The 132,440-nt window shown below is 38.9% G+C and overlaps 3 protein-coding genes and 1 pseudogene across 11 annotated transcripts; 2 read left to right on the forward strand and 2 right to left on the reverse strand.

Annotated features, from left to right (window-relative positions):
* Positions 1-4,762: 4,762 nt before the first annotated feature.
* Positions 4,763-6,070, forward strand: GPR119 (G protein-coupled receptor 119). The gene has a single exon (XM_059679277.1). It carries the CDS (start codon positions 5,063-5,065, stop codon positions 6,068-6,070), a length of 1,008 nt encoding a protein of 335 aa, XP_059535260.1. The 5' UTR covers positions 4,763-5,062.
* Positions 6,071-16,333: 10,263 nt separating this feature from the next.
* Positions 16,334-49,549, reverse strand: SLC25A14 (solute carrier family 25 member 14). 5 transcript variants are annotated; one of them, XM_059680369.1, is made up of 11 exons: positions 49,174-49,276; positions 48,807-49,043; positions 43,250-43,343; positions 41,941-42,088; positions 40,470-40,564; positions 38,174-38,259; positions 34,141-34,236; positions 26,678-26,802; positions 25,819-25,954; positions 17,754-17,834; positions 16,334-16,784 (listed from the first exon to the last, which is right to left on the reverse strand). In XM_059680369.1, the coding sequence occupies exons 2-11, from the start codon at positions 48,870-48,872 to the stop codon at positions 16,743-16,745; spliced, it is 969 nt and encodes a 322-aa protein (XP_059536352.1). In that variant the 5' UTR covers positions 48,873-49,043; positions 49,174-49,276; the 3' UTR covers positions 16,334-16,742. The 5 variants fall into 5 exon arrangements, with proteins under 5 accessions (XP_059536352.1, XP_059536351.1, XP_059536350.1 ...); XM_059680368.1 differs by having other exon boundaries at positions 48,798-49,043; XM_059680367.1 differs by lacking the exon at positions 48,807-49,043 and having other exon boundaries at positions 49,174-49,549.
* A 14,054-nt stretch (positions 49,550-63,603) lies between these two features.
* On the forward strand, positions 63,604-119,731 carry ZNF280C (zinc finger protein 280C). 5 transcript variants are annotated; one of them, XM_059679867.1, is made up of 20 exons: positions 63,604-63,852; positions 70,904-70,949; positions 71,067-71,113; positions 77,271-77,417; positions 80,844-80,909; positions 81,010-81,143; positions 83,612-83,726; positions 88,143-88,310; positions 88,451-88,554; positions 89,296-89,516; positions 99,080-99,237; positions 99,898-99,998; positions 100,684-100,830; positions 104,946-105,077; positions 110,772-111,082; positions 111,537-111,677; positions 114,377-114,439; positions 117,666-117,784; positions 117,935-117,971; positions 118,625-119,731. In XM_059679867.1, exons 3-20 carry the CDS (start codon positions 71,083-71,085, stop codon positions 118,887-118,889), a joined length of 2,460 nt encoding a protein of 819 aa, XP_059535850.1. In that variant the 5' UTR covers positions 63,604-63,852; positions 70,904-70,949; positions 71,067-71,082; the 3' UTR covers positions 118,890-119,731. The 5 variants fall into 5 exon arrangements, with proteins under 5 accessions (XP_059535850.1, XP_059535849.1, XP_059535852.1 ...); XM_059679866.1 differs by having other exon boundaries at positions 63,604-63,747; XM_059679870.1 differs by having other exon boundaries at positions 63,605-63,747; positions 118,096-118,766.
* LOC132224768 (midkine-like) lies at positions 109,274-109,758 on the reverse strand (annotated as a pseudogene).
* Positions 119,732-132,440: the final 12,709 nt, after the last annotated feature.

Here is a 132,440-nt window from a genome sequence, read left to right on the forward strand (position 1 = left end):
TCCTTTTCCGGGGGCCTGGCTCTGAAGGTGGGCTGTGTTGAAGCCAGGTGTCTCCTCCATTCCCATTCCAGTCAAAACCTCTAGTCCTCAGCTCCATGCCCTCAGGGTGGATGAAGCACCCTTTTGCATGTTTGGTGACAATCCAGTATGACTAGCCTTTAATGCATTCATTATGGGATAGTTTGACCAGAGAATAAACCCTCTCATCCTTTTCTTCCTTCCCTTTCTCAACCCCCCATTTGTTTGCCTTGTTGACACTCCATTCCAGAGACTCTGAAAGCCCTAAGCCAACTCCAGTGGAGCAGGACTGTAAGCTCCAGCCACCAACCTCCCAAGAAGGAACCACATTCTCTGTGGTCTTGACCTCACTGCATGGGCACACACCTAGGATGCACAGTTGAAACCATGTGGTAGTGACAGAAAAGGAGCATAAAAGACCAAGGCTGATATAGAAGTGGAGGTAGCTAAGAGAGAAGGGGGGGAGCTGAGGGAGAGAAAAGACTCCAGGGTCCCATCAAAAACAGATTGTGTAGGGACTGAAAGACAACTCAATGGGAGTAATGATGTTTTGCACCACTACAGGAATTCCATCAAAGGTCCTCCAGGCAGGTGAGCATTCAGCCTCTGCTTGCATACTCCCAATGACAGGGAGCTCAATATTTTACAAGGCTGCTTATACTAGTTTGAATCAGGTTAGGGATTACTGAGAGGACAAGACAGAAACAGGGAAGTGTTTATGGTTAAAGAAAAATAAATAAATGTTTAGGGTATGGGCAAAGAAATAGCATACTGAGAAAAGCATCTGTTATGGGGTGGAGGGAGAAGAGACCTGGCAGCAGAGAATAGTGATATGGTAGGCAGAATAATGCTCCCCCCCACCCCCTCAAAGATGTGCATGTCCTAATACCCAGAACCTGTAAATATTTTACTTTACATGGCAAAAGGTACTTTAACTTAAGGGTCTTGAGATGGGGAAGAAACGGATTATCCAGGAAGACTCAATCTAACCACAAGGGTCCTTAAAGAGGGAGGAAGGAGGATCAGAGTCAGAGAAGGAGTTGTGACTAAAGAATCAGAAATCAAAGTGATGTGCCATGAGCCAAGGAAGGTACCCAGCATCTAAAAGCTGAAAAAGCAAGCAAGTTATCCTCCCCTAGAGCCTCTTAAAGGAATGCAGCCCTGCCAACACCTTGAGTTGAGCCCCTTTTTTGGACTTCTCACCTGGAGAACTTAAATTTGTGTTGTTTAAGCTACTAAGTTTGTGGCAATTTGTTACAGCAGGAAAGAAAACTAATACAACCAGGCACCTGAGAGTGAGAAAGAGAAAAGTACAACCTTAATGTGCATATAGATCACCTGGAAATCTTATTTAAATGAAGCTCTGCTTTAGTAGGTCTTGGGTCAGACCTGAAATTCTGTATTTCTACCAATATCCTGATCTGATAAATACTTCAACAAGAGACTAGAAGACATGCAATAAAAATACCTGTGTAATGTTTTACAGTTTATGAAGCCCTTTCACATCCATCATACTCATTATATCACCCCTGCAACCCTGTCATGTAGCTATTATTGCCCCAATGATACATATGAGGAGGTCAAATCTAAGTCAGAGAGGTGAAATTATTTGGCCAAGCAAAATCACAGCTAGTATCAGGCCAGACCCCTGGTCTCCTGACTCCAAAGCCTGTGTTTTTGCCATTGGACAGTAGTTCTCACCTATGCCTGAATATTGAATTACTTGAGGAACTTTTGAAACCCCAGATGCATAGGTCATATCCCAGACCAATGAAAGTAGAATCTCTTGGTGTGTGGCCCAAATTTCAGTAGTTTTGGAATTACCAAGTGATTCCACTACACAGCTAAGGTTAAGAATCATTTCAGTAGAGCAGTGGTTCTCAAAGTGGTTCTGAACCAGTAGCATCAGCATCACCTAGAAGAGTCTCAACTGGGCTGACTGGGCACTTCAAGTCTCTGCCACATATCTGTTCCATGCCAGTAGGCTACCTCAGGAATGTCCTCATGGAGATGACAGAAACACAAGAAAGAGCAAGGCCTCTCGAGTTGTAGACTTAGAAGCACCATACTTGCACTTCTGCTTCATTCTATTACCCAAAGCCAGGCACATGGTCAAGTCCAGAGACAGAGGCAGAGGACACTTCAAAGTTAAATGCCCAAGGGGGTGGATGCAGAGAGGGTAAAAGATCATTCAACCCATCAGCAAGACCTATCAATTCTACCTTAGAAATGCTTTCCACACCTGTCCAATACTCCTTCTATCTAATTGCTACCACCACTTCAGTTCCCCATGATCTCTCTTACCTATCACCACCTGACTGCTCTGTCCAAATATTTCTTGTCTATTCCTTCTCAGACCATTCTCAATATAGCAAGGAGAATAAACTGAAAAAGAAAACCTGCTCTGACCACTCATTTAATTAAGTCTGCCAAATGGTTTCCTATTGTTCTCAGGATAAAGGTGAAAATCCTGAGTAAGGCCTGAATTGTTTTCAATTTTCAATTGAGGGGTTATTTTAAAGCAAATAGGTGAACCTGGTGAGAGGGAGAAAGAGAGTGAAGAGGGAGTGTGGGAAAGAGAGGCTTTGTAATGACTTCCATGTGAGGACAGCCTGGGACCCCTTTCTCCAACCTCATCTTCCATCGTTTCTTTCACTTTATGGTTGGAACACATCATAATTCCCCAACTTGTACACTATTTCAAGCCTCTGGGGTCTTACTTGGACTGCTCTGTGTGCAAGTAGAGCTCTTTATCCCTCCTTTTGGTACGGCTTCCAAACCCTCTGCCTTATCCCCTAAAAAAAAAAGAGAGAGAGAGAGAAGAGCACAGATTGGTTTGGCTGAGTGGATAGAGCTTTGGTCTGCGGATTGAAGGGCCTCAGGTTTGATTCCAGTTAAGGACAAGAGAGAGGGAAAGGGAGAGGATGTTTTTAGCAAAGGCCAGCTTAGGAATACCCTAATTAAGTTAATAACAACTTACCTACCTATATAGTTTAAGTTTAAAAAATTTGGCTCTCAAAAGAAATTTCAATCGTTGTACTGTTGATATTTGGCTCTGTTGACTAATGAGTTTGCCGACCACTGACCTAGGAAGTGGTTAGAAATGCAGATTCTCAGGCCCACCACAGACCTAATGAATCCCAAATTCTGGGGATGAAGCCCAAGCCCCATAGGATATTCTGATGCACTCTCAAGTTTGAGCATCTTGGGCCATCTTGACTCCATGAATGGAGTCTAGGGCTGGAAAAACAAAAGCACACCTTAGATCCACGTATAAAATTAAGCCAGGTGCCAAGCAACTGAAATCAGCCTTCTAATGGATGTAATAAGAATAAGAACAGTACTCAGGCTGGCAACTGAAATACCAAGTCCCCACGCCACAGCCTTTCTGATCCTTTGTAGGAGAAACATCTGCCAAAGGCCCACTTAGTCTGTCAAAACATCTGAATATATTTGCCTCCAACTCTGCACCTTGCTCCACTCCCTCACTTAAAATAACCTTTCCCATTTGTGCTGTCACCTGAACTGTGTAAATAAGCTTATAACCACTCTTCTCCCCACCCCTCTTTTCTTGGTATCCAAGAAGAGAGCAGCAGGCAAAAGGTTAGTTCTAATGTACCTGCGCAAATGGATATACAACCTAAAATAGGAGTGACCTACACAGCTGCCCTTTCTGAGCCTATCTCACCTGCCTCAACAACACTGTCACCCTTTGGCCTAACTCTATCCCTGGGAAATGGAAAATTCCACAAACATTAGAGCAGACACTTTCTAGAATGCAGTCCACCTCCTCTTCTCCTGTCCCAGATATATCTTAGGTCTACAGGATCAAGAAAGACAAAGATCAAGAAAGGCAAGGTTAGCCCAGCTGGTGTGGCTCAATGGTTGAGGGTCAACCTATGAACCAGGAGGTCACGGTTTGATTCTCTGTCAAGGCACTTGCCCAGGTTGTGGGTTGAATCTCCAGTGTGGAGTTGCAGGAGGCAGCCAATCAATGATCCTCTCTCATCATTGATGTTTCTATTCTCTCTTTCCCTCTCCCTTTCTCTCTGAAATCAATAAAAATATATTTTAAACAAATTTTAAAGAAAGGCAAGGTCACAAGATAAAGGCAAGGCTGGCAGCCACTACTCATGACCGGAAACATGGTCTGACATGGTGCAGAAAAATTTTCAGTGAGTATATCCCACAGACACAGCCTAGTAGACGGGGACAGGCTATATTCTAAACAAAATGAAGGCTATTTTCAGTTCTCAGCTTGATTTTTCCCCCCCTTCTAAATCCCAAACTGACTGAATTCCGAGGGATGAGACAGAGGGAAACAGCACACCCTGTTTGAGAAAATTAGAATCTTCGGTGTTAGGAAGCAAAAGATAAGAAACAGCTTAAATATATGATAAATCCCCTGGAAGTCTGCTGAGCCCTGAAATAGCTTGCCTGCCCTCACTTCCCACTTTAACTGATTATGATCATCTTGCTTTCATTAAAAGCAGTCATTATAGTAACTGAGAATTAGTTACTGAGCAAGTGCTTGATTAAGCTGAGATTAGTTGTTAAGCTTGAGATTGAGGAAGAAAAGAACTGGAAATTTAACATTAGGCTGTGGAGGAAGAAAAGGTGTGGTTAGTCAATTGTATCATCTGCCAGACAGGAGATCTACTGAATGCTCCAGTCCCTCCATCATCTGTGAAGCATCAGTGAAAGGAGAGAGAGTCTGGTGAGAGTGTGCACCAGGTACTTTCGAGTTGTCTAGTAACTTGGTTGTTGGAGGGGGAGGGACTAACTCAGGGCTCAGGGGAGGTCTGCACAGGGATTGCTGCCTTCAGAGAGCTGGAGAAGCAAGAGGCTGAGGACTGAAAAGGGAAGAGTGAGTGATTCTTAATAACCAGCAGGATCCCAAAGATGACAAGCTGCCATCCTGGACTGCCAGTGATGGCCAGAATTGTACTGTAGCTCTGAATCCACAGCTTCTCCTCCAGCCCATGAGAAATTGAGCTAGAGAGCCAGCATGCCTTGGTAAGTGGAAATCCTGCCACTTCCAGACATGGAGTCATCTTTCCCATTTGGAGTGATCCTTGCTGTCCTGGCGTCCCTCATCATTGCTGCTAATGCACTAGTGGCCGTGGCTGAGCTGTTGTTGATCCACAGGAATGATGGCGTTAGTCTTTGCTTCACCTTGAATCTGGCTGTGGCTGACACCTTGCTTGGCGTGGCGATTTCTGGCCTAGTCACTGACCAGCTCTCCAACCCAGCTCGGCCCACACAGAAGACCCTGTGCAGTCTTCGGATGGCATTTGTCACTTCCTCCGCAGCTGCTTCTGTCCTCACAGTCATGCTGATTGCCTCTGACAGGTACCTTGCCATCAAGCAGCCTCTCCGCTACTTCCAGATCATGAATGGGTTTGTGGCTGGAGCCTGCATTGCTGGGCTGTGGTTGGTGTCTTACGTCATTGGCTTCCTCCCACTTGGAGTCCCCATATTCCAGCAGACCACCTACCAGGGGCCCTGCAGCTTCTTCGCTGTGTTTCACCCGCGCTTTGTGCTGACACTCTCCTGCGCTGGCTTCTTCCCAGCCCTGCTCCTTTTTGTGTTCTTCTACTGTGACATGCTCAAGATTGCCTCTATGCACAGCCAACAGATCCGGAAGATGGAACATGCAGGAGCCACAGCTGGAGCTTACCGGCCCCCACGGACTCCCAGCGACTTCAAGGCTGTCCGCACTGTGGCTGTTCTCATTGGGAGCTTCACTCTGTCCTGGACCCCATTCCTTATCACTGGCATTGTGCAGGTGGCCTGCCAAGAGTGCCACCTCTATTTAGTACTGGAACGGTACCTGTGGCTGCTTGGTGTGGGCAACTCCCTGCTCAACCCACTCATCTATGCCTATTGGCAGAAGGAGGTGCGGCAGCAGCTCTACCAGATGGCCCTGGGAGTGAAGAAAGGGCTCGCTTCATTCTTCCTCCTTTTCTTGGCCAGGGATGGTGGCCCAGACGTGTCGAGGGAAAGTTCCTGTCACATTGCCACTATCTCTCACCCACAGCTTGATGGCTAAGCCGGTAAGGTGAAAGAAGTTTCAAAATGCCCTTTCCCTCCTCTCTCTGGGTCCCAACCAGGAGATCAGATGGAACTAGGGGAATGAAAGCACTTATTTCAGGCAATTGATCATGACCCCATAACCCCTTGCCCCAGACTGAGAGGTAACTGAGACAGGTTGCTGACTTTCTTCTATAATCAATTTCCCCATTTGCAAATCTCCATTTGTGTCCTTCTCTTGCAATAAGTCTGTTTCTCCTGTATAGGTGTACTTACTTAAAGCAATAAATGTTCTATTGTGCCCAGCTGGTATTGCTCAGTGGTTCAGCATCAACTCATGAACCAGGAGGTCACGGTTTGATTCCCCGTCAGGGCAGATGCCTGGGTTGCGGGCTCGATGTAGGGTGTGTGCAGGAGGCAGCCAATCAATGTTTCTCTCTCATCATTGATATTTCTATCTCTCTCTCCCTCTCCCTTCCTCTCTCTAAAATCAATAAAACTATATATTTTTAAAAAGAAATGTACTACTGTAAAGATGCTTAAAAGTCAAACCCTATTTTTAATATACCAGAACAACACTGTCCAATAGAAATATAATGCAAGCCACATATATAGTTTGTTTTCCACATACATAGTTTTAAATGTTCTATTAGTTACATTAAACAGGTTTAAAAAAATAAGAAATAGGTGAAATTCATGTTTTATTTAATCCAATACAGCCAAAACATTATTTCAATGTAATCAATATTTTAAAAAACTATTGCATTATTTTTTGCACACTAGATCTTTGAAGTTTGGTGTGCATTTTACCTTTACAGAACATCTCAATCCAAACTAGCAATATTTCAAATGCTCAATAGCCACATGTGGCTAGTGGCTACCATATTGGACAGCACAGCACTAGAAAAAATGAGGTCTGTTCTTTTTTTGTTTGTTTGAAATTCTATTCTTTCTAACTTTATTATAGTGATTGCTTTGGTAAAGTGAGGAGTCCTGTCCCATAAATCAGACATTTTAACTAGTGAGTTTGCACAAAATGTAGGAACCTGTATTAGATTCTAAAATGTGTCTTTTCCCACACATCATGGTGTTCAAGACAGTGTTTCTCAGGGAAATAGCCTACTTGTGATTATTTCCATTAACTCTCCCAATCTACCACCTTTCGAACTCTGTGGTGCCCCTTCCCCTCAGTTGGCCTCTTACTTAATTTGTAGCTACTTGCTGATGACAATGATGAACCACAAATTCTGAGACACAGAAAGGGGAGAAAAAGGAAAAAGGGGTCAGTATCAAGAAAGGCACTACCACTCTTTACACTAGACCCACTTTGCTCTCTAGACCTTGACTTTCTTCCATTTCCTCCCAAACTTTCATTTTCCTAAGAAACTCAAAGTCGCATAATAGGATGTCTCCACAATGGCTCAGGAGACCAGCTGGGGAGCAGGTGCCTCTTTCTGCTTTCTGTGGGTACAGAAAATGACTGTTGGAATCTGGGAATTATGCGCAGGTTCCCTCTCGGCAACCCTAGCAGCAAAAATTCAAGAACAGAGTGGGGAAGAAACCCGGGAACTACACTCAGCCTTCCTGAGCTTCCTTCCATGTAACCCTCTCCTCAATCTCCTGGTCTCCACAGTGGATTCCTAGAAAGTTTGTCACTTAAGGCCCTAGACTAGATTATCTTCCTAGAAAGCTGAATAGACAAAAGAGGGCAAGAAGAAACCTCAACAGTATGGATGAATTTGTCTGGGATTTGGTACCGAAACAGCCTTGGAAGGTTAACCTCTCTGTATCTCTAAAATGATGGCCTGGGAACTTGGATACTTTGCACTTGGCTTTTAATTCCCCTTCAGTCTTAGATGAACTCCTAACTTGCTTTCCTTAAGTTGTTCAGAGGTTAATGATCATCCCTTACAATTTCTATACTCTCAAAAATTCCTTTCTCCCTGTTTTTAACCTTTACCTTCCCAAATGGCCTGTTTCTCACTAATTTATTCTAATACATAAACCCTCCTTTGGGACATATTTTTTCAGTTGCTTTGCTTACCACTCTGGTCCAGGGGAAGACTGTGCTTGCCTTCACCATGGTAGGTTTTATGTTCCTACAACTGAAGAACTTTTTTGGCTCTCGAGGGGATGATGGAAGCCAACATGCATTGAAGTATTGAGCACCCAGCGAGGACCAGTTATGCCAGCAATAAGGAACACCCTTGGATTGGATTATGAGTTATTGGGAACTAGGTAAAACACAAACTAACTGAGTTTTTGGACAAAATTGAAAGCTCAAATGACTACCCTCCTTATTAGTGGTTCAAAGCTTAATTTCTTGGCCTTGCTGCAAAGGACTGATCTTGTCAAGGTAACACAAGCAAAGTATAATGGAAATTAGTTACAGAAGAAAGGCAGGAGCTGAAGAGAAGCTAGGTGTTTATGGTGTTATTAAGTCCCGTTTAAGAAACCCTTTATCCCTGGGAGTCAGTATGTGCAGTGGAAAAAAATCACAGACTTTGAAGTCCCATAGATCAGCGTTCAAATTATGATCAGCCATTTAAATTCTCAAAGCTGCAGTCTCTTCATTTGTAAAACTGTGGTAATAATGCCTACCTTATTTGGTCATAGTGAGGACTAACTCTGATAATGTATGTAAAAAATGCCTAGTAAACTACAGCACACTGTTAGTGCTTAGAAAATGTTCTCCCTCTTCCTTAAAAATCCTGAATAAAACATCCAGCTGGCCAATTTAAGGGAGCCCATCACATCTATAGATATTATGACCTCCAGGACAAGAACAATTTTGAACATACGTAAATTCACAGTTCAGAGCTGTGAACTCCTCAATCCCTAAATAAGGGTTTAAAAAAAAATGAATGATGACAGGTGACTCAGGTTGAAAAACACAAACAGTAAATCGAATATCTTAGCAGGATCAAGGCAGAGCAGATACAAGCAAGGCACTATAATCATTCACTTGGGCTTAAGAGTAACTGCAATGAAAAACACTGCATTTAAAAAGTCACCAAGAGCAAAGATACAGAATGCTATATGAAAGTCTAATGGCTTTCTTTGACGCAGGCCCCTTCACAGATAAGGGAATGCACTGGAGAAGAATCATTTAGATTTCATTCATGCATTCAGTGTTGTCTCTGGATGGACATGCAAAAAAGCCAGATTCAGTTTAGCAATTTGATCAAAATAGCCAAAAGATATTAAGACCTTATATGATGAAATGTAGGTCAATCAGTCCCATGTATAGTTTCCATGAACAGCTTATTGTGAATTTGTTATAAAAATTGTGACATGACTAAGTTTTATACTGACTTCTCAAGTAGCTAACATTATACAAAACATACCAGTTTCAGAGGACTACTTTCAAGAACATAAGAACACAAAGCAACTCTGTGCAGGGGCATTTTGGGTGGTCTCACAAGTGTTAGAGGCAGGTTTCCCTAATCTGCCCACACTCACCTGCTTGCCCACATGACCAATAAGCCCATCTCTGAGAGTTGGCCAGCCGGAGTTAGCCTTGGAATATCTTTTTCTATATGAAGACATGTACATGGTTCAAATGGGAAATGAACTCATGATTTTGATTTCATTCTCTCAGTAAATGGCCAAACTGAATATAGACCAGTGAAATCAGCAGGCATGAGAGAAATTTCAAAGACACAAATAGAACAAGAGGAAAAATGGTGTCGATAGCTGGCCAGCAAGAACAGCAATGGACCTAAGATTTGACCACAACTCCTTGGCTGCTGTCAGCCACTCATTTTGTGACTCCTTCAGTAACCCCTATGTCATCCTTCAAACTGCTGGCTGATCTGAAATCTCATTTTAATTAAAAATATTTATTTGTTATTTCTGCAGTCACATAAACTCAATTATGGTACCTACAAGTGTCAACTGTCATTCATTCATTTATCTGTCTATTTATCTGTTTACATACCCCACAAACACATTCATTATTCAGAGCTAGGTATTAAAACTGCCCCAGCTTTGCTGGGATTTGTTAGAGATATATATTGATGTACATATGATTTTCATTATCCTTCTCTGATTATAATAGCAGTTTTTGTTCATTTTAGAAAATTTTGAAAATACAGTTATCCATAATTGTATCATCCAGAAATGATCACTGTTATTCTCTTTCATCTGTTCTCTTCACTTAGCTTTATATTGTGTATTTTTCTGTCATTAAGTTTTCTTCAAAAATATGACTTGTAAAGGTTGTTTTTTCAACATAAGTATATATTTAACCTTTTCCCTATAGTTGTACATTTATGTTATTTCCAATTTTTCACTGTTATAATACCACAATATCCTTCTGTAATATTTGACATGTCTGTTTAATGCCTTTGGATAAATTCTCCAAAGCAATATTACTAGGTCAAGGAGCATTAAACATTTATAAGAATTCTGATTTATATTTTTGCTGGAATTTCTTGAAGTGTAATGTTTCACTAGGATATTTGCTAACAAAAATGAAAAGTGAGTTATAAATGAACACACTACACTGATATGAATATCTAAAAAAAAAAGTGCATGGCTTCCTGAAAGTATAAACCATACTGAAGGAGATTACCTAGTTGGTATTTACAAAAGGAAACCTATTGATATGCCCTGCTGCTAGAGTTAATCTGCAAATTTAGAAATCTGAACTAATGGGACACAGTACCTAAGAACAGTCCTCACAGTACAACTAGATCATCAATATAGCATTGTATGATATCCAAGTATTGATTTCAATGTGTTTTCACTCTTAAAATTTTCTGAGGTAGTTGTTTTGTACAATACCATCAAATGCTAAGGCATGAGAATATAAAAACATGATCACATGGAGTCAGGAGACAAGTTTTGATGCAGTTAAGTCTCGAAGCCCTAGTCTCGCAGCCTTGCTGAAAAGGAAAGGTGTGCTCATCTAATGGATCACCTATGGCAGGGTAAAGTTCATGAAAGCTTAACATGCTACTACCCAACCATATGTCCACTGGATTTACAAGCTGTTGGGACCATAATCAGCCACTGAGCTCAAAGAGCCCTCTCATGAGGAGTCCTAGAAACGACCAGTGCAGCTGTTTAGGGTCTCAGAGTCTGTTTCAATGCACAAAGCAGTTCCTGTTGTTTTTTTCTTTTCAAAACACCTCTATACAGTGAGTCGGGCAGGATTCATTTGCTCCAGAGGACTGGGGGGGAGGGGGGGGCGGGACTAAAATCATGTAAAAACAAAAGCCTGAGGGGTGGGTCTCTTATTTCTTTAGGTTTGTAATTGTGTCATATTTCCCATTTACTATAATAAATCTACATCAGTTCCAGTTCTGTCTCAATTGTGTTGACATTAGGTACTAAAAAGCTGATAAACACACTGAGATAACACACTCACTGGCCCAGTAAAATGTCACACTGTCTTACAAAACTGTTCATTGCGCTTTTATCACTCATATTTTTGCAGATTTGCCCACTGGGCCATTTAACAAATACTAAAATACTTCCCACATAAAAGCAAACTGGTGTCATGTCATCTCAGAGATGGGTTAAAAAGTGAGAAAACTAAACCAGGCAATTATAGCTGAATGGCTAGAGGTTATTTCAAATGTGAAAACCAGACTCATAATCCAAAATTCCAACTACTACTTTAAGATTACCAGGCCCCTTAGTAGTTTTACACAATGATGTGTTAAATTGCTTATCTTATTTACTAAATGAATGGGACAGACAAGTATGCACAATGAATGTTTATAATGAGTTAGGCACAGCCCAAAATAAAACTGAATTTTGATGCTATGACACTGAATAAAGAGAAGAAATATCCTTTAGTGAAACCTTAGGAATTGAGATTAATGCAGAGTGACCATTCTGAGAAGATACGAAGACATTTGTTTTTTAAGAAGCAATATCATTACTCTAATTTACATGTAATATTCTGATTGGGCTAGGCTAACAAAAGTGTTGTCCCTTATATGATATGCTTTAGTGAATGAAAAATTACTTATAGTCAGGTTCATAGTAGTTTAATTACTTCTCCCATAAATTTGTTTATAAGCCTAACAACACACTTCTTTGCACTGGATGAGAGACAGTGAGAAGGCTAGCCCCATGTGCACATTATTAAATTTCAAACTAGTGACATCTGTATCAATAATTCCAAGTTCTTCAAAAAATAGTATAACACATGACAAGAACAAGTTCATCTGTGTGTGGTGGGCTAGTGATGAAGGAGGTCATTGAGAAGAAAGACCAAAAAAAAGAAGAGAGGGAAAGCAGTACAAAGTGGAGAATAAGAGAAAAAAATATATATTTAGTCGCATGTCTCTAAGAAAATAATTTCAGTCCAGTATTACAGTTAAGTGTCAAAGAGTGACCAACCACAGCTATTGACCTTCTCTCTCCCAGGGTGCTATAAAGATAGGGGAATTAATGAAATCAATATTCTTTACTGCTCACCTGTCATAAACTTTAAGTAACCCTGGACGAGACTGTGTCTGTACACCTCTAGCATAGTCATTACAAGTATGGGCTCATGAGCCAGACTGCCTACGTTAGAATCCTAGTTCTGCCATTTCCTAGGAACGAAAGTATTTTACCATTCTGAACTTGTTTCTCATAAGAAAAATAAGAATAGTACCTACTTTATAGGGTGGTTGGAAGAATGTAAATTGTTTTTTTTTAAATATATTTTTGGAGCTCCAGTGGAGCAATCGGTTAGCGCGCGGTACTTATAAAATATATTTTTATTGATTTCAGAGAAGACAGGAGAGGGAGAGAGAGATAGAAACATCAATGATGCGAGAGAATCATTGATCAGCTGCCTCCTGCACACCCAGCATGTCCTGCGATCTCCTGGTTCACAGGTCGACACTAAACCACTGAACTGGGCAATGTAAATAGAGTTTTAGAAACACGATACACTTATAACAGTATCTGACACATAATATAGTAGTAGTATTATTAGTTTTCTAATCCTGTAACCTCTCAAATTAAAAAAAAAATTAAAAATTGAATGTTTTTTCATCACATAGCCTACAGACTTTGATCACTATTTTATCCCTTCAAACCTAGAGTTTCCAGATCAGAAATGTCAGTTATTTAATCTTCAGATTGCTGGTAACATGAGGAATTTGCTTATTAAAAAAAAATCCATGTAATCATCTGGAGTTAATATGAATCAAACTGTATTTTGTTATTGAGTAGCTTCATTGAAATCCCTCACTAGCTATCCTAATCAAGCTAAACTACATACATGCTGGGCTTTTATAAATACTTGATTGAGATAATTTACATACCATGAGTGCACCTATTTAAAGCATGTAATTTAATGTTTCTTAGTATACTTACAGAGTTGTGCAACCATCACCAAAATCTAATTTTAGAACATTTTCATCCCAAAATGAAATTTTATACCCATTATCAGTCCCTCCTCATCTCATCCCCCCCCGCCCCCCACAGCCATAGGCAACCACTAATTTATTTTCTATATTTATGGATTTTCCTATTCTGGGTATTTAACTGGGATCATATATGTGCCCTTTTGTGTCTGACTTCTTGCATTTATAATGTTTTCAAGGTTAGTCCACATTGTAGCATATATCAGCATTTCATATCTCTTTATGGCTGAACAATACTCTATTGCATGGATATACTACTCTTCATTTATCCATTCATCAGTTGATGGGCATCTGGGTTGCTTCTGCCTTTTCATTATTGTGAATAATGCTGCAAGGACGATATGGCAATTCTATGTTTTGCTTTTGAGGAACTGTCCAACTATCTTCCAAAGGAGTCACACCATTTTACAACCTCTCCAGAAGTGTATGAGAGTTTCAATTTCTTCACCAACTCTTGATATTGTCTTTTTATATACTGGGTTTTTTACTTGGGAAAGTATTTCTTTGCAAATCAGCAGTGCCTGCTTATCTTTGTGTTACCCTTTCATTCGGAGCATTTTTTTAAATGAACAGATTTTATTTTTTAGAAAAATTTTTGGTTTACAGATAAATTGAGCAGACAGTACAGAGAGTTGTGTTGTTCTGTTTTTGAGACAAACAAGATTTCAATCAATGTCCTTAGTCCCTTTAAATATTATTTCCTTGTATTCATTGACTGAAAGAGTTCCCTTCTCAGTATACCTTCAAAAGACACTGGTGGATCTATTTCATATCTGACATGCCCCTATAAAGATATTTTTTCAATCAAAAATTGCAATTCAAACATACAACGGAGAGTTATTACTTAAGGGTACTCTATGGTGAATAATCTTTGTGAAACACTAAATTCTTCATACAAATAAATAATCCCCTATAAATGCTATGTGGCAAGAGGCAGATCTTTATGTACTCCCTGAGGGACCCTTACTGCAGCCTATTTCACTATAGAAATGGGTTAATCCTGAGTGCTCAATCAAAATATTCTATCCATCAATAAGTTATGGGAGGGAGGGGGTGAGGAGGATACTATATTAATCCATGACTAAGAACAGGATAAGATACTATACCAAAAGAGCAAATCAAATTCTTTAATTTGAACTATCTGCCCATGATTTTGGCTACTATAAAGACAACACTCCTTAAAACTTTAGTAATTTCGCTAAAGACCTCATCAGCTTCAAACTATTTTTTCTCCAAATTTCATATTAAAAATAATTTACTCTCTTGCCCCCTTTACTCTTTATCATTCATCAGAATATTAGTCTTATTAAGACAACTTAGGCTGAGTATGTAGTCATCACTAGTGTCCTCTGTGGTTTTCTGCCTTATTTTATGTTGGACTTCCCCAGGCTCAGTACTTGGACTTTTTCTCGTCTGACACTTATGTAGATTCCTAAATTGTAACAAATTAATCACTCTGGTGAATAATTTTGATGTGGGAGAGGGAGCTATGCACATGTGGGCATAGGGAATACATGGGAAACCTCTGTACCTTCTGCACTATTTTGTTGTGCAACTAAAACATCTCTAAAAAAAATAAAACCTATTAAAATTAATTTTCAAAAGGTAGTGCTTTAGACTGACAGTTAAGAAGGACTGTGGGTGGTAGAATGAGACAAAGAACTCTGACAGCAATGTGCTAGTCTCAAACCTGCCACAATCCGGCTATGTGACTTGGGACAAATTTTCTTAGTTTATCTGGACTCTTGTTTTGTTTACCTGGATGTATAGGGAAGTAGATTTCAGTATGTCTTAACCTTTTTAGGGCTGTTCCCCTCCAGGATACCCTCCACACTAGGGTTATCTTCCTAAAAACAAAAGCTGTTATGTTAATTCCCTATTTTAAACTTCCTTTGTCTGCCCTATCCCTCCGGATAAAAGTCACTCTTTCTTTGGGCATATAGAGACCCTTCATAATTTGACCCTTTGGCCACACTACTCTTCCTTTCATTCTAGCCCACATTATTTTTTAACCAGTGTTTCTCAAAGTATAATGTAAGGACCAGGTTCAGTGCCTGTAACAAAAGCAAAATGCCTTTGCCCCAAGTAAGGTTAGGTTCTCAGATGATGGGAACTTACATTTTCACAAGATCGCCATATGATTTGCCTCACGTGGTATTTGAAAACCACTGTCCTACATCTTAGCCACACTGAACTTTTCTCATTCCCCTGTCTGGAATGTCCTTCCCTGTCTCATCCATATGGTAACATCTGCTTTTTAGCACAAATATAAACTCCACTATGAAGTCCTTGGCCAATCCTCTAGTTCCCTCCTCTGTGCTTCTGCAGTACTTCGTTGATCTTTCACATAGTACATAGCACCTACTGTAATTGTCTATTATAATGTAAGCTTGGAAACAGAGACCATCTTAACTCATTTTTATATTCCAAGCATCTAAGATATGAGAGACACATAATGTTTTTTGAACAAATAATTAACGGATAAGGATGAAGAACTACAGTAAACTACTTAGTCCACAAATATTTGAGTGCCTACAATGTGCTAGGCACTATTCTAGTACAAGAAAGTAGGCAGAACATTTTGCTTATAAGACAATTAGAAACCTAGACACAGAGTTCTATTTTAAGCCTCTTTTAGCATTTTATCTGTACAAACTTCTAAATTAGCTACTTGTTTTTTTATTTATGATTAGAAAAGGACCACTTGCCTAATGTTTACAAGTGAGTGGCATTATGACAATGAATGACAGTGGGAAAGCACAATGCACTTAGTCTGTGCTCATAAATATGTTGTAAGAGTCCAGACTCCATTTCATAGACACCTTCTCTTTATCAGTCTCTGGAGAATGTAACTTATAAAGAATTGGCAAAGGGGAAAATAGTAAATGAAGACAAAACCAAAGTAATTCTTCCAATAAATTCTTTAATGAGAACCGAGGTCTGTAACATACACAGCAATAACTTCCCTGGCCTATGCCTTCTGCTCTCACCCAAGTCTGAGGCTAACCAACTACATTTAACCCACATTTGAAAAGAAGGCCATTTTGAATGTCACCCATCAGTATCCATCTTCATAGAAGATACCAATCTGGTGCCAGAATCTCAATGTTAACACTTCCTCTCAGGGAAGTTAACATGGTAACACAAACAACTGAACAATTTTGAATAATCCTATCTATTGTTCTTCCATCAGGAGGCCCTTAGGAGACCAATGGTTCAGTAAACACTCACAACTTTGTCAAAATACATTTGAAGAAGGAAAAGGGAAAAAGAGTAGAAAGGTTGGCAGGGCTTGGCTCACATGTAATTCAGTCCTTAGATCTGAAGTCTCTTAAGCTGCTCATATGTGATAAAAAACTGAAGAGTAAGTCATGGAAGATCACTGGGTTAACACAGAAAGCCAAACCCAGTTTTAAAATTGTGCATTGCATTCTTAAATTAAAGTACTTAGTTTGTGCTACTCTAAGTTGCACTTGCTTAAAAGTCTTTTTAAAAACAATACCTGGCAAATCAAGCATGTACTGAATGCCCACCATGTGTCCATTATCTTCACTGGCATTTAGCAATATAAACAGATTAAAATTCTAACATAATTGGAGTCTTCAGGGGGAAAATAACACACACACACACACACACACACACACACACACACACACACACAAGAACATCAATGGCAACATATAATTCAGTTCTAGAATAATCATTTACAGACATTAGGTAATCAGAGCAATCCCAAGGAGGGTAAGAAATACTATCTCCCTCAACCTATAGACTCCACAAGGGCAGGAAATTACTTTTCTACCATGCAATGCTCACTACTGTACACACATCACCACCCACAGCATCCAATTCATGACTCTGCATGTAGAAGGCACTCAAATACAGTTAAAGTAAGGAGATTCACCCCTGAGGAAATAGCCCTATTTGGCCCTAGATTCCTTCACCCTATTTATGTTTTCTGTCTTATTATTTCTCCAGCTGTTTTGGTCCTATAGTTAGGGGATAGGAAATATGGACCTCCTCAGCATGGACTTTTTTGTGGGCATTTCCCAGCAGGGAAATAGCACCTTCCAGATTTGTCTGTTATTGTTAGTGCTTTTTTTTTTTTTTTAAGAGGACACTTCGCTATGCCTTTTCTAGTCCTTTCCGTTTGTATTAGACTCCAGCTGAAAGTCATTTCTTAATTCCATCCTCAATGGTCACCATAAGAATGCTTAGGTTTCTCACTTGCCTGAAAGCTTCAAGGATCAAATTTTCCTTCCCATAGCCTAGAATTACCTGGGAGCTTAAAGTATTTGCTTTCATTCTCATGTTGTGAAAGGATACAATGATGTTCCAGGGTCCAAGTCGAAGCCAGTTTGGCCAAAATCCTTTATAGAGTGCAAAAAAGCCCTCGTGTTTCCACATCTGAAAGATGTAATAAAAAATAGAGTGAATTCCCCTTACTCTTTACATCTGACAATTACATGTATTTTAATATTCATCTTCCAAGTCCCTCCCCAACAACTCACGGCTCCATGAATAGTCCTTTTTTTCTAGACACACATTTGAATTCATGGATAATCTAAATAAATCTACCCATTCATTCAACAAATATTTATTGAGCACCTACCATATGCAAATGTATTCTTGATGCTGAGATAACAGTAATACTAGCAAACAAGAGAAAGAAAGTATCGCCTTCAACATTAACTGCAAAATGATCCCTGCAGAGTTTCCTATCAGAAAATGTATAAGCAAGAGAAGAAATGTATGTTTTAAAATGTGATGGACTAAGGATAAGGATAGGGTTAGGGTTAGGGTTAGGGTTAGGGTTAGGGATAAAGATAGGGTTAGGGTTAGGGTTAGGGTTAGGGTTAGGGCTAGGGTTAGGGATAAAGATAGGATTAGGGTTAGGGTTAAGGATAAGGATAGGGTTAGGGTTAGGGATAAAGATAGGGTTAGTGTTAGGGATAAGGATATGGTTAGGGTTAGGGATAAAGATAGGGTTAGGGTTAGGGAAAAAAATAAAATACAATGTGATGGACTAAATGCATGAGGGCTATTTACCATTTGCAATAAAAAGGTATCCCTCCAGAAAAAAAAGAAAGTATCTGTGGTAGACAGCTTCCAAGATGGTCCCCAAAGAAAGCCACCTCCAGTTTTTCATACCCTCGTGTAGGCCCACCCACACATATCAGGATTGGTCTGTGTCTCCAATAGAATAAAGCGGTGGTGAACATGTCATCTCCAATGCTTTGTTATAAAAGATGCTTTATAAATAAAGCTTCTGCCTTGTTCTCTTTTAGATCATTCACTCTGGAGGAGGCCAGCTTCCATGTCATGAAAAGGCCCAACTGTGAGAAACTAAGGGCTCTTGCCAACAGCCAAAGAGGAAGAGAGGCTTCCTGCTAACAGCCACATGATCTTTGAAGCAGATATCCCAGCCCCAGCCAAGCCATCAAATAACATTTCATCACTGGTTCATCACTGCAAGTTCTGTGTAATGCTAGGGCCTACCTCATATCAATGCTCTGAGGATCACATGAGGAAAACTGTGAATTCCTTTGAGTTTGGGTTTCCTGTTTCAAAGGTGGTCTACACATACCAGCTTAATGGTTATTATAAATTAAAGGAAAAATGAGGTATATCAAAGGTCATAAACCAGTGGTGTATAATGAATCCAACCTATAGAAACAGTTCCTGTTCAATGGACAGATTATCTCTTAAGTGACTCCTGTAACTTAGGCATTGTGTTAGACATTGAAAAAAAATGTTATTCTGCTCTTGTTGGTTTGGCTCAGTGGCTAGAGCGTCAGCCTGCCTGGGTTCAATTCCAGTCAAGGGCATGCACCTCAGTTATAGGCTCAATCCCCAGCCCTGGTTGGGGCCCATTTAGGAGGCAACCAATTGATGTGTCTCTCTCACATCAATGTTTCTTTCTCTCTCTCTCTCACTGCCTTCCTTCCACTCTCTCTAAAAATCAATGGAAGAATATACTCAGGTGAGGATTAACAACAAAAAAATGTTATTTTGCCTTTCCACTGGTGAAGTGAAACCCACCACTATACTAAAAAGTAAATATATCTGGACTAGACAATAATTTGAGAATCCAGACTTATAAATATCCCTTATCCTATGCTTGATTTCTTTAGATAAATTCCCAAAAGTGAAATTGCTATGTTGTATGGTGGTAATCATATCATAAGGTATATAAACGTCAAATCATTATATTGTACACCTGAAACTAACATAATATATTGTATGTCAACTATACTTAAACTGAAAAAAATGAGCACTCGAGATAATTATCCATACTAAGCATTTTTTGGAGCAAACAGCAACATAAGTAGGGCGTTATTTATGAACGCATAGTGATAATATACTTCCCCCAGTGGATTATGAGCAAATGTCAAAGGTCTCAGCAAAACTGATGTTGAAAAATTGTGAAAATCAGCAAGAGTAAAGCCCAGATGCAGATAACCTAGAACCATAGATTGCTAAAATTACAAGGGACCTTAGAAATACAATCCAACCCCATCACCTCTCACGTAGAATACCACAATAAACCTCCAAATTGGTCTACAATCTCCACCTGGAAGTCAAAACAAACTTGTAAATTTTTAAACAAGACAGTGTCACTTTCCTGCTTAAAGCTCCCCAATGACATCCCAGTGGAATTCATTCTAACTGCAAGTTTTCTGTGATGACATTTAGGATCCTACATAATTTAGCCCCTCCCTCTCTCCAGTTTCATTTCCTACACTTTGCCCTTCATTTACCACACTCAGGCATGCCAACCTTATTTTTAACCCTTGAACATGTCCAGCTCATTCCCAACTCAGGACCTTTGTACCTGTTCCTTCTTTAATGCAATACTTTTCTCTCCAATCTTCACATGGCCACCTTCTCATCATCAGACCTCTGCTCAAATGTCAACTCCTCACAGCCTTTTCCTAGCTACCCTAGCTGAACTAGATTCCCATCATCATCATCACTGAGTCACTAGCTCATACATTCTGTTAGTTTCTTCACAGCATTTACTTCTATCTGAAATTATACTCTTTATTTATTGTCTGTCCCTCTCCAGGAAAGCATGGACTGTGTTTGTCTCATTCACCATTATATCCCCACCACCTAACACTGTCTGGCACAGTAAAGTTTCTAACAAATATCTAAGTAAATATAGGGTGCCCAAAATAATGTATGCATACACTTTGAATAATTATAAAGGCTGTGTTTATTAAAATACATTTAATTTTCAAAACAGAGTTATCAGCTGTTAAAGTGTGTAAAAATTTTGGGGGGAATACCCTGTATTTGTTGAGTGAATGGATATACAAACACAGAGTCTCTAACACTTCCATGAGCCATCTCCTTATAAAGCTCCAAAATATTGACTAACTTCTTTAGAACATTAGTATTAGGAGGCATATTTTTTGGCTTGAGGCAGTTGTATGAAAACAAACAAGAACTTTTATATAGATAAACAGAAACAACATTATGCATTCATTCAACAAATAACTTGCTGTAGATAAAATGACAAATAAGATGCACGCTGTCCTGCCTTCAAGGAATTTACAGTCTACTGAATGACAGATATTAAATGTAATTACAGAGGGGAAGGGTTTGGGGGCTGGGTGAAAAATGGTGAAAAGATTAAGCAGAAAAAATATAAGGCATGGCAAAAGTAAGTTTACAGTTATGAGTATACAAAACATAGTTTATTCTTGTATTATAGTTTATTAATAATTGTATTACTTTCCATACAAATAACTATAAACCTACTTTTCCCACCCCGTATATGACACAGACACAGACAATAGTATGGTGACAGCCAGAGGGAAAGGGGGTGGGGGAAGGTAGAAGAGGGCAAAAGGGGGATAAATGGGGATGGAAAGAGACTTTACTTTGGGTGACGAGTGCATGATGTAAAAGTAAAGCCCAGATACAGATAACCTAGAACCATAGATTCAGACAATAAACACACAAATAATAAAGAGCATAATTTCAGATAGAAGAAAATGCTGTGAATAAACTAACAGAACGTATGAGATAGTGACTCAGTGATGATGATGGGAAACTAGGGCAGATAATATTTTATTGAGTTGTACACTTGAAACCGGTATGGTTTCATTAACCACTGTCACCCTAATAAATTAAATTTAAAAAGAATTAAAAAGTAAAAGTAATTAAAATAAAATGAAATGAATGTGATATAGCCATATGATGGGATATTATCCAATAAAAAAATGGGCAAAGGACCTAAATAGACACTTTTTGAAAGAGGACATAAGGAAGGCCAAGAAACATATATGAAAACATGCTCAAAGTCACTAATCATCTGAGAGATGCAAATCAAAACAACAATGAGGTACCACCTCACACCTGTCAGAATGGCTATCATCAACAAATCAACAAACGACAAGTGCTGGTGAGGATGCGGAGAAAAAGGAACCCTTGTGTACTGCTGGTGGGAATGCAGACTGGTGCAGCCACTGTGGAGAACAGTATGGAGTTTCCTCAAAAAGTTAAAAATGGAACTCCCATTTGACCCAGTGATCCCACTTCTAGGAATATATCCCAAGAAACCAGAAACACCAATCAGAAAGGATATATGCACCCCTAATGTTCATAGCAGCACAATTTATTATAGCTAAGATTTGGAAACAGCCTAAGTGCCCATCAGCAGATGAGTGGATTAGAAAACTGTGGTACATCTACACATGGAATACTACGCTGCAGTAAAAAAGAAGGAATTCTTACCATTTGCAACAGCATGGATGCACCTGGAGAGCATTATGCTAAGTGAAATAAGCCAGTCAGAGAAAGATAAATACCACATGATCTCACTCATTTATGGAATATAATGAACAACATTAACTGATGAACAAAAATGGATATAGAGGCAGAGCAGCATCAAACAGACTGTCAAATGACAGTGGGAAGGCTGGGGAGGATTGGTGGGTGAAGGTAAGAGATCAACTGAAGGACTTGTAAATCCTATCTAATAAAGAGGCAATATGCAAATTGACCATCACTCCAACACACAAGATGGCTGCCTCCATGTGGACACAAGATGGCCAGCAGGGGAGGGCAGTTGTGGGCGATGAGGCCAGCAGGGGAGGGCAGTTGGGGGCAATCAGGCTGATAGGGGAGGGCAGTTGGGGGTAATTGGGCCAGCAGGGGAGCAGTTAGGCATCAATCAGGCTGGTAGGGGAGTGGTTAGGGGGTGATCAGGCTGGCAGGCAGAAGCAGTTAGAGGCAGGCAGGCAGGCAGGCAAGCGGTTGGGAGCCAGCAGTCCTGGATTACAAGAGGGACTGGACCTAAATGGGCAGTCAGACATCCCTCAAGGGGTCCCAGATTGGAGAGGGTGCACAAATTTCGTGCACCAGGCCTCTAGTAAAGTATAAGCATAACTAATGTACGCAAGACACTGGGAGAGGGGTGAGAGCATGTGCCGGGGGGGTAGGGGAGGCTGGGGGAAGGTCAATTGAAAAAAAAGGAGACATATGTACTACTATTTGTAATACTTTAAACAATTAAAAAGGAACAAAGTAAAAAAAAAAAGCAAATTTGAAAAAAGGAACAAAGTACTGATACATGTTATAACATGGGTGAACCTTAAAACATTATGGTAAAATGAAAGGAGCCAGTCAAAAAGGTCACATTTTCTATAATTCCGTTTATATGAGATATCCAGAATAGGCAACTCTGCAGTAATAGAAAGTAGATTAGTGCTTTCTTAGAGATGGGGGAGATAGGGGGAATATGGTTTCTGAGGTTATGAAAATGTGGTGATGATGGTTGCACATATCTGTGAATATACCAAAAGCTACTTTGAATAGGTTAATTTTATGATATGTGAATTAGACCTCAATAAAGATTTTTAAAAATATAATAAATGCTATGATAGAGCAAGTGCACTAAACTATGTACACATAACCTAGTTTAACAATCAGGGAAGGCCTTTATGAAAAAGTAACGAGATCTAAAAATGAGCAGGAGCTAGCCAAGTGAAAGGGACTTAGGATGGAGTGGGGGGGGGCATCTAACAAAGTATATGGTTTGGAAGAAAACTTGGAAATGAAAGAAAGTCAAGTACTAGAAATTGTTCAGTATATCTGGAATGCAGAGTAAAGGTAGGAAAGATAAGACTGTGGAAGTAAAAAGAGGTCAAATCATATAGAGCCTTGGATCAATGGAAATCCACCCAATGGTTTTAAGATGGAGATGACAGTATGAGGTTTGCAGTTGCTCATTTCTATGTCAGAGACAAATGCTTATTCCATTCGCCAAAGTGTTTGGGGACTCTTAGAGATAAAATAACAAAGTATGATGCTATTATATATCATAATAATATAGAGTGAAATTGTTTTTAAAAAATTTTAATAGCAAATAAGTGAATCAGTGAGTAGCTATAAGTAATTAAAGGGTAGTACGAACATGAAAATGTTTCCTTCTATACAACACAGGATAGTGGTTATAAATACAAACTTTGGAATCAGACAGGTCCTGGTTTAAATCCCAGAGCTAACACTTATTGGGTGTGTAATCTTGGATAAATACTTAGCTACTCTGAAACTAAAATCACTTTTATAAAATGGGAAAGATAATTAGCTATTCCATAACGTTGATGTGAGTTAAAGGATATATTATAGTGTGATACGTAGTAAACATTCAATAAACGCTAGCTATTACTAGATTATTGTACCTTCTATCTCCTCTTAACCAACCTTCTCTACTTATCCTCACTTCCTATGTGTTTATCTGTCTCTTCCAATTAGAATTACAGCGTCATGAAAGACAGGACTTTTCTGTTCACCAACCGAGAACAGTACCTGGCACATAAGACACAAACATTTTTGTATCGAATGAATGAATGAATGAATGAATGAATGATTAAACACACTCCTCAATGCACAACAATTGGGTTTTTGCAAACACTAATCTAGCAAACCCTCTTCTAGAAAATATTAAATCCAATAGGTACTTTGCAGTCCTGTACTGGATCTCTTTATTCCATTTGACATTAAATAATTACTCACCCCTCCTTGAAACTCATTACTCCCTTTGCTTCCATGATGTCTATTCTCTTCTAAGTTTCCTCATATCTTTTGAACTGTTACCTTTTTATGTCTTCCCTGAGTTCCGCATCTGCCAAGGCCTAAATAATTGGTATTTCTTTCCTTAGCCCGACTTTTCTCTCTACATCAGTGATTGTCAAGTGGAAGGATGAGCATATGAGAAACAGCAAGGGGGGAGGGGCTTTTGTCAAACTCTACTCCCCAGAGTCTAAGAATCAGTGCCTCTGTGAATCACTATTAACGGAAGGAATTTTTTTAACACTCCAGTGTGCTAGGAAGGCAATAATGTTGTGAATTCCTTTACCTGCTCTCCTTGGTCTCCCCCTCCACAGTATGCAACACCTATACACTACTGATTCCCAAGGCTCTTAGCTACACCCACGAACTCTCCTCTGAGTGAAGACTAATATATTCAAATATATCCACTGTATGTTCCTCAGGAACTTCAAACTAAGTGCTCAAAACTGTGATGTCTCCCACAAAACCTGTTCCTCTTCCTGTGATGCTCTGTTAATGAATGCTACCACATGGTCACCACTAAAATAATATGTAAGGTCTCATTAGGATATTTCCAAATATATAGTAAAGCACTCAACATATGAGTTATTATTATTCATGATGCCACCATCTACAGGAAACCCATCCCAAACTTCCAAATTGGACTAAAATTTCTTCCCACAGATCCCTGAGTTTTTCACTTACCAAGCTGTGTTATGTTTGTACACCCACTGAGAAATGCTATAATTTCTCTGTGCCTACTAAAATGTGCCTGATCTATAATGAAAAGTTGTTAAATTAAGCTGAACCACAGAGAAACTATATGGCAATATCATATTTTAGCCTCAAATTTCTTTTTTGTAGAAGTATTATCACCAGTGATTGTATCATACATAATTCATTTATGATATTTAGCTATCTACAAGAAGAACATAGTGGAAACTTTCAAAGCAAAAGTGTGAATAATAGCACAATGCTGAACTGAAACTGAGTACCAGATTTTCTATCACAGGGTCTCCGTCTTGTTTGAAATGTGCAAATGTGGGTTTCATTAAGTCCTTTATATTAATTGTACATGGTACTATTGATAAAAGTATCCTACAGTCACAAGCATCCAAATCGGAATAATAATAAGGACCACTAAGCATCAGCAGATTGCCAAGGACACAGCTTTTCTACCTGGAAATTACTCTGACAGCCTATTAAAATATACATGGTAACTCTTACATCTTCAGAATTATATGTAGCAATTAAGAATAAGGCTTGAAAGAAGGTCTAAGACACCAACGAAAATTAAAAATGCAATGCAAGCCCACAGTGTCCATACCTTTAAAATACCATCCAAAGTACCCTTGTAGAGGTCCACATGTCCCACTATTGCCCTCTGGTTCATCATGCGAGTTCGAACCACATCAACTGGATTAGAAGCCAGAGCCCCAGCCAAGCCACATGTAAAACTGGAACTGAAAAATGAAAAGTTCAAGTAAATAGACTGCCCTTCTTCCACTCCTGCCCCCTAAACAGAAATGAGAGCAAACTTAAATGTACAATGAGTCAGACTCATCAGATAAAACTTGGCACTTGCCCTTTCATTATAATCTAAAAAGAAAAAAAATATGTTCTAAAGAGACATCATTTAAAGTTGTCCTTTTCACTTTTCAAACTGAAACTTACACACCTTTTTTTTTTTCTTAAAGGGGGACAATTTAAAAGTATTGCAAGATTTCTAAACAGCAAGTTTCATACATCATATATTAGCTATGTAGATTTTTCAAAACACAGGATCATATGCCAAATGCATTTCAGTAGTAAAATATCATAAAAGTTGCAAGATGAAGAAAATGTAGGATGTGACTGGCAACAGTCTTCAGCCCAAAACTATGTTTTTGTTTCATAGGCCCTATACAATTTGACTTTTTCTGATTCTCATTGAGAAAAGTTTGCTTTCTGTTCTAAAATAAACCAAAGCAAATAACAGATGAGCTTATTAGATATAGAGGCTGTGTATGAAAAAATGCAAACACTGACAGAAATCTCACAGGCTGTTGTATTAGATACTGCCCTCAAGTACCAAAACGCCCATAGCATCTGGGATGTAGAATAAAGGTATCAATTCTACATGAGGATTTCAGTGAGATTTTTTTGTGTGCTGGTAATATGGCATGAGCACAACCTATCATACTTACACAAAGTGAGTTAAAATTGTGTCTCCCATCACCCCTGACAATATTAAGTGCTTCTTTGTAATATCGTAGACTGGTAGCTCTACTCCCACAACGATAGCAGCCCGCTGAGCAGTTGGAACGACACCCTACAATTAGACACCAAGAAAATACACAGGTAGTGTGGCATAAGTCCAAAAGTGAACAAAATAAATTGTGAGTTAAAAAGTGACAGAAAAATCCAAGTCTGGAGTACAGACATTACTCTTTCAAATCAATGCCTACTACTGGAACAAGTCTGTGAATTACTAAAAACCATTACATTGTACACTTTAAGATGGTGAAATTAATGGTATGTGAATTATCTCAATTAAGATGTTATAAAAAATCAAATAAAGCCATGAAGCAAAAGTCAGTGGGGATGTATCACGGTTAATTGATTTGTGGATACTGCACCACCCTTGCATCCCCGGGATAAATCCTACTTGTTCATGGTGTATGATCTGTCTGATGTACTGCTGGATCCGATTTGCTAGAATTTTGTTGAGGATTTTGGCATCTATGTTCATGAGGGATACTGGCCTGTAATTCTCTTTCATTGTGTTGTCTTTATCTGGTTTTGTATTAAGGTAATGCTGGCTTCATAAAATGAGCTTGAAAGTGGAATATATCCCAAGAAACTAGAAACACCAATCAGAAAGGATATATGCACCCCTATGTTCATAACGGCACAATTTACCATAGCTAAGATCTGGAAACAGCCTAAGTGCTCATCAGCAGATGAGTGGATTAAAAAACTGTGGTACATCTACTCAATGGAATACTACGCTGCAATAAAAAAGAAGGAATTCTTACCATTTTCAACAGCATGGATGGGACTGGAGAGCATTATGCTAAGCGAAATAAGCCAGTCAGAGAAAGATAAATATCACATGATCTCACTCATTTATGGAATATAATGAACAACATAAAGTGATGAACAAAAACAGACCCAGAGACAGAGAAATATCAATCAGATGCTCAAACCTCAGAGGAAAGGTAGGGGAGGGTGGGGGTAAGGGGGAGAGGTCAACCAAAGGACTTGTATGCATGCATATAAGCATAACCAATGGACATAGACACCAGGGGGTGAGGGCATGAGTGTGTGGGGGGGGCAATGGGGCGATAAGGACACATATGTAATACCTTAATCAATAAAGAAAAAGAGAGAGAAAAAAGTCAGTGGGGAGAGAAGCACTTCCAAGTTTAATTCACAGAATTTTAGGATATGCAGAAAGAACACACTAGGATGCCAGCAAAGGTATGCTGCAGCTAGGGAGAAGGCCAAGGCAAAAGCAATACTTCCTTATAAATCCTCCTGGGATAATACTACCAGAGTTTCACTCAATAGCATATTACAGCTCACATTATAGTGCAGGGCTGCTAGAGCATTAACAGTCATATTTTGAAGACTACTGACAAGAAAATACTTATGATATAACCTTAAAGATGGCAACACATAAAATTACTATTGTACTATTCTAACTTAGGGAAAAAGGTATGTGCACACACCAAATTTTTGTAAAGGATTAGAGGGAAATACACCAAAATATTTTTCTTCATCTGGGATTAGGATAACAGACCAGTTAATTTTTATTTTTATATCTATCTATATTTTAAAAATCACAATGAATGTTTTACTTTTATTTTTTAAATTTATTTATCTTTATTGTTGAGGGTATTACAGATGTCCCCATTATCCCTCCACTTTCTTTCTCCATCTGGTTCCCACCCCAACCCAGGCCTTCACCACAAATGTTTTACTTTTATAAGTAAACTAGAGGCCCAGTGCATGAAATTCGTGTGTGTGTGTGGAGGGGGGTCCCCTCAGCCCAGCCTGTACCCTCATGCAATCCGGGACCTCTTGGGGGATGTCGGTTTAGGCCCGATCCTAAACTGGCAGTAGGACATCCCCCTCGCAATCCGGGACCACTGGCTCCTAACTGTTCGCCTGCCTGCCTGCCTGATTGCCCCTTACTGCCTCTGCCTGCTTGCCTGATCACCCCTAACCACTCTTCCTGCCTGCCTGATCACCCCTAACTGCTCACCTGCTTGCCTGATTGCCCCTAACCGCCTCTGCCTGCCTGCTTCATTGCCCCTAACCACTCTGCCTGCCTACCTGATCGCCCCTAAGTACTCTGCCTGCCTGCCTGATCACCCTCAACCACTCTGCTTGCCTGCCTGATTGCCCCTAACAACTCTGCCTGCCTGCCTGCCTGATCGCCCCTAACCACTCTGCCTGTTACCTGATTGCCCCTAACCACTTTGCCTGCCTGCCTGATTGCCCCTAACTACTTGCCTGCCTGCCTGATTGCCCCCAACCTCTTCCGCCTTGGCCACCGCTGCCACAGCTTCATCTGGAAGGTCGTCCGGAATGACGTCTGGAAGGTCGTTTGACTGTCTGGTCTAATTAGCATATTACGCTTTTATTATTATAGGCTGTGTTTAAATTTCATTGAAAATTGAACATAACATACTGTGGGGACAACTGCTTTCTGGAAGACCAGTTATATTATTCAATCATCTCTAAATTTCCTAACTCGCCCTAGCTGGTTTGGCTCAGTGGAAAGAGCATCAGCCCGCGGACTGAAGGGTCCAGGGTTCAATTCTGGTCAAGGGTACATGCTTGGGTTGCAGGCTCAGTCCCCAGTTGGGGGCATGCAGGAGGCAGCTGATAGGTGATTCTCATCATTGGTGTTTCTCTCTCTCTCTCTCCCTCTCCCTTCCTCTCTAAAACCAATAAAAATATATATTTTTAAAATTCCTAACTCAATGTATACAATAGAAGTAATATAGCTGTGCTGTCACCATGTTTTATTCTGCTGATCGGGCTGACTGGCCCAACAATGCCTTCCTCTCTGACCCGTCCATCTGCTCAACTCTGTTAGAAGATGACCTTTACAGAAGACTACTTTGGTGAAGACTGAGGCCCCAAACTGGAGTCCATGGGCTGAATTCAGACATGTTTTGGTTCACCAAACAGTGTTTCTAAAAGGCTGAATAAACTGTCAACATATAAAAAACCAGGACACTTCACATAGAAATGCAGATTTGCAGCTTCTCTTGCAAATCCAGAAAACTTGGCAACACTGAATTCACATCACACATGGCAACAATGAGTGCGGCAGGTGCTCTCCAGTTACCAAAGTCCCCACCACTCTATTGTCTTCCCAAAGCTGACATTAGTGCCAGTTACGCTTTATTGTCGTATTCATGTGGTTATTTCTCCCAATGGAGTAGGGAAGAAAGTGAAATGTTTCCAGTATCCATATTGTAATCAAAGCAGGGAAATAAAGCATAAACAAAGAGGACCATGTGTTTGAAGAAAAATGCAGACATATTTCTCTTTGAAATGAAAAAATAATTCTGTATTTAATATGCAAATAACATGTCCGTGTCAAAAGAATACATAACACAATGTACATGCCCGGATGATGTAAGTAGCCTGGATCATAAAAGTAGCTATGTTCAGTTCCTCAAAAAATTAAACATAGAATTCCCATACAATCCAGCAATCCCACTTTTGGGTATATACATAAAAGAACTGAAGTCACAGTCTTCACTCACCCATGTCCATAGCATTATTATTCATAAGAGCCAAGGTATAGAAACAACCTAAATGTCTATTAACAGATGAGCAGATAAATATACACAATAGACTATTACTCAGCCTTAAAAAGGAAATAAATCCTGATAGATGTGACAACATGAATAAACCTGGAGGGGCACTATGCTAAGTGAAATATGCCAGTCACAAAATGACAAAAGTATGATTCCACTTATATAAGGTATCCAGTATAGTCAAATTCATATAGACATAAGGTATAAGGTTGTGAGGAAGGGGAGGATGGGGAATTGTTTAATGGGTATAGAGTTCCAGTTTTGCAAGATGAAAAGAATTCTGGAGACTGGTTGCAGAAAAATGTACTCCACACAACTGAAGTTGAAATCGTTAAGATGGTAAATATTGTTATGTGTATTTTACCACAACTAAAAGTTTTAATTAAAAATTAAGTAGCTATGTTCCCCTGACCAAATCTTCAATTCTATTTATTGCTGTCTTTAGCCTTACTTTGTAAAAAAAATTCTAGCTAGTTCCATTTTCCGGTTTTAAATTGAACTAATCAAGAAATGGCACCCTGCTGTTATTAAAAAGCAAATCTCAAAGATCATTAATAGATACCAAGACCATTAGGTGAAAGGTTATTAGATAATAGGATACATGCATGATGCTAGAATATAACCCTACAGACTACTTGCTAATTGCCAATGGTGAAACAACTTATCTTTTACGATGGTGAGATCTAGTAGACATCATCTTACCAAGTAATCAAACTTGACATCACTAACTATGGAATAACTCAACATCATCTGCCTGTTAGTATGTTGCATATGAAATACAGTCTTACCCATGAACTTCTCTTACCAAAAACATTTAACATGAATCTAATCAAGCCAACAGACTTAACTTCCAGTTTACAGAAAGTACAGAGGAAATATGAGGAATCATTTTATAAGAAAGCTAGCCTGGACTCATCAATAAAGGAAATTTGAATATGGGCTGGATGTTAGGTATTAGGGACTTACTGTTAATTTTCTTAGGTGTGATAAGGGTATTATTATTATGTAGGAGAATGTCCCTATTCTTAAGAGATATATAATGAAGTATTTAGAGGAATGCCATGATGTCTGCACTTTCCTTTCAAATAGCTTAGCAAAAAGAAAAAGAGGAGAGAGAACCAAGATGGCGGCATAGGTTAACGCCGGAGTTTGCTGCTTTGAACAACTACTTCAAAAGTGAAACTAAAAGACGGAAGGGACATCACCCAGAACCACAGGAACGCTGGCTGAGTGGAAGTCCTACAACTAGGAGGAAAGAGAAACGCACACGGACACTCAGAGGAGGCGCAGTGCTGAAGTCAAATTCTGAGGTGCGGAGTGCACGGAGCGGGCTGGCGGTAGAGGGCGTGGTTGTTGTTTTCAATCGGGAGGGAGTCGCAGACTCTGAGCACCAGATCCGGGCGAGTCTTTAGGGACCCAGACTCAAACGGGAGAAGCGGGACTGTCTGGATTCGGTCAGAGCGAGGGCAGCTTTCTCTCCGAGCTTTGCAGCGGGTGCTGGGACTCAGAGAGGCAGAGCCCCTGGGGACAGGACTGAGAGCCGCCATAATTGCTCTCTCCGGCCCACCCTGTTGATCCTGTGCGACCCGCCCCGCCCAAGCCCTGCACACAGGCATTTGCCGGATAGCCTCAGGCAAAGGCTAGATTAGCACCTCCCTAGAGGACAGAAGTTCTCTCACTGCTGACACAGCTGATTCTCATAGCCACTTGGCCTGGAGGTCAAACCCTCCCTGGAATTAGCTACAACAATCAAGATTTAACTATAAGACTCCGAACAAAGACCACTAGGGGGTGCACCAAGGAAGCATAACAAAATGCGGAGACAAAGAAACAGGACAAAATTGTCAAAGGAAGATATAGAGTTCAGAACCACACTTTTAAGGTCTCTCAAGAACTGTTTAGAAGCTGCCGATAAACTTAATGAGATCTACACGAAAACTAATAAGACCCTCGATCTTATATTGGGGAACCAACTAGAAATTAAGCATACACGGACTGAAATAACGAATATTATACAGACGCCCGACAGCAGACCAGAGGAGCGCAAGAATCAAGTCAATGATTTGAAATGCGAGGAAGCAAAAAACATCCAACCGGAAAAGCAAAATGAAAAAAGAATCCAAAAATGCGAGGATAGTGTAAGGAGCCTCTGGGACAGCTTCAAGCGTACCAACATCAGAATTATAGGGGTGCCAGAAGATGAGAGAGAGCAAGATATTGAAGAAATAATGACAGAAAACTTCCCCCACCTGGTGAAAGAAATGGACTTACAGGTCCAAGAAGCGCGGAGAACCCCAAACAAAAGGAATCCAAAGAGGACCACACCAAGACACATCATAATTAAAATGCCAAGAGCAAAAGATAAAGAGAGAATCTTAAAAACAGCAAGAGAAAGAAACTCAGTTACCTACAAGGGAATACCCATACGACTGTCAGCTGATTTCTCAACAGAAACTTTGCAGGCCAGAAGGGAGTTGCAAGAAATATTCAAAGTGATGAATACCAAGAACCTACAACCAAGATTACTTTATCCAGCAAAGCTATCATTCAGAATTGAAGGTCAGATAAAGAGCTTCACAGATAAGGAAAAGCTAAAGGAGTTCATCACCACCAAACCAGGATTATATGAAATGCTGAAAGGTATCCTTTAAGAAGAGGAAGAGGAAGAAAAAGGTAAAGATACAAATTATGAACAACAAATATGCATCTATCAACAAGTGAATCTAAGAATCAAGTGAATAAATAATCTGATGAACAGAATGAACTGTTGATTATAATAGAATCAGGGACATAGAAAGGGAATGGACTGACTATTCTTGGGGGGGAAAGGGGTGTGGGAGATGTGCGAAGAGACTGGACAAAAATCGTGCACCTATGGATGAGGACAGTGGGTGGGGAGTGAGGGTGGAGGGTGGGGCGGGAACTGGGAGGAGGGGAGTTATGGGGGGAAAAAAAAAGAGGAACAAATGTAATAATCTGAACAATAAAGATTTAATTAAAAAAAAAAGAGTATATATAAATACATAAATAGATAAAGCAAATATGGCCAAACTTTAACAGTCATTTAATCCAGGTATATAGGTATTCATTGTTCTACTCTTTCCACTTTTCTGTATGTTTGAAATTTTTTTAAGAAGAAGTTGGGGGAAATTATAAAAGAAGAAAAACAGCGAAGTTTTCTTTTTTAAGAGTCTATTAATAGAATTTCCCATTCTACTCTCTGCATATTCTACTAGTAGTCTTAATACTAAGTGGTTAAAATAGGATAAATCATTATATGCAAACAACAGAAAAAGAAGTATGGATAGAAGACTGAAAGATAATAAGACAAAATGTTAAAAGTGATTATCTCTAGCTAGTGGGATTTGATGGATTTTTTTCTCACTTACATATTTTCTCAATATTTTACAGTACATCTTTTACCTTTAAAAAGGTTTAAAAAGGTTGTTTTAGGCAACAACTTTAGAACGTAAGCATTACATAGGTATCATAAACAGACATTGCTGTGTCAGTACAAAACTGGCAAAAATAGATATTGAAGAACTAATTCACTATGAATTTGAACAAATCAAAATGCTATCTCAAATAATGTAGTATCTTCTCTCACATACATAACCCCCAAACATTAAGTAGAAATAATAAAGACAACTGATAATTTCTGGTCCTTTCATAGGTGATAAGGAGCTTCTTACCTTATTTTTTAGGTTAACAAGAATCTTACACAATATAAGATGACAGTTCACAATTGTATGGCTTTATATATAAAAAAGTATTCATTGCAAATTCTAGAAACTGAGTATACAACAATATCAGGAAATTGTACTCACCCTCCACAGACCCTTGGTACCTTCTTGCTGGTATATATCAATGAAGCTGCCAATCATGCTGCCTTGAAACAAGCTTCCCTGAGCCTGCATTCGAATCTAAAATAAGAAAAGGTGAACATTTTGTTTTGGCTGGAAGAGCAAAAATGAGATATTTCACTCATTTAACATTTAAGAAAATAGTTTTTGGGGATTAAAGAAAAATCAGGCCCAGCCAGCATGGCTCAGTGATTGAGCATCAACCTATGAACCAGGAGGTCACAGTTCAATTCTCAGTCAAGGCACATGCCTGGTTGCGGCTAGATCCCCAGTGTGGGGCATGCAGGAGGCAGCCTATCAATGATTCTCTCTCATCATTGTTGTTTCTATTTCTCTCTTCCTTTCCCTTCCTCTCTGAAATCAATAAAAAAATTTTAAAAAATTAAAATGAACCTGCTATTATTATGAAGTTAATGACTTAAACTATATATAGAAAGTACCTATAATAATAAGAGCATAATATGCTAATTAGACCAGACATCCTTCTGGACGACCTTCCGGATGAAGCCGGGGCTGCAAGGGAAGCCCAGGTCCTGGGTGCCTGCCAGCAGCCAGAGGGAAGCCCGTTTCCCGGGTGCCAGAGGGAAGCCGGTGCCGGCAGCCAAGGGAAGGAAGGCCTGCTCTTGCACGAATTTCATGCATTGGGCCTCTAGTATCTTATAAAGATGATTTAATCAGCCTCACATTCCTCATACATAGGTCTATCATTTCTGGAGTTGAAAAAAAACTTGAGGAAAAGAACAAACAAGTACTCAGTGTAGGTAGAAAACAATTCATTTAAAATTTAAGTAATTTGCCGAAACCGGTTTGGCTCAGTGGATAGAGCGTCGGCCTGCGGACTGAAAGGTCCCGGGTTCGATTCCGGTCAAGGGCATGTACCTGGGTTGCGGGCACATCCCCAGTAGGAGATGTGCAAGAGGCAGCTAATCGATGTTTCTCTCTCATCGATGTTTCTAACTCTCTATCTCTCTCTCCCTTCCTCTCTGTAAAAAATCAATAAAATATATTTAAAAAAATAAATAAATAAATAAATAAAATAAAATTTAAGTAATTTAGTGAAAAATTAAAACAGTCTACATGTCCAAAAACCACAAAGGATTGGCTGCATAAATGTATGGTGCATCCATTCATTTAATGGAATACTGTGCAGTCATAAAATTATGTTGTAGAATAATATTTGACATTGAAAAAATGTCAACAAGTAATCGCTAAATAGAAAAAAAACAGGCTGCAAAGCAGTGTGTATGCTATATAATTTTTATTAAAAGCATGTTAACTTAAAATAAGCCATATGCACAACAAAGAGAGTGGATGAACATACACACGCAAATGTTGACCATGGCTTAAGTCTGAGAGATGAGGCTATCCGTGAGCATTTTTCCCCCTTTTTGCTTTTTCTGCATTCCACTTTTTTTCTACATTTAACATGCACTGCTTATGTAATTATAAAAAGCAAAAATGTTTTAATGTAATTTTATGCTACAAGACATTAAACTGAATTTTATTTGTAAAAAAGCACAATACTATATTCTGCAAAGAAAAATCAGCCTGCTATTATTATGAGAAGAGCACAAGAAAGGAGATAGAGCACTCTGCACACACAGAATCACAGGAGTTGTGCCCTAGCCAGTTTGTTTCAGTGGACAGAGCATCAGCCCATAGACCAGTGGTTCTCAACCTTCCTAATGCCGCGACCCTTTAATACAGTTCCTCATGTTGTGGTGACCCCCAACCATAAAATTATTTTCATTGCTACTTCATAACTGTTATTTTGCTACTGTTATGAATCGTAATGTAAATATCTGATATGCAGGATGTATTTTCCTTATTACAAATTGAACATAATTAAAGCATAGTGATTAATCACAAAAACAATATGTAATTATATATGTGTTTTCCGATGGTCTTAGGCGACCCCTGTGAAAGGGTCGTTCGACCTCCAAAGGGGTCGCGATCCACAGGTTGAGAACCACTGCCATAGACTGACCTGTCCCAGTTCGATTCAGATCAAGGGCATGTACCTTCGTTGCAGGCTCAATCCCGGCCCTGGTCAGGGAGCATGTGGGAGGCAACCAATCAATGTGTCTCTCTCACATTGATGTTTCCCTCACTGTGTCTCTCCCCCTCACTCTCTCTAAAAATCAATGGAAAAATATCCTCGGATGAGGATTAACAACACACAAAAAAAGAATCACAGGAGTCATCACTAAATACTAGTGGCCCAAATGTAGCCCTGATTTTCATGAAGCAAAACTCTAGGTTTCCATAAATATCATGTAATAGCAACATGTCTCTATGTAGAAAATCAACTGCTACTACTAAGAGTTGAAATAAAAACCTTAACCAAATTATATCAGAATAGAAATCACCACAAAGACAAGCTGAAACCACAAATACCATATGATAAGTACAAGATTTCTTTAAGGAGATGATTCCTGAGCAGGTCTCAGACTAGGGTGGAGCAACAAGCAGGGCACTTCCCTCAGGCACAAAATGTAGGAGGAAAACACAAAAAACTTCAGTAATCCAGATAAATAACATCTTAATGAAACATTTTTTTAAAAATCAAAATTAATGCACAAAAACCAACAATGAACCAAATATCAAAATTGCAACTAAAATAGGATCCAACACAGTGGGATTAAGGTGAGGCAAGGAAGATAAATTGTACAAAATATTGATATTCTATTCGCCATTAATTTTTTGCATCCATCTTAATTTCTGAAAAATATTGCATAAAAACATTATCTCTTGATTACTGAGTTTTTTGGTACCTCCTTACATGTTGCAACCAAAGAGATTGCCTTACTTGTCTCGTCCTAGTCCTGGCCCTGTTCCTAAGAAGTCTTGAAGGATAAATTCATAAGGAAAGGGGGGGGGTAAGCAACTGAGGCAGAAACAGAACTACATGCACAAAGGCGAAGAAGCAACACATAGTAAATCAGAGAAAGAGCTGTCCAAGGATAAAAGGATTGAACAGCCCAACTGTGATTATAAATCTTATATTGTTACCATCACAGTCTAAGTTTGTGATCTGGGATTCTCTCATGCTTTTTATCATATATTTAGTGTTTTTAATTAATCTGATTATTCTGATTCATTATACATTTAAATAAGTTAAATAGAAAATGCCTTTTAATGAGGTAAAATAAGGTGAAGATTTATATTAAAATAAATGTTTCATTCTGTGTTTTGATAAAATCTGAAAGCAATCCATATTTTGAAAACTCAGCACCACTAACCTATATTGTTCTGTTTCTGAATTCAGAATATCCCAACGCAAGCCAAAATATGCATACCATTTTAAAGCCAAATCTCACTCTTAATAGAAATATGGATAAGGCAGGAAAAGACAGAAGCATTATAGACTTAAGGTACCTCAATTAGGTACTCAAAGAGGCTTTTCCAAAAACTACCTTTCAATTTATTCCTTTGTTCGGTTCCATAGGTTACACCACAGGTCAATATACCATACTAAGCTCTAGAAGGGGAAAAGGATATGCCTTTCTTTTGTAAAGTGGGGAAAGGACTATTATATATACAAGTTCTCCCTCAGATCACTTTTAGAAAAGAGTACAAATAGAAGTAGGGATCTTGAAATTGATTTCCTTAAAATTGCTAGCCCTTGGAAAGAACCTATAAAAGGTTTCAATATTCTAGTTTGAAGACCAATGGATTAATGCATACCTTAACAAATTGACTACTATTTATTGAGCATCTGCTATGAACAAGTACAATGACAGGCAGTTTATGAGCATCTGCTATGAACAAGTACAATGACAGGCAGTTTATATATATTATCTATAATCCTTAACAACCTTATGTGATTAAGTACTGAATTATCTTCATTTTACAAATGAGAAAACTGAGGCTTAAAGCAATTAAGTGATTTACCCAAAGTTTTACAGCTGACAAGTGACAGAGTGGGGAATCTGACTCAAAACTCATGCTCTTTTCACATCACACTGCACATCCAAAGCTACCAGACCTCTCTTACCTTTAGTACATCGGTGGGATTGGCTATAGTGGAAGATATCACTCCTGACACTACCCCACAGATCATATTAATTAGAAGAGTTTCATCTGTAAAAAGGAGGGGGGGAGAAAGAAAGAAAGAACGAAATGTCTGCTTGTATTAGGTACCAGTTTCTGAGAACGGAGTACTGAGCTATCAAAGGAAGGGAAAACTAGTCAGAGAAATGACTGTAGAAATGAACTACAAAGCTTATGAAAATGAACACATATTTCTAGATCTCAAATCAGTACTGAAACGTATAAAACTGTAATACATAAATCATTTTTAAAAAAACTATTTCTAAAGGACACTGGAACATGTTCTATTATTATATGTAACTGCTAATTACACACACAAATTCAAATGTGGTATTTTACTTTTCAATCATTTCAAACATCTAAAGAAAACTATTTTTAAGTCTTTTTCGGGAAAATCATCAACTCAAAAGACTCAGGACTGAATGTTAAGAGATAAATGATACTCACTTATTATATGGAATATAATGAACAAAATAAACTGACGAACAAAATAGGTCCAGAGTCATGGATGCATGGAACAGAATGACAGATCTCAGTGTGGAGGGGGGTGGAGGGGATGGGAAGAGATTAACCAAAGGACACACGCACATATACATAAACCACAGACACAGACAATAGTATGAGGAAGGCCTGGGGTGTAGTGGGGCAAAGGGTGGGGAAAAGGGGATATCTGTAATACTGTCAACAATAAAGTTTTTTAAAAGATAAAATCTTTACCCTTGCCAGTTTGGCTCAGTGGATAGAGCGTCTGCCTATGGACCGAAGGGTCCCGGGTTCGATTCCGGTCAAGGACATGTACCTCGGTTGCAGGCTCCCCCCTGGCCCAGGCCTGGTCAGGGTGCATGCAGGAGGCAACCAATCGATGTGTTTCTCTCACATCAGTATTTCTCTCTGTCTTTTCCTCTCTCTTCTACTCTCTCTAAAAAATAAATGGAAAAATATCCTCAGGTGAAGATTTAAAAAAGAGATAAAATTTTTGTCTAATAGAAAAAAATTGTCAAAATATTAATTGTGATTGGCCTTAATATCTATTAGCCTCAATATCTACTAGCCTCTATTTATTTACAGGAGATTTCTATAATCAAATGTGAAAAACTGGTCATTTGGAAGTAAATCCCCTCAGCTACCAAAAACAAAACAAAACAAAACAGAAAACCCACAGAGCCCCTGGCCAGATGGCTCAGTGGGCTGGAGCATTATTCCATGCATCAAAAGGTTGCGGGTTTAATTCCTGGGCAGGGCATATACCTAGGCTGCATGGTCAATCCCCGGTCAGGGCACATACAGGGGGCAACCTATTGATATTTCTCTCTCACATAAATGTTTCTTTCTCTCTTGCTCTCTCTCCCTCTAAAATCAATAAAAACAGTCCTAGCTGATTTGGCTCAGTGGATAGAGCTTCAGCCTGCAGACTGAAGGGTCCCAGGTTTGATTCCAGTCAAGGGCACATGCCCAGTTTGCAGGCTCGAATCCCAGTAGGGGGCATGCAGGAGGCAGCCGATCAATGATTGTCATCATTGATGTTTCTCTTCTCCCTCTCCCTTCCTCTCTGAAATCAATAAAAAATATAAGTTTAAAAGATAAATAAATCAATAAAACCAATAAAAACATATCCTCAGATAAGGATTTAAAAAACACACACACAGAGCATATTTTTTCTGAAGTTAAAATGCAATCTTCACCATGCCTCTTCATCATGAAGAGCCCACAAATAGAAACTAGGTAAACCCAAGTGAACAATCTGTCTCCAACCATGCAACAGTTCCAGGCCTGTGGTAAAATAACCACTTAGTACAGCATCAGGCTGGAAATGTTGCAGCAGCAAATACAAGGCCATATAATAATGCTGACTGTGGATAAGGTGGCCCTAGGTACATCAGTATCTAAAATTATTCCACCTAACAAACGTTTGTCAAACTCAGCAGCTAGAAAAGTCCTTATAGTGGAAGTCCTCTTGTTGACGAGAACAGCATTAATTTTCTGGACAAGCTTATTCCATGTTCCCTGTGATGGCCAGAAGCCTTTTTTCCCTTTGACAGGAAAAAGAACAAACTTGAAGAGCAGATCCCTCTAACACATTATCACCTCTACAAGGATTAATCCCAAATCAGTACAAGCTCACTTTGTCCTTGCAATGACTGTCACCCATTCTCACCCAAAATGAACACTTTCTCACGAAGCATGATTTCAATAATCCCCTTGAGTATTACCCCCAAAGAAAATGAGGAGTCTATACTGACCTTCTAAACGTTCTACAAATAATCTCTTCAAGCTTTGATAAATGCCAATTTTAATGGTGCCATATGATGCCTGTCTTAGTAAAGCAGGAGCAATTCTGCCCAAAAAAAGGGGGAAAAGTCAATTATATTCAACATGTCCTTGCAAATTATACATGTCTAGACAGATTACTCATTTCCATTAGCTATTTCATTCTACCAAAAGCAAAATATATATATTTTCAAGCACCCATGGAACATTCACCAAGAGAGCATTTTAGGGTACTAAAATAAACCTCAACAAACTTTTAAAAATTGAAATCATATAGGTTATGTTCTCTGGCCATAATGGAATTAAACTAGAAATCAAGAAGGAAAATCCTTCAACATTTGGAAATTAAACAGCACACTTCTAAACAATCCATGGATCATAGGAAGTCTCAAAGGAAATTTTAAAAATACATAGAACTGAATGAAAATGAAAAATTCACCCTTTAAAATACGTGCGATGCAGCCAAAGCAGTGCTGAAAGAGAAATTTATAACACAAAACACTTAGATTAGGAAAGAGAAAAAGCCTCAAATCAATCATCTAAATTCTTTCCTCAAGAAACTAGAAAAAGAGAAAAATAAATCCAAAGCAAGCAGAAGGAAGGCAATAATAAAGAGCATAACTTAATAAAATTGAAACAGGAAAATTGAGAAAATCAATGAAACAAAAAGTCAGCTCAAAAAGTCAAAATATTAGCAAATTGAATCCAGCAATGTACGAAAAGTATACACCATTACCCGCATCATAGGTACAGTCTTAAAAATCAACCTTACTTCCTAACAGTTGCAGATACATCTTTCATCCTTTCAAGAAGGAGGTACCAAGGCCAAGAATTCACCCTATTTAAGTTATAAACTGGTGACATTCTCACTCTTGTGTCCTTTGAGATCCTTCCAAATTACAAAACTATATTTTAGTAGTTATAAATAGAAAGACAGCAGAAGCTCAGCCAGTTAGGGAAAAAATGATGGATAAATATGCATATTTCTGACTTTATTTGCTTGCTATCAGAAAAAAATAATCTTGTGATTATCCATGCTGATGAAAGAATATGGATGTATTACTTGATTTTCCCCCAAGAAAATTCTTTGAAATACAGCCTAACATAGATTAATAATAAAATTGATGTCTATTCTGTGAACAATAAACTGGTAGCCTAGATGCAGGAGTAGCCTAGGAAACTGGCAGCAGATAACAAACTGGACAATAAACCACAAAGATATGGCTAATCAAAAGTTGACCCCTAATAGCTGCACACACTTATAAATGAACACAAAATCCAAAGCTCAAGGCTTTAAGCAAGTGAAATATAAATTGACACATCAATATTCAATTACAAGTTGAAATGGTGAATATGAACAGCATAAACTATCAGACAGCTAAAATACGTGACATCTTTAAAAACTATTTCTATTCATGATGGAAGGTAAGAATCCAGTTTTACCCTGAATACAAAGCCAATACACCTTCTTCTTTATAGATTCGGAACAATGCATGAAACATTCCTCGGTATTTTATCTCTTTGAAGCGGGCATCAATGCTTTGGCCTTGAACCTGCAGTCGAGTTTTGGTTAGGTCCACAGGAAAAGTTCCTATAAAGAACATACTCATTTATAAGTTTTTTCAAGGAATCACAGTTAACTCTTGGCTGAATGTATGCAAATGACATTTTTTCCCTTTATTTTATTACTAGAGGCCCGGTGCATGACATTCGTGCACTGGGGGGTAGGGTCCCTCAGCCTGGCCTGTGCCCTTTTACAGTCCAGGAGCCCTCAAGGGATGTCCGACTGAAGGTTTAGGCCTGCTCCCCACCTAAGCAGGCAGTCGGATATCCTTAGCACTGCTGTGGTGGCAGAGAGGCTCCCACCACCACCACTGCACTCACCAGCCATCAGCTTGACTTCTGGCTGAGTAGCACTCCCCCTGTGGGAGCGCACTGACCACCAGGGGGCAGCTCCTGCATTGTGCGTCTGCCACCTGGTCATTGCGCATCATAGTGACCTGTTGTTCCTCTGTTTGGTCGATTTGCATATTACCCTTTTATTATATAGGATTTTTTCCCCAATCGCCATTTATTCCCCATATACCCTCTTCCACCTCCACCAATCTTCCTCCCTGCCGTGAAGTCACCACACAATTGGCCAATGATATTTTTTAAAAACATAAGACAAATTTTTCTTATAACACAAAGAAAAACACTCGAATACCACTGTCTTAAGTCATGTCTTGTAAGTGGTAAAGTGAAATACACTGTATTCTATCTGGTCAACAGGATTTTACCCATAGTATAATTGAAATTGTAATATAATAAAGTGCTTTTAAGATTGTCCTTATATATAGTAAAGGCAAAATAATTTAAATGTTTTAATTTCATGTGTTACATACAATCTGGCATTTATCTGTCTCTTCCTTCTGCCCACTTCAAGTCTCCCCACTTCTCCCTCTTAAAATCTTCCTAAATTTTAACAAAGAAGATACGTACTGTGGTATGTATAAATTGATGTTAGTTTTACAAACTAACAAATTGATAATAAATTTTAATTAGCTAATGTGGGGAAAAAAAGCTTTCTAAGTTTAACTTAACTTCACTTTCCATACCATTAATAGTACTTTCCCAGAAAATGTTAATTGATGGCTTTGAGACAATAGTTTTTAAAACAAACAGGGCCTTTCTTTTTTCTCTTTCTCTAGCATTCACCAAAAGTTGCCATTTATACCATAAGAAGCAGATTTTTCAGTTTTCACATTCTTACCAAATTCCGCAACAATAGAGGCAAGGCCGCCATATACAAAGGGTTTCCAATTCAGACCAGACATCTCATGGCTTCCAGTGTCACTTTTCTGATGCTAAAAATAAACATAAATCAGAACAAGGCACAAGAGTAAGGAGTATCTATCAGTGTCTGGTCACATAACACACATCAACAAATTTGGCAAATAAAACAGACATAGAGGAACAACCCTACCAAATGGAATGACAAAAAAATGGGGGATCCCGTTTTATGTGGTAGATGAACATGAATGTGTTTACTGCCACATAGGGGCAGGGGTGAGAATCACTCAAAGATCAACCTGTGCCCTTCATTCTAATTTAATTTTATCCCCATCCCCACCCAAATAAGTTCCAGACCATCCAGCACACACAACTTAGACATTCAACTAGACAATTACTAGTGAAGGAACCTGGAGTTCAAATTATATAGGCCGAGGCATCTCATAAAAGCAGTTCATGCTATTCAGTCACATTTATTCGTGTGCAAAACACAGCTGACACCACTACCCTCACATATACTTAGCCCTCTCATCTTACCACTAAACTTTACGGTTTTAGTTCATGTATCTCATTCTAGCTATCCACAACCCTCCCCCCCGCCCCGCCCCACTAGGTCCAGGCTGAGTTAAACACCTTTTCACCTTCCTTCTGGTTCCCAAAGGAATGACAGAAATATCGTATCTTTCTTCTCTGTGACATTTAACATCCAGTGAATCTTCTTTTCCCTGGCCTTTTAAAGCACATGCATACAAATGTTGTTTTTCTTTGAGTTCAGGTTCTTTAACAAGGTATTCTACTCTTCATCTCCTTTTCTTTCTTTCTCATCCCACCCCCAGTAGACTTGTCAACTTTAATCATTTCAAGTTTTTTTCCCTGCCACTCTCAGCTCTCTCTCTTGAATTTTTTCCTTATAGTTCTGCCCTCTAGATCAGTGATTTTCAAATTTTAATGTGCACCAAAATCATCTAGAAGGTGGATTAAAAAATAGATTGTTGGGCCTCACCCTCAGGGTTTCTGACTGGTGGTCTGGGTCTGGACTATTTGCAAGTTTCCAAATAATGCCGATGCTAAAAAAAGACACAGCCAAATAATGCTGATGCTTCCACACGTTAAGAACTACTACTCTTGGCATCACCTACTAAATCCTAGTCCAGTTGAAATTACCTCTTTTCTTAAGTTGAACTCTCGGATTTCTTTATTCCTTTTTCAGCGCTTCACAGATGTATATTACTGAATTTCAAAAGCAACTTCAAGTAGTTTATAGTCAGGAATGAAGACTCTGAAATCAGACTGCCTAGGTTCAAGTCCTGACAACAACACATACTAGTTCTGTGATCTTGGGCAAGTTATTTAACCACTCTATTTCTGGGTTTTCTGAACTATAAAATGGGGATAATAATAAATACTATATTATAGGGTTGTTGTGAAAACCCTATGTAATAAAGAGGTGATATGCAAATTGACCATCCCTCCAACACACAAGATGGCCGCCCCCCAAGTGGACAAAAGATGGCCAGCAGGGGAGGGCAGTTGGGGGTGACCAGGCTGGCAGAGGAGGGCAGTTGGGACAATCGGGCCAGCAGGGGAGGGAAATTAGGGGTGACCAGGCTGGCAAGGGAGGGAAGTTAGGAATGACTGGGCCAGCAGGGAAGGGCAGTTGGGGGCAACCAGGCCGGCAGGGGAGGGCAGTTAGGGGTGCCCAGGCTGGCAGGGGAGGGTAGTGAGGGGCAATCGGGCCAGCAGGGGAGCAGTTAGGCATCAATCAGGCTGGCAGGGGAGTGGTTACAGGGTGATCAGGCTGGCAGGCAAAAGCAGTTAGGGGTGATTAGGCAGGCAGGCAGGCGAGCAGTTGGGAGCCAGCAGTCCTGGATTGTGAGAGGGATGTCCCAGATTGGAGAGGGTGCAGGCTGGGCTGAGGGACACATCCCTCACCCTCGTGCATGAATTCATGCACTGGGCCTCTAGTTAAATAATATAATGTAAAACACCTAGAAAAGCACTTGGAACCTAGTTCAACAACTATTAGTTTTTATCATTAATACATTTTGAAAAGTTAAGTACTCCAATATACATTTTCACAGATATTACTTGCTGTCTACTTCCCCCATTGCCCAATCTGGTGTTAGCACCTTTGAGTTGCATTCTCTTTTTTTAGTGGAGGCAAGGTTTTGCTTTGTTTCCACATAAGAAATTCTCTGTAACTAAGCACAGAACAATTTTCCAGAGAGGATAATAAACTGCAGACAAATGTTTTAGTTAGAGGTCACAAAAATAATTATGGAAAGTTTCTTTCAAGCACAGTGTGATCAGCCAGTTCATCTGACATAGAGTCTCAAATAGATAGCCCTTTTGGAGGAAAGTTTTTGGAAAAAATTCTAAAGAGCAAAGAAAGAGCGGGCTCTGTGGCACAATGGATAGCGCATTGGACAGCGCATTGGACTTCTAAAGAGCAAAGAAGGAATAAGTACTTCACATAGCTGCTGCTTAAAATTAGAGTCTTCAGTACTAAATGCTATCTTATCAATTGATAGCAAAGCATGACACATACAGTGAGAGGGTAGGCATGGAAAAGCAAGAACCATGGCATATTCCCTCTCTGAGTCTGTGGGGGAAAATGCCCTCTCCATTGACCAATTTATAGACCCCCTAAAACAGCCAAACATTTCAAATGGCTGCTATGCTTCTCTCCAAAGCTTTATCTTTACAGATTCTTTGAATCTTCTCATTATAAGAGAAAGCCTCTATCAGAATTTTACTACCTGCTATCTAGCCTTTTAATAAGGCAGATATGTTCAGGGTTCAGGCTTCAATAATAATTCAGTTAAAGGCAGGGGGCAGAGCCAAAGCAGAGCAAAAAGACCAGCCACTAAATCTTAGGTCAGTTGCTCAGTGGTTCCTTAATGAAGTTTTCACAATTCTGAGGTGAAATGAACAAGAGTACCTAGTGCTTTTTTTCAGTCCAATATATTTCATTTAAAGGATTATTAGGAAATCATGTTCTTCCAGTACCTGGAACATTTTTTTAAATCACTTCTCTTGTATGAGGTAATAGCAGTAGTTGGTAGTTAATTGTGCTTAATGCCTTAACAAAATAAGACTGGCAACCCTAATTTGTGTCTCCTGCTCGCACTTTCATTTAAATTTTATTGGTCTATGAAATCCAAAAGTCTGGGAACCACTGGCCAAATTAACACTGCTACCACTCCTACCGCTCCACTCCCATATGATAGTAAAATCCCTTTCCTTCTAATGTTAGGAAAGAATCCTGCTATGAAGAAGTCCTGTATTATGTTTAACTAGGTCTTATTTTAGATATTCCTTCCTCCTACTGAGCCAAAAGTCTGCCTTCCCATAGTTTTCACCCATTTTTGGAGGTAATATTGGACAAATTTAGTCTTTTTCCCTAGGGAAGTCCTTCCAATATTTAAAGACAGATATCATGCTCTCTCTCCTACATCTTATCTTTTTCAGGGTACATAACCACAATTATTTTCATTATTATACTTCAATTATTAAAGCTGAAAATTGCAGTTGCTTTTGTGGAGGCCACATCACACTAATGCATCATTAAAATGTCAGCTCAAACCTCCAATTCTCTTAAGGCTATTAACAAGCATGCATGTTATGTCATAGCTATTCAACAGTTGTGCAATGTTTTCTGAATCTTCTTTTTTCCCTTCTATATCTTAACCTCAGGTATACAAATAATGGCTAGGATGAGATTTTTCTTCTAGTTGCCCATGTTATTTTTCTCTCTTAACTAGGTTAAGATCCCTGAAGGCAGAAACCATGTCTCACAGCACTTTTTATAACCCCTACAATAGCTTGCACAGAATTGGGTACACATCCATTAAATACATGGTTGGCTCTAGTGTGATGTGCTTTATCTATATATGCAGCCTATATATAAAAGATTACAGGAAAAATCATGAAAGTTAAGTTGCTGGGCCAGACCAACACTACATGCTGGATACACGACACTTTGCTGATCCTCAGAGATTCTCTGCCTATTAATTCTCTTCCCTTGATTTTGTTGCAGATAATTACATGTGTAAAATACCCCCAGCATCTAACAATGCCTTTGACTTGTGGGGGCTATCCTCAGAAATGGGTAAAAGGAGAAAAGTCATATCTGAGTTAAAATAAAAATAGAGTACCTTATATATTTTTATTGTATAAAATAAAAAATATTGTATGAAAAATATCTTCAAAATGCACACACATATTCTGAAGTTTGACTAAGGAAAATCTGATATACTAAAGAGTGAAAAGAATGTCCTAAAATACGAGTTACATAGCCCTGCACTACTCCAAAAATCTGATGAGAAAAATCTGGGTGTCTTTCTTGCTTTCTCTTTTAAGAAAGAGTAGGCATCAGATTCTTAGCTTCAAGAGATAATAATGGAGAGTAAAGCAAATATTTATTGAAGGGACATTAAATACCCAAACCTGCAATGTGCTCTAGTCTAAATTTGATGTTTTGTTTGTTTTTTGTTTTTTTTTTAAAAAAAAAAAACAACAACAAAAAACAGAACAAATGTTCTAACACCTTAACAATATTTATCATTTAACCTATACTTCCTGGATAATCAAGGAGAATAAGGTGGTGATAAAGGTTCTATAAAATACAGTGCTTGCCTTTCAATAATTTATAATCTGGTAGAAGAAATCAGAGTAGTTCATTAAAGAAAAGTTAAGTGCTAAACTATATAATACAAACTATAAGAGCAAAATAAGCATGGAAAAGGAGACAATCAGCATGGGCCTACATAATTTGGAAAGGCTGGTGAAATTGAGAGAATTTAAAATGGGCCTTGGCACAAAGCAGGATAGGCGTAGGTAAGGAAAAAGGCAGGGGCAGGAGAGCAGAATGAACAGACACACAAATGTGGGGGAAAGCACAGCACATGGAGGCAAACATCAACATGGTTTGCTCTGAGAAGAGTGCAACCTAAATGGAACAGAAAATTCCCTTACGTCATTGAAATAATATTAATCAAGAATTACAAGGAACAGGTCATGTTGAAAGACTTGGGGTATGAGGGATACTGTAAAATTTTAAACAGGGAAGTGATTTGAGGAAATCCACATTTTAGTTAGCCTACGAGGGCTGCAGCAAAGTGATTACAAATGGGAGAGCCAGGGAAACTAGCTTAGGATGGTATGAAGTAAAGCAGACAAGGTGTTGGTTGGCAGTGAGGTTAGAGGTAAATTCTTAAAATGGAGACACAAAGGAACTTGATGACATAGGGAATGAAGATGAGAGAGGAGTTCATGGTAACTCTAAGCATTCCTAGCCTGGAAAAAAAACAAGGAAATACTAAGAGAAAATTACAAATGTCCCTGCTATTACCTTGTCTGAGAAATTAATTCGTGCTGATAAAGGCTGTCATCACAATTAGTTATCTGAACTGCATTTTAATAGATGCCTTCAATGCCTTGACCTCAAGGAGTGGAAGGGTAGAAACTGAAGGGGAGCAACTTTCAACAGCACCCCTCACACTAATACAATGGAGGTGTTTGCTTACTCCGCTTACAATCACGGCCGCCGTTGCAAACTTCACCCTTAGAAAAATTAGGATTATTCCAGGAAAGATACCCATTCACCCTCTGGGTAGCAGGATCTTGCCAGTTCCTCGGCTGTCAGAGCGAGTTCGTGAAGAGAAGGGAGGCGCCTGAGGAGGCGGCCTCCCAAGGGGGTCGAGGAAGCAGGGTTCAATCGAAGAAGTAAAACCAACGATGCCAGAAGAGTGAAAGACAGGGAAGGGACTCAGCTGAGGGGAGAGAGAGACCAAAGGACCGTTAAGCCCCTCCCAGGCCGGGAACCAGGCCAGCCCGGCCCCGCGCGGCCTGGCGCGGCCCAGCCCCGCTCCCCAGCCTGGAAATGCAGGAGCTCCCCCTCACCTGCTCGGGTTCATCGGACGACTGGGAAGCCGAGGCTCCCACAGTCGGAAACACCACTGCAGCGCCAACCCGGAAGCATTGAAACCAACGGAAGTAACCAAGCTGTTGCCCTGGCAACAGTGGCGCTGGCATCCCAACTCCGCCTCCTTCGATCCTTAAAGAGGAGGCGCAAAATAGGAGGCGAAAACAACAGGGGTCTTAATGGGGGAGGGGAGTCGGCAGGCTACACCGCGTAAAGGCCCAAAAGGGCAACCTGACTATCGGGAGAGGTCGGGAGTGGTCGGGAGAGGGTAGTAAGGCCTGAGAAATCGGCAGCTTCTGCAGTCAGCACGCTTGTCTACTAGAGCAGAGATATTTCCTCTTCATCACGTTACTACCCACCTCGAGCGAACTAGGCCCGGGAAAGGAGGGGGTTGGAAAAAAACCTCGGGCCGCGAAGAGCGGGGCAAACGGGGAGGCGGGGCAAGCGGGGTGAAAGGGCGGGGCGCCTGCGCAGAGATCACAAAAAAGGAGGGAACGTGAGGGAGCAGGACAAAGGGCTTAAAACCAGCGGGAAAATGAGGCAAAGGGGGTGAGCGCTATTTCGCAAAATGCCTAAACTGGGAAAGAAAGATCAAGTAAACAAATAAACCTCAACACCCACTAGGGCCCAGGCATTCGGGACTGAAGAATTAGACTCAGGCCCTGTACTTAAAGCAGACGGTTGAGAAAGAGCAAGTTGGAAACAGAAAAGAGTTATCAGAAAAAGTTAAAGAATCTGAAGAGTAGTGAAAGGCGCACAGCCCGCCTCTCCGGGCGGTGCGGGGGGAGGAGTCTGACCGCCTGGCTCTGAGATCCCTCCGCGCCCGCCGTAGGGCCTGGCCTCCCCGGAGCGGTCCGAGTGTCCAGGCCGGATGCGTGGTGCCCGGCGGCGGGCCGAGGGGTGGGGCCTGGCGGTGACCGACCACGGGGGAGGTCATGGGAGCGGAAGGCCTCACCGCCTCGCTCTTTCCTCCCTTCCCCCGTGGTCGGCTCCCCGCTTGCCCGCGCTGGGGCCGAGGGTCCGTCCCTCGGGGCCTGGTCGGGGGGACCGGGGCCTGCGTGGGCCGACCGCCGGGCCCCATGGGGGGGGGCATTGGCTCCGCCGCTGGGAGCCCGGCGCGGGCTGCCCCCCCCCCCCCCCCCGACCGGCCCAGTGCAGCAGCGGCGGCAGCGGAGTGGGGCGCGTGCCCTGGCTCTGGGAGGCCGCCATGCTGCAGTGCGCCGGCCCCATGGGCCGGGCCTGCTCTGAGCGGATGCCGCTCCTCCAGAGCTGGGCCGCTCCACCGGCCGCACCCCGTTTGCTGGGCCTGTGCCGCCCAGATGCGCTGGAGTCCCGGTCCGCCCGCAGGCCAACTGCGGGTGCTGTGCGGGGGGGGGGGGGGGGGGGGGGGGGGGGGCGCATCCTGCCTTGTGGCGAGTTTGAGCGGCAGCAGCAGGAGCCGGACAAGGACTGCACCCTCCATCTTGCCTTGGGTCCTCCATTTTGGGATGGGGCCATGTGCTTCCTCACGGGAAGAAGCCGCTGCTAGCCACACCCAGGATTTCTCTGGATTAACCAATGATGATCAAGGGAAGTGCACGCCATCACTATGACCACATCCTGTACCGACTTGCGCCTGGCCAATCGGCAGGGCCCACAGTGCCCTCTCCTGCCCTCACTCCACCCCCCTTTAAAACCCTCTGTCCCATCAGGCCTCGCTCTCTTGGCCACTGGACTTTCCGCTGTGTCGGTGGGTCTGGTGAACGGGGAGCGCAGGCCAGCTTGCATAATAAAGGACTCTTTGCTTTTGCATCGGACTGACTGGCTCCCTGGGGGTCTTGGGAACTTTGAAATCTGGGCACAACAGTAGCAATACAAACAGGGGAGTTCGAATTAATCCGCAACTCACAATCAGCCAGAAAACTAAGTGAGGGCCCTTTGACTGGCTCTAGCACCTCCAGGATGGAAGGAATAGGTGCAAAGCATTCTGAGTTATTCCGTTACCCAATGGGCTTCCTCTAACTTTTAAGCCTCTGGAGTGAAGGCTCCTCCCCACTCCACCCCCCACCCGTAATCTCATAAGATTACATAATACGTGGGGCCTTGATTTACGAGTGTCCTGACTAACCAGTTTTTTGAGATACGAGCTGTGTCTCGGCTGATTTTTTGCTTTGAGTTGCAAGCTAAAATTTGGGTTACGAGCCAGCTTCAGATACCCCACCGCTAGTTGGCACAGCGAACGTCACAGTGAACGCCACAACATCAGCCCAGCATCACATGTCTCACTCCTTCACTTTAAGATTTGACATACGAGTAATTTGAGTTACAAGCTCCGTCACAGAATGAATTAAACTCGTAAGTCAAGGCCCCACTGTAATAGGGTTTATCCACATAACAGTTTAGCGGCCCTAAAATGATTATTTGTTGAATGAATACATGTTCAGAATACCTTTGTCTCCCCCCCCCCGGCCCCCATTTAAAAATGTCTTAAGGCAGCATACATGTTAGCTGGCATTAGGGAATGCTTACTGAAAATGACGCCAAGAGCTTCATGTGCACACAACTACCCTATGAGACAGGTACTATTACTTTCCCATTTTGGTAGATGAGAAAACTGATGTAGTAAGAAGTTAAGAAAGTAACTTGGTAAGTGGCAGAGCTGGGGATTCAAACTCTGGTCTGAATTCAGAGACCAGGCTCATAACCACTATACTATACTGTTCTCAATTCTAATACTCTTGTTACCGTCAGAAATTTATTAAAAATAGAAATAATATAAGAAACATGTGCATGCATTCCAAAATGTGAATCCCCTTCAATTTACATCTCAGCAAAGCACTCCCTTCCAGTCAGCCAAAGGAGATTGCAGCTTTGAGTCCTTCTTTGAAGGGACTATACTCTCTCCAGTGACATGAATTGTATGTCCAGCTGTGGTCTGAGCTATCCCTCATATCCAGGTCTATGAGTCTTTTAGAATTATAGCCCTCTCTGAGCAAAACACTACCAGCTTTTATACAAAATTGTACTTTTGCTTCTTCAGCCCCTGCCTCCACAAGTTGATCCCACTGATTACATAAATAAACTTTGTTAAAAGGAGATTTGTTTCAATTACTTATTTTAAAAGCTCAAAAATAGATAACATTTTAAATAGCATTTGTAGAAACAACATAAGAAACACGTTTATTGAAAACATTTGCAGTTTGATTGCTTAGTTTGTTCAAAATATTTTTCTAAAGCTACAACATTAAAAAATCTAGTCTTCATTATCAATGTTGGCCATTTTCCTTTTTAATCGCCTCTATTTGTAGTCTTTACCACATAGGCCAGTATTTGATTATACTGTTATACTTGAATTCTGATCTCTATAGAATCCTGGAATCTTCAAGTGGGAAAGATATATAGAGATCCCTTCTATAATATTTATTATAGACAGTTGTCCAGTCTCTGCTAGAATACTCCCAGTGTAAGTATGTATCACAAGCCAGCTCATTTCACTATTGGATAAACTCTGTTAAAAAGCCAAAATGTGCCTTCCTCTTCTACTCTTCCAAAAGAAACACCTGGTCTTAAAATATGAAAAGAGCATTGTATTTGGAGCCAGAAAACCTTTTTTATTAATTGGGTGAAATTCACATTACTAATACAATATTACATGTCACTTATATATCAATAAAACTGGGAGGGAACAACAAACAAGAATAATATAAGATTGAGAACATTTTTATTTTCACTAAAAGACAGTATTGCCAGCTGGCATGGCTCAATGGTTGAGCATTGACCTATGAACCAGGAGGTCGCAGTTCATTTCTCGGTCAGGGCACATGCTCAGGATGCAGACTTGATCCCCAGTGTGGAGTGTGCAGGAGGAAGCTGATCAATGATTCTCTCTCATCATCGATGTTTCTATAATCTCTCCCTCTCCTTTCCTCTCTGAAATCAATACATATTTTAAAAAGAAAACACTATTAAGAGAATAAAAAGGCAAGATCCAGACAGGGAGAAGAGATTTTTAATCCAAGCATCCTACAGAACCACATAGCCAGTATAAATAAAGAACTCCTAACGCCGAGACCGGTTTGGCTCAGTGGATAGAGCGTCGGCCTGCGGACTGAAGGGTCCCAGGTTCGATTCCGGTCAAGGGCACGTACCTGGGTTGCGGGCACGTCCCCAGTGGGAGATGTGCGGGAGGCGGCTGATCGATGTTTCTCTCTCATCGATGTTTCTAACTCTCTGTCTCTCTCCCTTCCTCTCTGTAAAAAATCAATAAAATATATTAAAAAAAAAAAAAGAACTCCTAACAACAATAAAAAGACAGGCAATTCAATTTTTTAATGGGAAAAATACCTGAAAAGTATTTCATTTAAAAGAGTATATCTAAATGATCAATAAGCATATGAAAAAGTGCAAAGCATTATTAATCATATAGAAAATTCAACTTAAAACTGTAATACACACCCACCAGCATGTCCAAAGTTAAAAGCACTGACAATACAAGGGGTTTGGTAGCATCTCATACACTGGGTGGGTATATTAGTTTTCTATTGCTGTGTAAAAAAACATTTCCACAAATTTAGCAGCTTAAAACACCACGCATTTACTGCCTCCAGTTTCTGCAGGTCAGGAATCCAAGCATGACTTACCTAGGTCTCAGAAGGCTGCATTCAAGGTGTCAGCCAGACTGTGTTTTTTCTTGGAACTGGACTGGGAAATAATTCACTTCCAAGCTCACTCTGTTTTTTGCAGAATTCACTTCCTTGCAGCTGCAGCATGGAGGGCTTCAATTTCTTGCTGGCTGTTGGCCAGAGGCCACTCTCAGCTCCTGAGGCTCTCCCGTTTCCTGCAACATGGCCCTCTCTATAGGCAGTTCCCTTGTTTCTTCCAGCCTAGCAGGAGAGAAAGAATGCCTTAGATGTAGTTTTATCAGCACAGAACATTTGGGACTGTTATTTTCTGTGATAATGACTGCACATATTTTTCAAAATTACAAATAGCTTATTTTTATGATTTTAAAAAATATATAATCATTATAAATCATTTAAACTATACACAAAAGTGTAAAGAAGTAAAAATTACCCAAAATTCAAACATTTAAAGAGTACTATCTTAACAGTGTTGAGGGCCTCCTTCTAGTCCTCTCTCAGTGCATACATACATACTTATATTATCATTTCTGTGATATGCATGTTACTATCACATGCTCCTCCAGGGTGGCCTTGTGTGCTGAAGTCAGTGTTCTCCATACCTCTAACTTTAGGTCCTCTGAATTTCCCCAGTTTTAAAGGCTATGTATCTTTATGGAGGGAAAAGAAAAGTACAAACAAAACATACACAAGAACATAAAAATACAAAAGAAGTAAAAAATGTAAACATCATCCCCATTAGCCACTACCACCGTTAATATTTCTATGTGTGTTCTTCCATTTTTTCTGTCTTTTATATAACTACATACATGCTGATTAAACTTTGCCTGACCTCCTGCCTCCTTGCAGACCACGCTCCCTTACTTCCTCTCAATGATCCTGGAGAGCGAACCTCTTCCTCCATTTATCTTTCCTATTAGCTTCATGTTCTTCCCAGGTTACCAAAACAAGAAAATTCTCTTCTAACCCCTTATCACCCTCTATTTATTGCCCAATTACCTTCCATTCATAGCCTTTAAAAATGTTTAGTAATATTTTACTTAACCCTATAGGTCCAAAATAATATCATTTCAGAAGGTGATCAATATAAAAAGCACTTATAATATGCTTTACATTTTATTTTTATACTAAGTTTTTGTGTATTTTACACTCACAGCCCATGTCAATTCAGACTAGCCATCAAGTGCTCCATAGCTACATATGACAGAGGCATCAGGCCTGGGTGGGGGGCAGAACCAGTGATGGGGGGAAATGAGGGTCCCCTGCCCAGGCCTGACACCTCTGGCAGAGGCATCAGGCCTGGGCAAGGGGCCGATCCTGCGATTGGAGGGTGATGGGGGTCAACGCCTGAGGGCTCCCAGTATGTGAGAGGGAGCAGGCTGGGCTGAGGGACACTACCCCCCCACCCAGTGCACAAATTTCGTGCACCGGGCCCCTAGTATATATATATAAAAGCCTAAGCGACCAAATGACTGAACAACCAGTCGACAGGTCACTATGATGCACACTGACCACCAGGGAGCAGACACTCAATGCAGGAGCTGCCCCCTGGTGGTCAGTGCACTCCCACAGCGGGAGCGCCTCTCAGCTGACCCAACTGGAGCCTCTCCCACCTGGGCGGCAACACTACTAAGCAGTGGGGCTGGATAAGCGGAGCAGAGGCTCAGGCTCCTCCCAGGCCACCTTCTGCTTCACTTGCTACTACATCCCTCTGGGGATGTCGGACTGGCCTGCAGGGATCAGACTGAAAACAGCAGTCCAACATCCCCCAAGAGGTCTTGGATTTCGAGAGGGCACAGGTCAGGCTGAGGGACCTCACTGGTGCACGAATCCATGCACTGGGCCTCCAGTATTTATAAAAAAATGTCAAACATAAGCAAATAGAGAGAGACAGCAAGTGGATTATGGTTGATTAGTGCTGAAAGGTGTTAGTGTTAAGATGGTAATACTCCCCCCAATTGACCTACGGATTGAATATAAGACCAGCCAAAATACCACGTGTTTTTTGTGGGGTTTTTTGCATGAATGGATGAGCTGATCATAAAATTCATATGAACTTGCAAAGGACCCTGAATAGCTAAAAAAAAATTTGAAAAAGAAGAAAAATGTAGGACTCCTATTTCTACATTACAAAACATACTGTAAAGCTATAGGTAATCAAAAGAATATGGTCCTACCATAAGGCTAGAAATATAGACAAGTGAAAAGAATGAGAGTCCAGAAGTAAGCCCATACAACTATAATCAAATAGTTTTTGACAAGGGTGTTACAACCTTTCAATAGGGAAAGCAGTCTTTTAAATGGTTGATTCTGGGACAAATGGATATCCACATACAAAAGAATGATTTTGTCCCCTGTCTCATACTGAGTCAGGATAATAAGAATCTAGGAAAATTCTTGGGAAAGTGGAATGGGGAAACTGAGACAAGGTAATTAAACAAGGCCAATTTGAACAATTTATAGCCAGTTAATGAATTAAAGACCTTATCTTCCTCACCAAGAACACTTGAGAGCAAATGGTTTATACCTTTCCTCCCTAACCAGAAAATACATAGCTTAAATCACCCTGGTCAGGGAGTTAGAGGGCAGAGGTCCAATTAATGCCATTTGTGCCAGCTAAACCCAAGGACAGATGAAGTCAGGGGAACAAATAACAAAAACCTGGCTAATGCTAGACAGATCCAAGGTAAAAGCAAAACAGTAAAGCAGGCCAAAGAATAATCCCAAACTCCCCTATATGACCATTTTGATGCATCAACATATTAAAAACATACCTGAAAAGCTAATGAATATTCTACTAAAACCTTCCCCTAAGATTCTCGCCCTGCACAAGAAAAATTAAAACCCTCAAGACAAAGACCTGGTGCAAACTTGCTCTAGAGCAGTGGTTCTCAACCTGTGGGTCGCGACCCCTTTGGCGGTCGAACGACCCTTTCACAGGGGTCGCCTAAGACCATCCTGCATATCAGATATTTACATTACGATTCATAACAGTAGCAACATTACAGTTATGAAGTAGCAATGAAAATAATTTTATGGTTGGGTCACAACATAAGGAACTGTACTTAAAGGGCCAGAAGGTTGAGAACTACTGCTCTAGAGCATGCAATGCCCTTTCTTGGGCATGAACTTTTTACTTCCTCCTAACCTTAAACTCTAAGGGTCCTCAGGAGACTTGCAACCAAGGGAGCAATGGGAAGCAGCAGCTCTCCAGGGCTTAGCCCCTGATCCTGTCTCCAAGGCACCCCCTTTCTCTGACTTTCCAGTGAGCTAACAGCTGCCCTGCCTTAGCTCTCACTTCTTTCACTGTGACTGTTACTTCCAAGTGAGCTAACAGCAGCCCCTACTTGGCCCACTTCTTTCCTGTACCATTTTTTTAAAATATATTTTATTGATTTTTTACAGAGAAGAAGGGAGAGGGATAGAGAGCCAGAAACATCAATGAGAGAGAAACATCGATTAGCTGCCTCCTGCACGCCCCCCACTGGGGATGCGCCCGCAACCAAGGTACATGCCCCTGGCCGGAATCGAACCCGGGACCCTTGAGTCCGCAGGCTGACGCTCTATCCACTGAGCCAAACCGGTTCGGCTATTTCTAAGAAGCCAAAGCAGAGCTCCCCCAGGCTCTCTCCTGTGACTTCTTCTACCCTAACTCCTTCCTTTGTTTCACTGTCCCCAGCTTTAATAAATGTACTCTCAAAATCATCTGGACTTGTGTTATGAAATCTTTCCTACACGAAGGCAAGGACCCACACACTATAGACCAGCTTAAGGCAGACCTGTTCCAGTCCAGTCCCCATCTGGTAACATTACTATATATAAAAATTAACTCCAAATGAATAAAAGACCTAATTTTAAGAGCTAAACTATAATATCCTTAGAATCAAATATATGTATAAATATTTGACTTTGGATTATTTACATTTCTTAAATATGGCACCAAAAAATGCAATTTTGTCTTGATAAAGAACAATGTAAGAGAATGCAGCCTTCCCAATTTCAAATCTTACAACAAAACTGAAGTAATCAAGACAGTGTATTCCTGCCATAAGGATAGAATCATAGAAAAGCAAAATAGAAAGAGAGCACAGAAATAAACCAATACATCTATGGTCAATTGAATTTTTTTTACTGATTTTAGAGAGGGAGAGAGAGAGAGAGAGAGAGAGAGAGAGAGAGAGAGAGAGAAGAAAAACATTGATCAGTTATCTCCCACATGGGCCTCAACTGGTGATTGAGCCCACAACCTGGGTATATGCCCTGCCAGAAATCGAACCCACCACCTTTTGATTTATAGGACAATGCCCCAACCAGCTGAGCCACACAGGCCAAAGCTATGATCAGTTGATTTACAATGAGGGTGCCACAACCTTTTAATGAGAAAAAACAATTATCTTTTCAACCAATGGTTCTAGGAGAAATAGATAGACACATACAAAAGAAGGATTTTTGTCCCCTACTTCATACCATAAGCAAAAATCAAGTCAAAAATGATCAAAGATCTACATGTAGGACTTAAAAATCTAAAATTCCTGCAAGGAAACGTAAGTGTAAAACCTGGTGATCCTGAATTGGGCAAACAGTTTCTTTCCAAGCCTAAGTATATACCTAATGGACTGAAAATATGTTCACACAATAACTTTTCCATAAATGTTCATAGCAGCAAAAAAAAATGTTCATAGCAGCCTTATTCTTAATAGGGAAAAAGTAGAAACAACCCAGATGTCCATGAACGAATGAATGGATAAACAAATAAGGTAAAACCATAAAATAAAATAGTATACAGCAAGGGTGGGCAACCCCTGGCACACGTGCCAAACATGGCACGCCAGTAACTTTTGCTGGCATGAGAAACCCTCTCTTATAATATTCCATTTACAATCTTTTTCTTAATATCAACGTTTTATTTTCAGATAAATTCAGTGTAGGTGCATCTTAGATAAATAATTTTACATAACAAGTTATCTTAAAGACCATAGACATGGATTGACGAGAGAGGGGAAGAGCAATTTCTATGCCTCTGCCTTAACTCTCCCTGCCTTCCTAGATCCGACCAGTCTTTTGGTTTCATCCACATACGCTTGTGAATCTTAGTTCTCAGTGATGAATTTTGTTAAGTTGCATAATAGGAGTAGCCTGACGGATGAAAGTAGTAGCTCGTGCATATCTCTGAAGGTCACGAAATATAAACCTGATGTAAAATCTCTGTAATCAGTGATGCAGCAACAAAAGTCCCAATGATAATATCAAACGGAGTCATAAAGTTTTCTGTTGGACTATCAGTGTACATGTATACATTTAAAAATAAATGCATTTTTCATCATCATATACTGTGTTTTTGTCGCTCGAATGAATTTTATTATTTCTTCAAGGTCCTTCACATACGTACACCTTAAGAGATAGCAAGTAGGTGTAACATGTTCTCAAAAAATTAGGCTTGGCATGCAGAATTTTGAGTCAGAGATTTTGCTGGCTTTAGCACGCACTCACAAAAAGGTTGCCCACCCCTGGTATACAGCCATAAAAAGGAATGAAGTACTACTATGTGGTACCACATGGAGGAACCCTGGATACGTTTTGTACAGAGAAAGAAAGCAGACACTAAGGCCACATAATATGCATCTTAATTGGTCTCCCTGCATCTAGTCTTAACTCCTAAGACTCTTTTCAATTTTGAGTCTAGAGAGATGAAAGTAAATCACAAAATACGCACTTCATTTTTCTATCAAAATCTTCAGTGGTGCCCTGGCCAGGTGTCTCAGTTGGTTGGAGTGTTGCCCCATACACCAAAAAGGTTGTATTTTTTTGTTCCCCTCTCTAAAATATAGCATAATGCAAAGTACTGATCACAAAAATTTAAAACTTTCAACTCTGAAGGGTTGTCGATCTCTACCAACAGTTACCAGAGGAGTGTGAAAACTTTACCTAGTAATTATACATGTGGGTGAATCATCTTGGAGATTTATTCAAGAGCCCTCTAGTGCTAAAGTGGTTCACAAATGTGAGGAACATAGAAAGGCCTTAACCAGAATCTTAGAGACATAGGTAACTGAATGTGTTACTTCCACCAAAATTTATAATAGGAGTGACTTTTTCTTTCTTTTTTATACAGTGGGGCCTTGACTTATGAGTGTCCCGACTAACGAGTTTTTTGAGATACCAGCTGTCTCTCAGTCCATTTTTTACATGGAGTTGATAGAGTAATTTGAGTTAACGAGCTCCTTAACGAGCTCCTTAACGAGCTCGGTCTTGGAAAGAATTAAACTCGTAAGTCAAGGCCCCACTGTATATTTGTATTGATTTCAGAGAGGAAGGGAGAGATAGAAACGACAATGATGAGAGAGAATCATTGATTGGCTGCCTTCTGCACATCTACTGGGGATCAAGGCGCAACCTGGGCATGTGCCCTTGACTGGAATCGAAACCAGGACCCTTCAGTCTGTAGGCTGACGCTCTATCCACTGAGCAAAACTCAGCCAGGAGTGATTTTTTTTCTTAATGGGAGATTCATTCTGATAAGTACGTACCCTATTGTACTTATTTTACATGAAGGCAGCATTGTTTGATATTCCCTGTTAACTTATATATCCCCAAGAATCTTTGATCCCAGTCTCTTATACTATCTCTACATTTATTCATTCATTTAACATATGATTTAGATCTAAAATTTAAAGAGATAGGAGACTATCATGGCTAAGATTACAGAATCAAAATACCTGGGTTCAAATCCTGGCTTTATCACTTGTGTTGTGTGACAGCAAACAAAGTATTTACTATATCTGTGCCATCTGTGTATGGAGATGATAAAAACAGTACTTTCCTAATAAGGTTGTATGAAATAATTGATATTTAAAAGTACTGAAAACAGTGCTTAGTACACAATAAATGCTATATAATTTTTTTAGCTATGATTTTAATTATTACTATATACCGAGTGTTTCTAGAGCTAACTCTCCTGTCTTTCCTACATTTAATTTCTTCCATTCACTAAAGTGTTCTGTGGGGGCAATTCCTCTAAAAGGCCCACTCAGAATAAATATACATTCCCAGGAACTTTGGTTACTCTAGCAGATATACTACTTGACATGTGGGGTTTTTTTTGGTGGTTTTGTTTTAAAATTTATTTTTATTTAATTCAGAGAGGAAGGGAGAGGGAGATAGAAACTAATGATGAGAGAGAATCATTGATTGGCTGCCTCCTGCATGCCCCCTACCGGGGATCCAGCCCACAACCTGCAACCTGGGCATGTGCCCCTACCAGGTATGGAACTGTGACCTCCTGGTTCATAAATCAATGCTCAATCACTGAGCAACACCAGCTGGGCTTGATATCTTTGTTTTTGATGGGATGAGAAACAGAACAGGGGAAACTTGAGGAAGAGTTTTAAGGATAAAGTAGTCAAAATCATCCAATTTCCTATGTGTGAATTCCATTCTCACCAGGCATCCCTTTTATTATAATTTGGCTGCTCATGTACATTTCCTTTGTTGTTGTTTTGTTAACTCTCACCCAAGGATTTTTTTCCATTAATTTTTAGAGAGAGTGGAAGGTAGGTAGAGAGGGAGGGAGGGAGAGAGATTGTTTGCCTTCCACAGGCGTCCCTACCATGGCCAGGATTGAACATATAACCCAGGTACATATCCTTGACCAGAAATTGAACCCAAAACCCTCTACTCTAACCACTGAGCTCAGGTACATTTCCTTTTGAGAGAACATTTGCTGACCAGAGTTTTTGAGTCTTCTTGACTGTTATATTTTTTCATGGAAAAAAAGAGAATAAATTGAAGCCCAGCCAGTGTGGCTCTGTGGTTGAGCATCAACCCAAGAACCAGGAGGTCACGGTTGGATTCCTGGTCAGGGCACATGCCTGGGTTTAAGGCTCGATCCCCAGTAGGGGGTGTGGAGGAGGCAGCCGATCAATGATTCTCTCTCATCATTGGTATTTTGTCTCTCTCTCTCCTCTGAAATCAACAAAAACATTAAAACAGAACAAATAGGATTGAAATTTTGGGTTGGTTTATAAATGTTTTCTGGTCATCTCACTGAGGCATATTTTACTCGCGCCCCTCCTAATTTTAGTTGCTTTGTGCAGGCTCTTTTTTTTAACATTTATTTTTTTAATTTTTTAAAATATATTTTATTGATTTTCTACAGAGAGGAAAGGAGAGTGACAGAGAGTTAGAAACATCGATGAGAGAGAAACATCGATCAGCTGCCTCCTGCACACCCCCACTGGGGATGTGCCTGCAACCAAGGTACATACATGCCCTTGACCGGAATCGAACCTGGGACCCTTGAGTCCGCAGGCCGATGCCCTATCCACTGAGCCAAACCGGCTAGGGCTTGTGCAGGCTCTTGACACTCGTAACACCGAGAGAATCTGAGGTAAATCTAGGGCTCCTGGGAAAGAAAGGGATCTAAGCAGATCTGGACTGGCTTGAGAGGAAGAGAGAGTGCGTTGGGACTTTGTAGTCTCTAGGAGGGTGGGACCTAGGTAAAGCTCCACATCATGGGATGTAGATTTGCAATTTCTCAGTGGCAACAAAAGAGAAAGTTCTGGCCTTTCTTATCCCCCTGCCCTGAAGTGTGTGTTTGTGTCTGTGTACGCGCGCGCGCGGGCGGGGGATGGTCTCTATAAATGCTGGAAGATTTTGCTATTTTTAACTTTCCGTGTTTTTTTAATTTTTGTTATTTGCTGTCTTTTCTTGTAAAGCTTATTTTCAGGGTCAGTAGCGAATGAAAGTACGGATAAGAAAGAAGAAACTAGCTCAAATAGAATTGGCAAGATTCAGTGACTGACTGGACTTGCGTATGCGTTAAGGAACTATTATGGCAAGGTTTTCAGTCTGGGTTAATTCTTGAAAGAATGGCCACTATTGCCACAAGAATTTGTGAGGTAAATTGAGAAAGGAAATTTTCTTTACTGTTCGAAACACAATGCTTAGAAAACGTTCGTGCAAGCAGTGTCTTGGCAAATGTTTTTCTCCTAAACGTATTTTTTCCCTAACATTTTTTTTCATATTTTGCTCAACAGCTTTTATTTTATTTATTTTTATATATTTTTTTATTGATTTCATAGAGGAAGGGAGGGGGGAGAGAGACAGAAACATCAGTGATGAGAGAGACTCATTGATCGGCTGCCTCCGGCACTCCACCAGGGACCCTCTCAGTCCGCAGGCCTACGTTCTCTCCACTGAGCAAACCAGCTAGGGCCCTTAACATTTTAATGACTATTATAGACATCTATATGACAGGAATAACGTGCAAGCAAAACCATATGTTTAAAACAAATTCAGTGAATTTAACCTGATTTTTATTCATTTCATTCACCAAGGTTAGGTCTTCACCGGTCGGCTATAGTATTTTTTTAAAATGGTGTCTCTATCTCTTACACACAGGGAGGATCTAAAATTCACGTTTTCGTGTGCTTAGATACTGTGGGCAGCCCGAATTTTGGAACTGCTACCCGGGTTGCACAGCAGGATCGCGGAGGAAAGTGCCTCAGCGTTCAGTATCTCGCCCTGGCTCGCTGCCTGCAGCCAGCGACCCGCGCAGCCCACCGCGCATGTCAAAGCGGCGCTGCGTTCCAGATTGTATAAGGCCGTGCACACGTACGAGCCCACCCCCCAAATCGGTTAGTAAAGTATCATAGAAGCCCGGATGTACGGGGGCTAGAGAGGGAGCAGGAGCGGGACCGGAGAAAGGGCAGGAGCTGGGGCCCGGAGACGGAGGAGCTGCCTACTACCCATGAGGCAGCGCGCGCGTAGTTATATACCGCCACCGCGGTCTGGGCAGCTCATTCGGCGCTGAGAGGCGGGGGGGCGGCTGCTGTGGCAGTAGCCGCCGCCCAGTTTTTTCGCGCTCCTCCTTTTTCCTCCTTCCCTTTCTCCTCCTCCTTAGAGTCCCAGTCTGGCCGACCTGTTCTGCTCGCGGTAAGTGTCCGCCACCCCCGCCTTCGCCTCAGGGGAGCGGGCGGAGGCTGTCGCTCGCGGCGAAGACCGCCGCCTGGGTCTGAGGGCGGCGTCGGTGGCCAGTCGGTGAGGAAGGGAGGTTGAGGGTCTGGATGCGGCGCGAGTCCAGGATAGTCCAGGGCGCGCGGATAGTCCAGGGCGCGCGGATAGTCCAGGGCGCGCGGAGGAGGGGAACGCGGGGTGGCGCGGTGGCGCGGTGCCGGGTGGGCCACCATCTTGCGCCATCGCTGGCGGGGGAGGGATCTCGGGAAGGTAGCTGTTCAGCGGTGGGGTTTGGCGGGCAGCTCAGGCCGTGGGCGCGCGGTTTACCGCCACGGCCTCTTTATCGTCTGCGGCCTGTGCGTGGCTGTCGGTCCCCAGACAGGTTTTGGCTTTTCTTTCTGGAGACAACTCCCTTCGGTCTTTTGTACCTTTCTTGTCGATGTCTGATGAGACCCGCCTACCCCTGAGTCTCTAAAAGGGAGGAGAGAAGGTTCCGAACTTCGAGGCTTCAGAGGCCCTGGGGCCCATCCTTTACGAGTAGGTTTCCCCCACCCAGATTACTGGTCGCCGAGTGCTCACACCCTTTTTCTTGCCAAAGGGACTTCGCTCCTCCTCATAGAAATCGTGCTCCATTCCGTTATTGTCTAGAGAACAGCCCGGGGAAGAAACGTGGAGTTAGAGACACATTTTTTTTTTTTTTTAACAATGAGCTTTGCAGGTTTTACTTTAATGGAAAAAATTATCTCATTCTGAGATTTTTTATCCTTCTCTAGACGCGGAGGGAGTTCCTTTGAACTTACCTCAAGTTTTTATGAGGAGAAATGAGAATAAAATGTTAAGTGTACCAGCTTCTGCGAGCACAGGAAATCTTCAAGGGATTCTCTTTGTTTGCAAAGATTTTTTCGTTGTTTTTATTTTTAATGTGTGGACTTAAATTTCGCCTTTTGTTTTCAGTTTTTGGTCTGTGAGTTTTAGTGTCTTTTAGTGCCATTAAATATAGAATTGAAACCAAGAAATAATGCTTTAAACTACAAAAGTCTTCTCTTAGCATTTATGAGATGTCCCGCTTTGGGGGTTACTGTGAAAACTCAAATTGTCTCCTTTAGGGTAAATTTTACTGAACCTATGAAGGTACTGGTTTGCTTATGAAATTCAGTTAGGGTTATATGCCCTTGATGTTATAACATTGGTACAGGTTCCACTAAAATAGTATTCTGCATTTGTGTATTTCATGGATTATTATCCATTTTGAGGTATTGCTAGAACTATTTGGAAGGTGAGGAAACAGCCTCAAGTAGAAGACTTTACAGAAGTCATAATGGGTAGGAATTTATATATCTGGTTCTTAAACCTAGATCTTCTAACTCTTCAGCCAGTGTTCAATGTACTGTATCATGCCCCGCTTTTCATTGCAGTGAAGTGGTTAAAAAGAATAAACAAGAAGGCTCACCCCCCTCCAAAAAAGAAATATTTTCAATTCCCCTTTCCTTTGAATTTTTATTTTTTTAATATATTTTATTGATTTTTTACAGAGAGGAAAGGAGAGAGAGAGTTAGAAACATCGATCAGCTGGCTCCTGCACACTCCCCACTGGGGATGTGCCCGCAACCAAGGTACATGCCCTTGACCGGAATCCAACCTGGCACCTTTCAGTCCGCAGGCCCACGCTCTATCCACTGAGCCAAACCGGTCCCAGCATGAATTTTTATTTTTAATACTTCACATCTTTTCAACTTTTTAGTATTTAAATAATATTGTTATTATTTCCAAGCATGTTGAAAAGTTGGAGAATAGTCCATTGAGAAAAGTTTTGATATTGAAAGGCTCCAAATTCCAACCTATTTTCCTCAGTTAAGTTTTCTAGTCTAATCCCATTTTCTTCAGCCCAGTGTTTTATTATTCAGCATCAACTTTTTTTTTTTTAGTTGAAGAGATGAGTAAGGGGAAAGGAATATATAATTCTGTACCTCCTCTTCTCTCTGATTTGTTCTATTTATTCAGGAGGACATATAGAGCCATCCAAAAATATGTTGCTGATAGAAAAGGGGAGATACCTAAATGAATAATTTTTTTTGTAAATAAAAAGAAATCCATAGTTTTCATGACAGATAGGATATTGGAAATTTATATTGAAAATATTTTTCATTTCAAAAGTAACTTCAAATTTCAGAAATATTTATGACATTCATTAAATATATAACTGAATATTTTTTCTGTCTTCCTACATCAAGAGGGACTTAAATATATTTGGTTATAGGCAGGTTGTTTTAAATAATGACTCAAGAAGATGGTTTACTCAGTAATTTGTATCAAAAATGTGTGTTTAGCCGAAACCGGTTTGGCTCAGTGGATAGAGCATCGGCCTGCGGACTGAGGGGTCCCAGGTTCGATTCCGGTCAAGGGCATGTACCTGGGTTGCGGGCATATCCCCAGTGGGAGATGTGCAGGAGGCAGCTGATCGATGTTTCTCTCTCATCGATGTTTCTAACTCTCTATCTCTCTCCCTTCCTCTCTGTAAAAAAATCAATAAAATATATTTTAAAAAAATGTGTGTTTATTCCTGGCTGGTGGGCCTAGTGGTTAGAACATCAGCCCTTGAACTGAAGGGTCTGGTGTTCTTTATTTGTGACAGTATTTTAACAGTTCTTTACATGAACTAGAATTTGTTTTCTTTTTAGTGCAAAGTACTACACAATAATTTTTCATGTGCTTTATTTTATCTTCTCAATAGGTATTACTGTTTCCATTTTCAGAAAAACTAAGCTCAACGAGGTTAATTAAGCATTCTGTAGGTTTGGCGACCAGAAAGTGGCAGACTCCAAATTCACACTCATTTATTCAGCCCATGTCCAGTGTTCTCATCATTGTACTGCAGCTTTTTACTTGACATTTCCCCTAGTGGATAAAATATGCCCCTCTAAGATGTGTGTCAGGGTCCAGCTGATTAAATATGGCCCCCCCAAAATCACAGTCTTTGTACCCAATGATGATTGTTTGAAATTTATTGAGGAAAATGATGTTCTGTTCGCTGGCTTTGGTTGCAAAGGTCATGCTGTTGGGGACATTTCTGTAGTCTGCTTTAAGGTTGTCAAAGTAGCCACTGTCTCTCTTTTGGCTTTATACAAAGGCAAGAAGGAAAGAACAAGATCGTAAGTTTTGATGGTGAAAACAGAGTAGTAATAGATTTTCATATATTAAAAAGCAAATAATTAAATAAAACTAAAAAAGCAATGCTATTTGAATCAATGTTAATACATTGAATGAATAATATATTTTTATGAAACAAAGTCACTGCCTACTTTTTAGTTTTTCATATCTATAATTCATATCTATCTAAACAATAGCAAGATTGTTCTATTTGAACCTTTTCATTACCTTCATTTCTATAGCTAAATGTGTTATTTAAATACTCTCTCCCTCTGATCTTTTATTAGTCAGCATCAATTAAAGTTACAGTACTTGATGACAGTGCAGTAGTAAATACAGACAAAAGCATGAACACTGATAGGATCCAGTAATTTTACTTCTGGGTATTTATCCGAAGGGAACAAAAACATTAACTTGTAAAGATAACTACACACACACCCCATGTTTATTGCAGCATTATTTACAATAACCATTACGTGGAAACAATCTAAGCATCTATGGGCAGATAAATGAATAGAGAAGATGTGATGTGATGTGATGTGATGTGATGTGTGTTTATTTTTAACAGATTTATTGAGATCATTCATATAACATACAATTCGCCCATTTGAAGTGTACAATTCATTGGTTTTAGTATATTCACAGTGTTGAGCAAACACCACCACAATCAATTTTAGAATATTTTTTAGATGGCCACTACTTTTAAAAAATATATATTTTTTATGGATTTCAGAGAGGAAGGGAGAGACAGAGACAGATAGAAACATCAATGATGAGAGAGAATCATTGATCGGCTGCCTCCACATGCCCCACATGCCCTGACCAGGAGACCAGGAATTGAACCGTAACCTCCTGGTCAAGGCTCAACCCCTGAGCCACGCCAGCCAGGCTAGAATATTTTCATCACCCCCAAAAGAAATTCCATACCCATTCAGAGTCACACCCCATCTCCCCCCAGCCCTCCCAGACCTAAGCAACCACTATTCTACTTTCTGTCTTTATGACTTGGCTATTTCTGGACATTTCATATACATGAAAACACAATATGTGGTCTTTTTGACTGGCTTCTTTTTTTTTAGGCTTTTTTTTATTGCTTAAAGTATTACAAAGGGTATTACATATGTGTCCTTCCCCCCCCCCGCCCTTGACAGTCCCCTAGCCTCCCCTATCCCCCAGTGTCTTATGTCCACTGGTTATGCTTATATGCATGCATACAAGTCCTTAGGTTGATCTCTTACCCCCCTCCCTCCTGCCCCCCAACCCTCCCCGGCCTTCCCGCTGCAGTTTGACAATCTGTTTGAGGCAGCTCTGCCTCTGTATCTATTATTGTTCAAAAGTTTATAATGGTCTCTATTATCCATGAATGAGTGAGATCATGTGGTATTTTTCCTTCATTGACTGGCTTATTTCACTTAGCATAATGCTCTCCAGTTCCATCCATGCCATTGCAAATGATAAGAGTTCCTTCCTTTTTAGAGTAGCATAGTATTCCATCATGTAGATGTGCCACAGTTTTCTAATCCATTCATCTACTGATGGGCACTTAGGCTGTTTCCAGATCTTAGCTATGGTGAATTGTGCTGCTATGAACATAGGGGTGCATATATCCTTTCTGATTGGTGTTTCTGGTTTCTTGGGATATATTCCTAGAAGTGGGATCACAGGTTGACTGGATTCTTTCACTTACTAAAATGTTCTCAAGATCTATTCATATCATAGTATGTATCAGTACTTCCTTTCTATAACTGAGTATTATTTCATTGTATAGGTATGTCACATTTTGTTTATCTATTCATCAATCAGGCATTTGGGTTGTTTTCACTTTTTGGTCATTATCAATAATGCTGCTATGAATATTTGTGTACAAATTTTTGTATGGACATATGTTTTCAATTCTCTCTTGCCAAGATTGGAACTGCTGAGTCATATGGTAACTTTATGTTTAATTTTGTGAGGAACTGTCAAAGTGTTAAGTATCTTCCTTGTGATAAATACACATAATGTACTTTTTGAACTATTCCATGCAATCCATAGATTAAAATAGTACCTTTTGAACTATTTTAATCCATTGTTTTAGAATTTTTTTGTAGAATTAACTCTTAAAAAGAGTGTTGAATTTTAAATATTTAAATCTGAAAACAAAAACTATCTAAATAGTAATTGCACCTACTTAAAGGCAGTCTCCAAAAACTGAATGGTTGTGTTCCAAGAGTTGTTTGTCAGTTACTTGGAAGTCATTTACTTGAGATTCATCCCCCACCCACCCCCATAGGAACAGTATACTAAACATGGGCATAGTATCTCTGAGTCAACAGCTGGAATGGAGAGGCCTTTTTACTCTTCAGCCTATTTTAATGCCAACTCTGAGTTGCATAACCTAGACACCCTCTGGAGTTGCTATTATAGGAGCACCAAGGTTTTTCACTGCACATTTTGCTGCATTTCTCTAACAGATCTCCCACAGAATTCCTTGCCTTGGAACCAAAACTCTGAATTGATGACTTAAGAGTTTTTTCGTGGTGATAGTTTTAGAAGGTTCAGCTATCTTATTGGATAGCACAGCTTTAGGCTGAAGTTGTGGTTCTAAATGGCACCTGAGTATTTCTGACTTTTTAGAGTGTTTGTGAATGTATTAATTGAGACTCCTTGGTGGCTGCTATAGGCCCCAAAAGCCATCTCCATAATCATAGGCAGTAGATAGGACATGTTTATATATACTATTTGTACATTTAGTACTAATTTTAAGATATTTGTGTCAATAGATATTTTATATGATCATCTAATAAAAGAGTTCTTTATGAGTCTCATGGGCTGTGCAGTTGTGATTCTTAAAAATATTCTGTATTCTTGGCATTATAGTAGGTCCTTCATGCTGAGCAAGAATTGTCATGTATTTATCTACTTGACATATGCATTACCTTAATTCTAGTTGCAGGACAAGTGGTAACTATCCAAATAATGAGTTGAAGAGATTTAATAGTCAAACCTCAGAATTATGGAAATTTACTTATGTACTGAATCACTAGAGATTCTTGTATCAGTAATTCAAACTTTTATAGCAGTAACTTCTTCTGGAGTTAAATTAGTTTATTTCCCCTTTGGTCTAGTTCAGGTTAAATTTGGAATTGGAAAAACTAGGAAAGCTTGCTTTTGCAGTCTGCAGATAAAGACAAATGTGAAGGCTCAATTAGCTGTTTATCCTAATAGTCAGATTTCTGATGTCTATTTTTTTTACTTTTTTATTTTATAACTGAAATAGTTTAAGTATGTTTGTTTTATATGTAAAATATGTTATGAGCATGAAAATTCTGAACACAAATTCCTGTTTCAAAGAAAGCAAAAATTTTGATAATGTTTAATGTACCACCTTTTATAAAAGCCTAAAGAATCATAGACATATAAGTTTGTAAACTTTTGAAGGCAAGGCTATGATTATTCATCTTAATTATTTTTCTAGAACTCAGCACATTACCTTGAGCACAGAAGGCAATGAGTAATTTTTTAAATCAATCTATGATGAAATTTATCCAGTTACTTTCCTGTTCCTTTTAGTCATCATTGATAAGAAACAAAAAAAGTAAACTAAAAATTTATTTGAACATGCTTTTGTATAATAATTACATTTATTTATGATATGAAGAACAAGTAACAGTTAAAAATTAATGTCACTTAGCATTTCAAAATTCACATTTAATAAAACATATTGAAGGGTGATTATTCATTTTTATAAAAGGGTACCTTTCATAGATTATTTGTAATTTAATAATTCATTAAATTTCTTCAAGTAATAAATGCTTTGTACATTCAGCATTCTATTTACTAAATTTGCATTCATTCTGAAATGAACCAAATATGGAAAGTAAGTAGCATGTGTGTATATCAAACACATCAAACTCAAAAGGTAAGCTTTCCATAGGAGAAAAATATTAAATGTGTGTACATCTAATTTAACAAATCCACCCTAATAGCAGGCATGTTTATTTTATAGGTCAGAAAATTAACACCTAACTTACTGCCTTGTCTGGAGTCACATGGTGAGTTTGTTTGAGATCAAAATCAGACCCAAAGATTTCTGAATCCCAATTTTATGTTTCAATATTTGGTGTTAAAGTGACTCATAAAATTGATCGTTGTTATATATTGGTGCTTAGGTGACTCTACAACTTGATGGATGACAATAAACCTTTTCAACCAAAAAGTAAGTATTGCTGCTGCAAGTGATACTAGTATGCGTGACTTTCTTACTTATAACCTTGCTCCATGAGAAAAGGTAAGAAAAGTATAGGTGGACACAGTTTAAAAAAACACATTTATTATAATAATACATACTCATAGTAAAAAAGAATAATATACCATAAAAATGTTAGTAAACTAGAAATTAAATGTTTCTTCATTTCCAGAGATAATTACTGATATCGGTTTGGTATACATAATCAAACTTTTTATATATATAGGCAAACTAAATTATTTCTAAATAAAATCATACTTTATATGCCTTTAAATAATTTTTTTCCTTTTAATAATTTTACTCAACAATATACCTTGAAATATATATATATATATTTTTTTTAATATATATTTTATTGATTTCTTACAGAGAAGAAGGAAGAGAGAGATAGAGAGTTAGAAACATCGATGAGAGAGAAACATCGATCAGCTGCCTCCTGCATATCTCCCACTGGGGATGTGCCCGCAACCCAGATACAGGCCCCCGACCGGAATCGAACCTGGGACCCTTCAGTCCGCAGGCCGACGCTCTATCCACTGAGCCAAACCGGTTCCAGCATACCTTGAAATATATTGACAGTGGCAGTACCTAGTTAAAACAATGAGGGAGATCTATAAACATGGATGCAAATGATTTATTATCAGTATACATGAGTCTCCCTCATTTTTTAATTTTTCTTAATCTTTATTGTTGAAAGTATTACAGTTGTCCCTTACCCAACCCTTCCCCAGGCCCTCCCCACACTGTTTGTCCATGGGCTATGCATATAAGTTATTTGATTAATCTCTTCCCTCCTCTCCCCTTCCCTCTGAAATATGGCAGTCTGTTGCATGTTTCAGTGTCTCTGGATCTGTTTTGTGAAAGATAGCACTGCCTGACTTTGCTTAGTTTCTTAGCCTGTAAATTATCATATGTTAAGTGCCTAGTGTATATCCAGTAGACTACTGTGTGTGAGAGGAAATACAAAGGAAGAAGAAAATGTGTTCTTCACTGTCAAGGAGCTTACTTTTGAGTAAGACATGTATAGTTCAGGCACATTAATAGTGAGCAGTTTGAGATCATGTATGGTAAATTTTAAATTGCATGGAATATACTTTCAATGTAGTAAGAGGCAGAAGAAAAACAAGGTTTAATGGTTTATTGAGGAAATTTTAATTGAACCAAGAGTTGGGAAGGGGCAGGGAATTAATATTTTGTTGAATATATGCGTGAAGTTAGGCACTTTATATGACATTTTCATAAATTTACCTTACCACTTCAATTAGGTTGATATTATACCATTATTAGAAGTGAGGGCCCTAGCCGGTTTGGCTCAGTGGATGGAGCGTCGGCCTGCGAACTCAGGGGTCCCGGGTTCGATTCCTGTCAAGAGCATGTGCCTTGGTTGTGGGCACATCCCCAGTGGGGGGTGTGCAGGAGGCAGCTGATCGATGTTTCTCTCTCATTGATGTTTCTGACTCTCTATCCCTCTCTCTTCCTCTCTGTAAAAAATCAATAAAATATATTTTTTTAAAAAAAGAAGTGAGGAAACAGATCCAAGCAATTTCTCCAGTCATATGATTAGAAGTGGTGCAATGAAGATTTGAATTATTCAATTTGATGTCAAGTTCATGCTCTGTCTACTATACTTAAATAATGTGGACAGTCTAAGGTAAGGAGGAAGGATATTATAGATGGAAGAAGCAGTACAAATGAGGGCTTCAAGGGACAAAATGAGGATTATATTTTCAAAGTATTCAGAATGTGCAAATGCTAAACAATGAATTACTTTTTTAAAAATATATTTTATTTATTTTTTACAGAGAGGAAGGGATAGAGAGTTAGAAACATCAATGAGAGAGAAACATCGGGTCAGCTGCCTCCTGCACACCCCCCACTGGGAATGTGCCCACAACCAAGGTGCATGCCCTTGACCGGAATCGAACCTGGGACCTTTCAGTCCGCAGGCCGACACTCTATCCACTGAGCCAAACTGGTTAGGGCATGAATTACTTTTTAATTTTACTTAGAGCAAGCGTGTGAAACTCGCAGCCGGTCGCCAGCCACGAGTTTCACATGCTTGACTTAGAGCATTATTTTTTTAAAAAAAAATTGTATTAAGTTATTACATATGTGTCCTTATCCCCACGTTGCCCCCTATTCCCCCCGACTCATGCCCTCACCCCCCTGTTGTCTGTGTCCATTGGTTAGGCCTATATGCTTGCATACAAGTCCTTTGGTTGATCTCTCCCCCTTACCCCCACCCTCCCCTACCTTCCCTCTGAGGTTTCAGGGTCTGATCGATACTTCTCTGTCTCTGGATCTGTTTTTGTTCATCAGTTTATGTTGTTCATGGCTTAGAGCATTCTGCATGTATATGTATATATTTTTTTTAAAGTATAGTTTAGAAAGGAATGGGATCAGTTCATAAAATTGGTTATATTTTGGAGGGTGGGAAGGTTTTTTTTGTTTGTTTGTTTTCTTTTATGGTAGGTGGACTACTAACCATGAAGTAACTTTATGCCAAGAAATGATTTTGGCATACCTGTATAAAAGGGGAAATTATATTAAAGATTTTAAAAAATAACACCAATACGTTAAGGTGTTTCTTTTATATGCACTCCCCAAATCATATTTACATAGCACCTTTTTTTATTGTTGTTAATTCTCACCTGAGGATATTTTTTCCATTGAATTTTTAGAGAGTGAGAGGGAGGGAGGGAGGGAGGGTGTGTGTGGGGGCATAGAAAGAGAAAGAAACATTGATTGGCTGCCTCCCGCATGCACCCCAACCTGGATCGAACTTACAACCCAGGTACCTTCTTTTGACCTGGAACCAAACCCACAACCCTTTGGTGCTTGGGTCAATACTCTGACTACTGAGAGTACCAGCCAGAGCTACATAGTACCTTTTAATTTTGAGTTAAAAGTAGAAATGACATTATTTTAACATAGTAATATTACCTTTAGAAATTACTGCATTTAAAGATGAAGTATATATATAATTGTATTTAAAAAAAGATATCATTGTCTAAACCAGAACTCTGGAATTATTTTGTTTTGTTTTAATTTTATTGTTTAGTTGTTCCCTATCCACGTCTCACTCCACATATCTAGCACCCTTTCTATCCATCCATATTGCCGTTATATTAATTATTCCTTCAAAACTTTTTAAACCAGAACAATACTAGTACATGCATAGTTTTAAAAAGGCAGATAATCTGAACGTTATAAATTTAATAACCATTGTTTCTGAAGGATGTAAAAGAACAAGAGAAAGGGTTGTGCACATGCATGTGTTTTGGGTCTGTATACTCCTATGTTTTTTTCAAGGCACCCGCTATTATTAGTTTAGCTGTTTTTCTAATCATCACTTCCATATTTATAAAATTTTAAAGCACACATATACATAATGTTGTCTCTTGAGTCATAAGTTTTTGTCATTATCTAATGATTTCCTATTAAGTACTATGAAGATTTTAGGTTTCTTATATTATCCTTCCCTCCAAGCATCTCCCATTGTAGTTATAGCTCAATTTTTGGTTAAATCCTATTTGATGTTTCTACTATGATGACTTTACTAAATTTGTTCCTTGGTGAGCATAGTACTATGGTATTATATGTTATAGATACATTTACTTTTTTCTGTTTTAAAAAATATAGCCATCAATTTAAATTTTTTATTTTTTAAAATTTGCTAAATTTAGTTAAGGTCTCTAGCCAAGTCATCTCACACCCTTCTGTAGCCTCTTAACTCAACTTTCTACATGGTAAAACTTGTAATCTATCAATTTAAGTGTGTGTGTGTGTGTGTGTGTGTGTGTGTGTGTGTGTGTGTGTTTTCTCCTGGAGATATTCCTCCTGGGAGTAATGTTCTCCTGCTCTACATTGCCTGGTTACTCTCTAGACCTGTTGAACAGCTATTGTCCTGGGACTTCCTTTTGTCTTTGTACTGTGTTAAATATCGTGTTTTCTGCATCCTGGTCTTCCTCCTTTTTCTTTTCTTTTTTTAAAAAAATATATTTTTATTGATTTCAGAGAGAAAGGGAGAGGGAGAGAGAGACAGAAACATCAATGATGAGAGAGAATCATTGATCGGCTACCCCTTGCACACCCCACAATGGAGATTAACCCTGCAACCCAAACATGTGCCCTGACCCAGAATCAAACTGTGACCTCCTGGTTCATAGGTTGATGCTCAACCACTGAGCCACGCCAGCCAGGCCCTTTTTCTTTTTTAAATTTTCATCCAAGGATATGTTTATTTTATTTATTTTTTAAAATATATTTTATTGATTTTTTACAGAAAGGAAGGGAGAGGGATAGAGAGTTAGAAACATCAATGAGAAACATCAATCAGCTGCCTCTTGCACAACCCCTACTGGGGATATGCCTGCAACCAAGGTACATGCCCTTGATCAGGATCGAACTTGGGACTCTTCAGTCCACAGGACGATGCTCTGTCCACTGAGCCAAGCCGGTCAGGGCTGATATATTTATTTTAGAGAGAGAGAAAGAGAGAGAAACATTGATGTGAGAAATGAGAAACATCCATCGATTGCTCCAGTAAGCGCACCAACTGGGAATTGAACATAAATCTTTTTGGAGTATGGACAATGCTCCAGCCAACTGAGCCACCTGGCCACGGCTCCTCCTTCTTAAGTGTCATATATTGGTGGGTTCATTCTAAGAAGAACAGATGAATGGGGATAAATTTTGTCTAATGTTTCTTGCCTTTATTCTTGATGAAAATATGTACCTTATACTTAATGAAAATCTTGGCTGGTTATACAATTCTAAATTGAAATTTATTTTTACTAAGACTTGTGAAAACAGTATTCTAACTTCTCTCTTTCCACTTTCATTCTCTCAGATGTCACAATATTCCCTTATCTCCAGCATTCTGAAAATTCACAATATGTCCCTCAATTGTATGTTTCTTTTCTTAATTATTATGCTAGCTAGATGCTGGTGAACCCTTTCTATCTGGAGATTTATATCCTTAAGAACTGGGAAATTATCTTGTATTTTTTCATTTGATTATATTCCCTCTCCTTTTTCCTTTTTTCCCCTTTTTCTGGAGCTATTATTAGGTGAGTTGTAACTTTGAAATTGATTTGCCAACACACACGGTGGGCAAAATAGGTTTACAGTTGTGAGTACACAGAATAGTTTATTCTTGTATTACTATTTATTATGTTATTTTCCATACAAACAACTGTAATCCCACTTTTGCTCACCCCTGTATATATATTTTAGTTCCACTTATGGGATGTTTACTCAACTTTGGCATTTGATTTTTTACTGCATTTTGGCTATATTATTATAATCTTTTTGTTTTCTGAATGTTACTTGTAATAGCTTTCTTGTCTTATCTCTCTAAAAATGTTAATTATATTCTCTCTAATTTTTTTCCTGCCATATATATTGTCTCAGTTTCCTTTGAGATACTTTATTCTGTTTTATTGTTTTTATCTTTCACATTGGAAGTTTTAGACATAGTTCTGATGATCATTAGTTGTACATCCTTATTAAGAATAAGGCACCAAAATGATCACTTGCTCTGTCAGCACTTGTAGCTTGGTGGTATTCATGCTCTTTGCTTAGTTTCTTCATGTGAGAAATATCTAGATCTATTCTAAGATGGAATAAGCCTTGCTTAGTATTCTCTATTTTCATTGTAGCACCACATTCCTGCTTTGCTCTGTGCCTAGTATCCCTCAATCTGGTCCAGTTTTTCTATTATATCTCCCACCTGTTGCCTCTTATTCTTTGCTTATCTCCCTTTTTGTTAATGTAGGAGTTTGGTGGGGGTTAAGATAATAGGTACAGACAGTCCTTTTCATAGATATACTCATATTCTAGTTATAAAACTAAAACTCAGTTTGATTGGATTTGAATGTTCCTAAAATCTGTTGGCCACTGTAAATAGCTATTGTCATCCATTATTTATCTAACTAGCATAATTTTACTAATTCAGATATTAGAGATTGAATTTCAAGTTTCTTAATTTTGCTACTATTTACTGATTACAAATATCAATTCAGTAATTGCTATTAGGATTATCAAAGTACACGTTAAATATCATACTTTGTGTTGCAAAAAGTATTTTTAAAATAAGATTTGCTTCTCTCCTTTTGAAAATTAGATAATTCAAAAATGGCAGAACTCTTTATGGAATGTGAAGAAGAAGAACTGGAACCATGGCAGAAGAAAGTAGAAGAAAAGCAGGATGAGGATGATGATGAGCTGATCTTTGTTGGAGAGATATCAAGTTCAAAACCAGCCATTTCAAGTAAGCATTTACTTTCGGTAAAGTTTTCTAAGATGTTTCTAATGGAAAAACCTGTGTGCTGTCTTATATGTCCTTGTTACTCTATAACAGTGGTTCTCAACCTTCTGGCCCTTTAAATACAGTTCCTCATGTTGTGACCCAACCATAAAATTATTTTCTTTGCTACTTCATAACTGTAATGTTGCTACTGTTATGAATCGTAATGTAAATATCTGATATGCAGGAAGGTCTTAGGGGACCCCTGTGAAAAGGTCGTTCGACCACCAAAGGGGTCGCGACCCACAGGTTGAGAACCACTGCTCTATAAGGTAAGAACGAGCATAGAGGTCATTAAGAATTTGTGAGAATCAGAGGGAGAATGTGGTTGGGACTTGTACCTAATAGTATTGTAAGCCTTCTGAGATTGGAAATCATAATTTTTAGTGGAACCAAGTAGCCTATTTACCTGTGTTTTTTTTTGTTAATTTTTCTTTTCCCCCCTAAAGCCCAAATGTACCTAGAAAAGGAAGTGTTTGGACTGCTTTGTTTAAAATATCAGAATACTAAATAAGTTTGTGTTAGTCTCTGAGAGGGTTCTCATATCACAGTGTCATCTTGATTCATGGCTACAAAATGAACAGACACTGCATGATTATACAATCTCTGGTCTGTGTATCAACATGGACTGTAGCTTCTGAGCACAGCCATCTTCCAGCAACTCCTGATTATATTCATGAAGGAGGAGGGCATGGTCTTCAGCCTATGTACTTGGATGATACAGGTAGTCAGCACACTTAATCCTCATACCTTTCTAGCAGAATGTGACCAGTACCATGGTGGATTATTAGATTTCATTCACAGTAATTAGACTTATCATTGTTATAATGTTAAAGAGAAGATATTGATGACATTTCTTTAAATGTCCAATAATGTGTAAAGTGTAGGGGAACAACATACTGACTATCAAGGGAGAAAGAGGAAACAGATTCTTTCTCATTATAGTTACTTTTTTAAGCAAGGAGAATTTACAAAAGAATGTAGCCAGCATGCCAGTATTTTCTTACTTACCATGGCAATGCATAATAGTATGGTTGAGAGACAAGTTTTTATTTTCTGAAAGCCTAGTTCTTCTCTTGATTCTAAACTTAGAATAGTACTTCTATTTAGTTTCATCAGAGGTAGACTAATTTATTTAATTCTCAAATTTATTTCTTGTGGCAAATTGAAAGGCGCTAGTAGAGTGCCACTTTAAGTATAAAATGAACTAGGCATGGCCCTGGCCAGTGTTATCAATGGTTAGAGCACTGGTCTGCACACCGAAGGGTAGTAGGTTCAATTCCTGGTCGAGGGCATGTACCTGGATTGCAGATTCACTCTTTGGCCCCAGTCGGGACACCTTACGTTCAGGAGCCAACCTATCAATGTGTCTCTCTCACACATCATTCTTTTTTTATGGCCAAGTAATATTTCATTGTATATATGTACCACAGCCTTTTTGTTTTGTCTTGTTAATCCTCACCTGAGGATTTTTTTCCCCATTGGTTTTTAGAGAGTGTGGAAGGGAGGGAGGGAAGAGAGGCGAAGAGAGAAACATTGATGCATGAGAGACACATTGATTATTGCCTCCCGCACCTGCTCCAACTAGGGCCAGGGATGAAACCTGCAAGCCAGGTACGTGCCCTTGACCGGGAATTGAATCCAAGACCCTTTGGTGCAAGGGCCAATGTTCTAACCACTGAGTGACACTGGTCAGAGCTGTTCCACAGCCTTTTTTATCCGTTCATATATTGATGGGCACTTGGGTTGCTTCTATATCTTGGCTATTGTAAGTAATGTTGCAATGAACGTAAGGTTGCATATATTCTTTCAATTTAATGTTTCAGATTTTTTAAGACCCAGAAGTGGAATCACTGGGTCATAAGGCAGTTCCATTTTTAATTTTTTGAGAAAAATTCCACACTGTTTTCCATAGTGGTTTCACCAATTTGCATTTGCACTGACAGAGCATGAGGGTTCCCTTTCCTACACATCCTCACCAAAACTTGTTTGTTGATTTATGGATGATAGTCCTTCTGCTGGTGTGAGGTGGTTTTAATTTGTATTTCTCTGATGATTAGTGACCATGAGCTTCTTTTCATATGTCTTGGCCATCTGTATGTCCTCTTTTGAGAAGATTTATTCAGTTCCTCTGCCCATTTTTTAATTGGATTGTTTTCTTGGTGTTAAGTTGTATGAGTTTGTTTTTTTAATTCTCACCTGAGGATATTTTTTCCATTGATTTTTAGAGAGAGTGGAAGGAGGGAGGAGGAGAAGAAGGAGGAAGAGAGAGAGAGAGAGAGAGAGAGAGAGAGAGAGAGAGAGACCGACCGATGTGAGAAAAACACATCTATCGGTTGCCTCCCACATGCGCCCCTACCAGGGCTGGGGAACCTGCAACCGAGGTACATGCCCTTGACTGGGAATCGAACCCGAGACCCCTAGGTCTAAAGGCTGGCGCTCTAACCCCTGAGAAAAACTGGTCAGGGTGAGTTGCATGAGTTCTTTATAAATTTTGCATAGTAACCCCTTATCTGATGTATCATTGGAGAATATTTTTTCCCATTCAGTAGGTTATCTTTTCATTTTGTTGATGATTTCATTTGTTATGCAAAACCTTTTTAGTTTGATTTAGTTTGGGACTTTTTTTAATGCCTTGTACCTTTTCCTGATTAGCAATTTTAGGCAAATCTCAACTGTTCCAAATTTTCATTTGATTCCTCAATAACCTACAACTTATGGGTGCACATGGATACAAGAGTGAGCAACGTTAAACTGATCCAGAGGGTCATGTCAGCCACAAATTTACTTCTGGTATAGTAGTAGATTTGAGATACTCTGGTAAATTCTGGGTTCAATTTACTTTGCAGTCTCTGACAATGTTCCTTTTAGAACTCAGGAGTAATGGTACAGATAATCCAATCAATTTAAGCATAATGAAACTTCTAGACTTTTAGGGGTATGAATGTGGCATGTGTATTAGGGGAGGGCTTGAGTCACAGGAACCTAAGTCTATATACAACCTTGTTCTATTATTATCTATTAAAGTCAAATAAGTTTTAAAATAAATTTATTTTTTATTTTTAAATTACATTTTACTTTCAATATTATTTTGTATTGGTTTTAGGTATCCTGTGTAGTGGTTAGACAATCATACACTTTACAAATTGTTCCCCCCAGTATTTTCAGTACGCACATGGCACCATACATAGTTACTGCAATATTATTTACTAGATTTCCTATGCTGTCCTTTATATTCCCAGGACTATTTTGTAACTACCAATCTGTACTTCTCAATCCTTTCACCTCTTTTACCCAGTCCCCCAAACCCCCTCCCCTCTGGCAACTACCAATTTGTTCTCTGTGTCTGAGTGCATTTTAATTTTATTTGTTTAACTGTAATTTTTATAGATATTTTGAACAGAGGTAATTCCAGCTCGTCTTCAAAGGCAATAAAGAATGAGGTACTCAATCAAGGTAGAGTATTATTATATTATATTAATTTTAAAGTGAAATATTTTGACAAAATTTGTTGTAGAGGAAAATATTCAACGTGTTGTGTAATTTTAAAATACAGGTGTTCCTGATGCATTCAAGCCTACAAGTCCACACTACAAAGACCCAACATCAAATCCAGTGGCTGCCTTACCTAGATTTCATCCTCAATCTAAACCTTCACAAAGCTCTATTATTCAGAATGTGTCTAAACCTGTAAGTATTTCTGAAAATATACAGTTAGTTCAGGGACATATTGGATATTATAATACCCAGTTAGGATTATGGACAATCATAGCTAGTCACCATTTTGGTAGAAGCATAATCACTATGAGAAAATATCACCATCTTTATGATAGTTCAACCAATACTCAAAATAATAACTGTAGGAACTAACTATCCAACCTGTTAATAAATCAGGTAATTATATTTAAACTAGAGGCCCAGAGCACGACATTGTGTACTGGGGAGTGGGGAGTGTCCATCAGGCTGGCCTGTGCCCTCTTGCAGTCCGGGACCCCTCGGGGGATGTCCACCTGCTGGCTTAAGCCAGGTAGTGGGCCTAAGCTGGCAGGTGGACATCCCCCAGGAGGTCCTTAGTGCTGCTGCAGAGGAGAGGCTCCCACCACCATGGCTGCACTTGCCAGCCCTGAGCCCGGCTTCTGGCTGAGCGGCGCTCCCCTGTGGGAGTGCACTGACCATCAGGGGGCAGCTCCTGCATTGAGCGTCTGCCCCCTGGTGGTCAGTGCGCATCATAGTGATGGGTCATTCTGCCATTCAGTCGCTTTGCATATTAGGGTTTTATTATATAGGATAGGTATAATATTGAAAACGATGCTATTTTTATTGATTTCAGAGAGGAAGGGAGAGGGAGAGGTAGAAACATCAATGATGAGAGACAATCATTGTTCGGCTGCCTCCTACACGTCCCCTCCTGGGTACTGAGCCTGCAACCCAGGCATGTGCCCTGACTGGGAATCGAACCATGACCTTCTGATCCATAGGTCGATGCTCAACCGATGAGCCATGCCAGCTGGGCCCGTTGTCTTTTTTTTTTTTTAATGGAATGCCATTTTTACTTTAAAGAAAGACTTACAAAGCACATATATTAATTATTTATTGTTGCATAACACTAGTACCATAGACTTAGAAGTTTAAAGCAATATACACTTATTATCTCATGATTTCTGTGAGTCAGGAGGCATGGCATGGCTTAACTGGGTCCTCTGCTTCAAGGTCTCATGAAGCTGCAATCAAGGTGTTTGTCAGAGCTGGGTTGTACTGGTAACCTTGCTTAACCATACTTAAGCTTACCTATTTATACAATAAGAGATAATATTAGGTCTTTATTAGTACTGTTATGACAACTACTTGGTAGAATACATGTACTGTGAAAGAGGCAAGTACATTTTAAATAGACAATAATTGGTGGCTCTCATTTCAGTTGGAAAGTTGAATAACTTGAACCTTAGAAGTGACTTGCCCAAGGTTTCATAGTTAAATAAATGGACAGGTCTTCTGAATTTCCAGTAATTCCCAATTGAAGAATTATTTTAACATGTTATTTGTTGAATAATGTGTCCGCTCTTTGAAATGGTGGTACTTAATTGACTGGAGTCATCACCTAGGAAAGGGTTTAAAGTATTAACTGTAATTGGAGGAACTTCTGTTGAAGAACTATTTTGGACCATTGCTAATGAATATTTTCCATTTCTAAGGGCAGATATTTTGAAAAAAATTATCTTGCAGTAATATTGTGCTTCGTTACAATTAAGTCTAAAGTCATTGCTAATTTTATATAATACACATTAAGACTCAAATGCAGAAATCTGCCTGCTATGCCTCAAAGTTTAGGAATGGAATGGCTTGGGTCACTTCAATATCTGTCTCCATTACTTAAGAAACCTATGTCAACAGAAAACTTAGGAGCAAAGTAAGATTCTTAAAACCTGACTGTCTCAATTTTAAGCACAAAACACTCAAGATTCTTATATTCCCATTTTAAAGGTAACATATATGGGAGGTAGAAAAGAAACAGAAGAGAATGCAAGCGTATTTTGCTATTGTTTCTGCAAATGGTTAGTGTGGTATATAGAATAATAATCAATTAGGATTATATTTTATACACATATCTGTTCTTTTTTCAATGAAATTTATATTGGAAACATTTTTCTTTGTCATTGGTTAATGTTGCATGATAATATGTCATTAAATTTATTTTACCATTCCTCCATTGTTGGACATACAGGTTTTGATTTTTTGCTATAACAAATAATATTCCATTAAATATTTTCATTTCCTTAGCATAAATTCATGAAAGCAGAATATTTGAAATAATTGGATCAAAGGATATGAAATTTTTAAAGCCCTTAATAGATACTGCCAAAATTTTCTTGCAGAAAGTTTACCAAAATATAACCTCTACTTTGCCAATAATGTGATTGCTTTAATTTAAACTTTTTATTTCAAACTAATTTTAGATTTCCAGAAAAATAATTGTAATAATCCAGAGAGTTCACATATATTCTTTATCCAGTAGATGCTAATTTGACAGAGTAATAATTACCTTTGTGTTTTATAACTTATTAGTCATTGAATCATTAAGGCTATTTTTATGGTAGTGGCATACAGTTAAAATTACCTTTATAAATGTTTATGAAATAAAATAATTATAACTTTTACAGTCATTTATAAGGAGTTCATCGCAAGTTGAAATGGATGATTCTTCTGATTTACTGTTTGACCTGACCCAGGACACAATACCACCATCCCAAGGCGGATCAAAAGTTTATACAGAAGGTTTGGCTTATCACTTTTTAGAAATATAATAAAGAGAGAACTGATTAATATACATATAGAATGAATGTCTATTTTGAAACTCATACCTTTGTGTTAAGTTTTTCATACATTGTAAGATGGAAGTTAATAGTTTCTGATGCTTTTCTTGGATGGTTTTATTTAAAATTGTATTTAGTAATAGAATATTTCATTTCTTTTTTATTAAGTTGACTAATATGTATTCTTTCAGCTCATTCTCACTTGGACCCACCATAGGCTGTGAGTCAGAGAAGTCCCTTGGTGTCCTAATACTATGGTTATTTTTTAAATATTAATTATTTGGGAGGTCATTAATATGAGAAAAATTGTGTGGTTATAATTTATTTCTTCATAGACTAGTTAGTGTCTTTCTATCCAAATAAATTATGTAGAAGTGATAGTTAAATATGATTATAGAGTAGTATTATAAAATGGCAGTACTAAAGAAACATTGATTTGCACATAATAAGTACTCAGTAAATACTCAATTGAAGGAATAATGAAAATTTCTAATTGAAAAAGAATTACCATTCTTTGATGGTATACCATAACAAAGTTCTTTGTTGTTGTTAAGTAAACTAGTATGACTTGAAGGGATTTTGTCAAGTTGAAAATTCCTTATAATCAAATCAATTACTATTTCTATATTAGCAAATTTGATATATTTCACTAAATGGAGAGAGGTACACTGGAAATTTTTGCATGTTTAAATTGTTTACTTAACAAATTAGTATGCATTTACCAAATCAAAACAGTAAGAAATTTTTAGTAATATGTGTACCAAAAAATATTTTCCCATTCTAAAAAATACTTGACTTGATAGTCACCTATCTAGGTGTCACTTATATAGTTAGTAAAATAGCCAAGATCCAAAATAAATGAGGAGAAAAAGTACTTGTCTAAAATCTGATTTTATAAAGTACACTAGAGACCCGGTGCACGAATTCGTGCATGGGTGGGGTCCCTCTGGGTGGCCTGCAGGGATCGGGCTGAAATCCACAGTCCAACACTGCCTGGCTCCTACCTGCTGCTCCCGCTCATTCTGGCCCCACTGGGCCTGCTGCTGACTCGTGCCTAATCAGTCCCGATTGCGAGAGGCGAGCAAGCACTGCATCTGGTGCCCTCCCAAAGGGAGTGGCCTGTGGGATCGAGCTGAAACCGGCTCTCCTACATCCCCCCCAAGGGATCCCGGATTGCTAGAGGGCGCAGGCCAGGCTGAAGAACACCACCGGTGCACAATCGGGCCAGGGAGGGATCGCAGAAGGGCTCCAGGGCATGTCTGGCCCATCTCACTCAGTCCCCATCTGGCAGACCCCAGCAGCAAGCTAACCTACGGGTCAGAGCTTCTCCCTCCTGGTGGTCAGTGCACATCATAGCGAGTGGTTGAGAAGCCTTAGCATATCATTAGCATATTACACTTTGATTGTTTGGTTGTTCTGCCTATTTGCATATTACTCTATTATATAGCATGGTCTTTTTTCATAGAAAAAGCTTGAGTTCTTGAAGCTTCTAGGGCAGTGGTTCTCAACCTTCCTAATGCCGGGACCTTTTAATACAGTTCCTCATGTTGTGGTGACCCCCAACCATAAAATTATTTTTGTTGCTACTTCATAACTGTAATTTTGCTACTGTTATGCATCGTAATGCAAATATCTGATATGCAGGATATATTTTCATTGTTACAAATTGAACATAATTAAAGCATAGTGATTAATCACAAAAACAATATGTAATTATACATGTGTTTTCAGATGGTCTTAGGTGACCCCTGTGAAAGTCGTTCAACCCCCAAAGGGGTCGCGACCCACAGGTTAAGAACCTCTGTTCTAGAGGGTAAAGACAGTGACTCCTACTCTCTCTATAATTGTAGTGCTATGAGGATTGGAATATTGCCCTAATAGTAAATAGGATTATAGTTAATTAGGAAGATAGAGGTTTCAGTCTCTATTCTAAAGATTTTTGTGGTCTTTATAATTAACTTCTTTACACCTAATTTTCTCATAATACTAAAATAGATGTTTTTGTTTTTCTCACATAATGCATTCATTCTTCAGACCTGAAATCAGTTGTTTGGAGATATAATTTTAATTGTTGCTCTACTTATCTCAGAGCTTTTTTGAGGCTCAAATGAGATAAGTGAGAAATACATTAAAGTCTTAAAGGACTTGACAATAAACAGTTGTTAACATGATAATTATTAATGCTTATATATGCTATCCAGAAAAAAAAGATTACTGGACTTCTGTCTAGGGTGATTATAGAAGGTTCTTGGAGAAGTTTGGATTTGAATTTGATTTTGCAGAATGAGGATAGTGAACAAGGCAGAAGCAACAGATATAAATAAGTTAAAGAGTCAGAATTTAAAACTATTGAGCTCAAAATAATTTTATTTAACTTGGAGATTTACTCATACTTCAAAAAATTATATATAAAAGTATATTTTTGCTATCCAGCCTGCTAGATAATCAGTGGCCTAGTCCAAAACACCAGCAATCATCAGTTGTTCAAATAACCTAAACATCTGAGAAGAATGTTAGTGTGTTTACAAAAAAATCAGTCCCAAGTGTTTGCAGTATTGCTGTCAGTAATTATGTGCTTGAAAATGTAAAAAAATCATTTCTATGTTATCTCAAAGAATGAAACACAGATTTGACAGAGGAACCCATTAATGTATTTATGCTACTACTTCTCCTTTAGTGTACAGTTGGGAACATTAAAATATAATGTGAAGTCTTAGAATTTTTATTACAAAGTACAATTGTGTGTTATTTTCAAAAGGACTTTTGCTAGATCTGGTTATAGCCTAAATAACCCAACCTCTCTTGCAAATGCGCTGAATTGCGTAATCTGTTAGCCTTTAAGGTGATGGTTTTCAAACTCAAAACTTTTTAGCAATGAAATCTCTATTTAACAAAATTTTATTTAAAAGTCTAACTTTTTAAAAAGGTTAAAGGGTTTCTTTATCTGAATCTCCAGTAATTCCTGGAGATTCATGTGCTACATTATCTTTAGACAGCTCTCCTTCAGTGACATCCTCCTCAGTTATGACATCAAAAGGTAAATATGAATGTGGCATATAAAAAAGAAATTATATATAAATTTTAGAAATTGTGATATGACATGCCCACTATATTCCATAAGACAGAACCATTAGACTAAAGGGAATAAACAGATTATTTAAACTACCTGTCAACTTGTTAAGTGGGAAAAGAACCAACTTGAGTTTTCCATTAGACATCTTAAGTTTTTAAGTATCTTAAAGCGTTTCTCTAATTTTTAGAATAGAAATTGTTTTTACTTACAAGCTCAAATGTATTGACACATCTAAAAATAAATTCATATTTGGAACTGAGCTTAGAGTATTCTCTGTGGTTTAAGTTTTTTCTGGGGATTGTTTTGGTCTGACTTTTTTATACTACCACTTTATTCGAAAGCATCTTTAGCATTTTTTGTATTAGTTTATTTCATGAGTTTAAATATGTGTACTCCGTAATAGCTGCTTGTGCAATTTCTTTAAAAATACAAAACTGTTTTTATTGCCCTGGTCAGTTTGGCTCAGTGGATAGAGCGTCGTCCTGTAGACAGAAGGGTCCTGGGTTCGATTCCAGTCAGGGCATGTACCTTGATTGCAAGCTCCTCCCCAGCCAGGGCCCTGGTCGAGGTGCATGCAGGAGGCAATCAATCAATGTGAGAGAAACATATTGATGTTTCTCTCCCAGCGGTTCTCAACCTGTGGGTCGCGACCATCGGAAAACACATATAGCATATCAGATATTTACATTACGATTCATAACAGTAGCAAAATTACAGTTATGAAGTAGCAACGAAAATAATTTTATGGTTGGGGGTCACCACAAAATGAGGATCTGTATTAAAGGGTCGCAGCAATAGGAAGGTTGAGAACCACATAGATTAGACTCTAATCAATGGGAAAATATCCTCAGTTGAGAATTAACAAATATATATATATGCATATGTATATGTATATGTTTTTTTGATTTTAGAGAGGACTAGAGAGGGAGAGATGAAACATCAGCAATGAGAGAAAATCATTGATTGGCTGCCTCCTGCATACCCCATACTGGGGATCAAGCCTACAACCTAGGCATGTGCCCTGGCTGGGAATCAAGCTATGACCTCCTGGTTCATAGGTTGATGCTCAACCACTGAGCCATGCTGGCTGGCTGTGCAATTTTTTGTACCTATTTATCATATAAATTTTTATCATTCTTTATTGTCATTTGTATGATATGGTAATTTAATTATATTACCTTTAATTTAGCTCTGAAGTACTTTTATTTAATTTTAAAGGTAAGATCATTTTATTAGCATTTTTAAGCAATGTTCTATTATATACTAAAGCATTTACAAATATCTTTTTCACTATTTAAATTGTAGCTGTAGGTGAAACTCTGCCTATAAGAAAACGTCCTAGTATTATAGCAAACAGAGTTCATCCAAAAAAGCCAAAGACCAGTGATGATGTTTCTGAAATAGGTTCATGTGCTACATTATCTTTAGACAGCTCTCCTTCAGTGACATCCTCCTCAATTATGACATCAAAAGGTAAATGTGAATGTGGCATATAAAAAAGAAATTATATTTAAATTTTAGAAACTGTGATAAATTTTAAAACTATTATTACTGGTTGTTTAAGATTTAAAAAAGAAAAAAATTGAGTAATAATAATCCTTAATTTATTTTAGGTACCTCATCAACTGAACATAAAACTGGAAACCCTTTTCAAAGATCTTGTCCAAAGTGCAATGTTCAGTTCAATAATTTGGATGCTTTGAAATATCACATGAAGGTAAAAACTTTTTCAAAATTTTATTTTTAGAAATATCCAAAAAATCTCTGAAAATATTAAGAATTGATATGTGGTAAATGCTAATTTCTCCAGACATTTAGGTAAGAAATCTCCTCATTGGTATTTTCATATAACTTTGGTAAAAATTGATATTCATAATGATTATCTTCATACAAGATTTAAAAATCCTTATGAAGCATCAAATTTAAAAATTAAGTTTATATGCACTACAGCATATGTACATTATATTTTAATTTTTTACATAAAAACATAACTTTTATTTGATTTTTGTAGCTTTTTCTGTCATCCAGTGGTCCCCATCCATTAAAATATAACATTTTTTAATGCAAGGTCTCACCCACATATTCATATTTTCACCATTCAATCTTTTTTTCTTTTTACATAAAAAGCTGACTTTCAATCCCATAATTTCACTAAATTTTTTTTAAAAAAATATTTATTGCTTAAAGTATTACAAAGAGTATTACATATGTCTCCTTTTTTCCCCCTGCCCTTGACAATCTATATTTTAATTTTTAATGAAGATAATGTATTAATCAGAATATTTTATTAGGTGTTTAATCTTACATGTAATTTTAAAATTCCCCTTTATACCTTATTTTTTGTCCATGGTGACATGTATGTCAGTCACATTACTTAATGAAAAATCTTAGTCTTGCATTTTAATTTTCAACACTCAGGCTTAAACTCATAGTGGCTTATTTTTTTTTCCTCTTTCAGTGTTGTTGTCCAGGCATGATAAATAAAATTTTGGAGATGATTAAAGTAGAAATTTCAAGTACTGAAAAGAAAACTAAGACTGGTGCAGAGAAAGAAAAATTGATCATGTTAGTTAGTGACTTTTACTACGGAAAACATGAAGGAGATGTTGACAATGAAGAAAAGACTTACACAACCTTTAAATGCTTCAGTTGCTCAAAAGTTCTTAAAAATAATATTAGGTATGTAAATATGTTAATGTTTGAAAATTGGGATGCTACAGATATAACTATTGTATCTTTATTTTTCTGTGCCATCTTAGGTAAGCAAGTTTCATACTTTCTACAAAGAGCAAAGACAGATTATCATGTTGAAAAGCTTTCTTGTATTTTAGGAGTTTGACATTTGGGCCCGTTTAGTTGTATTTATTTCAGATAACTTAAGGACAAAATTTCTTTTAGCCTAGGGCAAAATTACTTCCTTTTTTATATTTATCCTTGATCTAGGAATTTTCGTGAGGCATTTTTATTTTTTAACTGCTTTTGAATCTTACTTTTCCTATCACAGGAAGAACCACTTCATCCAGTTTGACCTCCTTCATACTAGTCTTATTTAATGCTCTAATTTTTTTAATTCATATTTATAATTTTTAGCACATTTACCTTGCAGAGAAAGCGATCTGTTTTTGGTAAGGTAATCTTCTTTAAAGGAGTACCAGTTCTTTGAAACATTTCTTTTGATTTTATGGTTTAGCACATTTTAAAAGCAGAGATTTAATTATCAGTGGAACTTTGAAGGTTTATGCATATATGCTTTAAATTTTAGGAACTTATACTTTCCAGTCTTTGAGTTATATGGCATATTACATATCTATCATCCTAAGTGAGATAGTAACATGTCATATTACATATCTATCATCCTAAGTGAAATAGTAAGAAGAACAAAGTAATACAATATTGACTGGTATTTTTCATTGTTTATACTGTATAACATGACGATGTTTTTCTAACATTTTATTATAAAAAATTTTAAATATTCAGCAAAGTTGAAAATTTTTACAGAAAAATATATATATATTTGCCCACCTCATTTCTACTAACATTTTACTATACTTGTATTACTACATATTTATATATTCATCCATAGACCTATCTGATTTTTTATATTTTTCAGAGTAAATTACAGACATCATTGCACTTCCCTTCTGTGAGATGCATATATGTATATGTGTACATGTACTAATATTGTGACACACACGTAAACTTAAAAATATTTACCTCTGATAACTATCATTTGTAACTAACATTCTTAGGTATCCTATTCAGTGGTCAGCAAACTGCGACTCACGAGCCACATGCAGCTCTTTGGCCCCTTGAGTGTGGCTCTTCCACAAAATACCACGTGCGGGCGCGCACATACAGTGCGATTGAAACTTCGTGGCCCATGCGCAGAAGTCAGTATTTTGTGGAAGAGCCACACTCAAGGGGCCAAAGAGCCGCATGTGGCTCGCGAGCCGCAGTTTGCCGACCACTGCTATAGGTCATTTCTAAGCCCAGAATTATATTTTATGGTGAATTTTGGGTTTAAAGAGAAGTACATTAAAAAACACTGAAATATACTGTAATATAAAAGTAAACTAAATTATGAATACTACATTTAGGGGTAGTGCTTTATAATTTTCAAAGCTCTTTCAAATATTTTTCATATGAGTTTTCATACCTCTGTACCTTCTTTTTATCAAACCCTAACAGCTATCAATTGCTAATGGTCTCAATAGCTTAACAGAAGAGAAATTGTACTTTGAGATAAAACACTGAAACACTGTGACCTCCTTACATCATTTTTACCATTTTTACAGTAAAATCCATTATAAAATAACATTACTAATTTTGGTAAAATTCATAGAAAGTGGCTCACTGGTTAAGTTCCTTATACTTAAATGTTATGCATATTACATTAGAAGTTCTTTTATTTTTAGCAAAGCTTTTTTTACGTTTCCTTTGAGGTTAGCCATTTAATATTAAACATGAAACTTTTTCTTTTGTTTTGTTTTGTTTTTTTTACTTATATACATATATTTTATTTTTAAATTTTTTAAATTTTATTTTATTGCTTAAAGCATTACAGAGTAGTACATATGTCTCCTTCCCCCCCCCCCCGCCCCCACTGACCTTCCCCCGGCCTCCCTTCCCCCCCCCCCAGTATCTTGTGTCCATTAGTTATGCTTATATGCATGCATACAAGTCCTTCGATTGATCTCTTACCTTCCCCCAACCCTCCCCAGCCTTCCCGCTGTAGTAGTTTGACAGTCTGTTCGATGCTGCTCTGCATCTGTATCTATTTTTGTTCATCAGTTTATAATGTTCATTATTATCCATAAATGAGTGCGATCATGTGGTATTTTTCTTTCATTGACTGGCTTATTTTACTTAGCATAATGCTCTCCAGTTCCATCCATGCTGTTGTAAATGGTAAGAATTCTTTCCTTTTTACAGCAGTGTAGTATTCCATCGTGTAGATGTACCACCATTTTCTAATCCATTCATCTGCTGATGGACATTTAGGCTGTTTCCACATCTTAGCTATGGTAAATTGTGCTGCTATGAACAGAGGGGTGCATATATCCTTTCTGATTGATGTTTCTGATTTCTTAGGATATAGTCCTAGAAGTGGGATTACTGGGTCAAATGCGAGTTCCATTTTTAACTTTTTGAGGAAACTCCATACTGTCTTCCATAGTGGCTGCACCAGTCTGCATTCCCACCAGCAGCGCAAGGAGGGTTCCTTTTTCTCCACATCCTCTCCAGCACTTGTCGTTTGTTGATTTGTTGATGATAGCCATTCTGACAGCTGTGAGATGGTACCTCATGTTTGTTTTGATTTGCATCTCTCGGATGATTAGTGACTTTGAGCATGTTTTCATATGTCTCTTGGATTTCTGAATGTCCTCTTTCAAAAAGTGACTTTTAGGTCCTTTGCCCATTTTTGGATTGGATTGAGTTCCCTGAAAATGTTGGAGATTAAAACCTTATCAGAGATAACATTGGCAAATATATTCTCCCATGCAGCAGGCTTTCTTGTTTTGTTGATGGTTTCTTGCTGTGCAGAAGCTTTTTATTTTGATGTAGTCCCATTTGTTTATTTTCTCTTTAGTTTCCATTGCTCTAGGAGCTGTATCGGTAAAGATATTGCTACAACAAATGTCTGCTATTTTGCTGCCTATGGCTTCTTCTAAGATTTTTATGGTTTCCCATCTTATATTTAAGTTCTTTATTCATTTTGAGTTTATTTTTGTGTATGGTGTAAGTTGGTGGTCTCGTTTTATTTTTTTGCAAATATCTGTCCAGTTTTCCCAACACCATTTATTGAAGAGACTGTCTTGTCTCCATTGTATGCTCTTGCCTCCTTTGTGAAATATTAATTGAGCATACTGGCTTGTGTCGATTTCTGGGTTCTCTGTTCTGTTCCACTGGTCTATATGTCTGTTCTGGTGCCAATACCAGGCAGTTTTGAGAACAGTGGCTTTGTAGTATAGCTTGATATCTGGTATTGTGATCCCTCTACATTGTTCTTCTTTCTCAAGATTGCTGCAGCTATTCGGGGTCTTTTTTTAATTCCATATAAATATTTGGAGAGTTTGTTCTAGGTCTTTGAAGTATGCCCTTGGTATTTTAATGGGGATTGAATTGAATTTATAGATTGCTTTGGATAGTATGGACATTTTAATGATGTTGATTCTACAAATCGATAAACATGGTATATTCTTCCATTTGTTCATGTCTTCTTTTATCTCTTTTTTCAATGCCCTGTAGTTTTCTGAGTAAAGGTCTTTTATTCCTTAGTTAAATTTATTCCTAGGTATCTTAATTTTTTTGGTGCAATGGTAAATGGGATTGGTTTTTTGTTTTGTTTTGTTGTGTGTGTGTGTGTGTGTGTGTGTGTGTGTGTGTGTGTGTGTGTGTTCGTTTGTTTGTTTTTTGCTTCTCTTTCTGTGAGTTCATTATTAGTGTATAAAAAGGCCATATATTTCTGGGTGTTAATTTTGTATCCTGCTACTTTGCCAAATTCACTTATTAGGTCCAGTAGTTTTTTTATGGAGTCTTTGGGGTTTTCTATGTATAGTATCATGTCATCAGTGAATAAAGACAGTTTTACTTCTTCCTTTCCAATTTGAATGCCTTTTTATTTCTTCTTCCTGTCTGATCGTTATGGCTAGCACTTCCAGTACTATATCAAACAGGAGTGGTAAAAGTGGGCATCCCTGTCTTGTTCCCATTCTTAGGGGAAATGAGTTTAGTTTTTGACCATTGAGTATGATGTTGGATGTAGGTTTTTCATATAAGGCTTTTATTATGTTGAGGTATGATCCCCCTATTCCCACTTTGCTGAGAGTTTTTATCAAGAAAGGGTGTTGGATTTTGTCAAATGCTTTGTCTGCATCGATTGATATGATTATGTGATTTTTGTCTCTCAGTTTATGTGATGTATCACATTTATTGATTTGCAGATATTGTACCATCCTTGCCTCCCAAGAATAAATCCCATTTGGTCATGGTGTATGATCTTTCTAATGTAATGCTGAATTCGATTTGCTAGAATTTTGTTGAGGATTTTAGCATCTATGTTCATCAAGGAAATTGGCCTGTGGTTCTCTTTTTTTGTGGTGTCTTTATCTGGTTTTGGGATTAGGGTAATGCTGGCTTCATAGAAAGAGCTTGTAAGTGTTCCTTCCTCTTGAATTTTCTGAAATAGTCCAGACTGGGCTTTTGTTTGCTGGAAGATTTTTGATCGCTGCTTCAATTTCTTTGGTGGTTATCGGCCTATTCAGGCTTTTTTATTCTTTATTGAGTTTTGGGAGCTTGTATTTTCCTAAGAGTATGTCCATTTCATCTAGGTTGTCCATTTTGTTGGAATAGAGTTGTTCATATCCAAAATCTATGGGACAAAGCGAAATCATATATATTTCTGTGGGATCGGTTGTTACTTTGCCTCTTTCATTTCTGATTTTGTTTATTTGGGTTCTCTCTCTTTGCTTCTTGGTGAGCCTGGTTAAAGGGTCATCAAGCTTGTTTATTCTTTCAAAGAACCAGCACTTGGTTTTGTTGATCTTTTGTATTGTTTTTTTTGTTTTGTTTTGTTTTTCTCTATGTCATTTATCTCTTCTCTGATCTTTATTATTTCATTCCTTTTGCTTACACTGGGCTTTCCTTGTTGCTCTCTTTCTAACTCTTTGAGTTGCAGGGTTAGATAATTTATTACTATCTTTTCTTGTTTTTTGAGATAGGCCTGTGGAGCTATGAACTTCCCTCTCAAGACTGCTTTGCTGTGTCCCATAGATTTTGGATTGTTGTGTTTTCATTGTCATTTGTTGCCATGATGTTTCTTGTTTTTTCTTTGATCTCTTTGGTAACCCAATCATTGTTTAATAGCATGCTATTTAGCCTCCAGGTGTTTTATTTTTTTATTGTTTTTATTGTTGTTGATTTCTAGTTTTATGCCAATGTCATCTGAGAAGATGCTTGATATGATTTCTGTCTTCTTGAATTTAAAAAGACTGCCTGTGCCCCAATATGTGGTTTATCTTTGAAAATGACCCATGTGCACTTGAGAAGAATATATATTCTCTGGCTTTGAGGTGGGATGTTCTGAAGATGTCAATTAATTCCATCTAATCTAGTGAGTCATTTAGGATTGCTGTTTCTTCGCTGATTTTTTTGTTTAGAGGATTTGTCCAGTGGTGTTAGTGGGTTATTAAAGTCCCCTACTATGACTGTATTGCTGTCAGTCTCTCCCTTGATATCCTCCAGAAGTTTTTTTGTTTGTTTGTTTGTTTTTTTATGTATTGGGTGCTCCTGTATTGGGTGCATATACGTTTACCAGAGTTGTATCTTCTTGTTGAATTGCTCCCTTTAGTATTATGAAGTGGCTTTCCTTATCTCTTGTTATGGCCTTCACTTTGAGGTCTAATTTTTCAAATATAAGTTTTGCTACCCCAGCTTTTTTTTCATTTCCATTCGCCTGAAAAACTTTTTCCATCCCTTCACCTTCAGTCTTTGTGAGTCCTTTGTTCTAAGGTGGGTTTCCTGTAGACAGCAGATACATGGGTCATGTTTTATTATCCACTCAGCTACCCTATGTATTTTGATTGAGGCATTTAATTCATTTACATTTAAAGTTATTGATAGGTACTTGTCTGTCACCATTTTTATTCTTTATGCCTGTGTTCCTTCTTCCCTTCCTATTTCTTCTTTTTATAGCAGACCCTTTAGCATTTCTTGCATTGCTGGTTTGGTGGTAATAAACTTCCTTAGTCCTTTTTTGCCTATGAAGCTCCTGATTTCACCCACAATTTTTATTGATAGCCTTGCTGGGTACAGTATTCTTGGATTCAGACCCTTGCTTTGCATGACTTTGTATATTTCATTCCATTCCCTTCTGGCCTGATGTGTTTCTGTTGAGAAATCAGTTGATAGTCTGATGGGAGATCCTTTGTAAGTAACTTTCTGTCTCTCTCTGGCAGCCTTTAAGATTCTTACTTTGTCGTTTGTGTTTGCCAATTTAATTATAATGTGTTTTGGTGTCAGTCTTTTGGGGTTCATCTTGTTGGGGACTCTGTGAGCTTCTTAGACTTGTGTGAGTTTTTACTTCCCAATATCAGGCAAGTTTTCTGTCATTATTTCTTCAAACAGGTTTTTTATTCCTTGCTCAGTTTCCTCTCCTTCTGGTACCCCTATTAGGCAGATGTTGTTTTGTTTTGTGTTGTCCCAAAGTTCCCTTAGGCTCTCCTCCTGTTTTTTAAGTGTTTTTTTTTTTTTCTACATGCTTCTCTGCTTGGGTATTTTTTCTTCTAGCTCACTGATGCAGTCCTCCATTTCTTCTAGTCTACTGTTGATACTTTCTATTGAGGTTTTTATTGCAGCAATGTCATTTTTCATTTCTTCTTGGTTCTTCATTTCTCTTGGTTCTTACACATGGTGTTGAATTTGTCTTCCACCCTTTTCAGTGACCTTATGACCATTGCTCTGAGTTCTTTCTCTGTCATATTGCTTGCCTTTTCTGGTGATTTCTCCTTTTCTTTCTTATGTGGGCTGTTTCTTTGTCTCCCCATGATGGCTCCTCTCAGGGTTTCTGGTTGTGTAGTGCTCTCTCTCCTGCATTGACTTTCTTTAGGCAATGCCAGCTGTGTTTAAGTCACCAGTTCTGGGTGGGTGCTCTTTGATTCAGCTGTTTCTTCTGCTCTGTGAAAAGGCACAGGGCCCATCCAAAAATTCATGCGTTTGTCTCCCCCTGAGCAGACCTCTCAGGCACCCGTGGTTGGGGAGGTTGGAGTTCCGGCATTCGTGGATTTGCAGCTGAGGTAACTGGTCCCTGGGCATTGTTGTTGTAAGGTCCCGGGAGGCATCCGAGATCTCCCTGGTTGAAGGTAAGGCTGGGGTTCTGATCACATTCAGTCTCTGATCACAGCTGTCTCCCCTTCAAGATGGCATGGCCTCTGCAGCAGAGCCAGCTGCTCCAGGAGAGATTTCAGCTGCAGTAGAGGCTGGCCATTTATGTGGGGCTGGTCCGCCAGTCCCCAACAGTCTCTTGTAGTATAGCTGTCCCTCACAAATACTGACACTCCCCGCACATCCACGCACTCTCCTTTCATTCTCTCACTCTCACACTATCTAGCAGCCTGCAGTCCCACTGGCAGCCATCTTGGATTCCCTTTCTTTTTTATTTTCATTTCAAAAGACTGGTTACAGATTTCTAGATTATCAAACTGTGTAGAAATTTTAAGCTCACCATATTTTATAACATCTAGAAATTTTGTAGCATTTAGGCAAGACTAGGATTTTTAAAATAGATTTGAATAGAGATGATGTTAAAATGAAAGGGGAAAAAGACATTTCAAAGTGTACTATAAGCAGCTCTAAAGTGAAGTAGTGTTTTGAAAGTGTGAAAAGATAAATAGTAAAACTTCCATGATGATTACTATATAAAAAAATACTAATAATTTGTCCTTTAAGCCACTGAAGCATATTTTATATATTTAAGGCCTTCAAAAAGATTTCTCTCATGAATTTATAACTGCTTTTGGTGGTAGGGTTTCCTTCCTTTAAGTATTTTATTTTAAAATGTATATAGTATTTCATATATGGAAAAGTAGCCTGCTGTTTTTCTTTATAAAAATTTTTATCTGAAATAATAATGAAGTGTTCTAGAAAATTCATGGTATTTCATATTAACTATTAATGGGTTGTTTTAAAACAAAGAGATTATAGTAAAACCTTGTTTCTCAAACGTCTCCCATCTTGAACAATTCAGTTCTTTTTTAAAATTGATTAAGGTATTATGTATGTGTCCTTATCCCCCCATTTCCCCCTCAGCCCCCAACTCATGCCCTCACCACCCTGGTGTCTGTGTCCATTGTTTAGGCTTATATGCATGCATACAAGCCCTTTTCTTTTTTTTTCTTTTTTTAAAATATATTTTATTGATTTTTTTACATAGAGGAAGGGAGATGGATAGAGAGTTAGAAACATCAATGAGAGAGAAACATCGATCAGCTGCCTCCTGCATGCCCCCACTGGGGATGTGCCCTCAACCAAGGTACATGCCCTTGACCGGAATCGAACCTGGTACCCTTCAGTCTGCAGGCCGACGCTCTATCCACTGAGCCAAACTGGTTAGGACAACAAGCCCTTTTCTTTACCAAGTTTTAACAGGAAAAAAATGTCTCCATGGATCAAAACTTCAGTTTTCGAACTGACAACCTTTTCATGCTGATACCTCAGATGACAAAAATAATCTAGCAGGCAACTAGCAAAGGAGTTCCTGGCACTTAGCACAATTTTAAAACATAAAGAGGCAATCAAGAGTGCTAATGTTGCTAAGGGTATGAAAGTGTTCACAAAACAGCAATCACAGGTAATTGAATAGGTAGAAAAACTTGTTGATTGGATAAGGGAAAAGCAGCTGGTGATAGCATTTTGGAGGCAGTGATATATGAAAAATTCCTTTAAGGCTAGTAGAAGATAGTCCTATAAATTTAAGAAAAGAAGTGTTTATTTTTAAACTAGAGGCCCAGTGCTTGAAATTCGTGCACTGGGGGGGGGAGGTCCTCAGCCCGGTCTGCACCCTCTCGCAATCCAAGAACTCTCGGGGGATGTCCGACTGATGGCTTAGGCCTGCTCCCCACCTAAGCAGGCAATCAGACATCCTTAGCACTGTCACGGAGGTGGAAGAGGCTCCCATCACTGCCACTGTGCTTGCCAGCCGTGAGCCCAGCTTCTGGCTGAGCAGTGCTCCCCCTGTGGGAGTGCACTTACCACCAGGGGGCAGCTACTGTGTTGAGCATCTGCCCCCTGGTAGTCAGTGTGTGTCATAGAGACGGGTCATTCTGCTGTTTGATTGATTTTCTTATTAGCCTTTTATCATATAGGTTTAAACAGTATATTAGACATGTACTGTATATAAGAAAGGTTTGAAAAAGGGAATCATTTGGCAGTCTGGAATGGGTTAATTAAATTTATATTATTTTTAATGGGAGAAAATTATTCAGTTTTCAAACCACTTCTTGAACAGCCTTCTGGAACAAATTAAGTTCGAGAAACGAGGTTCCACTGTATTTTACAAATAGATTTACTGAGCCATTTAATGAAAGTGATTATTTGAAGTGCACACTTTTCTAGAAGATTTTAAGGCTTAGAGATATTATTCTGAATAATATAACTGCCTTTCTAACATTTAGGTTCAGATACTTACTTGTGAGGGTTTTCTGTTATAAATCTGAATATTTGCACCTGTTGACAATTATTTATAGGTTTATGAATCACATGAAACACCATTTGGAACTTGAGAAGCAGAACAGTGAGAGCTGGGAAAGTCACACCACCTGCCAGCACTGTTACCGTCAGTATCCTACACCATTCCAGCTGCAGTGTCACATTGAGAGTACACACACACCTCATGAGTTTTCTAGTAAGTCACAGTTTCACTGAAGTGCTAAGCATCAATTATTTTGATCATATAAACTATGAGGGATCCTTAAGAACTCTGATAGAAAAATAAGAAATAGACTTTGTAGTTTGAGGACAAAGTTGAAAAGCAAATTTTAACTTGCAGAAACTTTTCAATAAGATTACTTAAGTTGAGATCCCTCTTATAAATAGGGCATATCTCCTGTATGATGTGTAAGGGGTAAGCTAAAAACCAGAGTCCCTGGTTTACAAATATGAAATCAATGATCTTGATTTATACTCTAATAAGAAAGATAACTGCAATGAAAGTTGAAATCACAGAGTGTGGAGTTAGACAGCTTGGACTCAAATTCCAGTTCTGCCTTTTAATACAGCTGCGAGATCTCAAGCAAGTTACCTAAACTTTCTGTACTTCAGGTTCCTCATCTGAAAAATGGGAATAAAAATAACAGTACCTCTCTCAACTATGGAATGGGAATTATTAAGTAAGCTAATATAAGTAAAGTCCTTAGTATAGCATTAACAGAGTTAACTATAGAATTATTGGAACCACCATCACTGTTACTATTATTACTTGTTGCTGTTGTTATAGATGTACAAAATAAACCTTTTATTTATATATATCCTTAAAATGATGTAACGTGTGTTTTTCTAATTTCAGCGATTTGTAAAATCTGTGAATTATCATTTGAAACAGAACATACTCTTTTACAACATATGAAGGACACTCATAAACCTGGTGAAATGCCATATATTTGCCAGGTACACACACATTTTATTGTCTACTTAGCTGTTAGTTTAATTATCATGTGCCATGAAATAGTATTTTATTATTTTTTAACCATTTAAGTAAAACAAGTTACTAAATTGAAGAACCTCTTCAATCATAAAAACTCCCTTTGGTTTAACTCATGTATGTGTGGGTGGTGGGTTGGACTTGGCCTGTGGGTCATAGTTTGTTGACCCCTGTACTAGAAAAACAAATACCCTGCTAGAAAAAGACAAACATATGGACTTTTTTACTAAGTAGGGAAAATAAAGACATGCCAGAGAAATAGTAAATGCTGTTAGTTATGGGAAACTCAACTAAATACTTTGTGGCCACTATTTTTCTAGAATTTGAAGTGGTTCCCAATAAGATAGCAAGATAAAGATAAATTGCCTCTGTCATATTCTGGATGTTATTTAAAATCCAAAGAAGAGAATACTCTCATTTTATATAGCAGGATAAGCTGTATAGGACAAGAGGTGTTAGAGTTTGAATGATACTTTTCTGTTTCAAAGATCATCATTATTATCTGAAGTAATAGGATTCTTGATTGTATAGGCAGCAAAGATGAATTAGAACGTAATGTTCCTCTGAAAAAATGATTTATCATTGCTACTTTAATGTAATTGCATATCAGTTATACATTCAAGTTAAACTAAACCTTCTTTATATTTCTAGGTTTGCCAGTTTAGATCATCAACATTTTCTGATGTAGAAACTCATTTTAGAACATCCCATGAAAACACAAAGAACTTGCTGTGTCCATTTTGCCTCAAAGTTAGTAGAATGGCAACCCCCTACATGAATCATTACATGAAACATCAGGTAAGATTTAGCAGTTCTTATTTATTTTGTCTTAGTGAAAAGATTATATATATATTCTTAGATCATTGGTTAGATTTGTTCTAGAAGGAAAGCAAAGTTGTTCCAAATGACACAATTTACAATTTATGCTGAATTACTTATGAAACTTCCACTTCTTTTACTTGTCTCCTTCCTCATGATGTGGCTCATGAAAGTGAAAATTCTGAAGTGTAGATAGAAATATGAAGCCTAGAGTAGAGGAGAAGAGGGAATGTGAGTGGAATATTTAGGTTGGATATTTCGGGCGTCTAAGAATGTTGAGAATGGAAATGATTTTGAAGGTAATCAGGAGCAGAGAAAAGGGTAAGTATGAACCGAGGAAGATATAATTGAGGACTCATAGTCTTCTCTTCCCTTTTTCTCTTCAAACGTTATTTCCTATTTCTGGCCCATTTTTTATTATGAGAAGACATGTGGTTCTCATCAGTGACCTGGAACAGTCTCTTGTAGCCATCAGTGATAAAGGAAACAGCAATGAGACTTTTTCTAGAATGTGAACTATGCCAGAGAGTTACATTTAGGTTATAATTTGTTTCCTGGATGACTTGCCAGTTCTGCTATGTAATTTCTCAGATACCAGTATTAGTGCTTTCATCTTTCCTTTGAATTATCATTTTATGCTTGCTTGTTCTTTTCCTGACACAATTAGACCATCTTTTATTTGGGCTGAAAACTTTTTAAATTAAATTTGTTGGGGTGCCATACATGTTTCTAGTGTACATTTCTAATACATGATCTAAATATTGCATTGTGTGGCCACCATCCACAGTTAAATCGTCTTCCATCACTATATATTTGCCCCCCTTTGAAGTAAATCTATTCTTGAGTGTTTGAAAGAGCAATGATACCTTTGCCAAAATCAGAAGCAGTCAGTGAATTCCCTGAATCTAATTAATCAAGTTTTGTAATCAAATTTTGTCTTCTCACTGATCAGCTTATTACATTTTCTTACTATTGATTACACTGTCATGGCCAATTTATTCCACACCACTGCTAACATTGCCTTTAGTTCCAGTCATTAGATAATCATGAAATCAACTTGTAGTTGTTAATTACAAAAAATTCATAAAAGTAGCATATCCAAATACATTTAGGATCACTTATGTTATGACTGGGATGGTACCAACATGCTTATTTTTTTTATCCTGATATGCCACCTCATTCTTAAGAACATCTGGCAAAATCTTTCTGTTCTAGCCTTAGCCAGTTTGACTCAGTGAATAGAGTATCAGCCCTCAGACTGAAGGGTCCTGGATTCAATTCCAGTCAAGGGCATGTACTTGGGTGGCAGGATCGATCCCTGGCCCTGATTAGGACGTGGGCAGGAGGCAACCAAGCTATGTGTCTCTCTCACATCGATGTTTCTCTCTCTGTGTCACAGCTGAGAGAATGCTATCACCAGCTGCTTTTCCTTTATCCAATCAACATGAAGAAGAGAGAGAGTGGAAGGAAGGGAGAGAAACACATAGAGAGAGATATCCTTGGGTGGAGATTAACAAAAAAAATCTTTCTATTCTAAGGTTTCTCCACCAAGGTTCCATCAGATGTTAAGAGAGGTTCTGCTCTAAAATTGTCTCCAGAAAAAAGGAGATTCATTAAATGGCTAGATTTACCAAATTAATATTTTAAAAAAATAATATGTTAAGAGCTTTCAATATGCTAAAAAAATAATAAATCTCCAAGCAAGGGATATTGCATATATTTTCCCCAAAACTTATTTGACCATTGAACCTTTTATTTGTGCAATATCTATTAACATTTCTTTTTTTTAATTTCTTTATTGGTTAAGGTATTACAAATGTGTCCTCATTTTCCATTAACCCCCAACCTCCCCGCCCCCCCCCCCAACTCATGCTCTCATCCCCCTGTTTTCTGTGTCCATTGGTTTGGCTTATATGCATGCATACAAGCCCTTTGGTGGTTGATCTCTCCCCCTTACCCCCTCCCTCCCCTACCTTCCCTCTGGGGATTGATAGTCTGATTCCTGTTTCTCAGTCTTTTATTAACATTTCTTGAGGAATAGGATTTGGGAACCACTGGTCTTGATGCTCTATGTTTCATCTTTTGACCTTTGATTTAGAAAAGAAGTAGGAGATATAAAGCTCTGACTATTTCATTAGGAAGCTTTTTTAACATAATTCTTTCTCCCATGCTTTACTAAGCACCAGGGTGAAGTATAGATGTGGAGGGAGTAATAATATGCTTAGAAAGGTAAGAAAGAGAAGAATGGGCTTGCTATGAGGACTGTCTCTCTTACGTGGTTTACATGATTTGTGGTCACTCTTCAGACCCTGAGTTGTATTTCTCAACTTGCCATGTATATAGTTAACCCAACAGGTCTTGAGTTGCCAAATCATGCACATTTTCAGAAAGGTCTATTTGCATAACCAGCTTTACTTAACTCCTGAAAACTGAACCTTTGTTAACTGATGAGTATTTTACATGCCTGAAACTTTGAACCATGTTTACCAGCTTTTCTAGATCACTTGTCCAAAAAAAATATGATTGTAGTGAACACTTGCTTTTCTACTGGGAATCTGAAGATTGGTGACTGAACCCCATAAAAAATCAGGGCCCTTAGACTCAAAAGAGTTTCCCTGGCAAAACAAACAAACAAACAAACAAAATAAAACGCTTTCATATTGTTAGAGGATTGATTGTGCCCTATACAACTCCATCGGGAGAAGCACTTGGAAATTGGAGCCAGTATCCTTCAGACTCCACCCAATGTGCTTTTCTTTCCTGTATTAATCCTGCTCTGTATCCTTTCACTGTAATAAATCAGAGCTACAGGTATCACAACTTCTAAATCTTATAATTCCTCTTACTAGATCATCAAAACTTGGAGTAATCTTAGAGATTACTGACACACCTTGAGTGCCTAAACTTTTTGTAAGTTTCAAGAACCTAAGAGATAGGCAGTCAGCAGTCAGTAGAGCAGGAGTGGGGAGCCTTTTTTGTGCCAGGGGCCATTTAGATATTTATTACATCATTTGAGGTCCATTATCAACTTAAAAATTAGCCTGCTATATTTGGTCAAACATTTAATTATGTTACCTCTAATGCCTTGGTCGGACCAGACCAAATTATTTTGTAGGCCTTATATGGCCCACAGGCCAGACGTTCCCCAGCCTGCAGTAAAGGAACGACTATTAATACAAAAGATCACCAGACATCCTTCAAAGTACTTGCAATTTGTATAATTGTTCACAAAATACTCAAAAACCATAGCAGGAGTATAAGCTTGTGATTGAGATCATATTAGTGCCATTTAAGACAATAAAAATGGTTGAATCTATAGTCAATTTTATTCTTTATGAAGACTTCGGATGAAACTTTTTTCCTAAAAATAATATATTTTGAGTGATTTTATTTTTTTAATATATTTTTATTGATTTCAAAGAGGAAGGGAGAGAGAGAGAGGGATAGAAACATCAATGATGAGAGAGAATCATTGATCGGCTGCCTTCTGTACACCCCACACTGGGGATGGAGCCTGCAACCCGGGCATGTGCCCTGACCAGGAATTGAACTGTGACCTCTGCTTCATAGGTCAATGCTCAACCACTGAGCCACTGAGTGATTTTATTTTATTTCATTTTATTTTATTTCTTTCCACTGAGTGATTTTAGAGCTAACTGTACGGCTTGTAGAACTTTTAAGAAAAGGTGAAGGATTTCAGATGTGTTAAACAGCCTCATTAAATCTTTATAATAATAAGGCAATTAAGTGAAATAAGTCAGTCAGAGAAAGACAAGTATCACATGATCTCACTCATATATGGAATTTAATTAACGAAATAAACTGATGAATGGAGTGGAAAAAAAATAATAATAATAAAGCAAGTGACATATATTAATCACTTGCCGTATGACAGTTACTAGTACTTTTACTTGTATCATCTTGTGTAATTCTCACCACCACTCTACAAAGCAGGTATATGGTCATTTTCATTTCATAGATAAGGAAGCAAATGAAACTAAAATAGTAATACAAACACATTATAGAGAGTAAGTAACTTGCCCAATGTCACAGTCTCTAATAAATTATTATTTCTAATATTATTTTTTAAACAGAAAAAAGGAGTTCATCGTTGTACAAAATGCAGATTGCAATTTTTGACCAGCAAGGAGAAACTGGATCACAAGACCCAGCATCGGACTTTTATAAAACCTAAAGAACTAGAAGGCTTGCCTCCTGGTTCAAAAGTGAGTTTTTAAATATGTTGTATTTTAACATTTTGTGTGATTATAGAAATAACCTCCCACCTGGTTTTATCTATTGAATATAATATTAAAAATTGACTTCTGATTGTCATTAAGATTTTAATTTTAGGTTTTATCCTATGTTTGGAAAGAAAAACTTTTTCCATTCTTTTCTGAGTTGATTGACATGTGCTATATTGGATCATATTCCTTTGTAGTGAGTGCAAGTAGATTAACTGTAGTTTGAGTCAATGGTTTGTTTCAATATTCTATAGGCTATTTCTGAGCTAATCCAGTTGGCAGCATATATATCTGCTTCAGCCGCTAGACTGTAGGGTCAGGATCAGGTTTAATTTATCTTTGTGTCTCTGGAATTTGTCATAGTGCTTGAGTGCCATAGTTCGTTGAAGTTGGTATTACTGAGTCTATTCTCAGAGAAGCATGTTCTGCTTCTGAATAGCATTGATGTTTTAAGAGTGCAAACACATCTGACTGCAAATTTCCTTTTCCCTGTTTGCCTTATGTACTTTTTCTCTGACTTTTTTTATGTAAAGTCAGCTCTTGACTATGCTCCAGTGGAGAAATGTATAATCCAACATGAACAGTTCCCAAGCATTTATATTTGTTTTTGAGCACTTACCTTTGAATGTGAATATGTCTACTGTTTGAAAATAATGTAAAACAGTGCTCTGAAGGTGTAGAGTGAGAGAAGCTATCCAGTATCCTTCCCTGCAATCCATTCATTCCATGCTGAGACTAAGACATACAGAATATTAATGTAAGCAGTGCAGTCCTCCCTCATATCTTCCTTTATTAGTAGTAATAATTAGTATATTTCATTATAACATTATTATAATATTAATCATAATGATTGGCACTAAATGCCTTATACTTTAGAATTAAGCTTTCAGCATGTTTTTTAATACATTCTATTATTTAATCCATGTAGCAATTCAATGAGGTAGACAAGGCAGATAGTATTCCCATACTATAAATGAGAAAGTTTAAAGAGGATAAGTTACTTACTCAAGGTCACATGGCTAGGAAGAGGTGGTACTGAGACTTAACCTTGGGTCTTTTAATTCCTAGTTCAGTGTTCTTTGTATGATACCAAACCATAATAGATGAAAGAGGCCACCTACACAGTAACCCAAATTATCAGATCTCCCTCCTCCCTATCTCATCAAATCAAGAGGGGAGAGGCAATGGGTGTGGAGGGAGGGCGGGCAGGCAGGAGGCGGAGGGTGGAGGAGGAAGAGGATGAGGAAGGGGGCCAGTTGCATCCCACTTTCACAATAGGAAAGTCATATGTATGTATTACATATGACTTCTTTATTGTCTGCTCCTCAAGTATATGGGGGTAGTATAGTCAAATGATTAAGAATATAAATAGGCAACTGTGTTTTTCATTATATTAACTAAGGGATATGAGCAAACATTTTCTTTTTCTAAATACTAAATGACAAATTTTATATTAGGTCCCTTAAAGGAAATTGTGAGTATTATTAAACACTCCATGACATATGATGAATTGATATAACCTCCACAGTAACCTTTGGAACCATAAATTCTCTCCAGTGAGTCCCCAGAGACAGCGGGTCACATTTATTGGAGATCTATTTTATGGTTACCAAAAAGTAATTTAGGCCTTTCCATATTTATTATTTGAGGCCTTTGAGAATAAATTTTGACCTCTAAATTTGTGAAAGCTATTTAGTTATATCAGAGTATAAAATAGCCATGGAATGTGCTCTTTTGATATTCATATAATTAGTACAAACTACTAATTGTCCATATCTGTGTTAACATATAAATACTAGCAATACAAAACTGTACTAGTATGACAGTAAATAAATTTTATTTCATTGGTATGACCATTTAGAATAAATGGAAGATTTAACTGATTGTAATTTACACTTGCCATTTTCAAAGTAATGATTTTTAACTTTCTGTATTGCAGTGATTTTTGAAATAGCTTTATTGAGATACTAGAAGCCTGATGCACAAAGATTCGTGCAAGAATAGGCCTTCCTTCCCCTGGCTGCCGGACACACAGCGGGCTCGTTCTGGCAGCCTGTGAAGCGGCAGTGGAGGCGGGAAGGACTGGAGAGGTTGGGTTCGATGGTTGGTTTCACTTTCCTATTGTGAAAGTGGGATGCATCTGGCCCCCTTCCTCATCCTCTTCCTCCTCCACCCTCTGCCTCCTGCCTGCCTGCCTGCCCTCCCTCCACACCCATTGCCCCTCCCCTCTTGATTTGAGGAGATAGGGAGGAGGGAGATCTGATAATTTGGGTTACTGTGTAGGTGGCCTCTTTCATCTATTCAAAACAAAGCTGAGCCGCCTGCCACTGCCGCCATGGCTGCCACCATCGCCCCTTGGCTGGCCCGGGGCTCCCGGGGTGTGCTAACTGTGCACTGAGTGAGCTCCCGCGTGTCCCAGCCAGCAGGGCTGCTCCAACACTAGGGTTTTGTTTATCAGAGCAGCTGGGCAGGGGTGGGGGAGAGGGAGATGCCAGACACCGGGAGCTACAACCTCAGGCACCAGAGGGTTGCCTCTGAGGCCTCGGGCTGGGCCACAGGGAGGCTGCAAGGACAATTGACAGGTGTGGAGCATAGCAGAGAGGCCCTGACGAGGCACACTGCCCAGAGGCCCGGAGCAGCCAGGGGGTGGGGCTGTAGCCATCTTTGTCAGGTTAATTTGCATGCTTGCTCCTGATTGGCTGTGGAGTGTTGCAAAGTGACGGTCAATGTACATATTTCTCTTTTATTATATAAGATTAGATAATTTTTATATCATACTATTGACCCATTTAAAGTGTACAATTCAGACCTAACTGGTTTGGCTCAGTGGATAGAGCGTTGGTCTGTGGACTCAAGGATCCCTGGTTCGATTCTGTCAAGGGCGTGTACCTTGGTTGCAGGCACATCCCCAGTGGGGAGTGTGCAGGACGCAGCTAGTCGATGTTTCTCTCTCATCGATGTTTCTTACTCTCTATCCCTCTCCCTTCCTCTCTGTAAAAAATCAATAAAATATATATATTTTTAAAAAGTGTACAATTCAGTGTTATTTAGTACATTCATAAGGTTGTACAAACATCACTACAATCCATTTTAGAACATTTTCATCAATCCCAAAAGAAACCCCATATCCATTGTCAGTCACTTCCTATTTCCCTTCTATCAGCTTCAGGCAAACTTTAATCTGTTTTCTGTCCCGGTGGATATTCCTGTTCTGGATATTTCATATAAATGGAATCATACCATAAGTGATTTTTATAACTGACTTATTTCACTTCACATAATGTTTCTGAGATTCATCCATATTGTAGCTTATTTCAATATTTCACTCTTTCTTATGGCTGTATCAGTCAGTACTTAGATACCAGTACTTATGTATCAGTACTTTCATTCTTTATTTATGGGTGAATATTATTCAGTTGTAGTGATATACCATATTTTATTTATCCATTCATCAACTGATGGGCATTTTGGTTGTTTCCAGGTTTTGTCTGTATGAATTATGCATCTATGAAAATTCATGTACAAGTTTTTATGTGAACAAAATTTTTTATTTCTCTTGGATGGAATTGCTAGGAATCAAATTGCTGGGTTATATGACAATTCTTATGTTTAACATTTTGAGGAATTGCCAAACTGTTTTCCAAAGCTACTGCACCATTGTACATTCTCACCAGCAATATATAAGAGTTGCAATTTCTCCATATACTTAGCAACACTTTTTATTATCTGCCTTTGGGGGGGGTAGAAAATGAGTTTTATTTGCTTTTTAGCAATGGCGTCATTGTGGGTAAGAACAACAGGGGCATGGGAATCAAATTCCTTTGGGGGAGGCTCAAGCTGCCAGAATCCCTTGTCCCTTCCCACTTTGGGCACTTAGGGGGTTGGGGCGGGGGTGGAAAGGGAAAGGGCAGGGCATGATTAATAAAGGTGAAGAGTAACAAAAGACATGGACATGGACAACAGGGGGATGAGAGCATGAGTGGGGGGGGTTGAGGGTTAATGGGGGGGGATGAGGACACATTTGTAATTCCTTAACTAATAAAGAATTTAGAGATAAAAAAATAAATATAAAAATAAAAAAAATTTAAAAAGAGTAACAAAAGACACTGGTGGGTTATACCTGGGGCTGTGGGAGGGAAGACGTGGGCCAGGGGCTCTTTGGCATTCAGGTCTGGCCTCTAGTCCTTTCCCTTCCCTTTCTTGGCTTTGGTCTTGGCTTTGGTCCTGGGGGCACAGGGCTTGGTTACATGGATGGTCTCCTGGCACTGGGCATTGTACCGCACCTTCTTCAGGGTACCTTGGCGGGCTTTGGTGCCCGAGTTCCCAACACATGACCCCCAGCTCTCAAACTTGTACTTGCAGTTGGCTCCAAACTCCTTCTTCCAGTTGCATGGCACCCTGCACCGGATGCACTGAGACTGGGCCCCGCAGGTACCTTGGCGGAAACCCGCCCCGCAGTCCTTGCTGCTAGGAGTGCAGGACCCCCAGGTCCACTCTGAGCATTCTTCACTTTGTCATTCTTTTTGGCCACAGCGGAGGTGAGCGCCAGCAGGGTGTGGAAGGCGAGGAAGAGGAATCCTAGGTGCTGCATCTCGCTTGCTGCCCGCGATGCTTCGCTTCCTCCAGCGCTGGCCAGTCCTGCTCCAGCTGCTGCGGCCCCTTTTGTCTCTTATCTGCCTTTTTTATTATAGCAATTCTAGTTGGTCTTAAGTGATATCTCATTGGAGTTTTGACTTACATTTCCTTGATGACTAGTGATGTTGAGCATATTTTCATGTGCTTATTGGCCATTGTATATATCTTTGAAGAAATGCCTATTCATATCACTTGCCCATTTTTCTAAATTTTTTTCAATTATAGTTTACATTCAACATTATTTGTTTTAGTTTCAGATATATAGCATAATGTTTAGACAACTATATACTTTACAGAATGTTCCTTCTGATATTCTAGTACCCTCCTGGCACCATACATAGTTATTACAATATACTTTCCCATTTTTCAACTGGGTTATTTGTCTTTCTTTACTTTTTATTGACTTTATTGGATTGACACTGGTTAACAAAATTATACAGGTTTCAGGTGCACAATTCCGCAACACATCATCTGTACACTGCATTGTGTGTTCACCACCCCAGGTTATTTGTCTTTATACTGAGTTGTAAGAGTTCTTTATATATTCTGTATATAAGTCCCTTATTAGATATATGTTTTGAAAATATTTTATCTCATTCTATAGTTTATCTTTTTACTTCCTTAATGGTGTCCTTTGAAGCACAAAAGTTTATAATTTTTATGAAGTCCGATTTGTCTGTTTTTCTTTGGTTGCTTGTTGCTTTTGGTGTCATATTTAAGAAATTATTGCCTAACCCAAGGTCACAAAGATTTATTATGTTTTCCTCTAAGAGTTTTCTAGTTTTAGTTCTTACAATTTGGACTTTTGGTATATTTTGAGTTAAGTTATATATCTAGAAGGGATCCAACTTGATTGGAATGTAGAATATCTATTTGTACTAGCACCATTTGTTGATAAAACTATTGTTTCCCTCACTGAATTATTTTGGCACCCTCGTCAAAAAACAATTGATCATGCTGTGAGTGCTTGCAGTGACCTTTTTAATATTATTTGGATGATTAATTTTATTAAAAAAATATATATTGCCTTCATATTTATAGGTTACTATTCGAGCTTCATTTGGATCTCATTCAAAGCCATCAACTCCATCTTCTAGTGATACTCCAAGCACTTCTTCTCTTCAGGTCTCACCTCCAAAGTCTAAAAATACAACTACTAAAAGCTCCACAAAATCGAGTGCAAGTAAATCTAAGATACGTAAGGCTCGTTCAACTATTTCCAGTATATGTAAACTAGCCAATTCAAGTAAGCAAGGTAAAGGTGCATCTAAATGCAAAGGAAAAACCTCTTGCAAGCAAAAGAAACAACGCAACAGAAAGAACAAAATCATCATAGCTTTGAAGAACTTAAGGTAATCTGATTTGCAATATCAATTTAATATTCAAATTAAAGGTTTCTTTTATTATAATTTACCAGATCACAAAACCCCCTTGCACATTTACATGATGATTACTTATCTTAAAGGCCAAGCAGTAAAAAGGTACTTTTTATAACTGTTGGACAGAACTTGAATTACTATGTTCATTGTATAATTACCATCTTTTACACTTATATTTTGTGTTTATATCTTATGATAGTTGAATTGGTTAATATGATCTTTTTTATTCCAGGGAAAGGTTAACTGCTGTTAGATTTTTTACACTTATTCTAGCTTGTTATTTCAAAGACAATTTCAAATTATAAGTCTCTATTTAAAGATGTTAACTTTAATATCTTAGCTTCAATTAATAAAATGTTAATAAGGCTTTACCTTATTATTTTTGTTTTACAATATAAATTTTATCATTTTTTTCTGTTTCCATAAGGTGTTATCGAGGAGTTCACAAGTGCATTGAGTGTCATTCCAAAATTAAAGATTTTGCGAGCCACTTTTCAATACATATCCACTGTAATTTTTGCAAATACAACACTAACTGTAACAAAGCCTTTATAAATCATATGGTGAGGTGAGTTAAATATGTATACTGTCAATCAAAACTGCCACTTAAGATGTTTGGTTTTTCAAACAAATCTGGCCTATTAGAAGCTAGTTTGTCACATCAAGGAGCTAAAAGGATCTAGCAATAGGGAACTCCTAGGCTAGTGATGGCAACCTTTTGAGCTCGGCGTGTCAGCATTTTGAAAAACCCTAACTTAACTCTGGTGCTGTGTCACATATAGAAATTTTTTGATATTTGCAATCATAGTAAAACAAAGACTTATATTTTTGATATTTATTTTATATATTTCAAGGCCATTTAACAAAGAAAAATCAACCAAAAAAATGAGTTCGCATGTCACCTCTGACACGCGTGTCATAGGTTTGCCATCACTGTCAGGCTATTACCCAGTACTACTTTCTAGCATAATAATTTATGAAATTAGTAGCACAAAAATTTCAAGAGTTAGACTAATGAAATTAGAATAAGTTTGTTAGGGAAATTTGTTTCTTTGGGTCTTTCAAAAAGTGGTTATTTCCAAAGAAAGCTTTTTAAATGTTTCAAAAATATTTATTAAATAAATACGTGTAACCACATAAATCAGTCACTTTGAGAGACATCAGATTTGTCAAAGATGCTAAGACCATTATTGGCACACACATATGCGCACTCTCTCTCTGTCCCTCCACCCCTTTGTCTCTCCATCTATCCCTCTTTCAAGCCATCCATCTTTGCATTCATTTCAATGAAATGTGAAATGAGAGACTATAGGGATATTCCAGGGATGATGCTACTGTTGAAATTTCTTTTCATATATCAATTCAATTTATATTATTTTAGTATCTATCATATACTTTATGCTAGGAAAAATACTTCAGAGCCCACATTACTTTCATTTGGATCTTATTGGTACGTGCTTCCTTCAGGATGAATTATTTTTAATAGACAAATTTTTTTAATATAATTATGCTGTTGATTCAAATTAAGGTAGTTCCACTTAATTTTTGTTTTTAGTCAGAAATAAGATATAATCACTAAAAGTGGTTTTCTCTTAAATCATAACAAGACCTCTGTGTTACTTTCTGATCATAGTTAACTTCCACTTTATAGGATTTGCCCACATTTCTTTATGGCTTGCCAGGCCCCCCGCCCCCCTTGGTGATGAGCCTGACCTCATGGTACCTTGACTTCTTTAAAGCCAGCACTTCACATCCACTTTACATGTTGACCCTCTTCTTACCACTGTCCCATTTTACCTCATCATATACAATATTCACTTTGAATTCTCATTACTCCATAACTTTGAGTTTTGACCCCTCTTTTTAGTCCAGCAGCACCAATCCAACTTTATAGTCAACCTCATCTTCAAAGTCATCTGTTTGAATGTTGCTTTGTTTTTGCCCTATAATCTTTTACATCTTTAGTCATGCTTAGCCTTGCTATCCTTGAATCTTTTATCCTTTTTTATCTGTCTCTATGCTCAGTTATAGACTATGAAGCTGTGCTTGATTCAATCAGCTCTTAATTCATTTTCCACTTTAATTTGGTCCTCTTTTTAAAAATACCTCTTTTTTATCTACAAGATCTGTTTAAATCCTTTTAAATACTCTCAAGATTTTATTCTAGCCTCTCAGTTGTTATCCTTTTCTAATTGCTCAGAGATCACCCTTTTCCTTTTTCCCAAGATTAACTTTTCTACCTCGTTTTTCCAATCATCCAGACATTAATCTTAGAAAAAGACATGCCCCATTTTTCAGAGTTTACCCTGCCTCTTAGCTCCTCCATTTCCTCTGTAGCCTTATTCAGTTCTTTTGCGCCTTCACTTCTTTTTCTCCCTACCATTCCTTCTGCCTGCAAATATTTTCAGGATGTTTGGGTTTTTTTTAAGATGAAGGGAATTTACCTTTACTTTGCATATTTTCTTCCTTTTATTGACAACATTTGTAAAGAGTTTCCTTTACTATCATTTCTTTACCCTTTGTAATCTGAGTACCACCCCTGCCTATCAGTTAAAGCTGCTTCTTTTTAACAGTTATGCCCTAATTACTAAATCTACTCACTATTTTTCATTCTTATTCCTCTGTGACTTCTTTAGAGTATTTGATATTTTTGATAACTCACTTTTGAAACTCTTCTCCTCAACTTCTCTTAAACTGTTACCAACATTTTTTCAAACTTCCTTTTTGGCTACTCCTCTGTTTCATTACTTTTTCTTTCTTCAACTCTTTTGGCCTCTTTCCTTTCTTGGTCCCTACCACTCTCAGATTTTTATCTTTTACTTTTCAAATGTAAATCCTCCAATTTCAATGATGAGTTTCCCCAAGATCCAACTCTTCATCTTTATTTGAGAAATATTTTCACCTTTGACTCACTGGCATCTATAAACAACACAAATAAGTTGAAAACATTATTGGTTGTCTAGGACCTCTTGGTATTCAGGATGCCACTCCAACCAACTGAGTTACACTGGTCAGGACAACTGAGATTTTGTTTCAGATATAATGTTGAGGTACTGATCATTTAAGAATATTCTCAGGGAAATATGTTGTTAGAAAATACACAGGTAAAGTGAAATATAAAATACAAATTTTGAAGTGAACAGAAATGACTAATAGAATTTTATAACTTAGACCAGGATCTTTTATTCAAAATAGGCTTGAAATATAGTCATAAAATTAATATGATTTATTGTATAATAAAATCTTGTCTGTGTCTTATTTCTCCAGTTATCATAGCATCCATCCAAGTAAACAGTCTCCTCTTTTTCATAAACATTGTGGAACTCTCAGGTAACTAGCTGATCTTTTTCTGTTTTCTTTATTAAAAAATTATAATTTTCTAACCTGATGCTAGAGTGCCTAGTTTGGAAAATGAAATGATTGCTACTGAACATAATAGAGTTTTATTCATTATATTCTTAGATCAAAAAGGGGATATGTTCTCTAACTAAACTTTTATTTTTAATACTTTTTTTATTGATTTTAGAGAGGAAGGGAGAGGGATAGAGAGATAGAAACATCAATGATGAGAGAGAATCATTGATTGGCTGCCTCCTGCACACCCCCTACTGGGGATTGAGCCCACAACCCAGGCATGTGCTCTTGGTCAGAATCAAACCTGGGACCCTTCAGTCCGCAGGCTGATGCTCTATCCACTGAGCCAAACTGGCTAGGGCTCTAACTAAACTTTGTTTCAGTGGTGTTAGTCATTAAGAAACTTTCAGCCCTAGCTGGTTATCTCAGTGGTTAGAGCAGGGGTGGGCAAACTTTTTGACTCGAGAGCCACAATGGGTTCTTAAACTGGACCGGAGGGCCGGAACAAAAGCATGGATGGAGTGTTTGTGTGAACTAATATAAATTCAAAGTAAACATCATTACATAAAAGGGTACGGTCTTTTTTTTTTTTTTAGTTTTATTCATTTCAAACGGGCCAGATCCAGCCCGCGGGCCGTAGTTTACCCACGGCTGGATTAGAGCATTGACCCACAGATTGAAGGGTCGTGGGTTTGATTCCAGTCAAGGGCAGGTACCTGGGTTGCAGGCTCAATTCCTGGCCCAGGTCAGGGCATGTGCAGGAGGCAATCAATCGATTATGTTTCTCTCCCCCTCTCTCTCTCTCTCTCTCTCTCTCTCTCTCTCTCTCTCTCTCTCTCTCTCCCCCTCCCTCCCTCCCCCTCTCCCTTCCACTCTCTCTAAAAATCAATGGAAAAAATAGCCTCAGGTGAGGATTAACAGCAAAAAAAAATAACTTTCATGGATTGGCATTCAAAAATAAAAATAAGGCTCTCCAACAATATTTGAATATTAAAGATATTTAAGATACCTAGTAAAGTAACACTTTCTTGGTTTTGACCAATATATAGCTTCATAATTCGTATGTTTTTTTCCTTTTTGAAATAAAGAAAATTGTGCAACTTATTTACTATACAAAGAAATTGTCAATGAATATTTCTAAAGGTACTGATAATTAACTTTGATTATACCTACCACACACACTTAGCTCAGAATCCACTAAATAACTACAGTAATACAAGGAGGTTTGTAATGAGTGCCATGAGAATTAATGATTTCAAAGAGAAGAGTGGTTTCTAGTTATACAAAGAGGCATAAGGGCATTCTAGTTGGAAGGAATAGCATGAATAAAAAAGAAGATAGGAAAAAAGGAGAAGTCATAGTACAGTTTGGGTGGAGCATGAAATTCATATAAATACTAGAGGCCTGGTGCATGAAATTTGTGCACTGGGGGGCGGAGTCTCTCATCCCGGCCTGCGCCTTCTGGCAGTCTGGGATCCCTTGGGGGATGTCCAACTGCTGGCTTAGGCCCAGTCCCTCTCACAAACCGGGATCCCTCGCTCCTTACCTCTTGACTCACTGCTCCTTAGCGCTGCTCTGGAGGTGGGAGAGGCTCCCACCACCACCACTGCACTTGCCAGCTGTAAGCCCGGCTTCTTACTGAGTGGCCACTCCCCCTGTGGGAGTGCACTGACCACCAGGGGGCAGCTCCTGTGTTGCTTGTCTGCCCCTGGTGGTCATTGCGCATCATAGTGACTGGTCATTCCACCATAACGGTCGCTTAGCCTTTTATTATATAGATAGTGCCCCAAAAATGTATACACACAATTTGAATAATTATAAAGGAAAGGCAGTGTTTATTGAAATACATTTCATTTTCAAAATTGAGCCATCAGCTGTTACAGTGTGTATACATGTTTTTGGGACACCCTGTAGTATTGAGATCAAAGTCTGGGGGAATAGTTTTTAGATCAAGATTATGGAATCCTTGAAAAAGGTTAGGGAAATTGGACTTAATTTTAATTTGAAGGCATTGGGGAAACCATAGGTGTTTTATTCAGAATCAGAGTACTGAAGAAATATCAGTTTGGAGGGGTATAAAAGGTGAGTTGTAGCTGGATAAGGCACATAGATTATTCAAGATTATTGTGGTAGTTAAGACTGATTTAATAAAAACATGGGTTAAGGCAATAATGTGATATTACGTCATGTTTAAGAACATGAGCTCTGGAATCAAAAGGCTGAGTTTCAAACCTGGCCCTGGCCTTGCTAAGTTTCCAAACCTGACTTTGTCCTCTATAACAAATCAGTTATAATTAATAGCACACTACTACTTTGGATTTCTAGACTATTTAGGTGATATGATATGTCTAAACCCTTCAGCCTGGCTCCAGGAAGTGCTCAATAAATTGTTACTATTAAAAATGTTTGAAATATTGACAGTTTTAGGGAAAAAGAGAGTTAAAGATAACTGCGATTTTAAACCTTTGTCTTGGGGACATGACCTCATAAGAGAGATCATTCAGGAGGAGTGATTTTTAGGGGTGGAAAGGAAAGCAGATGACTTCAGTTTTAGGAAGATCATTTTTGATGTGACAGCCAGATGTAAATGCACAACAAACTGTTAAGACTAGAACTGCAGGGGAGAAGTCAGTCTAAGGTATGCTACTGGTTTTTATTTCTATACAGATGAAATACCTAAATTTAAAATGAACTATAAAAGTATATTTATGCTTTGTTAATAAGCTGATAATCATTTTTAATGATTTCTTTTTTCTCTGATTTTATTGTCACTTAAAATTTTAGATTGTAGGCTCCACAGAGTGTATAAAGAAGGTCCTCAGCAAATGTATATTGAATGAATCAATATTACATACTTGCTTTGCATATAGGCAAAAGTATAGAAAGATTGTGCCTGGCATATATTATGCAAGTTGTCAGTGGAGCCACAACTGGGCTTTAGGTCTCTTGACTCCTATCTTTTAGCAACTGGTATGAGAGGGAACAGTTTATAAAGTACTAAATGTTAGCATAGCTTAGACATGGTTATGCCATTTTCTAAAGCACCATTTCAGGTATATCAGGCTTATGTAACAAAATTGAAAAGTGATGGTTATGATGCATAAAAAGTCAAGTGTTACTACATGGAAAATAATTATTGAACCTATATATGGATTTTCATAAAAGATAAAAAACTTTTCTTTCTGTCTTCTTTTTTCCATAGGGGCATTACTCTAGTGTGCCTTAAATGTGATTTTCTGACTGATTCTTCTGGCTTAGATAGTATGGCTAAACACTTAAGTCAACGTAAAACTCATACTTGCCAAGTTGTAATAGAGAATGGTATGTATATATAATTGCATTACTTTGAATTTCTGATATATATTCCTGTATTTTTTATCAGTCACAATATGGGGTCTTAATTTTATTAAATTGATAGTCTCACTCATCATATATGCTATTTTAAATGTAAAACTCTTCTTCTAATTTCAGTTCCCAAAAGTACCTCAACTTCTGAATCCGCTTCTGAGTAAGTTTCTTTTTATTCAGTGCATTTTTCTTTGGTGGATTTTAGCACTGTTGCATATTTTTAATGTATAATTAATAGAAATGAAAAATATTAAAGTATTTTGTTTTTGTTTTTGTTTTTAAAGCTGCTTGTTGAAATAGATTCCTGCTCTATGGAGCTCGTGCAACCTGGTGCAAGACAAGTTGGAATTTCCTAAGTTCAGAGTTCTGAAGTGTTTTCTTACACAGAGCCAGTTTCCTAAGTTCAAAGTTCTGAAGTGTTTTCTCACACGAAAATGGTTAAATACCCAAGTCATGACACTAGCTCTCATTATTTAGCTCTTTTCAGCTTTCAGATGGCACTAGATTCTTATTCCACCTTATCTTTGTGTCAGGTTAACATATTTTAACATGCTCTTTTTTTCTCCAGTTGGCTCTCTCCAAAAATAACTTTTTGTTTGCTATGGTCTTTCTTTGCTTTGCTTTAAAATAATTTGTGTTTTTCTCTGCTGTACTTGCCTTCAGAATATTGCATTCCAAATGATATGGCTATTCATCTTTTTTGTCTGTTTTGTCTGACTTATTAGTTAATTTTGTATAAATCTTACATTTTTAGGTCAGATAGCTGTCTTCTCGTTCCTTGTCTGTCATTGTTCTATTTTTCATATTTTTCAGATGCAGAAGCAACACAGACATTTCAAAAAATGTCCAGGGTACTCCTGGTCAGTGTCCCCCTTCGTTGGACACAACTGATGCCTGTTCTCTCTTTCCAAGGAATGTGAATTGTTTAACTGTGAGACCTCCTGTAGGTTGTGGCCTTAGGAAATCAGATATTAGGAAGAGTCACTTCCTTCATGACTGTCTGATGCTAATTTGGCCAGAGATGACCTCAAGGCCCACCAATTTGAGCACAACTTCCCATTGGGGGCTTTGGTTCTGATCTTAAACTTATGGTCAAGAGAAGCCCATCAAATCAATGCTTTATCACCTAAGTTGGAGTTTAATCATTTTGGCTGCTGCCCTTTAGTCTTCTAGTATGCATGCAGTCCAAGGAATATCAAAACTGGTTGTATAGGGAACCAAGGCTACTTTCATGCTCTTGGAAAAAAGTTTTCTAAAATTACACTTCCAAAGGTACAGTTATTTGTACTATCGTTTTAAAGTTTTATCCAGTATTAACCATAGGATTTTTCAACAGTACTAATAGTTTTAAAAATTGAAAGCTTATTTTAATTTTATCTTGGTTTTATGTTGTTCTTCAGAAAATTTTTTTATGTCTTTTGTTATGTCCACTTTTATCTTTTTTCTTTAAAATGTTTGTGGTTGTTTCATTCTGTTCAGAAATTCCTTAGAATTCTCTATAGATTTCATGTAGCTACCTATTGGTAGCTTCTTAATTTGCTAATTGTTCAGACCATTAGATTTTATTACATCCTCTGTCCATCTTAGGACTATTATTAACATTATTATAGTTATGAGTTCAAAGACATAGTAAATTTGGAAAAACATTTTCTGTAGACCTTAAAACAAGTTTTAAAGTTACATTTCTATACATCTAATACATATTATCTTCTTAGCCATTAATGTAATACCTTTGGATAAAGATAATATATTCAAAAATATTGGGACCAAAAAACGCACTTGTTTCTTGCCCATATATAAATATATATATAGATGTATATTTTTTTTAAGTTGGTGTTTGTTTATTTTGGTTACATTTATTATAGATTTTCTGAACAGTTTTGATGTTATTATTTTTTTAATAAAAGTTGTATTGTTAAAGTGCCTCAGGAATTATTTTTTAACAAATATCATATGAAAGCTGTAGATTTTATCATACAACTAGGAGCATTGCTTTGCTTCTTACATGGAAGCCTGATTACTTAGCCTACAGATTGAAGGCTTTATCTACTGAGTGCATGTTACCATTTTTCCTCCAGCACAGTTAAAAGCTCACTATTTATACTTTATTATTCTTGAACTTTAAAGGCTGACAGGAGTTCCTTTGTGATCTTAATAACCATGAAGGTGGGCGGGCTCTGAAGTTGTTTGACTCAATCACGAGTGGTTTTTCACCTCTTAACATCAGAATCTTTGAACTATACTTTGAAACTGTCTTAGCCCAGTTGGTGTGGTTGAGCATCGACCTATGAACCAGGAGATCATGGTTCGATTCCCAGTCAGGGCACATGCCTGGGTTGCAGGCTTGATCCCCAGTGGGTGGCAGCAGAAGGCAGCCCATCAATTATTCTCTCATCATTGATGTTTCTATCTCTGTCTCCCTCTCTCTTCCTCTCTGAAATAACTTTAAAAAGAAAGAAGGAAGGGAGGGAGGGAGAGAGGGAGGAAAGAGAGAGAGAGAGAGAGAGAGAGAGAGAAAGAAAGAGAGAGAGAGAGAGAAAGAAAGAAGAAAAGAAAGAAAGAAACTGTCTTAGCCCACTTGGGTTTCTATAACAGAATACCATAGACTGGGTGGCTTGTAAACAATAGAATTTTTTTTTTCTCACAGTGCTGGAGGCTGGGAAGTCCATGACTGGTAGTTTTATTGTCTAGTGAGAACCTCTTTCCTAGTTCATAGACAGTCATCATCTTGCTGTGTCCTCACATGGTAGAAGGAGCAAGAAAGTTTTCTGGGTCTATTTTATAAAGACACTAATCCTATTCATGAGGGTTCAACTCTCCTGACCTAATCACTTCCCAAAGGCCCCATCTCAAAATACCATTACATTGGGGGTTAGGTTTCAATGTATGAATGAGGGAAGAGGGACACAAATATTCAGCCTATAACAGAAGCTATTGAAAGCCAGGTTTAATTACCACTTGTAATATAGTCTAATCTTTGCAATTCATACTCAAAAGAGTTAAATCTATTAGTTTTAATTTTCCAGACTTATTTCTGCTGTAAATGATTTTCCAAAATCTTCAAAAGTAGATTCTTTCTTAGTAGTGGGCTTGGTGATATTCTACTGTTTATTTCCATATCTGTCTCTGGGATGGTTTTTCATCCACCATCTTTCTCTCTTTTTAATGTATTGTTATTGATTTCAGAGAGGAAGGAAGAGAGAGAGATAGAAACATCAATGATGAGAGAGAATCATTGATCAGCTGCTTCCTGCATTCCCCATACTGGGGATCGAGCCCACAACCTGGGTATATGCCCTGACTGGGAATTAAACCATGACTTCCTGGTTCATAGATCGACACTCAACCACTGAGCCACACTGGCCAGGCTCATCCACCATCTTTATACCTTTTTGTTTTTTAATTTACAAAAGGGAGGAGGGCATGTGCTGCAGGATGGGGACGGCTGGGGAGAGGTCAATGGGGGGAAAAGGAGACTTAGGTAATACACTTAACAATAAAGAATTATATATGTGTGTGTGGTAAAATTTGCCATTTTAACCATTTTCAAGTGAACAGTTCAACAGCATTAATTATTAACTATACCAGGTTTTAAGCTTTTGCCAGAAATAATTTCTTTGTGGTTTTAACTTAGCTTCTCTTTTTATATATTTTTTTCTGCTTCTGTCATAGTTCAAAAATATAAATTACATTCTTGTTATAGCAATATTTTAGGTAGGGGTACAGCTTTGTATTCTTCCATAAGACTCAATTTCTTACGGCAAATTTCTCATTTTCTTAAAGTATAATACTCTTAAAATTCTGTTTCCTATAGCATTTTTTTTTTTGCTTGTTTAAAACATTTTAGATGGTCAGTACTAAGCTTACTTATTTACAAATGGTTAGTTGAGTTTTAATTGGTGCTAATGAGTTTTGGTTTGACAGTCTGACCCTTTTACCTTCAGGCTGTGTTAACAGTCATGTTTCAGCTCATTCAGAAATAGCCATCTGTGCATGTGTGCTTTTTGGTTACAGCTGAGTAAAAGATGTGATTGACTCAGTTTCAATCCATCACCATTATTAGAAATATAACCTGCAAACTACAGAGACTTAGTTTCTTGCTCTTTGTCACACTTTGCCAAAACACTTCTTTGAGCCTCATGTATTTGTTCAGCAAATATTGAGCACTTACTATGTGCCTAACACTGTTCTGGGTGCTGGAAAATAGACTAAAAACTCTGCCCTCATGGAGCTTACATTTCAGTTGTGGAAGACAAACAATAGAAAACTATATAGTGTGTTAGATGATGATTAATACCATGGAGAAAAATTAAGTAGGGAAGGATAGTGAGTTAGAGGTTGGGGGTTGGGAGGCTGCCATTTTTAATTTGATGGTCAGGTAGACCTCCATGAGAAGATAACAATTGAGTAAATATCTAAAAGAGGTGAGGAAGTGAGCTACTTGGGTATCTATCAGAAGAGCCTTCCAGAGAAAGAATAGCAAATGCAAAAGCCTTGAAGGGGAAATTGGAATCCTCATACATTGCTGGTGGGAATGTAAAATGGTCCAGCCACTGTGGGAAAAAGTTTGGCAGTTCCTCAAAAATTAAACATAGAATTACCATATGACCCAGCAATTCGGCTTCTAGGTACATATCCAAAGGAGTTGAAAGCAGGCCCCTAGCTGGTTTGGCTCAGTGGATAGAGCGTCGGCCTGTAGACTGAAGGGGCCCCGAGTTCGATCTGGTCAGGGGCACATGCCAGGGTTGTGGGTTCGATCCCCAATAGGGAGCGTGCAGGAGGCAGCCAAACAGTGATTCTCTCTCATCATTAATGTTTCTATCTCTCTCTCCCTCTCCCTCTCTGAAATAAATTTAAATTTTTTTAATTGAAAGTAGGGACTCAGATATTTGTACATACATGCCCATAGCAACTCTATTCACAATAGCCCAAACATGGAAACAGCCCAAATGTCATCAACAGATGAAGAGATAAATAAATTGCAGTATATCCATACAATGAAGTATTATTTATCCATAAAAAGGAAAAACAATAAAAGGTTACATATCATATAATTTCATTTATATGTAATCTCCAAATAGGCAAATCTATAGAGACAGAGAGCAGACTGGTGGTTGCAAGGGGCCAGGGGGAGGAGGGAATGGGGAGTGACTGCTTAATGGGTTGCAGGGTTTCTTTTCCCAGGGATGAAAATGTTTAGGAACTAGATAGAGATGGTGGTTACACAAAATTGTAAATGTATGAAATGCCAGTGAATTGTTCATTTTAAGGTGTGTGTTTTTTTCATTTTATTGAATTTATTGGGGTAACACAGGTAAATAAAATGATACAGGTTTCAGGTGCACCATTCCAACACTAAGAATGTTTAATTTTATGGTATGTGAATCTTGTACCAAAAATACTTAGCAGGTCCTGACCCGGTAGCTCAGTTGTCCCGATACACCAAGGTTGCAGGTTTGATTCCCGATCAAGGCATGTACAAGAATGAACTAATGAATTCATAAATAAGTGGAACAACAAATTGATGTCTCTCCCTCTCTCTAATGTCAATCAAAAAAACCTTGGCAAACTAGGAATATGAAGGCAACCTCCTTAACCTCATCTAATAAAAATCTATAGCTAACATAATGATGAGGAAGGGAAAAAAGGGGGCCTTTGAAGAAGGATCATGCCTGACTCAAGGAATAGCAACAAGACTGATGATGCTATAGTAGAGTGTGTGTTGGGAGGGGTGGTTGGAAGAGAGAATAGTACAATATAGGGCCTGAGGGGTGATATGGACCATGTAGTATAGGGCCTTAAAAGCCATTGTAAGGATTTGGCTTTTATCCTGGAATAGTAAGCCATTAGTGGATTTTCAATAGATGAGTGTTTTACACCTCAATGAAAAACAAAAATCCTTAAATATAGTCTTAACAATCAGTGTAGCTGCTATCTTGAAAATAAGCTTCAGGGGACCAAGGGTAGAGTCAGGGTGATCATCTAGGAGACTATTGTGTTAATCTAGATGGGAGATGATAGGGGTTTGAATCACTGTAAAGACAACCCTAGGTTTAAATCCTGGTTTTGTATCTAACCAGCTGGGTAGCCTCAAGTAAATTGCCTAAACTTGTCAAGCCTTGGCTTCCTTATCAGTGAAAGGTATCTATATATATCCTATATAATAAAGAGCTAATATGCTAATTAGACCAGACTGTGGAACGACCTTCCGAGTAACCAGTGGGCGGGGCTGTGAGGCAGCTGGGGCTGCGATGGGCCGAGCCCCTTGCATGAATTTTGTGCATTGGGTCTCTAGTATATATATAAAAGCCTAATATGCAAAGGGTCCCTTGGGAGCTCGACTGATCGGGAGTTTGATTGCTCACTATGATGTGTGCTGACCACCAGGGGGCGGCGCAGAATGAAAGAAGGCCCCAGCTGGTGGCCAGCAGCCATTAGGGACCCTACCGTGCATGAATTTCGTTCACTGGACCTCTAGTGTAGTAATAAAGACCATAGATAATGTATGATAAGTACATAGGTAGGTAGGCAGATAGATAAAATTTGGTACTGGCCTGACAAAAAGTAGGGACTCAAGTGCTGCTGCTTACACTATTACCACTAATGTTAGTGCTATTTCTGCTGCTGTTCCCACTGTTATTGCTATCATTGCTGTTACTGTTACCACTGCTGAGAGGAGACCCTGGAAACTACACAGCAGTGGAATCTTCTCATTGACAGTTTTAGTGGTAATCTATCAGCACTGTGGTTATCAATAACCTTGGCTTATAGTTCCCAGGTCTTGCAATATATTCCTCCAAACTTCAGGTGGATGACATTTTATCACAGTGCTTTAATTACATGTATTAGAAGTCTCTAAAGTTGTAAATGAGTCTAGTTCTGGCTTTTCCTGTCTAAAGACTATGCAATAACATTGCCTTGTTGAAAACTGGTACAGAATCCAATCTGCTTTGGAGGGAAATATTCCTTCTGTGCCTAGAGAATCCCTTCTTTACAGGAAACTTTTTAGTAATTATTACCAGGAATTCATTTTCAGAAATCTTTTTTTTAAAATAATTTTTATTTCTTGAAGTATTACAAAGAGTATTACATATGTCTCCTTTCCCCCCCTTGACCTTCCCCCAGCCCCTACCCCCTAGTGTCTTGTGTCTATTGGTTATTCTTATATGCATGCATATAAGTCCTTCAGTTGATCTCTTAACCTCCCCCCACCCCAAACCCTCCCCAGGCTTCCCACTGTAGTTTGACAGTCTGTTCTGTGCTGTTCTGCCTCTGCATCTACCCCTGTTCATCAGTCTATACTGGTCCCCATTATCTGTCCCAACCTCACTGGAGCCGTCCCAACCTCACTGGGGCCGTTTCAACCTCACCGGGGCCATCCCGACTTCACCGAGGCTGTCTCGACCTTGCCAGTGCCGTACATCATCAGGGTCGTTTCAGCCTTACCGGGGCCGTCCCAACCTCACCAGGGCCATTTTCAGAAATCTTGGTTACTTATCCAATACTATGAATTTTATGAAAAGTATAATTGTAAATACCAGTAGTAAAGTGGCCTTTCTTTTTGCGGGACTTTATGACATTAGAATAGAAAGAATGTTTTAAGTTGTACACATTTATTTTTCCTGATAAAATATTCAGAATATAATGGTATATTTCTCTCTAGAAAATCTTCAGAGTCTCAGAGCATAAGAATCCTTGTGTAAATCAGTAAATATCTCAAGCTTAGAAAACTAGGCTATTTAACCAATTGTTTGTCTGTTGGTTAAATCAAATGCTCTCAACACCACAATTTGAAGGGATTTTTAAAAGTTGAATTAGGCCCTGGCCAGTTTGGCTCAGTGGATAGAGCATCGGACTGAGGGGTCCCAGGTTCGATTCCGGTCAAGGGCATGTACCTTGGTTGCGGGCACATCCCCAGTAGGGGATGTGCAGGAGGCAGCTGATTGATGTTTCTCTCTCATCTATGTTTCTAACTCTCTATCCCTCTCCCTTCCTCTCTGTAAAAAATCAATAAAATATATTTTAAAAAAAGTTGAATTAATTCTCTTCGTGACTTTCAAGTGGCTTTATGGTCAAATTACCTCAGTCCTGAATAATTTAAAAGAAGAATATATTCAACACAGTTTTATTTTTAAAACTGAATGATCAGGAAAAACATGAATGGTATTCTGTATTTGTTTCTTCCTGGCACCCTTTATATCAAGGGAATTAAAGTATAAGTATAATATACAGATGTTTATTCATAAACTAGATTTCACATATATAACATTTTTTATTTAAATCTTTTTAAAAATCATGTAAAGATGATTTTCAATCCCATTTTACAGATGAGCAAACTGAGGTCCCTTGTAATTCTGAAAATACAATGGTATCAGGAAGTACTGACTTGTTCACCTTACAGAAACATCATCCTCCCTGTCCCAGTTTTGGTCAAATCTGAGCTTTTTTTTTTAAAATGGAAGATCTGCAATTTCAAAGCTGACTTCTGATCTGTAGACAAGTAAGCAATTCTTATTCAGAGGCCTAAAACTTCATTATCTTCATAGCTGCCTTAAAATGCCTATGATGCCCTAGCTGGTTTGGCTCAGTGGATAGAGCTACCAACTGAAGGGTCCCAGGTTTAATTCCAGTCAAGGGCACATGCCAGGGGTTGCAGGCTCGATCCCCAATAGGGGGCGTGCAGAAGGCAGCCGATAGGTGATTCTCTCTCATCGTTGATGTTTCTCTCCCTCTCCCTTCCTCTCTGAAATCAATAAAAATATATTTTAAAAAAATAAAATGCCTATGGCCATCAAATAGAGCTAGTGCATGATCACACTATTTTTGTTGTTCATGGGAATAGAGAACTAGAAAGGATATTAGAGGTAATTTTTTTTTCCATCTCTCAAATAGTGCAAGAAGCTTTTCTAAAATACCTGTTTTAAAAGTTGCAGTTGTTTGAGCTGGTCCATTCCTAGACTTTCCAGCCCCTGCCTTGGCCTCCCCTCCTAGGAGGATGGTTTGCTCCTCAGGGGCCAACCCCCAGGTCCAGCCTGCACCTGAGCTAACAGTGATTTCATCAGCTTAAGCCCTGGCATCTAGCATCAGCTGCCAGCAAATCTGCTACTTAGTCCTGAACACAGCAGAGGTGGAGCCCTTAGTCTCAAGCCCAAAAGTACATCCTCCTCTATAGTTTGAGAGAAATAGAGAAAAATAAGTTAGTATTGTGGTCCTAGCTCTGCAGTTAGACCTGGGTTATGCCTGCTCTAACACTGGCCAGCGGTATGACCATAGGCAAGCTGCTATGATCATTCTGTGCCTCAGAGGTTATTATGAGGAGTAAGCATGATAGTCCATCATAAGCACATAACAGAGGACATAGCAGTGCATAGTAAACAATAAATGTGAGCTGCCATGAATCGTCATTACTTCAGTTGAGGGTACAGAGCAGTGATGGCGAACCTATGACACGCGTGTCAGAGGTGACATGTGAACTCATCTTTTTGGTTGATTTTTCTTTGGGAAGGTCTGCTTCTCAATGTCCCCTTCCCTCCCTACTGCCCTGTTCACAGGTTTCCCTTGGGAGAGTAAAGCCCCAGTGACTAGACATAAGTAGCTTACTTATAAGACCAACCTTTATCATGAGATCTACCCTCAACACATTTTAAGTTCTTATCATAAAAAGGGGGTGGCCCTGGCTGGTGTGGCTCAACTGGGCATTGTCCTTATGTACTGAAGCATTGCCAGTTCAATTCCTGATCAAGGCACATGCCCAGGTTGTGGGCTCGATCCCCAGTAGGGGAAGTGCAAGAGGCACCCAATCAATGTTATTCTCTCACATTGGTGTTTCTTTCTCTCTCTCTCTCTCTCTCTCTCTCTCTCTCTCTCTCTCTCTCTCTCTCCCCTTCGCCTCTCTCTCTAAAAATAAATTTAAAGATCTTTTTCAAAAAGGGGGTGGTATAAAGAAACATTTGGAAGTGATGAATATGTTTATTACCCTGATTGTGGTGATGGTTTCACAGATGTATGCATATGTGCAAACTCATCAAACTGTATACATTAAATATGATCACTTTTTATATATTACTAATCCTATATAATAAAAGGCTAATATGCAAATCAACCAAACTACAGAACAACTGGTCACTATCATGCGCACTGACCACCAGGGGGCAGATGCTCAATGCAGGAGTGGCCCCCAGCCCACAGGCCCCAGGCCAGCCAAGGCGGGTGCCAGCGGGCCCCCACACCCCCAATTGCCCCACCGGTTGCCCCACAGATCGTCCCTGATCGCAGGCCAGGCCTAGGGACCCTACCCGTGCATGAATTTCTTGCACTGGACCTCTAGTACCTTAATAAAAAACTGTGGTTTTAGATTAGTAACCCTTCTAATTCCAGGCGTCTAAGTGCCCAGACTGGTACAGGATTAGCTCCTTCTGTATGGCCTTCCATCCCCGGAAATGGTCAGTACAAGTCAGAAAAACTCCAAATGGGAAACACCTTTTTATACCAGCAGAGGGCGCACAGCAGACATGCAATCTCTATTGAATTAATCTTGTGTTTTGCATCCAGAGTTGTCCTCGCAGAGTAGAGGTGTTTATATTCTGCATTAGTTCTTCGCTTGTCTCTCATGGTTAAGAGACTTTTCCTTACTAGTTTCAAGCGAATGGCCTAAGACATGTGACAGGACTGGAAGGAACAGTTTTATTTCTCTAAAAAAGCTCTGCCTCACCAGGCTGGGGTTTCATAGTTTATCAGACCACTAGTTTTGAAGCTGTGGCTCAGGAAAGGTAATTTCTTTTTTTAAAATATATTTTATTGATTTTTTACAGAGAGGAAAGGAGAGGAATAGAGAGTTAGAAACATTGATGAGAGAGAAACATCAATCAGCTGCCTCCTGCACACTCCCCACTGGGGATGTGCCCGCAACCAAGGTACATGCCCTTGATCAGAATCGAACCTGGGACCTTTGAGTCCACAGGCTGACGCTCTATCCACTGAGCCAAACCGCTTAGGACAGGAAAGGTAATTTCTTATTTTTTAATTTTTTAAAATGTATTGGCTTGAGATGGGGGCGGGGAGAGGGGGAGGAAGACACAGAGACAGACCTGGGGGTACATTATAATCAACTATGGACATTTTAAAAATACAAATTCTTGGGCCCTGCTCCCAGATCTAGTATAAAGTAGATCAGAGTGTTCAGGGCTCGTGCTCCAGAAATCTGTACTTTAACAAGTTGCCACCTGACTTCATGCTGTCGGCTGTGAATCAGCATTTGGGAACTACTTATCTAGGGGAATCCCTGGGATTCTCAGTCCTGCTGCCCTGGTGCCTGCCCCTAGGGGCGTTGACAATCAAGGAGACTTGGAGTCAGAACAAGGTTTGAAACCAGGGGAGCCTAGGCCATTCCTTCCAGAGAGAACAAGGCCCCTCCAGGTGAGGGGATGAGGGATGGTGAGTGGACGGAGGTCTCTAAGGTAAGGCAGCAACTCTGTCTCCTCAGATGTTACAGGAGAATAACTGCCCTCTTTCTGCATCTGCCACTCAAAGTTGCAGGAGAAGCTGAGCCTTACTATTCAGGGGGCTCTCAGCACGTCTCCATATTCTCCATCCTCACCCCACACATACTCAGGATGGGCTGCAATTAACTTCATTGCGGGGTGGGCTTCTCCAGCTGTTCTGGACTGCATATCCCTCCCAGGCACTACTCTAGCTGGTGGTGCTCAGAACAGCATCTGGTCTTGGGCTCACTAACTAAAGGGTCCTGCTAAGATAGTCCTCAGCTGCACTTAGTTTGGCCAGAGCAAGTCCACAGTCTGAATCTGGGGACCTGAGCAAATGCACAGGTACTAAGTAGGGTACAATGTCAAGATCCTATAGCCCCTAAGACTGAGCAGCAGAGTCCACTGGCTGCGTGGTTCCCAGCTATTGTCCAAGGCAAGGACACTTTAGAAACTCCTTTGGTCTAGAGCTGACACTTCTGTCAGCCACTTGGGCTTCTTGTAGGTACCTGGTCAGGGGCATCCCATTCAAGGAGGAATGTCCCAGTCTTGTACATTGAATGTCATGCTCACCTAACCCCGTGGGTCAGAGGGACTTGCTTGAGTCAACCTGCAATCCCTTAAAGGGTCCTAAAGCTTAGGACTAGCTAGAAAGACAGGACAATATCATACAAAGAACCTAGACGTGTAGTAAGACAGATCTTGCTTCACCACTTACTACCCTGGACAAGCCACTAAATCTTTAGTGCATCCACATTCCTATCTGCAAAATGGAAATCATCCCTACCTAATAGGGTTGAAGAAGCACTAAATGAGCTAATGAAAGAATGTAACATGTTTTAGCACCAGGCCTGGCACATAACAGGCATTCAAATGTTAGTAGTTATTTATCCGGGTCCTGTCTTTGTAGCACCAGTGAAGACTCAAGGGTACAGGTCTGGAAAGAGAAGAAGCGCTATAGACAAGAGCTTTTGTTCATCATGGATTCTTCCAGAGACCTAGCGAAGCTGAATGAAGAACTTGGAGGCACCCTGATTCCCTTAAATACCCTTGCCCCTCATCATCTTCATAGCATCAAGGGTGTCACGGTTCTCTGGCCTCAGGAGTTCCCTTCCTCTGGGTGTGCCCTGGGTATAGCCCATTCCCAAGTCCTCTTGCTCAGTCTGAGGGGGGCTTGCGTGCCGCTGTGTGGGTGACAGCAGGAAGCTCTGAGGCAGGGAGAGTGGGTGGAGCCCCAAGATTCTTGGGCCTCCTGGGGCCACAGTGGGGAGTCCCGGGACTTCTTGGCTGTCCCCAGGCACCTGAGGAAGAATAATGTCATACTGCAGGAAAGGACAGGTTCAAGTAGATGAGACACAGAGAATAGAGGCAGGTAGGATTGGTGGGTGCCTGCTATTTCACAGCAAAACTACCAGAGGCTTGGCAGGACTGAAGGTAAAAATCTGGGAGTTTTCAGAGACTATTTTTTAAGGTGGGGAACAGCCAGCTTGGAAGTTGCAGCCCTGTGGCCCACATGCAGGAGACACCCAGGAAGGGGTATCTATTTCTCTCGGAGATGCTATGAAAAGTAGAAGCGTTCCCCTCTTGCAGGTCAGCAAGCGTACTGAATCTTTCCCAAAGTTACTGAGTCCAGATGATACTAAAACCTTGCACTGGCTTCCCACTGCCTTTAAATAAAACCCCAACCTGGCATTACCTACTTCTTTGCCTAATCTTCCACATTCTTTCCCTTTCTTGCTCAGCCACCCTAGTTTTCTTTCTGTTCCTCAAATGCACCAACCTCACTTCTGCCTCAGGACCTTGGCATCTACTGTTTCCTTTGCTTGAGGTTCTCTTCTCCTTGCCTTCACAGTTGGTTGCTTTTCTTCATTCCGGCCTCAGTTTAAATGTTATCTCTTCAGAGATGCTTTTTGTGACCACTCTAGTTAATATGTAGCCCTCCCCCACCTCCTTCATTCTCTATTTAATTACCATTATGGCCCTTAGAGTCCTTATTACCCTCTCAAATTATCTCATTTTGTATCTCATTTCTGATTTAGTGTCTGTATCCTTGATGCAAGCAGTACTTTATTTTGTTGACCTAAGTACCCCTAGGGCTTAGTACAGTGGCACATAGTATGTGCCCAGTGTATGTGTGCTGAAAGGTGTCAGAGGCAATTCAGGTCTCGAAGTGGCAATCCTGGTTAGAGGACTTGGAATGTTGTCATATTGACCCTGTCACAGTACAAAGGCACCCTGTCCAAGACAGGCCAGGACCCAGACTGAAATGTACCCATTAGAATGGACAAGTATACATTCAGCCACTGAGAGGTGGCCTAGTTCTGCAGTCAGGTCATAAAGGCCAAATAACACGACAACAGGAGTTCATGTCCTGGGCATGGAGTCAGCATCTAAATTCTGAGACAAGTCCCTAGTGTATTCCATGGGAAGAAGTATAGCTACGGGGGTTTCAGCAGGCAGTTCACCAACAGACAGCCCAGCCCCTTGGGTGAGATTCAGGGGCTGGTCATTGAGGGAACAACTAGGAAGAAAACAGCACTCACTGAGATACTAAGAAGACCCCAAAGACTGGGATCCAGGCACAAGTAATAAGAACCAGCCTTGGGGCTAGGCTGAGACTGAAGCTGGGTAGAGATGGAAGTGGGGTGGGGGGGTTAGCCAGTATAGGAGAAAGAGGGTTGCAGGGACAATCTGGAAGGACAAAACAGGCTGTTTGGGTGGGAAGTGCATCTGGGAAGTACTACTCTTTGTTGGCAAGGGGCAGGGGGCAGACTTGTATTCACCTACCAGAGAAACGTGCTAAGGAGCTGCCTAAGATTCTCTCTCCACAAGCTTCTGACAACACAGAAACCTTATGGGGCATCCCCCCAAGTAAAGAGATCTACTTGGGGCTATTGTAGAAATGCCTTTTTAGGTAGTTTAACAATTGGACAAGGGACTTTCACATACCTAGGACCAGCCATATAAAAAATTCCTCCAGGTCTCCTACTGGAGTCACCAAAAGCCACACACTCCCTTGGCTTAAAAGGCAACAAACTATTCTATCTGGCTTGAGGTGCAGGCCTCCCCACGCTGGGCTCTCCCACTAAGATTGCTCAGCAGTCAGTGAGCCACACTCCTAGTTGTCCTCCTGTCCAACCCCCAAGGTC

The sequence above is a fragment of the Myotis daubentonii genome, chromosome X (assembly GCF_963259705.1).
Source record: "Myotis daubentonii chromosome X, mMyoDau2.1, whole genome shotgun sequence".
Classification (NCBI taxonomy): Eukaryota; Metazoa; Chordata; class Mammalia; order Chiroptera; family Vespertilionidae; genus Myotis; species Myotis daubentonii.

What these genes read in the sequence shown, in the direction of transcription:
- GPR119 (XM_059679277.1), top strand. Translation starts at nt 5,063, where the DNA reads ATGGAGTCATCTTTCCCATTTGGAGTGATCCTTGCTGTCCTGGCGTCC.
- SLC25A14 (XM_059680367.1), bottom strand. Translation starts at nt 49,305, where the DNA reads ATGCCAGCGCCACTGTTGCCAGGGCAACAGCTTGGTTACTTCCGTTGG. An exon ending in CGTCCGATGAACCCGAGCAG is followed by an intron (nt 43,344 to 49,173) that starts GTGAGGGGGAGC and finishes GTTTATTTTTAG; the next exon opens with CATCAGAAAAGTGACACTGG. An exon ending in TTGGACCCTGGAACATCATT is followed by an intron (nt 16,785 to 17,753) that starts GTATCCTTTCAC and finishes CTTACTCTTCAG; the next exon opens with TTTTTTATCACATATGAGCA.
- ZNF280C (XM_059679867.1), top strand. Translation starts at nt 71,083, where the DNA reads ATGGATGACAATAAACCTTTTCAACCAAAAA. An exon ending in CTTTGAAATATCACATGAAG is followed by an intron (nt 88,555 to 89,295) that starts GTAAAAACTTTT and finishes TTCCTCTTTCAG; the next exon opens with TGTTGTTGTCCAGGCATGAT. An exon ending in AAATGCCATATATTTGCCAG is followed by an intron (nt 99,999 to 100,683) that starts GTACACACACAT and finishes TTATATTTCTAG; the next exon opens with GTTTGCCAGTTTAGATCATC.